The sequence below is a fragment of the Takifugu rubripes genome, chromosome 7 (genome assembly GCF_901000725.2).
Source record: "Takifugu rubripes chromosome 7, fTakRub1.2, whole genome shotgun sequence".
Taxonomy (NCBI): Eukaryota; Metazoa; Chordata; class Actinopteri; order Tetraodontiformes; family Tetraodontidae; genus Takifugu; species Takifugu rubripes.
Genome location: NC_042291.1, coordinates 11,890,808 through 12,011,983, shown reverse-complemented (window position 1 = coordinate 12,011,983; position 121,176 = coordinate 11,890,808). Strand labels below are relative to the sequence as shown.

Below are 121,176 nucleotides of genomic sequence, written 5' to 3'. Positions count from 1 at the left end.
AAAGCATGAGACACGCCAGGGTTTCAGTAAACACTAGAACGTACATGACAGCATCATTCCCAAGCAGACGGGTTTCCATAATAACCCTCCGGGATGAAGACGCCGCCCATGACAACCGTTGCCCAGTTTGATCCTTCCGACACAAACAGGTGAAACAGCCTGGAGCCGCGGTGGGTAAATAACCAAACATCCCCGGGTGGATTCTGCTGCTGCTGCTAATGTTGCTAATGCTGCTGCTGCTGCTAATGTTGCTGCTGCTGCTAATGTTGCTGCTGCTGCTAATGTTGCTGCTGCTGCTAATGTTGCTGCTGCCGGTGCTAATGTTGCTGCTGCTGCTGCTAATGTTGCTGCTGCTGCTGCTAATGTTGCTGCTGCTGCTAATGTTGCTGCTGCTGCTGCTAATGTTGCTGCTGCTGCTGCTAATTTTGCTGCTGCTGCTGCTGCTGCTAATGTTGCTGCTGCTGCTGCTAATTTTGCTGCTGCTGCTGATGTTGCTGCTGCTGCTGCTGCTGCTAATTTTGCTGCTGCTGCTGATGTTGCTGCTGATGCTAATGTTGCTGTTGCTGCAACTGCTGCTGCTAATGTTGCTGCTGATGTTGCTGCTGCTGCTAATGTTGCTGTTGCTGCAACTGCTGCTGCTAATGTTGCTGCTGCCACCGCTGCCGCAATTGTTGTTGCTGTTGCTGCTGCTGCTGAGTTTACAAACCTGGCAACGCACAAAGGCAATATTCTGTTCACTCGACTGGCAGCACACCTGAACGTTGGCAGGGCAGCTCAACGTATAGGAACTGCTGGGAGCTCAGAAGCATAAACCTCTCCAGAAATGTCATTGAGTCAACAGGGATCAGGACACTTTCTGTGACTGCTTGATGGGAAACAGTTTGAAGTGGAAGGAAAACAAACAGAAGCTTGACTGGGATCAGTTGGGCTGTTGCCTGAGTTACCTTCTTTATTCTAGCGCTTGAGTGTGACGTCACCACCGGTGGTGCTTACCTCCCCCACCTCGTTAGCTGTGTTCACTCTGTGTATGTGATTGTGAGTCTTCAGGTTCTCAGGTCACTTGTCTCCTGCAGAGTTGCGCTTTACCATCAATGCAAAGTTGCAGGTGTTAGTCGAAGCCATCTAGTGGCTAGAATGCGCACTACAGGCACTACAAACCTAAACTCCAGTGTTGTTTTCAGTGGAACCCTGGGTTCAAAATACATGTGAGCTTTGAATTGTTTCCACTCAGATCTAGAATTTACAGATTTAATGTAATAAAATAAAAAAGGTCACAGCTTAGAGGTGCTAGTGTGCTATATTAAAGTTTGTATCCCTGCTAGGCTTCGTCTATGTAACCCCAACCCTAACCCTATAATAAACAATATGCAAAAAACACGTCTAAATAAAACATGTTTCGCATCATGTTTCTCCTGAATTTAGAATCTTGGATATTGAAACTGACCTCAGTTTTAAATAGCAGCAGATTTACATTTCAGTACCAAACAGGTGGCCAGATTCCTCTGTGTTTGCTCGCCTCTACACATCTGTTGATTTTGTTGAGTATTCGGCAGAGACTATAGTGTGTGTGTGTGTGTGTGTGTGTGTGTGTGTGTGTGTGTGTGTGTGTGTGCGTGTGTGTGTGTGTGTCTCACATTTGCTACATATTGACTACCAAACTCCTCATTCTACTAGCAAAGTGGGGACATGTTGTGAAGTGGGACACTATTAATGGGTCCCACAACTAACAAGTTAGGTAAATTAGGGTAAGTTAGGGTAGGGTTAGGGTAAGTTAGAGTAAATTAGGGATAGGGTAAGTTAGGGTAGGGTTAGAGTAAATTAGGGATAGGGTAAGTTAGGGTTAGAGGTGTCAAACTCAAATACCCAGTGGGACAAAATTCAAAACTGGGATAAAGTCACGGGCCAACATTGATATTTATTGAAAAAATCTTCCTCCAGCTACAATGCGGAACCTTTTGATATGGACCCAAACTAGTTTTACTCAAGGACTGAACATGGAACAAGCAAAGCTTAACACAATACAATATATAATTTATTATTGCACACATGCAAAATCGAAAATTCAAATTTAAAAAACACATCACTGGCATTCATTTCTTCTCTTTTTATTGGCAGCCTTCTGAATTGTGATCTTTTGCCATTGTAAGTTAATGTAATGTAAATGTAATGCCTTTTCGTCTCTTCCTCTCTCTTGGTGGTTGGCAAGCCACAAATTGCTGCATTACCACCACCAACTGATGTGGAGTGTGTTTTTTCACACCAAAACACCAGCAGAGCATTCTGGTTTTTGTAGTATTAGCACATGCGCTTTAAGCGATAATACCGGTGGGCCAGCTCTAGTAGTCAATTGGTATGGTTTCGCGGGCCAAATATAATTACATTGCGGGCCAAATTTGGCCCACGGGCCAGAGTTTGACAGCTGTGGGTTAGGGTAAGGATCTGGATATTATCTCTATGAAAGTTCTCACAAAGATGTGTCTGTGTTTGTGTGTGATATCATAGTTTAGGTCTTTTGTCAAAAGTCTTTTGCTTTACAGTTCGAAACAAAGTGTTTGAAAGGAACTTACCATCAGTCAACTCCTGTTGCCGTGGTTACTCAGGGTTGTTGGCAGACCTGTGATTTGTGATGATGTACTGACTGCACAGCTCTGACCGGGTATCAGAGAGGGAGAGATGAGCACAGATCCAGGTTTATCCCCCTTGTAAGAGCCTCCCGATGGAAAACACACATTTCTCATCCGTTTTTTTTTTTTGCATGTCCGGGTGGGAATGACTGAGCGGAGCAGGTGTCGTTCACCTCAGAAAAAAATGGCGTGCGTGAGCACGCAGCACCGCTGGGATGGATGCTAGCGCTGCAGCCCTCCCTGCGGTCACTCCTTGAGGGGCCACTCGAGTCACGTTCAGACAAATCAAGTGTTATCCGCCAAATCTCGTTCCGGATGCGTCGCCGTGGAGAACGCCGCAGCTAAAGGGGCCCAAGAAGCTGGTGTTGGACCGGTCTGCAGAGAGCGAGCCGCATTTGCATTTTTATTTCACACCACCGGTTTTAACTACGCTAAGCTTGAATAAGGTTCCCTGGTGGAACACACAAGGAACTTTGGAGTAAACAAAGAATTTTATATGCAAATGCGGGTGAAAGTCGCAACCCGGCTTCATAAAAATGTTTGTGAGGGTCGTAGCTGATTGCCAATCTGCCGATTTGTTGTTCTCCCCGTCCAAAATGAGTCGCTTGAGATTGATGTGTGCAGTGTGATTGCATCACCTTCACACACACACACACACGCACACACCTGATTGATCGGCAGCATCTTCTCAGTTGCAAGTGCTGCAAACGTGGGGAAGGTGTCCAAAACAAAGGACGGCAGCGATTATTGGCGTCCCGACACTCCCAATCGGCCGTTAAAAGACACATTTGTTTGACTTCTTTGAGACTTTATTTCTCAATGTGCACACAGGCGGTTTCAACATTTCATTTTCTAGTTAGTTCTCCTCCAAGGAAACATCCTTCAAAAATGCTGAAGGTCAGAAGTTCCACGCACTTCTCTTTCCCGCTGAGAAGGACAGGAAAATGCCATTTCCCAAGGTCACTATGGCAACGGCGACCTGCGGAATGGGCTGCTGTTCAAATTTTTTAGGTAATTAGACTTTTAAAGAGAGAAGGAGCATCCATCCTCAAATGGGCCATTTCACACCACCTTCCCAAAAGCGCCGCCACAGGGGAGCTACGGCTAACAAGACAAATGTCCCATTATTGGGAATGAACAGGGAACACAATAGGGAACAATGTCCCCTCCACTCTTTTCTGAAAAGGAATCCAGTGTGGAAGCTGGACAAGACGAAACTCAGAATTCAACTTTGTCTCTTCTCCTCTCTTCCTCCGCGTACGTTTGCTGGAGCGTCGCTGCTTCCAGGACCTGATAGCTAGCAACGCTAATCTGCTACGTGTCCCCGAGCGTCGGAGCCTTTCTCCAGCGACGCGATGGCCTCAGCTCAGCTCGGACCGTTACGTAACGGCGTTCATCGACAATAGAATCACAGACACACGTGGACGTGCGTGTGTGAATGTGAGATAATTACACCCCTACCTCGTTAGCAGGCGAGTTAATCAGCACATTTGAGTGCAGCTCTGCGGAGAGTCAATCACCAGGCAACATGGGTCTTTGTGAATCCCTGAGTACAATTTTGGATCTGGATACGGATTTAAAGCCACACACGAAGAGCAAAATGGCTTTTGAACCTGCCCAGATGGCAGCTGCAGGGTTCAGGGCTGTTTAGGTTCATGTTTAGCTTGTATTTAGTCACTGAGGCCGTTGCCAGAGGAACCAGAAATGGATCGAATATCGGATCTCGGATCGATTGTCTCCAATTATACATATCAAAGGAACAAAAGTTCTAGAAAACCGGACATGAGGTGATTTTGCAAACATAAATCAAAAGTCAACAACCTTTGCATGCAGCAGCGTGAAGTTTAAAGAGCCGCTGCTCCTGACTGGAACATGTAATCCAGGGTCAACTATCCGATTACTCCCAGTTATTGGATTTTTATGGGGATGCAAACCAGCCTTGTAATGGGAATTTGATTGGCAGGAGCGATGCGGATAAAAGGCTCAGTGAAACTCGCCTGCTGACTACGACTTTTGGTCTAAAACAGATTTAATCTAAAACAAATTGTCTAATTAAGAGTGATCGCTGCAGTGTCTCTCATCCGTGTCCAAATGTCTCCACCCACTTCCTCTGTCTCTGTAACCACAAATTATGGCTGGAAAACCTTCTTCTATAGGACAAACAAACTGTTTTGCTTTTAATCTGTTCAAATGTGACAACAGCAACATATTAGCCATAATTAGTCCATAAAGGAAATTGCTGTGTTTCTGGTTCGGGGCCTTTCTGAGCAGTTAAACACCTGCTGATGTGGAGCAGCGTCCCCCGTCAGTGTTGCATTCACTGACTCACAGTGAAACACAGTACAGAGTGGCGTTCGCCGCTCCTCTCGGAGTTCCCTCGGAGCCCCGTTCCCTGCCAGCTGGCTCCACATCTGTGCGGAGCACTTGGAACTGAAACTTTTTCTTGGAACACGATGTCAGAGGCTTAATTGATTTAACCAAGCATCCGGCCACAGAGGAAATGACTGAAAATTAGAAAATAAATGACAATTTGGTTTGATGCTCTGCAGAGGATAAATGCATTTCCCCCCACCATGATGCAGCCCCCCCCCCCCTCCCTGCCTGTCCCTCACTCTCTGCAGGCAGGGGTTGTCTCTCCAAGTCTCTTTGGACAAACCGTCCATATTCTCTCACCACCTGAGCTTCCGGAGCGCTGCACTGACCCAGCGTTTGCTCGCCAATAACAGGATTTAAGAGCCGACGTGCCAGCTGCCTTTTTTCCTTCAACATTTCAGGGTTACACTCATTCAGAACCCCACATTCACTCTGGTTTTACCTAAGATGGGTGACCTGGAGAAGCTGGAGCCACTTTTCAACTGCTGAGGACAGAAACTGATTCAGGTTTTCACTTATTAATGCTGCCCTGCGGTCTGCAGACTCCAGGATTTGGTCACGGTGGGTGAGGGAAAACTGGTCCATTTCCATTTTCCTCCTTCCAGACTGGGCCACCGAAGCCCGAGTCAAGCGCCGCCGATAGAGGGGAAGGGTGGTTTCACAAAGCCTTTCATCCTAATTGATATGCAGGAATTATTGTGTCTGTTTTTCCTTCAGGAAAACTCCACAAAAGGATCAAACAGCAACATTTCACTCCGGAACTCCCCGAGTCCCACAGGTTCTGCCTGATTTACATTCACACATTAACGGGTAATTCGTAAACGCAATTTGACGGCATCAGATGCAAAAACGGAGAAAGATAGGCGACACCTAGCTTAACGTGCACGGCGCTAGCCTAAGCTAAAGGTGTGTGAGAGTCAGGACTTCCAGTCATAAACTAGCATGGTTAAATGGGGGATCTTGCATCATTTAAATGGATTTTTATGCCGCCTCCCCCTCAAATTTCCTGAACTGTCGGAGGTGTTTGAACCGAAACATTTGCATGCACATCAAAAGCCAGCCGCTCCGCACGGATGCGTTAAAGCAGATCTCAGGAGAGTCGAGGCAAATTAAAGTGGATGTCAGGCATCCGCCAGGCAGTCCTGGAGATATCAGCAAGTCTTTAGTGCTGGAATGTGGAAAAACGGCTTAGAAAACGGTCAAATCAACCAAAAGATGTTATCTCGCTATCAAAAAACACAATGGAAAAATGAACAGGTGGTTTTATTCTGTCTGAAAATCAAAGTTTCCCCGAAGGAGCAGCGGTACTGGACCCCAGAACCGGGCCCCTTCCATAACAGATCCAGACCGGGAACGTCTGGAGAGCCAGGTGCTGCAGGTGTGAAGCGGTGGCTCCTCCTTCAGATGGTGTTAAAGTGTTGAATGTTCACACATGACCCAGTAAACCCATTAAGCCTGGCCGCCGGGTCAATGGCAGCAAGCCAGGACTTAAATTAAACCTCCTCTTCCTCGGTCGCATCTCAGCCCGAGGAGGAAGTCGCCCCGTTTTGGTCCCTTTTGCAGCGGATTGGTCGAACTTTGACGGCCTGATCGTCATTTCCGAAGAGCTGGTCCGACCCGGGTCTTCCCCGTTATCCCCCCCCCCCACCCAACTGTTGGGTATAAAACTCACAAAGAAAGTTGAGACTCATTAAAGTTCTGCCTGGACCCAGTCGCTCCTCTTTTTTTCTTCATGTTTTTCCAGACTCTTCCTCCGTGCCTCCAGTCCTGCGTCAGGTCTGATCCGGTCGCTCCACTCCCCCAGCCATCTGTCACCGAGGGGTCTTTGCTGCCAAATCCTCCCTTTCAAAGCCTTTTAGGGCCCGCGCCGTTCCCCCGCACGCCATTTTCTCCTCGCAGAATCTCTTTATTGTCGCCTTCAAACGGGCCGCGGAACTTTCGTTCTGTCTTTTTTTCCTTTCTGAGAGCGGTTTGGTTTATTTTCTGTTGGATGCCAAAGAAAAAGCTGGAACGTTTGGAGACGCTTCATCGAGACGGGCACGAGGAGACCCGGCGCGGTTCTGATGGAGCCGCAGGTGAAACACGCCTCCTGAGCAGGAGACAGAGCCGCTGAGCTTTGGGTTCTTTTATTGAGCTGGATCAGCTCAGCTTTGGTTTTGGGCTGTTTGGACCATTTTTGCACCTTTATTTGAAGCCGGAGTCGAACTCTGAGTTTCTTCATCCAAGAATCCCCGCATGCCTTCAGTGAAGGGCATCTCTCTGCCCCCGCCCCCCCCCCCCCCACACACACACACACACACACTGCCCCCCCCCCACCGCCCGCCTCCCAGCACGTCCGCTCCTCAACTGGGCCAACTGGGAGGCTGCAGAGGTCCGCCCCCACGGCTCTTGGCAGAGTGGGTTGAAGTTCTGTTTCTGATTAAATCAAGAAGTTAACTTAGTTTCCTGGTATTTACTTTGAAAACAACGTCCATAACAGGAACAGCTGTGGTGGGGGGGTTTGGGGGTTTGGGGGGGCGGGGGGCTCGGCGCCGCCGACAGAGGCCAAAGAGGCAACAAAGACGGTTATTACAACACTCTGGGTGCAGTCGTAGCAGATATTGTTCTGGAGTACAGGTAGAAGGAATGACATCAAGAAAACAAGAGAAGGCTTCTTCTTTCTGATCACATTAAAGATGGTATAATACTGTAGTTATAACGTTGTTATTACACTCTGGTTCGGAGCAAGGTTACACTCAGCCTCGTCATTCTTCTCTCTGAGTGAAACTTCTTTTCTTTTGGAAGAAGCTGTCAAAAGGATGTGTCCAGATGTGCCCCCGCTTCAAGGGCATGATGGGAGAACAGGACCGGGCCTCATGCTGCTGAGGTCACGGAGGTCACGGCCGAGGTGTCGGAAACATGATGGCCGCATCCACTAAAGCTTTTCACGCTCTCGTCCTTGTTAGCCCTTGTTAGCACAGGCTGGCCGCATACACCACGTGGAAAATGTGAAGGACACTACAGCGACATTTCAGTACACACACACCAAACAGGCAGATTAAGGTTGTGGCTGGAACGATCATCACGGGCCACATTTGACATCTTGATTTGATGGATTGATCGATTTTAAACAGGGAAAAATAATCCTCCACTCTCCGGTGACCAGGGTGTGTTGGTCAGGGACAGGGAGAGGGACAGGGACAGGACAGGACAGGACCTTTTGATAATGTAGAGGGACGGGGCGGGATGCCGCTAACTTCTCAGGTCGCTTGCTGGGCCACCGGGTCATCTGACCCGGGACAAAAACCCTTTCACAGTGCTGATAGGAGTAAAATAAGATGAAAAAGTGAGCTTAACCACGAATAGACCGGGGTCAAAAGATCACAACACGTGTGAGGGCTGCTGGTGTTGCTACATAGCTTTGTCTCCTGTCACAGCCTTTACAAACCGACTGAAGCCTCTGTGTGTGTGTGTGTGTGTGTGTGTGTGTGTGTGTGTGTGTGTGTGTGTGTAAAGAGGATAGGAGTTGTTTAGTAACAACACCGAGGGGATTTTCAACTGTGCTGAATCCATATCTGAAATAAGCAGCAGCAGGTTTTGTGTGCACAGATAGCCTTTCAAGCTCAGTTGGCAGCGTGCACGTATCCTGGGAGAGCACGAGCCATTTTCCCAGTGTCGATGATGACAGCATCAGGGCAGAGGCTCCTGGGTGGAGCTCCAGGCCATATAAGTGTTGCAGGACTCCTTGACCTTCGCGTGTATGGGGGGGGGGCTACAACCTAGCGCTTGATCAAACATCCAGTTTTAATTCCTCGGCGTTATCATGAACGGACCCCCGTTCCTTATCACCTCACTCCAGTCCCCCCTATAAATATTTACCGGAACGTTGCGCCTGCAGACGAATACCAATCCCATGTCAGCAGACCTTCAAGCGAAGGGGAGAAGAGCGCGTGATGCCGCAGAGCATTTAATTAACCGGCAGAAAGTTAATTTGGCGTCTGGTGGCGCTCTTCGCTGGGCTGAGCTACGTTCATGCTCACTCTGGGTGCGTGTTCGGACACGCTCCCATCTGTGATGGGACACGCTTTAGCTCTATGTTTTAATAGAAGGCTGAAATGAAATGTGGTGTTCTTTTAATAAAATAAGAGCGGTGCTGTTGACAAATGCTCTTTTCATACCGGAGCTGTGGACTCTGGAGATTTGCACTTTTTATTTATCAGATTAAAAAGCAAACAGACAAAACAAACACGGATGTTTCCCGGAAATTAATGTTGCGCTTTCATAAGTAACCTGTCAGAGATTAGAGGTTGTTTGAGTTGGTGTTATTACGATTCAAAATGTGTTTGTTTGATTTGGCTTATTCAGAACGATGTTAGCTTAGCATTAGCTGATCATGCGCTAATGGAGCATCACTTTAATGTAAATTTTGGTTCAATGGCCCACAAATTGAATTCAGTTTCTTTTCAACTCTTTTGCCACGCCCCGATTACCAGGAAGTATTTAATTCAACCCCAAATTGGGGGTTTTCCTAAACATTAGCCTGTACACGATGTCTTCAAAGTCTTGGAGTCTTTGACCTTTTGAAGCTGAAAGTTCTTCTCTGTTCCTGTGGAGAAACTGGGAGCTTTGATGAGGAATGGTGTGACGGTCCGTGAGCTTCTATCAGCGCCACGCCTCTCCCTCCGTATGATTTAGTATCAGTGTATCGGTGCTGCCGGCCCGAGCGACATCTATCAGCCGGGCTCCGTCCGCACGTCGGGCTCGGAGCCACCTATCACTTGTTTTCCTCCAGACACTTCTATTTAGATTTTGTCAAGATACACTCATGCCGATATCGGGATGGTTCCGGACTGGCATGAGAATTCTCCTCTCGTTACGCATCTTCAGAGTCCTTCTGCTGCTCCCCAGATAAAGAAGGTGTGTTAGCTGTAATGGAGGAGCTCTTAACAGATACAAATGTGCAGGTTAAACCAGTGATTGGTCGCGTCTGATTGGTCAAGCTGCCGTCACGTGACCACTGCTGGAGATGGAGCTGGACTGCTGCGCGTGTCGGAGACAGACTATCGCCACCTACAGGCCAGAGGAGGACCGGACCTGCTAAATGTGCACGCTAAATGGTCACCTTCTGCAGAGATAACCTCAAAGTTTGAGTTTTAGCTTGAATCAGGACTGAATTTATCTCCGGCTACACCGTCAGCACCGACATTTCTGATGAATCCGGTCCGTAATAGCGTGCTGCAGGGAAAAAAAAGAGGGATCAGGGAGGGTTTCCAGTTTCAAGCAGCTCTCAGTTCTTCTGAAGGGGAAAAGGAAACGTGTTCGGTGCCGCTGAGCCGCCACACAATGTATTAGAGCACCGTTTCCCTTTATCATCTCTGCACCGCCGCAAAATTTAATTTAACAAATTCGCCGCTAATCCTCAACGTGGATGTAATCCCTGGGAGAAGTCGCAACAATAATGGACCCGTCCAATTTCCTAATCCAAGAATTACACTCCGAGTTACAACAAAAAACTGATAACTGTGAGTCAAACGTGGGAGCTGTTGTTCCCACTGACGCTCACTCTGGACAAAGAAGATATTCAAACTGCTTTAAATGGCAAAGGCCAGAAAAGCCCCCCGAGCCCAGATTTATTCTGAGGGGAGAGGAAGAGGAGAATGAGGAAGAGGAGAATGAGGAAGAGGAGAATGAGGAAGAGGAGAATGAGGAAGAGTACTCTGATTGTCTTCTTAAAGCCCAAACTGGGAGTCGTGATGAACTCAGGTGTCGTATGGGTCACAGATCAAGTGGGATCCAATAGAGCTTCAGCCATCACGTCCAGCCAAAAAAGGTTATTTAAACAACCCCCCCCCCCACCCGAGAGGAGTCTGTCTGCCCCCTGAGCAGCACCAGCGGCAGGAAAACAGAGCCCCGGCTCCTTTAAGTTTCCCAGTTTCTACTTATCCGTGTCCCCCGTCTCAGGCGCTGAATACACAGAGGTCAAAGGGTCAGCGGGAGGAAATTTATAATCCTGCCTCTGCTGACCTTCAGATAGGGCACGCCTCCCCGCCAACCTGCCCTATCTCCTCCATGCGCCCGTGATGAATGGGCTCCGACGGGGCATTTGGGGCGGGGTGGGGGCTGCCGAAGAGTTGGGAACACGTCTTTTTGAGAACAGGCTGAATGTAATGAGCTGGTGTCAGAGGTGAGGAGGCACCGCTGCATCGTAACGAAAGGACAAGACCGGCGGGATTCTGGTCCAGACTCCAGCAGCAGCCGTTACAGGGCCGCTCTGCCGGCTGCCTCCCCCATTAGTTTGCACTTTTCCAGCTGCATCGCGGCTGATAATGGCCGCTGGGTGTCGGATCTGTGAGGACCCAAAGAGGACCCAAACAGCTGAGAAGCATCATCGGGGCCCTCGGCACGACCCTGCACAACCTGCAGGTTCTTAGAGACAGTCGGGAGGACGTAAGAACGTCTGTGGTGATGGAGATGAAGAGCGGCAGAGCTGCCAGAAATGTCTCCTCTTCCTGATCTTATACACTCCGCCCAGCAGGGGGCAGTAATTAAGACGGCTCGGACACACGAGGAGGCTGACGTGGCTGAACTTCCTCCAGTCCAAATAGCAGCTGAATCGTCAATATCAGAGACGTTTGTCGTCAATCTCAGCTCGAATCTTTAGCTGAGCTCATCCACGCGGGGCCTTGCCCGGAGATTCAGAGATGAATAGAGCTCATTATCAATCTAAAATCACTTTTTAGCTCCATTGAGTCTGAATTAGTTGAACTTTTGTCTTTAAACTCTCTCAAATGTGGCGGAGGTGCAGGTGCTTCCATTGTGATTCAGGGTCATGCTTCTGCTTCTGTTCTAGTTTCCAGTCTCGATAAAGCTTTATTCAGCCTTCTGATTGCATCCTTCATAAAACGGCACACACCCCCCACTCCAGTAAAAGCCTGTCCTGACACAGCAACAAAAGACCAAGACCATATGAAAACGCCACAAAGGATGTGCTAGCAAAATACCTGGCAGCCTCAGAGTGATTCATCAAATACAGAGAGGGATGGATAAAGAAGGAGTTGGCTGCATGTCGCCCGAAAAAGAAAAGGATCCGCTGGTTTAATAACTGTGAACAAAGCTGTTCCCTCTAGCAAGTGGAACCTTTAATTATGAAACATGATAGGCGAGCAAGGCCACCCGGTATAGCTCAGCGCGCGTGATGCCGAGCACAGAAAGCAAATGAAGTGTTAAAAATGGAGGCACAAGGAGCGATATCACTGCATCACAGGACAGGGAGAATGAGGGAGGAGAGGAGTGAAGGATGAGTGAAGTGGAGCTGATCCGGAAACAGAAGCCGGCAAATTGATGTGTGAAATCGATTGTTAGAACAGGAAGCAGCCTGTCGGCCAATCATCAGCATCGCCGTCATCTGATTAAGAATCCTGTCTGTAATACCAATTAATCACACCTCAGGTGGACACATCAGGGGCCCAGTTCTGCTGGATGCGCCTTATCTCTGCACACACGCGCGCCACTGGGCCGCGAGCGCCGCCTACAGGCTGCCTGCGGAGCGTCCCCGCGTGATGTTGCCTTTAATGACAACGTGAAATTGATTTCAATCAAAGATTTTTATTCAAAGATTTATTGAAGCAAATGTGCCACATGATCGATAGAGTTATATTTAAATAAATTCTGTAAGACGACGAGATCACTTTAGTAGTTAATAAAACCAAAGTGTCTGTATTTGTGGAGCATGTGGGACACCCCCCCCCCCCCCCCACACACACACACACACACACACCGCTCACCGCTCGAAATATTTTATTCTTATTCTTTTTATTTAAGATCAAATCTATGAAATACACATTTCCATCGCTTGTCGTCTTTAGTTTTGCGTCTCAAAACATCCAGTTAAACACCGATGCTGCCCTCTAGTGGTGGTAAGGAATATCGTTGCCTCAGGAAAAGCACTGTTTTTACTTTATAGTTAATATAGAAACAAACATATTTTATGAAAGTATCCCTGTTTGTTTGATGTGTAATTAAAGGGAAATTTAAGAATAGGAGCGACTCAGGCCTGAAGACCATCAATCATCAGGTATGTATCTACAGGTGACCGTCAGTGACCTGCTGACCTCTGACCCTACTGACCCGCTCAGCTTTAGCTACGATTAAAATTAGTTTAGAGAATGTACCTGCATGTATCATCTAATCTTTCTTCTAACTTTTTTCCCCCCTTCTCCTCCTTCTCTGCCCAGCCAGCAGGACCCCCCCTCCCCTTCACCCCCATATAGGCCTGGTCCTAATACAGGTTTCCTCCTGTTAAAGGGGATTTTTTTATGCCACTGTTGCTTGTTGGCAGCCAGGTTGCTGGTTAAATCGCCATTTGAAAGACCATTTTGATTGTAACAGACGTTATATAAATAACAATGAAATGAGAGAGATCTCAAAACACGGAGGCTTGGGAGGATCCGCAGTAAATCTGCAGGATTTTCTCCAATTCTGGAACCACATTTCAAAGAGGTTTCGCCACCGATAATTTTAAAAAAGGGAAAAAAGATATATAGGTCACTGAAACACTTTATTTTCATAAATACCACAGAATATTAAAACAGCCACACAGATTTCTTTAAAGAGGCAAATGACATTCTGATCAGGCCGACTCGGATTTTACAAAGGGATGCGGGAAAACCCGGGGTGGCAGCAGAGGCTACACTGACTCACGAGAACAACCTACACAGAAAACAGTGCTCGCAATATTCCAGTTAGAGTTGGATCAGCTTAACCAACACGGTGCATCAAATAATACAAATACAGACTCTGAGGGAAAAAAGGCTCATTTTCCTGTCTGGTTCTCTGTGACACAAAAGAGGTTAAAAGTCATAAAGGTTTCGTCCTTCTGTTTTCCCAGGTTGATGAGACATGGAGTCGTTAATAACGTGTGTGTGATGCAGGGAAGGCGTTCCCATGTCAACAGAACCACAGAAGAGAGGACACCTCAGTGCAGGTAAACAAAGCCGGTGTTGTCCTCGTCGGTATTTACAGTCGGTATTTAGTTCTCGGCGAATCAGGAAATCAAATTGGTCGTGTCTGACAATTTGCCAATTTCCTCTTTGCGTAGCATCGTTACTGAGGCAACAACACATCCATTGGCACATTAAACAGAGAGCGCCGCCACAATCCTGCCAGATAGAAATCTAAACAGCATCAGCAGTGAGCCGTGTTTTTACACAACAACCATCGTCAGATGCACAGAAGAGCGACTCTTCATTATGGAAGGATGCACTCAGAGACCGCTCAGTCTGGACAGCAAACGATGCATTCAAAGACGGGAAAACTGAACACCGACAGCTGTCTGGAACGGCGCAGTCTGTGCAGTATATACACGATCAGAGGAAGTGCAAGGCAAAGCTTTTAAAGACATTCCCACCGATAAAATCCACAGTTTATAAAACACATGCATAGAGGCACATACATATTCATCATTTAAAAAAAACAGTACCAAAAGCAGTCCGACACAACTAAATTTAGATGAAACAATCAGAGTGCAAAAGCACCAAAATCACAGGATGGAGAAAAGGCAAAGACTGAAGGCCCTCTGAATGAAAACAGGCTGCTGTTGTCACGGCAACAGAGGCTTCGGCCCCCTTCGTCTCGCGGCTTTGTTTTTAACACGACGGTGCTGAGCAGTTTTAGAAAAGGGAGTGCAAACATCTTTTTTGGTTGCAGAATATGTACAATGACCAAATTCTGAACTGGTGCAATCAGATTAAGAAAGTCCGATTACCAAACGGACTTGGGCAACAGGATCTTGAGCATCTTCGGGCTGCTCGGACCTTCCTGGAATATTGCTGTGCGCTGATATTTTATTTCTGAATACGACAGAAACCGACCATGCAGTAATAATAAAAGACAGTGATTTAAGACTACCTGCAGTGCTATTTACCAATTATAGTTTTTTTTATTTTCCACATAATCCACAAAAAAAAACCCGCCCGTACTAGATTGGCTGATCACATTGAGGTGAAATCTTCAAGAGTCAGAGACTAAATACCTTCGCCGACTCCAAAAGTCCGCCACGCGGTTACATTTAAAAAAACAGAATCCACCGTGTGTCTTTACTCCTTCTTCTCCTGTAGGGAGGCACGCACGCGCTGGCGCACGCAGAACGCCGTGAGGCCGCTGCAGCAGGCGGTGAAGATGAAGAGCGCCACGGCGTCGTGCGCCAGGTCGCCGTGCAGCTCCTCGTACAGCGGGCGGCGTTCGGCGAAGTCCGTGCGCAGGGCTTCGATCTGCATCAGCGTGCACACCACCACGAAGGCATGGAAGAACTGGTGGCCCTGCCCGATGAAGTCGCACCGCCCTGGGAACAGGCTCTCCGGGTGCGGGCAGCAGAAGAAGTAGGCGCCGATGAGGAAGAAGAGCACGTGGTAGAAATGGTACGCCACCACCGGGTCAGAGCAGCCGTCCTGGTAGCACCTGTAGACGCGGTGGACGACGGGGCTTATGTCTAAACAGTAGGCCAGGGCCGAGGGCACCACCTGGAGGAGCTTCTGGGCCAACTTGGACATATCGGCTCTGGCATATTTACCGTAGCAGCAGCCGAAGCAAGTGAGCCAGGCCAAGAACGCCGCTGTGGGCAGGAAGAGTCTCTGGACTCTATTGTGCCACTCTTTCTCAATGGCGTAGTAGTAGTGCGCCAGGGCGCTGCCGTACTGGTACACGGCGACTCCCACATAGTCGAGGAAGTAGAACGTGTAATAAGACAGTTCGGACTTGGCAGAGAGGAGATGAGCCAGAGCGCTGAAGGAGAGGTAGGTGAAGGCTGCCAGGAGCACGATGAAGAGCGGCTGAGCGTGAGGATCCCGCAGGAAATCTACCGTCTCCGACATCTCCTGCCACTTCACCAGGATGATGAAGGCGGCCAACAGGTGGCTCCAGACGTTGAGGGTCTCATTGTGCCTTTGGAAGAGGGTGAGAAAGTAGTAGCGCCAGCTTTGGTCCGGCTGCCTGTAGCCGGTGAGGATGTGGCGTTCGCGGAACACCCAGGGGACGTCGGACACCTTGACGGTGCAAGGCAGCGTTGGGAAGGCCGTTTCCAGGAGCTGGGGGATCTGACGGAGCTGCTGGACGTTGATGAACAGGCGACCGATCTGCTCCATCACCACCGTCGCCATGGCAAAGCTGCAGGCCAGAGGAGGAGGGTAGAGAAATGAGACGGGCAGTTGATCTGTGTGTCGGCTGACTCTTTCCCTCAGGCCTGTGTGTGTGTGTGTGTGTGTGTGTGTGTGTGTGTGTGTGTGTGTGTGTGTGTGTGTTTCCTCACATATATCAACAGTGCAATGAATGACAGCCATTATCTTTTATATAAAATAACTATTGAGAAAATATAGTTAATAATGATTAGTAAGAAGATGGGATTTAGCCTGTAGTGATTGTTAAAATAGGTTTTTGGTTCTTTAATATTGGTCCAGCGTTCTGATCATCATTATCTCAATCAGGGGTCAGAAATCTGAGGCACGCGTGCCACAAGTGGTACACCACGCTAGCTTAAACGGGCCGTTTCACGTGGTCTTCCCTCTGCTGACGACGTTAACTGTGCAATGTCCTACTGTGAGCTACTGCACTCAAGTCTAAGCTGAGCAACGTCGGCCCAAAATCTCGCTTTGTGTGACACCCGACTGCAAGCGGAAACTTTTACATGTGTTGTTGAACTTGATATCAAACGCTCATTAGGACACACTTTACGCAAAGGTCGTCGACTTATGATCTGAATGTCCCACCATCACGATGCAGCCGAGTCATTTTAAAGAGGGCGTACAAACGGCCGTCTGCTGTGGATCAGCGTCCATGAGGCCGGAGATCGTTAGCAGAGACTAAAATAGGCTAAAAGGCTGTTTGATCTATTGATCGGCACAACCTAAATGTTCTCATTTGTCCGGTTTAGTCTCGCTGGCCTCGCTTCGCCAGATGAGGGTATTTCTTTTGGTTTTGTTGCGTTCAGAAAAACGTGTCATTTTTTTTAAACATGGCGCCCGCCTTTGACAGGAAACATCAAACCCCGCAGGTACATGTAATCCCAGGCTTTACTAATCTACAGTTTATTTATTCCTTTCAGGTGCTACGTGAAGTCAGTGAGAAGATAAAGGGAGGTGAGAGATGCCGGAACCATTACACCTTTGTGTCTTTTCGTTCAACTGTGCAGTAAACAGCTTATGAATATGACACCATGGCAACCGTTCTGCTAACGTCAGTGATGAACGATGGTGCCCCCATGCCGCCAACCCAGCTAAACAACATGGCCCTGATGTACGACAAGCTTCACCTTAAAAGACTCCCTGCAGGAGCCTTCTGGCTCTGGCTTTCTGCCAAAGCAAACTTCAGCGGATTTGCATGACAGTCGCCGAACACCGAGGTTTTAGACTAGAGAGCACTTCCGCCTTTCTTTTGAGGATGTAGCTTTTACTCTTCCTCATCACAAACGCTGCCCGGACTCGGGGGGGGGGGGGGAACTAGACACGTAGAGACTCTGGCGGAGTCACACATGCGTGAAATAAGGCATCCACGGATGACGGTGACGCCTCGCACGGTGAAGGCTTTTGCGCATGTGTGGCCGGTCAGCATGGCACCGGTCAGCGCCGCAGCGCGCCCGGTTCATCCCGGGCATGGAGCGCGCGGTGGCTCCATCAAAAAAATACTAATAGTCAGTGTGAAAACGGGTTAAATAAGTAAGCAGTCGTGAGAAAGACGTGGGGGGGCTTGGCCGGATGAGCTAAAGCCGAGGTTCAGGAAGCAACACTTGGGGAGATGAATGAGAGGAGATTAGCGTTACGCAACCCAACCCCATCCGACGTCCACACCCACAGTTTCCAATTTCGATCGTTTCAAATATTTACAGGTAAACACACACAGATGACATAAAGGTAGCCGATTTTGGCGAAAGATTGATATACAGCGGGGCCTTGTGGGGCCTGATGTGCTGGAGAATTCCCCCGCGCAGGTCTGCACCTGATCGGCCCGGCGGAAATGTGAAAGAGCACAAATCAATTTGCACGAACGCGTCCCCGGAGGCCGGAGGGCTGCTCCGGTCCCGGTGGGCACCGTAAACCGAGCCTCCTCAAAGCTCAACTCATAGATTATCCCTGCGCCTTCGTGGGGATTTGCGTCCGGGCGCATTTCCCCGCACGCTGCTAAATAACGCCATAAAAAGCGTGACAGTCGCGTGTCGGATCTGATCATTTTTGGGGGGGGTGAAAAAAAATACCCTCGACGTACCTGTGGATGTTAAAATCAGTCCAGCGGGTTGGGTTTGGCTGTCAGGGTGTGATTTGGAGCCGTGCAGGACGCGGATAGCTCGAACATTGTTTAAGGGGAGATGATGACCGTTAGGAGAGCTGCGTCTGACGGCTCTCACGGCGCAGCTGCCGGAGGAGACAGGGGGTGACGGACAGGCCCGGCAGCCAATCACAGCACAGCTCCCCTCTCTCCCTGGCCATCTCCGTCTCTCACCCCGCCCATCCCGCCACTGCTGCATGAACGTGTGGAACTCAACTGAGCTGTCCGATAAAGAGCTGCCATCGGATGAGCTCATGCTTATCAAACTCACAAGCTGGAATGATGACGATGTAAAAGTTATCGAATATTTCCTATCATGCTTAGCTGTCGGCCACTATTTACGCCCTTGGGGTTTTTTTTTTGGTTGTTATTTTTAAATCCTTAACGCGTAAACTTTGTGTGAAACGACATTTGTGCCCCATTATGTAAGGTTAGGACGATGACACAGTTCCTTTGTCCCTGCGATTCCCACATCAGCTGGACCTCATTTGGATTTCAAAACAAGTCATTTTCCTATTAGGTGAGCTCAAGTTCATTCCGTGGGTGTTCCCTCGTGTGCACCACAAACGCTCCCTTTGTTGGACCAGTTTTTCAAAGATCTCTGCAGCTTCCTAGTTGAAGCCACAGTGTCCGTAAACACACCGCGGAGATCCAGTGTGGACAGAGTGGGTGTGTTACAACCTCCAGTTTCGCCGGTTATCCTTGTCTTTTTGCACGGGAGCGTGAAGAAATACCGCTCATATACGAGTCTGCAAGTAAATATCTAGAAATTCCTAAAAATGCTTATTTTCGTCTTGCTTTCAACAGTCAACAGAACTCTGTTGCTGTTGTCGAATCATGTGATGTTGACAGGACAGTCACGCCCCCCTGTTGTCCCTCAGCTCCATCCTGGTGTGGGTCAACCCCATCCTGGTTCACATGCCTGCTGCTTTCAGTGTAAACTACGAAGCAGGTTTCTGACAGAGATGAAAAGAAGTGGACATTTTCCAAAGGAATTCCCCACAAACATAATGGATGGGTGGGTTGATAGATGCGTGGAGGGACGGTAGATGGTTATTCCAGTTTTCAGCCCATAACCCGTCCTGTCTACGATAATTGCGAAAATGTATACTAATCAAGAGTCAAATCTCGGATCTTATTACATTAACTCGCTCACATTTAACAAAGATCAGTCCCTGAACATCAGTTTGTCACCAGATTAAACAGAGATCAATTTAAAATATCCCTACTAAATGTATTTATCAGTGAAGTTTTAGGAACCGTTTATATCCACGCCTGCAAACTCCACCCCACGATGCAATGTCCTCCCCTCCTCCAGTATCCTTTATTTTTAAAGTTATAGAAATGAATCGTGTTTATTTACAAGTTGCAGTCAGGTTTCGATCAACTACTCAAAAGCGCCACTAGATGGCAGCAATGTCAAAATATACAAATGTCCACAAATCAACACAAATGGGAGGAAGGGAATAGTTATGGAGCATACATGCTGCCATGCGGTAGGTTAACACCTTTTCAGGAGAATAGTTGATAAAAAAAACCCCAAAAACTGCATGAGTGCATCACATATGGTACAATGATTTGCAAGATCAATTTTGCCTCCAGCTTGTGTCGCTACTACAATGTTATAAAGGCCACACTTGTTTGGTTTTTTTCAGAAATGATTTTATTTTATACAAAAACCTCTTAACTAATAAAAACTACAGCTGCCATTAGAAATTGTTCAAGGAAAACAGGCACATTTGGCTACTAAACATGGAAGAACCTAACATTGCTAACAGGCAGTGAAAGTACAGCTTATCTTTGGAGATGCAACATTTATTTGTCTTTTACTGAGACAGTTTCTTCTTTACTTCTTCCAGCTTCTTGTCCTGTTGGGAGCAGAAAACAGAAAATGTTGTTCAAGTTCTGACGTCTGTAAACACACAGACGTTACTGTGGCAGCAGGAACTCACCCTGGCCTTGAACTTCTCGCTGAGGGCCGCCATCTGGGCCCCGCGGTTCTCTTTGTAGGCCTCCATCTTCTGAGCGAGGTTCTCCTGAGTCGTCTTGCTGAAGGTGTTCCTTTCCTCCACGACCTTCTGCAGAACTTCCTTCTCGTGCTCGCGGACCTCAGCGAAATGTTTCAGCATTTCAAACTCCCGGCTCTGGTAAAGTGACAGACCGGTTCGGTTACCAGCACCTGAACGCGGACACAAGTCAAACGCCTCATTTCAACTTCCACTGCTAAAAGGGCACCTTCCGTCTCTCTTCTGCAGCTGCCATTTTCTTCTTTTGCTCTTCTAAAGAGATCTCCTTCCTCTCAGGAGACAGCAGAACCTTGGCCTTGGCCTCTTTAGCGTTGGAGGGGCTGAGGATGAGCTGAAACGCGCTCCCTGAAGAACGCCTGTCCAGCTCCTTCACTTGAAAGCCTGCGGACAGCAACGCTAATATCAAGCCTACACCTCAAAATCCCATCAAAACAAAGGCGAGGGATGTGCATCCCATAAACAGTGGACACAGCACAACAGCTGGGGTCACCTACCTTCACAGACATCCATGTTGGCAAGATGGTTTCGTTGGGTTGGTTTTGAGAAACTAAGGGGAAATGAGAAAAAGTGTCACATTAAATCTGCTGTTTAAATGGCTCGCTTATAACAACAGCTTATAACAATAGCTTATAACAACAGGTTCTTCTTCCTTTGGTGCCATCCAATGTTTTACCCTAAACTCCAACAGTTTTTTGACAGAAAGAACATGCTGAACATCTCCCAAATAGTGCAAATAGTCAGCAAACACTTAGATCATTGGTATAATTAAGTAAATTGGTGATTTAGTGTTGGCACGACCCCAGACCCCCCCACCCCCACTTACCGCCGTTATTACCAAAATGGCGGGGGACAATAACAATTCTGCGGGGAGGCGTTAGTTACCCTTGGAAAAACTAGTTCAAAAAAGGCCATTTTAATAATAGGAATCAGGAAAACAGCTTCCGGGTCTTGACCCAACAACCAAGAGTACAGTTTAGTAGGTTAATTACGACAAAGCATTTAGTCAAAACAAAATGAGCAGTTGGTTAAAGTTGCCAAATTCATTCGTTGCTTAAAATCTCTGCTAAATCTAAAAAAAAATGACGGCCTCCATATGAGTTACAGCTTAATAAGCGGTTTATATTTAGCGGCCAGAGAGTTTAATGATAGCACTTAAAACTGCGTTACTCTGATCAATAATATGGCGACGAAAACCCTCCCAAAACTACAAAAGGCGTTTTTATTGACCTTTAACTCGTTCAACACTCGGGTGAAATGTTCTCAAACGTGCATTAGCATAAGTCCATTGTTCTCACCGTCAAGTGCGCCCGGCTGAGAGCAGCAGAGGCCTCCAGTGTCTTCTCCCCTTTCAGCTCAGCATCAGCGCCTTCGCGCCACAACCTCCAGCCGTGCCTACGTCACCACAGCCGTCGTCGTTCATTGGAGGAATCCCACCAATCACGGATTAGACTGGGGGCGCGGAAACTTGAAGAAGGCCAATTAGAGGCCGTAGAGGCTTGACTTTCACCAAAATGGGCGTGGCTTCGTGTAAAATAAGGCGGGCCGAACCTCAATGAGTTCGAGTCAAAGAATATGTATGAGTTAAAGCAAAAGGTGTTGTTTTATACTTTAACCACTTACTTTTCGGTTAAAGTTATCCAACGATGCCTCGCAACAACAGTGCTCTGATTTTATTTATTTACCCTCCGTTCAAAATTCAATTTGATTCTAAGTTATATTTAGCTCTTTTAAAGAGTATTTGCGCTATGCATAACTGGATTTTTATGCCTTGTTTCTTATTGAAAGCAAAAAGATCTACTGCAGTGCAGTATTTATATCTACAGATCTAACTTGTATGAACTTGGCAGCCCTATTCTCAGTTGTACTTTTGTTTGAAGATATTTGGCTCTTCATTATTGTCTTGTTCCAAAGTTATATATACGCCACTATTAATAAGTGTCTTTGGCTCCCTCCTGCTGGCAAAGATCTTCGAAGAGGATTCAACTAACACCCGACAGGGTTTAATAACAAACTGAGCTTCTGAGATAATAATTTAAGCGACAGATGGTAGGTTTAAAAGTCTCAATTTTTATTCCCTGTCCTTTCGAGGGTGGGTAATTATGGTTACTGTAGTTCCACAAGAAATACCACTATATACCCACATATATGCACGATTTCTTCAAACTGCCACAAACATTACACACAATAATATTTTTCAGGTGAAATAGTACATCATAATTGATATCGTCAATCAGTGTGGAGGTTTTATATTGAAAATCTTGTAAGGCGAGTGAGTGAAAGAGGTTTATTTTGAAAACCTAAACGCCTTCCGGTTATAGCGTCTGATCGTCTATTTTAGGAAGCAAAGAAAAAGTCTCAGCGAATAACCATTAGATTTAGCATTGTCTTGCCACCATGGGGGCCTGTTTAGCCTTATGCTCCTTAGCCAGCTGTGTAAGTAAATGTTTTTTATCTCTTCGCAGGTTTGTAATTCACTGTTCTCTTACCGCTATTGCTAAACAGGCTAAACTAATATTAGCTAAAGATTGTGCTAGCGCAACCTTGACTGTCAAATAAAAATGTTCTCTATTAATATTGGCATCACTTGCGATTAACAGTTTGATGCGTGATAAGCTTTATGTGTGTCGAATGCACTGCTGGGGTTAATTTCCAGGAATTTATCAGTTCAAGCAAGTGGGTCAGCACTGACGAGGAAGTGGACTTTGCTTTGCTTTGTGTGGTTGTAACAACATTGTAATAAGGAAGGCTGGGTGGCATGATGCCCTGTGTTTTTCTTGGTCAATATACCGCCAATGATGTCAGTTTTTGTTTTAGATTTGAATATAGTGTGTGGTTGCTGCATTAAACGAGCTATCTGCTGACTGGCTCTACCAATGTGCTATTCTGCTGTCCTATACAAACAGCCATCGGCTTTATAGTGTTTTGATCCTTTTTGGTCTTTCTAAACCACTCCTAGGCCTCCTGCCTGTGTGGCTCAGCCCCATGCCTTCTCTGTGGATGCTGTCCCTCGTCCAACAACTCCACTGTCACACGGCTGGTGTTCTCCTTCTTCCTGCTGCTGGGAACTATGGTGTCCGTCATTATGATCCTTCCTGGAATGGAGACACAGCTCCGCAAGGTCATAATCTCAAAGGGTGTTGTGTGACAGCATCGCACAGATGTCTGAGCTGAAAAATAAGCCTATGCCTGTATCATAGATCCTTGTTTTCCTGCTTAAGGTTACTGAGCATTTTTCGTATTCTTTTAAACCACAGTGTTGTGTCTTTGCTTTGTAGATCCCAGGATTTTGTCAGGGTGGGACAACTATACCTGGTATTGAAAACCAAGTTAATTGTGACGTCATCGTGGGATACAAGTCTGTGTACCGTATGTGCTTCGCCATGACCTGCTTCTTTTTTCTATTCTGCGCCATCATGATCGGTGTTCGTAGCAGCAAAGACCCGCGTGCAGCTGTTCAGAATGGGTAAATACTGCTCACGTTACTCTCTACTGTGCACATTTAAACAAGGCTGCTCTATTGATGATTCCTGTTTATTTTTTTCAGGTTCTGGTTCTTTAAGTTTCTGATCCTTATTGGAATTACAGTGGGAGCTTTTTTCATCCCCGATGGAACATTTCATAATGGTACTCAGATGTTACAGCATTTTTATTCTACTTTTCTCAGACGCTCACTTTGTTGTTCAGTAAAATCAGCTTGAGGAAACTGTGTCAGCTGTGCTTCATTCCGTTTCACAGTGTGGTTTTACTTTGGAGTTGTGGGATCCTTCATGTTCATCCTGATCCAGCTCATTCTCCTCATCGATTTCGCTCACTCCTGGAACAAGGTGTGGGTGGAAAATGCTGAGAATAGTGACAACAAATGCTGGTTTGCAGGTAACCAATCAACCCCATGTAATATTCTAAATTCATTCTATGTTTCGAATGACCCTGTTGTTAATAACAATTCAGCATTGCAGATTCTCTGTATTCCTCTGCTGTATTGACATATTTGTTTTAATTTGCAGGCCTGCTGTCTTTCACTGTACTCCACTATGCACTGGCCATCACTGCTGTGGTGCTTTTCTACATTTACTACACTACACCTGATGACTGCACAGAGCACAAGGTCTTCATCAGCCTCAATCTCATATTCTGTGTCATCATCTCCATTGTCAGCATCTTACCCAAGATCCAGGTATGTTTAAGACCATGTCCACACTACCAGAGAAATATATAACCTACCTTTTTAATCTAGATATTTTCTAAAGAGCCTTCAAGTCCCACAGCAGGAGACCATTAAGGCCGAGCACTTTCATGACATTACTGATTAATGACAATTGGAGAAGTTGCTGGGTTAAAACTAAATGCATCAGTGACACATTAAGCCCGACATTCATAGGACTGGTTATAAAGACAGGCTTTCTATTCTCTGGCCTTTAGGATGAGCTGATTCGGCTTCACTTTACATGCCAAACATAAATGCTTCTAGTCTCAGGTGAGGTCAGACAGCAAAGACAAATCCTGGCTGTGTGAGTGACACATGTTGTGCTGAAGCTGTGGCACTAAACCAGACATTGGATTTTTCTTCTTTAGCCCGTAGGAAGAAAAATTCTAATATCTGAGCAGTCGAGTGAATGTGCTGTTTGTTCCAGGAAATGCAACCTCACTCTGGTCTGCTCCAGGCTTCCATCATTTCTCTCTACACCATGTATGTGACCTGGTCTGCGATGACCAACAACCCCAGTGAGTCTCCTCAGGTTGAGTCCAAGACTTTTCCACACATCCAATTTAGACTCCTGCATAAACACGATGAAGCTATAATGTGGGTGGTGTTGTTTTGCATGTGTTGTTATTTGCAAAGGTGATATTGTTGCAGTTTTGCATAATCCTTGTTAGAGAAAAACACAAATCCCTTCTTATTGTAACCAAGACAGGCTCGTGTAAGATACTGTCAGTGACACTGTACTGTGTGTGTGTGTGTGTGTGTGTGTGTGTGTGTGTGTGTGGTCAGACCGAAAGTGTAACCCCAGCCTGCTGAGTCTGGTGGCCAATGTCAGCAGCACCCAGACACCAGGAGACAGCAGCCCAGGGGTGGTGCAGTGGTGGGACGCCCAGGGCATCGTTGGCCTGGTCATCTTCCTCTTCTGCACCCTCTATGCCAGGTACGTTCCGGAGCAGCAAGAGCATCCTAGAATATGGCCTCTCGCATGTTGGGAATTTTGACACTCTGTCTCGCCCGTAGCATCCGTTCATCCAGCAACACTCAGGTAAACAGGCTGATGCAGACGGAGGAAGGCAAGGGGTCCTCTGGAGAGGCCGTGGTGGGCGAGGACGGCATACGCAGGGCCATGGATGACGAGGAAGACAGCGTCACTTACAGCTATTCCTTTTTTCACTTCCACCTCTGTCTGGCCTCCCTCTACATCATGATGACTCTCACCAACTGGTACCAGTAAGAGAAACCCATTAAATCATTTCTTGTAGGGAAAACTTAAAAACAGCTGTGGGGCAATTGTGTCCCTGATGTAGTAAAATTGAAACAGACTCTACTTGGGTATTTTTCAAGTATTTCAATGACAAATGAAGGTCTGAATAGTGTTGCACTTTTTGGAATGACCACTAGATGGCAGGCTGCCTCACCTGAATGTTATTCATACTTTGAAGTCCGGACGAAATTTATTTCATTTCAAAACAAAACTAGTTTAATTTTTGCAGGGGGGTTCAATTTTTATCCTGTTTGACGTATTAATATTTAAAATGTATGTATTTCCATACATGTTTGTTAAATGTTACCTTTGTCCGGTGTGTCCACAGACCTGACACGAGCACTCAGTCCATGCAGAGCAGCATGCCAGCTGTGTGGGTAAAGATGGCCTCCAGCTGGCTCGGCCTTGGACTCTTCCTCTGGACCCTAATCGCCCCTGCCATCTTCCCTGACAGGGATTTTAACTGAGCTCATAGTTGATCCTGACATATTTGGCTGTGTGAAGGATGTTATAGCAGAAGTATGAAGCTCTTTATGAAGTCAGTACATTTCATGGAATTGCCTTGTCTTTATTGTGGTTTTTTGTGTTAACCTCTTTGGTCAGTCCGATACCATTTATAGGAACCTTCCTCACTTCTGCCTGATGTCTCAGTTAGGACTCTAAGAGCAGCAGTACGTTTTTGCTGGTTTCCACAATCAGCGAATCTTCAGAAATGCACTTTCTTAATACCTCAATCTCATCATGTATAGACTTCCCTTTAAAGGCCTGTGATGTCAGACTCCTCTAATTGGCCAGATCTGGAATTCCCCTGATTAGCTGCACTGTTTTGGTGCAGTGAGGAGATCCCTCTGCGGGAGCCCCAGAGTGGGGTGAGTGTGAGAGTCAGATAAGCCCGACACGGCACGCCCTGCATGCCACAACAAGGCTTCCCTCGTGCTGCCTGGCTCTATTTCAAGTCGTGACGCAGAGAGACTAAAGTTGAAGGCACGAGTGTGATTACCTGTTTTAATCCTTATTATTCCTTTCTAATTTTGTGCAAGAATCTTTAAGTTCATTCAGGGAGGAGGGCTGTCACACACAAATGAACATCAGGATTCTCAGTAGGAGCAGTTGGGATACAGATGGGTGAGGCAGTACATCGTTGATGAGGAAAATATTGATTACATTTACCTGCAGCGGTCCCATACGCAGAGATGCTCCGCATATTAAACTCAGCCATGAGTTTAAGCACCGCCGGGGTCGGTCGGGTCTTAATTACTCTTCTGAGTTCTCCTGCACATCTCGAAAATCACACAGCTCGTACTCGGTAAACATGTTTGGAGCAAAGTTAATTTAGTCTCTGCTGGAGAGATCCGACTCCCTCCCACCGCTCTGATACGTTTAAGCTTATTTTGATGTTTGTATTTACTGCCTACCCTACCCCTAGCCTTGACTATGACGCTGGTCAGGGGTGCAGATCACTTTTCACACTCACCTATAAATGCACGAGTGCAGCTAGGTAAAAATGTGCGGCAACATATCCGTGGAAGGCCGAGAACACTTAATATGCTACTTTTTATCACGGGAGACCTCCAGCTTGGAGAAGCAGCTTCCTCCTGGCTCGCTCCAGAATAATCTGTGGTGCTCTCCATCGGTGAGTTTGACCTTGTACGGCCGCGCTAACAAGCCGTACCTGAGCAGCCATCTGTCTGCAGCAGGCTGCTGGGCATCATGGGACATTGATGGTGCAGCTCAGGGGGGGGGGGGGGGGGGCTACGGTGCAGCTTATCCTGTTCTTTAAGAATGTTCTGAAGTGCTTTGCTGGGTCTAGAAAAGAGGAACTGTGAAGCGTTTCACTGCCGATTAGTTGCTCTCAAGTGGTTTTGAATCTTGTGACATGTTGATGGTTGTGATGGTGTAATTTTATGCATTGTACAGTATTTACTGTGATCACTTATTGATATGATGAAAGAAGAAGCGTTTTGGTACAACCCTGAACCTTCGATGTGCTGTTCCTTTGAAACGTGGGCGTGGATATCTGCTTAGCGGGCTGCACATGCTAAGGTACTCGATAGAACTGAAGTTGTTCTGTGTATTTTATGATGTATTACACCTGTTAAACTTTATGCAGAATTGGCAGTGTTTGGTCATAAACACTTCAGATTACGGTTAAGTGCCTTTCTGTGGTAAGAAGAAATTCCTCACTTCTCATTTTTTATACATTTTCCTCATTGCATGCCATAAGGTTCAGTCAGGAATTGCTTTGCATTTCAGGTCAAAACACTTTCTAATAAAGACACAAACCTGCAGCTGATCTCGGTTGTGAGTTTTATTGGAACAGCTAGCGTCGTCCAGCCCAGCCTATGGCACCAGCAACACCTTCGGACCCCACACACACCGCTTCACTGGCTGCTTTTGGTTCCTGATCTAATGTGAGCTAAAGAAAGGTGACGTGATGTTTCCAGAACTCTGATTCAGGCGCGTCTCACCTCCACCGGTGCACAGACAGCAGCCAGCAGCCAGCGCTTCGCTCCTCTGCCGGGTTCTTTTCCTCTGACCGCCCGGCAGACGGACCCTGTCGGTTTTGGCCGCCACAGTCGCTCCATCCATTTGGAGCTGTCTGGAACTGTTCAGGAAACAACACACACACACACACACACACCGCCTTCTGCCCACCCGCGTCCTCTCAGCCCGCACGACAGAATATGAAAAGTGGAAATATTACAAGAAGTAGAACAAACAAGAGATAAATACTTTTCCAGTAACAATGACGACACGTCCGGAATGAGGCTAAAGGCCAGCAGGAAATGATAACCACAGAAATAAAGCACGGCTTTAATTAAGAAAGCAACATTGATTCACGACCCATCGACGCGCATCACCCAGAACCGCTCTGTGGAAACTAGAAATGATACATATTTAGCAGCTGGTTTGTGGATCCTCAGCCCCAGAACAGAGCTGTTTACTTCATGGGTGTAAACTTGCTTTCGCCCCCATCTTTGCCTGGCGGTTCTGGCGTCATAAACCCCATCTTCTTTTCCTCTTTCATCATCTTGCTGATATAATCACAGGCTGTAATGCACCGCCTATGAGTCTCTTGGTCCCACCTGACAGCTGCAACGGCCCTCTTCCACTGACCATAACGTCGATTTATTACTGTTTAATCATTACAGAAGTCTGTAGGCGCCTGCCTCCAGTTGTGTTCGCCCATTCTTGGGGATAATGGACGGGAAAGGGCTGCGTGAGGCGTAAATGAGTCTCTAGGAATGACATCCAGACAAGTTAAATAATGTAAAATATCAAATAAATGGAATTCCACTGCTTCATTTTCCCGTTGGAACTTCTCCCTGACTAACTTCATCGAGGCGATGCCGTCACTCACTTTGGGACCGTGGAAAAAAAACTCTGTGCGGGGGGATCCCTGTGCGCATGCTCGGCTCAGATGAGTTAATGCAGTTATATAACAGCGAGCGCAGCCGCCGTCTGCTGTGAGCCAAATGCCGGTCTGGTTACATAAGCCCGTCAGAGGCGAGCTGTAGCCGCGGCGCGCCGCACGTCGTGTCCCCGCACCTCCACCGAGGCACACGCACGCCAACGGAAGAACCATTTCAACGCTATTTTCGCCAGTAACGCGCGTTGGCTGCCAACACTTTTCCCGTTCAGCGCGCTTTGGCGTCACTCAGCTGTGCGCTGTGATGTCCTCTCGGTCTCCGAGATGCCAAAATACACAACACCTGACACGCGCGCATGCACTGCAGCTGCTCCCCTGCGTGACCTTTCTGACTCGTCTTCTAAGGCCGGATAATAATCAGCAGATCAGCACTTAACCCAGAATGGCCGAACGTGCACGGGTCCCCGCGGTCACGCTGCAGGAATGAGTGGCCGCTTTCGCGTCAGGTGTGTCCCCTGAAAGATCCCCCCTCCTCAGCCTTAACTCATCAAACCAAATCAGTCGGCGCGTAAAGACCGCAGACCGCCTCTCCGAACCCGGCTCATGCTTGTGTGACTGCGCGCCGCTGCCGCCGCCTGGTTAATCAGAACCAACATTAACCAGGAAACGCTCCCGTCAGCCAATGTCTGTCCGCGACACCTCATGATTATGCACGCACCGCGCTCGGCCTACTGGCGGAGGCTGGGAGGGAGGGGGGGGCGGTGCCCACCGGACCTGCCGTGCGGGGTGGTGCGAAAGCCGCCGAGTGCGTTCTGCGCAGGGCGCGATGTTGTTTTGTTGTGACCATCAGCTGAATGTGGCATCGCTGTCCGGCCTGACACCCCAGTGGGAAGCACCAGGAGCCCCCCTCGGCTGTTGCTCCGCAGGAACGCGGACGCGGAGAGCGACTTCATCCGGCGCAGCGCGATCCAGGAAATGCGGACTTCTGCCACTTTCGCTTCGGAATAAATGGCTGCAGCGCTCCCGCGGTGAGCTGGTAAATATGAACTGTGCCGGGCTGGGACTGACTTTCTGTTTGCAGCGGCTGTCACGTTGACGCGGCGCAAAGTTGAAGCTATCCCACCCGCGTTTTCACGGCTCGTGTGCGTGTCGGCGTGTGTGCGCGCGCGTTTGTGTGTGTGTGTGAGAGAGAGAGTCATGAAGTTATTCGCTTCCTCGTGTTTGCTGGGTGATGGAGGAATGAAGGCGGTAAGGCTGCAGCCGGTCGACGATTTCAGGGACCGTCCTGGCTGGAGGAGCGCACGTAAGCGCGACCCCAGTCGCTTCATCCCCGCCCGGACATCCGTTAGTCCCCGTAGTCAAGTCAAGAACTTAGTTCTGACTTGACTACAGACAATTGTCAGGCTTTAAAAGGATGACATCATGCTTTTTGCGCACAGTGCGTGCTGATTTAGAGAAAATCTATCTATCTATCTATCTATCTATCTATCTATCTATCTGTCTATCTGTCTGACTATCTGTCTGTCTGTCTGTCTGTCCTCGTGTAGTATAGTGTAGGAGATGCAGCAGAAGGCATATATTTCCCTTCAAACATGCCCCCTAGTGGCAGGTTCGAGCATCGCAAAAGCTCCTCCTCTCCCACTGTTTCAGACGCTAAACTCAAACGTACCCTCAAAAATGTTGGGTTTTTTCATCTCCTGTCATTTCCATCGCTGATATTTTGCTTGAATATTCAATCCACTCTTCTAATCCTGCTGATTTCATTAGTGGCAATGATGATAATGACAAGTGGTCCAGATTTAATGAACGTTAATGCTGGACGCCACAAAAGTGTCGTTATTGGCAGCGGTGCAGTCGAGTGAAGTCGACTTTAACACCGGTTCTGCCTTTTGAACAGGCCAAACATGGAGATAATGCAGCTTGTATGTTTACGAATAATGAAAATATGACCGGAGTCATAACTAAAGGGCAGGAAGGCGGGGCGGGGGCAGGTGGGCAATGGCAGACATCAGAATGTGTAGATATAATTATGACGTGTGTTTCAGTTTCGTTTAAAGCCTCGAGCCAGCCTTGAATTAGACGGTGTTGCTGGGAAATACTTTTCCTTTCAAATGTTCCTCATACAAACCAAAAGAATGTGGAGTTTTAACACACACACACACACACACACACACACACACACACACATGCTTGCAGAGGTACAGTGCTGCAGTGTCCTCTCCTTCCCCACTGTGACTACTGTAAATTCGGCGATGGCCAGATGAGTGGAGACAGGCCGATATGCTCTTGTTTCTTATTGAATCAGCACAAAGCGGCATCCTCTCGCCGCTCAATTCAAAGGCTGGATCAAGACCACTCGTGGTGCTGGGTAGAGAAACAAAGGCGCCAGCTCGGCAGGCTGTGCCGATTCCCTGCGAAATTTCCAAGACGGTTTGAGAAAGCGCAGGAACCTGGGCTCAGGCGGAATGTTGAAAACGACTAGCTCAGAGTGTTTCCTGCCCTCTGAAGGCGATTGCGCTGTTGTTGCAGAACCCGTTTTCACGTCAGTCAACAGTTAAGGTTAAGGTTCTGGATGTTCGGTGTTCGTAGGCGTGGAGTCGGTCCATCAGAGTCTTTGAGTCGAATGAAGACAGAAGCTACTTCAGAAGCTCCTGAAGTCGGAGCCGAGTCAATCCTGGATGTGAAACCTCCAGGTGCGTCCTGCTTCGCGCTGCGCACGGGTCGTACCCAGAATGACGAGGCACTTCTCAGCATGTTGGGGTTGTGCTTTGGTGTTGTTGAGCTGGAGAGGAGGCTGTCAGCGATCCGTAAACAGCAGAAACACACACAGACCTTCCACGTCCCCGCTGCTGCTCACCAATCCTGTTGTCTCAGGGAAGAATAGACTCACTGTACAGCAGCGAGACTGGAGGGAAAGGATCGAGAACTTAGGTATGCACACTCTCTCTCACACACACACACACACACACACACACACACACACACACACACATAAAAGCAGGCGAGATTCTGAAAAACAATCACAGTAACAGATCTATAACGAGCAGTAGGCTAGTGGGGCATCTGTGAGGTTGCTAGGGTAGCAGTCTTGGCCTCCATTGTGTGTGTGTGTGTGTGTGTGTGTGTGTGTGTGTGTGTGTGTGTGTGTGTGTGTGTGCACGTTCGGGTACTGCCTCTTATACTTACTGTGCAGGCTGGTGCGCCGGCTGCCCAACACGTAATGTCAGTTAAATTTAATAGATCCACCATCTCACCTGAATCTGTCTTGGAGTGCCCCCCTACACACACACACACACTCACACACACACACACACACACACACACACACACCTCGCCGTGTGCCAGCCAGCCAAGGTTATGCAATGATGGACTTGGATGATAACGTATTTGCCCGACCGGGGCACGTAGCGCTGGGCTTTTTTCACATCGAAGGGTGTTGCTCATTCAGACGCTCTGCGTGGGTTAATCATTAGCCTGGTTGCCGTAGTCGCTAACATAATGTTGTCCAGTTTTAAGGGCAACGCCAAGCCACCCTTCCGCTGCACCGAACACGACTCCAGCGCCGCCGTACGGCGTTTCCAGCCTCTCCTGCTGTAAATCTCCTCTGGTATCAACAGCGAGAACATTCCTGCGCAGGTGTTCGCTTCCCACCGCCGCCCGTGTTGTGTAATACTAATTGTGCGCCGCCGCCACGCTTACTGCTGGCATTTTGGGGGAGAGGCCCCCGGCCGGGTTCTGGATAGTGAAGTTTGAGTTAGCGTTCAGCGCTGGGGAGAGGCAACAGGCTGCCCGTGGAAAGCATATATTGCAACCTCGCTTATCGGCTGCTGGATTCTTTTTTTTTTCTCCCTTCAGCTGAGGAATTAAATCTGGCGTCCAAGAGGTCTGGTAAGCCTTCTGTGTGAAAGGAACAGATGCAAAGCTTGTGTGTGTATTGATCAGTGAAGCAGACAGGGTTTTATATTTCACAACTGCTCTGCCTGCACCAGATATTTCCTCTGAGCCCACACCCTCCGCAGCGCTCTGCTCGGGCCCAGCCAGCATACAGGTGTCCAAATGTGGGTCCTGCTGTCTCCTCTCTCCCTCTCCGCCGCCATCTGCGATTTCTCATCACGTTCCGAGGATAAATGTTGAATGTGTGCACGCGCGGTTGCAGTCGGCGCCTCCCTCTGACGTCCTTTGTTACAGATTTGAAGGCGTCCCTGCAGCAACTCTGGGTAAAGATTGGAGGGTTTTTCTGCTCGGCGGGAGGGCGAGAGGCTTTCCGAGGGGGAATCCTTCCAGCTCTGCGGCAGATATGCCAAGCAAATCAAGGCAGCCGGCGACGCTCCAGCGAAATCCTCCCGCTGTCACCGCGGCTGAGGCAGAGCTGTCAAACAAACCCCTGGTCTTCCTGCTTCAGCTGCACAATCACACTCCCTGGAAAAGCCTCCAGGAAGACTCCAGATATATAGTCCTGGATGTCACATGACGTTCACGCCAAACTTCCCCTCTGGACGGCAAAACAATGTCTCCTTCCGCTGCCAGCCAGCTATGGAAGTGACTGATTTACAGACAAGGAACGCTTGTCCGGCTGCCGGTTATGGAGTTGGATGTGAATTAGTGCCATCGGATGTGGAAGCATTAGTCCAGACAGCATTCATTAGCGTTGCTAACGCTAGCTTCCAAAACTCCATATTTGCCTTCTTCTGCTCAGCCCTGAATAATTGTTCCTTTAAACGGGTGAAACATTGACTTCCTTGTGTTCCCGTTCCGCAGAGCGCCCGATGTAAGTCGCTATGGTGACCCACCGTTTTGACCCCCCACGGCTCTGCTCACGTCATGTGACAGGAGTCTATGAATTGTTTCTTTTGTGGTGCTGTGTAGGGGGGGGAACCAAGTTCAGTCTCAGGGAGAACTCTGCTACCTCCTACTCCGGTCTCTGGTTCTACGCTCTGCAGCGTACGGAAATGTAGCGTACGGCGCCGGAGCGCACGTGTGTGTGCTGCATACGTGTTGGTTATTCCCCTGCAGAGTACCTGTAGGCCTCCGCCGCAGCCTCCCGTTGTCAGGTAAGGTCACCTCTGTTCAGATGCGCTTAATTATGCAGGAGTGTGGTCAACTGCCATTACCCGGGAAGGTCGTTTGCTCCTAACCCCCTTAGAGGGCACAAAACTCGTCAGATTTCGCGCTTTCCATCAGCACGGAGCTACTTGTTTTTGTATCGGCTCCTCATGCAGAACTCATAAGAACTTGTCCTCCACCATCGGCTTTGCAGTTGTCTTTAATTTGAAGCGACCACGTATATTTACTGGATCTATTTTCTGCGGCGCACAGGGGCTGGTTTCTGCCCCTGTATTCCCTGACTGTTTATGTTTACAGTGTACTTGCTGATACCTCCGTATTGCAGGGCCAAAATCAGGGCGTACATTTCACCTAATTGAAGGTCAATATTTGTGTGAGCGGCACAACAAACACGGTGGGTTGGAGCTGAGAACAGGCCACCAGTGTGCCCAATAAATCCCGAGTGCCTGTCATGTCCTACTGCGCTGCCAGAACCTCCGCTGTCAGGTTGTACGCAGGCTGCCGTTACCCTGATTTTGCTTGTTTGGACTAATCGATCAGTTATCAGTCAATAATCGCCGGGTATTTCAATAAATGATTGATGTCCAGAAACGTTATTGATGTTCCTCCGTGTATTGATATGAAGATCCACCTGATGTTTGAGCGATGTTCCTCCAGTGTTGACAACATGCGTGACACTGAATCCTCCGAGGCGGGATTAAGATCAACAAGAGCCCGCGGCCTCCGATGAGTAATCCCGTGTCACATTTGTCACCCCAGTCAGATTACGGCGCCGCCTGCCCTGAGAGGGAACTTCCAGAGGAGCCGCGTAGGAGGTGTTGCACAGGAATGTCGTTTTTCGGGCTCGAGACGTAAACGTCCGCCCGGCGGTTGTGATCGCCGTTCTGTTGGTTCTGGTCGAGCGTGGACTCACGCGGTCTTTCGGGAGCGCAGATGGAGGCCATGTTTAGTCAGCCACCGTATGCTAATGTCACTGCGAGCTCCTGCTGCATCAGGAAGACCCCACCATGAGGTCGGTGCCCCCAACAAGATCCTTTTACTGACGCTGCAGTTCTGCTCCTCACCTGCGGGGGGGGGGGGGCGCTAAGAAGGAGGTGCTGATATTAAATTGGTGGTGTAAATGCTGCTAGCGTGGACGTGCGTTGGAGGAAAGGCTATACTCTCCTTCAGTGAGAGGTGTATTGCGTAATCCTTCTGTCCTCCACAACCTCAAGCAGTCAGCAGTCCCAATGTTTGCACCGGGGAACCAACGCCTCCTCCCGTCCCCCCGTCCCCCCCCCCTTCCCCCCCGCGTTGCGCCGTCAGCAGAGTGAGGGAGCAGCCCGGGCTCAGTCCCTGTAGACTTTCTTCTTTTTTTTTTTCATCAACACTCTGCAAGTCAGTGGCGCCGCGCTCGTCCTCCAGAGCAGATGTCAGAGGACAGCCTGCCGGGCCGGCGTGGAGGCTCGGGGGGACAAGGTGGACGGCTTGTGCTCCTGGTGCATCATGACTGCTATATTTCAGTGTGACACCTGCACCCTCGGGGGGGGGGGAGTCCGCCGGTTCAGATCCTTCTGACACCTCCCTCTTCTCTCGGACGTCTCCTTCCCGATGTGCTGCGTCAGTTGCTATGAGGGTTCAGATTTATTTCCTTTAGTGCTCGAGCGGGTTTGGAGACAGCGCCCGTGGCAGGGTGTCCATTACTGTGGGAGAGGCTAAATTACACAGAAGAGGGAGATCAGGAGGAACCCCGCTGAGAGAGAGAGAGAGAGAGAATAGATGGATTAATTCTTCCAATCTCACAAGATCTTTCTTACTGGGAGAAAAACAAATGACTTCTTTGTGATAAACAAGGCATCAGTTAACTGTTGGAGCCAAACTCCTGCAGACTTTTGATCTGAAGTTTAATGTGCGAGATGGATGGACCCCCCGCCGTCCCCTGAGCTGCCCCTTCCCAGTCCCACCGGTCACAGTCGCATTGTCCTCTGGTCGCTTTGGAAAAATCATCCACGGGGCGGAGAGAGCACGCTTTTCCTGCCCGTTATTGTTCCGCTGGAGCCAGCCAGCCTTCCAGAGAGTATCACCGTTTCATCCCATCAAGCTGTGTAATTCACTGTTTATTGCTTTTCGGTGTAACTACAGTATTATCGGATTATCCTTGACGCACTCTTTCACCATGAAAGCCGCGTCTTACCGCGCGACTATCAGCCAAATCTTAAGTATTCCAGTCTGTGCGTTGACAAGATTATCCATATGAAGCACTACCAGGCCTCAGTGTGAGGATAACACTCCAGGATTTATTTATTCATTTACAACTCTTTATTCATGAGATGCAGACAGGTGGAGATGTTTGTTGTCCAGGATTTGGACATTAAACAGGTTAAAAATCCACCTTTTACTGCCATAAAATGGGGAGGTGCTGATTTTCCCATCATGCTTTATGGTGTTTTAAATGCTAACACATTAGTGAGAGTGACGGCCGGATGGTGCCGACACCTCTCACCAGTTTCCTCCCTCAGCTGACAGACAGCTGATGTTTGAGTGGGGCGGGACCTGTCAATCATTTGCATGCGGTTTTTGTGTGTCTGTGAACGCTCCTACTGAACCCGCAGGCCTCCCCGATCTGGCTCCGTCAGGTGATGATGAAGTTTTCATCAGTTCGGAGTTAAACTCCTCCATCTTCGCCTGCACCCAGATTCAATATTCTGTGCCTTTACAAAAAAAGAAAAAAGATTTCCAGCTCACTGAAGGGCATTAGCTGCCATTTGTTTCAATTTCGGGCTTATGACTTTCTCATCTAAATGATTCATAAACACATTTCTCCCAGAAACTTCTGCTGTTGGCTTCGCGTGTTGTCAGAGTTGCCCTATCCCAGAATGCATTTATATTTCCTCAACGCTCTCTCCTGCACGTAATTTGGTTTCTTTTTTTAATATTGTTTATAATTAAAGTTCATTTGAATGCCAATATTGTCTTAATCAAAAGAGCAATGACAACACTTTAATTTCTCCATAGTTACAAAAAATGCGAGGAACAATCAAGCCGATCATGCTAACCAGGCATTAGCTACAGGTGCTAAGGTTTAACCCGGTTAAATTACTGGTCACCTTTTTAACTCCCACCTGCAGATACAGTATATGAATAACTACAAACGTACACTGTGGATTCATAATGTCTGCTTGTTTACTCTTAGCTTTGCTCATTTTAGCAGGAAGACCACAACAGTCAGTGGCATCTTAAGGTGCAAAAAAATCATTCAACATTCAACAACGGCTGCTTTAGGAACACATATCAGAGTTAATGAGTCATCTTGAAACAGTCTGGAGGTTACAGGAGCTCAACGTTGGACCCAGTTAGCCTCATTTTGACCACAAAGTTTAGAAAGGAAAGGTGGGATAAAGGTGCTGCTGGGTTTATGATGTTGGAAGTTCAGCGTTTACAGTCTTCTTCCGCCGCCACCCACGTTCCCCATCAAGCTTCCGATTAGATAAGAAGGACTTGAGTCACTGTCCCGTAAATTGGCTCGTCCCATTAGCGGTAATATGGAGAGATTACTGGGTCGCGTTTTACAGAGTGAGGCCAGCCCTGATGAGCAGTATTACACCGTCACAGAAACTTGCTTTATTTCAATCAAACGGCAGTAAAATACTGATTAAAAGCTCCACTCTTCAAAGAAGCCGATAACCTTGATTGCAATCAGTAAAGTCCCTGTGATTTCGGTCACATCAGGTCATTTCGGGTTGGTGTAATATTCCATTAATGAGCATATGGCTTCAGGTTTCAATTAAAGCGGCGACTTTATGGCAGGGTCAGGTGGGTAATGCACAATCAGGCCCAATAATCAGAGCAGTCTCTTCGAAAATGGCCAGTTTGTTTCATCATTAACCTGCTTGAGATGGTACCTCAGGTCCCGGCCAGAGTGCCGCGTTATCTCGCACCCTGCCTGATAGAGAGCTCTTACAGTAATCATTCCCTCTGGGAGAGTCTTCTCTGGAGCACCGATCCAATATGTGTATGAATACCGGCTCAGGGCGCGTTCACGGACGCTCCTTCAACCTGTATCGAACAACAAATCAGCTGTGCATTACTGGGCAAGAACTAACAGGAAATCAATGGATGCAGCCGCCTATTCTCCATCAATACTGCCCCCATCCCCGCCCCCCCCCAGAGAGCTTCTCTGAAAGAAGCGGCGCTGTTTTGTATATATTTCAAGGATGTCATTGTTTGCCTGCTTTTTATTCATCACAGACTCGGGGGGGGGGTGCTGCGAGGATCGCTCTTCGGAATCGGGTTTCTCCCGCCCAGATTGGTACCAGACGATGACAGCTGGAGGAATGCACTGGCGATTCCTCTTACGCGGGTCGTATTGGGATAATCTGGGTGGCCGGGTCAGATGGAAAGAAAGAGAAGGAGGGCGTGTGCAGCGGGAACCCTGACTCGGAACCAGGCGGTCTGGCTGTGTGTGGCCCTCCCCTGCGGCCCCACCAACGGCTACATGAGCGATGACACGTTGATGCTGTTGTTAGTGCAAAGCCGGTCTGTTGCCAGCTAAGCCCCTCTGATGTCTGCCGTCCCTGGTCCGTCCATACCCAGCGTCCTCCAGGCGTCCACTCTCTGAAGAACAACGGTCAAATCATCGTCCCTGTGACCGTTTTAGCCCTTCTCAGTTTCCACGTGCGCTTGATGGGCCGTCTCCTGCACGCTCCCCTCTTTCATGGCCTGTCTCGTGAGCGCGTGACGTCATTTCTGCGGCCTGCAGAATATCAGCCGTTCACGAGCGCCCCGCGACGGCCTCCGTCAGCTAATTGCGTGAATATGTTCCACACAAATGAGACACGCCTTCGCGCTCCGAGGATACACAAAGAGTAGGGTGGAGCGGGTGCGTCGGGTCGCCGATGAGGTGTTGAGGAGTCCGCGTTGACAGGCGGCTAATGCAGCCAGGCGGTGGTCAGGATCAGCAGCGGAGGAGGGAGAGTAAACTGTAAACTGACACTGAGGCTAAATACACTTGTTTGTCACTGTGGGTAGTAATTACCCAGCCAGCCTTCAGCAAACCGCCTCATCGGATGGTTTCTCCCCCTCAGCCAAGGCCGTGGGGGGGGCGGTCGGTTGGTGCGTTCTGCCGACTTCTCCATATGCTCCCTCAGTCTGAACTTTGACCTGTTGATTCTGTTCTCATCTGCACCTCCTTTGAAGTCATTCACACCGCTCTTGTATTCAAAGTGTTGTTTTCGTGCATCTTTAAAGCTGCAGTTAGCTTTCAGAGAGGCGGCCGCGACGCACGGCGACGTTTGTTGATGCACAACGCAGCAGCTGCAGGAAGAGGAACTAGAACAGGTTTTCCCATCACTCAGAGGAGTTAACATGACTGTACACGTGGTAAATTAGAGCAAAAGCAACATGACAAATATGCTGAAAACCTTAGCGTGATTTCACTTCACTCACGGCTAATTTTGGGAGAGCAACCATCGCGAGAAAAGGCCAAAAGCCTGGCGATCGCGGAGCGCTAAAGTCGTGTGAGCGCGGGCTTGCATCATGCTTCTAAGTTTACCGTGACTGAGAGGACAAATATAACCCAGCCAGCTGTGTACGGCGGGTACAGTAAACTGCGTGGGAGAATATCCACTGTGCATTCGGCGTCCACGCATCAGTGAAAGCTGTGGGTGCAGGGCAGCTTTAGAGAATGTCGGTTCCTCTTTCTATACGGGTGCATGCTCGCCTCGCCCCGTTACTGTCTTCTGAAGTCGTGACTCGGCCTTGTTTGTCCGCTGCTTCGCTCCCTAACGTGTTATCTTAACCTTCCACATGGAATCAACCCTGATGATTAAAGTTTAGAGCGGCAAGTATTTGGAATCACTTCCCAGTCGGGAGTTTTAGCTGCTTGTGATGATTTCTGGCCACACGCCTTGAGGCCCTGGTAGCCTTCCTCACAGACAGACGGTGGTGCTTATTAACGCCTCCCGTGAGCGACGGAGAGGAGAGGAAAGCGTTTCTGTGAGTGGCTGCAAACGGCGTTGTCCATTTCTGCACCTTCAGAGAGCGTAGATGAGAGGCGGTGAAGCCCCTCCAGATAAATAATGGATAGATAAAATGGAGATGGTGAGTAAATTAGTGGATGGACAGTCCATCAGTGGTTTACAGGATCAGGTGTCTGCTGATGACACCTATTGATCTGACAGGCCGGAGCAGGCCAGCGGGTCTCAGACGGCTCACGTAAACGCAGATATCGTTGGGAAAGCAGGGTAGGTTTGTGCCGTTTTAAAGCCCAGCGAGGCACGAGCCAGGCGTCAAACCACCAACCTTTCAATTAGCGGTGCAGCTGTGTTTCGCTTCAGCCGCATGTGTGAAAGTTGGCACTTTCAGTCCTTTTGTCCTGAAGTTTCATGAAACAACTGCTGGTGCAAGTTGCAGGTTCTGCCTCCCACTTTTCTTTTTTGGCTCATTTAATATTGCCTCCTGAGTCTAGCCTGGGAAAAAAAAAAGCTAATCAGGTTAACACACAAATTCGCCTAGATTACAATAGGGAGGGTAAACAGTTTAGAGTGGCGCTGCGGCACGGCACGGCCTCAGATAATCAGATTATTTGTGTAGCGTTTTAGCAAAAATCTTTTCTGCTGAACTACAGACGTGGGACGTTTAATGTTGATGGAGAAGAGGTGTTGTGTTGTGTTGTGTTGTGTTTTTGCAAGCACAAAACGTTCCAAATTTCTATTTTGCATTCCAAATGTAGCAGTTAACAAAAAACAGCACTAAAAAGAAACTTCTGTCTATATCTAATTATAATTAACCCTTAAAACTCCCTCGGTATCAATAATGAAAGCGCATTAATCCATAGTAAATGATAGTATTCAATCAGCTGACTATTATTAACACTGACTGAATCACAGCTGGCAAATGTAGCATTAAATTATTAAAAGGAAACGACCTGAATTATCATGTTATGGACTCCACATCAGTACGACAGCGGAGGAGTGCATTCAGCAGCCATCATTAACCATTTTAGTGAGGCGAGTAACGGAACATAAGCTCGTAAAGATAAAAGAGACACATTTAGGATCACCGTCATAATGGAGGCAGGTACTAAAATGTTGAATATGGATGGTAAAATAAGAATACGGTGAGATTCTTTCAGAGGCAGATACCCCGAAGACACATTTGACAGGATCAGATTTCTCATTTAAATGTCATATTTTTACTATGGTACCTTGATTGATCCATTTCAGGTCCAAAAACGGGTCTGGAATGGAAATGTCCGCCCCCACTGCCCAAAGTGAATGAAAACAATGTGCAAATGGAGCCGCAGGGCTTATGTAAACTCGGTGGGCTCCCACTTTAAATGGAGTTTGTTTCTGTCGCCTCGCCACAGTCAAATAGACAGAGGAGGGTCAGTTTACTGGTAGACCACACGTCCGAAAGAAGAGAGGCCGTCCTGAATGGGCCCGTTTTACTGCCTGCGTCCGCGTTTTATAGGGTGAAAAGTCCAAAAATATGTAATCTGTATGGGTGTCTGTAAATGCGCAAACCGCTCATTTGGTTTAAATTATAGCCCACCGCTGCACCTAAACAGCATGAAATTTCTCATAAAGCCTGGCTTCTGTGTCGTAAGTGACGCTTGCCACTGCGTTATATTGTGGAAGTAGGTGTGTGTCGCGGAGATGAAGTTTCCCCGTGCGGACAGGAGACATTGGAGCGCTTGTTTCTGTTTACTGGAAATGAAAAGCTTTGGGTACTTGGAGCCAGGGCTGCTCGGGGGTCCAGTGATTACAGTTCTGTATCATCGCATCGTAAAGAGCGTGCTTTCGTGTCGTCATCATTTCCGTTGGGATGGCGGCCCTCTGAACGATTGTTGCTGGCAGGGTTGACTACCCTCAGCCTCTGGGTTCTTAACCAGGCTGCATCCCCGGCTTTATCGGGAACGTTGCCTCCATGTAGGGAGGCTCTCCTGTCAATCATGGTGACAGTGGCGGTTTTGTTCCTGGGACTCTGCCCACCCCCCCTCCGTCTTCCCGTCAGAGCAGCCTCGGCCTGGGGAACAGAGAACAAAGGGATGACGGACGATGGAGGTCCCTCTCAGGGAAGTACAGTAAAGAAGGTGTGTGCTGTTCAGTGTACAATAAGTACATTCAGGCGGGCACAATACAGCGCTTCGTGCTGCGAAGGGCGGAGGTAAAAAGGAATCAGGCGCCTGATTCCAACATAAATGTAAAAAGGGGGGAAATTTTGATGGCGGGGGCTGAATAAGGGGGAGAGAAAAAATCACAGTCAGTAGATGCGGCTGAAATCCAATCAGTTTTCTTCCTTTAATGTGTCTGTGGCTGTGGGTCCCAGCAGGCCACCACGTGTTGCAGGCCTGAGAGGATCCGTGCTCCCGCCGCCTGTCTTATTCCAGCCATCCGCTCCCTCCGTGTGCTGGCTTGTCGCCGTGCGAGCGTGTTTATTTTCGAGTGTGTGACTCACACTTCCTGTGCTCCGCCAATGAGGCAGAGCTCCATGAAACAGCAGGACCTCCGCTCATTCTCAATTCTCTCTTTCTCTTTCTGTTTCTCTCCTTCTCCCTTGTGCTGCGCAGTTGATAGGCTCCCGGCCCGGGTTTCTGCGTAATGCGGGGGCCTGCTTGAATGGATGCAAGCCTGGAACTCATTTTCCAGATGCGGCACAGTGACACTCTGCCTGAGAATAAAACACGCGGCGGCGGCGTGCGCCCTCCGTGGTGGCCGCCGGCTCGTCAGAGAGCTGCCGCGTGAATATGTGCTTCCTTCGTCTGCCGCTACAGTAAGATAATGCTGCAGATAAGGAGGAGGTAATTATCCCTCCAGGGTTCTAATGCTGCAAAGGAAAGCCCCATGCAAGACCTGTTTGTAACCCTGTCTGTCAACAGCTGGAAACCGCAGCTGAATGGAGCCGACACTCCTGTTCTGTGACGTCTTTGGCTTTATTTTATTAACCAGAAAGGGGGAAAAAAACACAGAAGCCACACCTCTTATTCCTCTAGTCAAACATTCCGTAACCTACGGCGAGTTTTAGCGTCTTTATTTGGCACTTTTGCCAAATTCTGGGTGTGATCATGCAAACCTGCCGTTACAAACTGTCACGCGTAGCCGCTTGGCAGCTTGTCTTGATGAAGACAGGAAGCTGTGAGTAATCAGATCATGGGCTGGAACTTATCTGACAAAAACTATCATACATTTAGGGGGGGGGGGGGTTGTTTTCATGGTTGTTGTATGGTCAATTAGCAGCAAGAAACCCCGGAATGGGTGCTGCTGGATTCCAACCGGGCTGGTGCGAGTGAATCACTTCTATTTTCTTCTTGCCTCTGGACCTTCCTCCTCCTCCCTCTTACATGTGTACAGTGAAAACATCCATTTAGTGTTGTCCTCTCTGTCTCCATCACTCTTGTTTGCCTCTCTCCCTCTTTTTTCTGCATCTCACCCACTCATATCTGCTCTCTCTCTCTTTCCGTCTCTCTCTGTCTGTCTCACAGTGCCTATGAAGCGCGTCTCTAAGGGAAAAGACCAGACTGCTCTGACAGGTAATGTCTTTAAACTATCTGTCTATCTGTCTGTCTGCCTGTACATCTGTCTGCCTGTCCATCTATCTCTCACACAGCTGATCCCAGCATGTGAATTTATACATTTTGTGTGTTTGTTATTGCAACTGAGGATTTGGCGCATTGAGCAACTTTTCTGTGGAGTATCTGTCAGGCTCTGACTGGGCAGCACGCCGACGGTGTTAAAGGTCATCACTGATCCCCGTGGACGATGATGTGGGGGATAAGACTTTAGAAAATTGCCTTTTCGGTTGAGGAATTCCTAACCCGAAAGCTGTTCCCATTCCCTCGATTTGGCAGAACTTCCGTATTCTACTTAGTCCCGATGGTTCTGACTGCAACTAGAATCATGGAAATCCCTGCAATGAACACTTTAGCAGAGGGTGTGGAAAGGTACTTTTCAAGCCCATGATTATGTCACCAGAATTTCCGCATGCTAAAAAGTCTTCAGCCACGGAAGCGCACCTTCTCCCACGCCGCTGTGTGACTGTTTGAGTTGAAGGCTGGTATTGACCTGCAGTTCACTGGCTTTGTTTAATCAAAGTGAACACTGAGACGGCTGTGAAGCAGCCGCCGTATCAAAGACCTGTGAAATCCTCCTCATCCTGCTGCCTCAGAGGTGCAGCGATTCCACTTCATCCCGCACACAGGGTGACTGAGAGCTCTGGTATGTGGTGTTTTGGTTTGGGTTTTTTTTTTTTCCCAGACAGCCTTCTTAGCATGCTTGGGTAAGTGTGACTCTCGGGCTCAGACGATTTATCTGTGTGCGGTTTCTCTTTTACAACAGGGTCCGTTCTTCTTCTGCGACTTTCTAGGATGCGTTCACTTGCCGGCTTTCTTTTTTACTCAACGTTTGGTTTCACTTTTCCGCCTGCTTCTACTTCAGGAGTGGCACAAAGCCACGTGAGTCTGATAAGATGTCGTGGTGCGCTCGCGAAACTGATACCCCCGCGGTTTGGGTCGTCAGAGTGGATGTTGCGTGACTTTGCCTGCACCCCGGGGACAGTCAGGAACGGGGTCGAGTGTCGAGGGTCATGCCGTGTTGTCGATGCAAGCAGAGGCAGAGCATTTTCCCTCCCCACTGCCGTTGTGCCTGTGTAGTCAGAAAGGATGCTGGGAGATAAATTTAGACTTCCAGCTCCCTCTCCATCTGCCATTGCTCAGAGTAGGCTGGTTTCCATGGGAACCTGCACCAGGCTACACAGAGTGAGGGGAGAGATTTATGTGTTTGGAGGGGGTGTGACCACAGAAAATTATCAAAAATGCACTTCAGAGAGTTTATCAGATTTCAGGACAACACAATCACAAGGTGGTTCCTTGTTGTCGCGGCCGGACTCGTGGCTGCACCCGGGGACTGATGAAGAAATGAGCACAAACTGTCAGCCGCACTCTCTTGTGCATGATAATGAAGTTTTAGCTGCACAACTGCTGCAATGATACTGTGGAGGCATCGAACGGTTTGTTTTATGAGATTCAGAATTACAGCAAATGATGTAATGGAGATGAGATGTGTGTGATCTGTGACTCTGAGCCCGTCTGTCTGTCAGGGATCCCCTGGGTGCTGACAGAGCCCCTTCGCACTCACAGGCAGGCACACACACATGTTGGCACACCTCTCGTTTTCCTGTTTTCTCCGCGCCAACCACGAATCGCATTTTTAGCACGGGCACACAATAACCCAGCCTGGCTCGACAAAAGCGGTCAAAGTGCTTGTGGCACCCTTCTGCATTGTTTTTGCTCGCTGCTGCCGATATTGGCTTTGCGGCGTCGAGCCGACAATCTTCCCAATCAGCAGAACATTACGGAGTAAACCAGATGCATCAGCGGCTTCCTGTTTGCACCTCCGTCTAAAAATAGAGTCAACCGAAGCACCCTCATCAGTGAGGTTAGGCAAATTTACATAAACTGTGTTTCACCGCAGCTCCTATCTTCATCCTTTCACCTGTGAGTCGGGCGTGTTGAAGTGTTGCATGTGGAGGAGAGTCACCTCTGTGGAATGAAGGGATGATGGAAAAGGAATTCCCCTTTTAGGCCACCCAAGGGCACCGCAGATGGTCAGATGATTTTGTGTGTGTGTGTGAGTGAGTGTGTGTGTGTGTGTGTGTGTTAGACTGGTTTCTTTCAGGCATTCCTCTCCTCCTCCACCTTCCTGGTAAGACTCTGACTGTGTGTTTCCCCTCTCAGTGCCGACAGTCTCGACTGCACTGAATAATGTAAGAAACACTCTCCCCGTCATTAAGACCATCCTCTCACCTTGTTCGAGGCTACATCAGGACTTTTGGAAGATGTGACCAAACGCGTCAAGATTGCCAGCCAAATGAATGAGGATTGACAGTCCTTTCTGCTCACATTTGTTTAAATGTTGGGCAAATAACTCACCTCTCTGACAAAAAAACCCCCCAGAAGCTTCTCCTGTTGGGCTAAAAGGCGGGGGAAGCATAAATGAAAGCAGAGCGTTTTAATTGTCTCGACTCGGTTTGTTGTCCCATATAATTGCTGTTTGTTGATGGTGAAAGTCTGCTGTAATCAAAGCGCCGACGTGCTCTGAGGAACTCTGCAAACAGGCGAACAGATCTCAGCAGATGTGCTGGAATGAGCAGATGGAGCCCAAAAATCTGTCAAGTTGTTTTCAGGAGCAAGACTGACTCTCCTTTTTCTTCCGCTGTGTACTTGCTCTAATGAAGGCTGACTGTGGGGTGAGGGTTTTTTTTTTTTTTTAGACGCACAGACCGAGCCAACATGTCGTTCATTAAAAAAAGGAAATCCATTCAATGCTACTTCGCCTCGACTGGCACCTTTAGCCGCTCTTTTGGTCTACTTTACATATAGATTCCAACTATCTGGGAATGTCTCTACACCGTCTCTCTTGATTCGCTCCGCCCCTACTCTTCTTCTCCACGACATCCACACATGTCGCCGTGCTGCGTCCATGTGAGGCGAGCACAGGGTTCAGACTGGTGTCAGCGCTCCAGATGGTGATCGATAAAGCCTGCGCCGGGGCTGTCGGCGGCCCGGTCTGGATGCCTAGCGAAACTGTTATGATTGTCTCTTTGCCTTCCCGGGATGTGTTTTGATTGGCTCCGATACAAGAATGTTGCATCTTGAGTTGAGACAAAGTGGAGGATCGTAGTAGGCGGGGGATATTGCTGAACGTACGTCTTGATGAAGGAGCAGAGGTCGTCGTGCCCTCGCATCACCGTGATGAATTTCTCTTTGCTTCTCATACACAGAGCTCCTTGGCAGTAAGCCAGGGCAAATATTACTGTAGATCCATCTTTATAAAAGCCTCATAAACAATACAACTTGGTGGCTGTGTAACTAGTTAGTCCATCCAGCTGAGATCCAGTTGCTGTAAAGGCTCCTAAAAGACACCTTTTCGGTGTGAGAACTGAAAAATATTGGCTGCATTTCACTCAAACACACAGAATCTACCCATTTGGAGTAGAATTTTCCATTTCTTTTTACATTTGCAGGCAATTGTACAAGTGATTGTTTGTGTCTGTGCACATTGGAAATTACAGATTTAACTTGAAGGGTTGAACTGACGACTACTTGGGTTCTTAAACTTGTAGCTTAAACTTCTGCTGCTGCTCAGGGTCAAGATCTTCATCTCAAACACAAGCTCTTCCCTTTGGACATTCTATTTTTACTGACTGATTGTTTATTATGTGACTATGAGAGAAAAACTGTTTATTTTTTGTCTGTTCACTTCGGAAATTAATTTCGAAAAATTAGCATAATGATGAAAGATATTGTGTAGGATCGCGTTGGTGAGAAAGGAGTGAAATACTGACTGAGTTCAACTTTGTCATTTCACTTCACTTTTTTTTCTGTCTCTTTAGACCCGCTCTGTAACGCTTTCCATCCATCGAGTGAGAAGCCCCGAAGAGCCCTAAAATGAGTGAAGCAGGACAGAAACAGTGCTGCACTGGACAGAGAGATGACCAATGTTTACCCGCATCTATGCATCAGGACACGTTTTAATGATGCATCATTTGGTTCTTTTGAATAACTTTTGGCCCACACTGATAAAGGCCCTTCATTGTGTAACACAGCTCAGAACTATCAATGTTTCCCTGCCCCTGACTGCTCTGATGCCATGTGGTTAGTCCCATGAGGCTTAAAAAGCCCCTCCGTTAAAGTCTTTGAGGTCTCCTCCCCACTCTATGGAGGCTGAGTCCAGCCGTCCGACCGATGGGGAGCGCTCTGGAAGGCAAGAGCAGCAGCATGTAACATCTGACTCTTCAGTAGGACCCTGTCCACCTCAGCAGCCTCAACAGCCCCCGACTACCCGTCCTGTGCACAGACCCTTGGGCCGCCTGCAACATCGGCAGCCTAAACGTACTGACCTTCTGCTGCGGTTGCAGCAGCAGCAAGCTGTAGCATGGCAACATTTAGAGACCCCAGGTCCTTCAGGAGGCAGCTTCTTCTCTTCGGTTTCCTCATCATCTTTATCCCTTCACTCTTCTCCCTCTACCCAGGGTGAACATGCACACAGTGTCACTTCTCAGTCCAGCCAGGATGCCCCAGAAGCGGTCAGCTCACCTAGAAGAGGAGAGAAGAAACCGCAAAAGCCAGGGAAATATGTGTGCACTTACTGTGGCCGTCCATGCGCCAAGCCAAGTGTTCTTCAGAAGCACATCCGTTCCCACACAGGAGAAAGACCATACCCTTGTCCTCCCTGTGGTTTTTCATTCAAGACCAAGAGTAACCTGTATAAGCACCGCAAGTCCCATGCCCACCGCATTAAAGCCGGACTGGTGTCCAGTCGTGATGAGCCAAGTATAAGTAGGCCTGAAGGCAGTGGCACTGGAGAGGACTTTGAGGAACACTCCGAGGGAGAAAGCACTGAATCTGAAGAGGAAACCGGCCAACGCAAAAAATCCACATCTAAGAAGATCATGGGGCCACAAAAGAAGAGTGAAAAGGAATCATTAGCAAGCTCAGAGGAAAGCCAGAGGCCTGAAGATTCCCAGGCTGTGAAACAAAGACTGGCACTAAGACTTAGTGAGAGGAAACGTGGCCTAGTGGCTTCTTCGGATGACCCTCCTTCCTCTCTGTCCACCTCTTCTTCTTCCTTGGGCCCTGGGAGCAAGGGCAGTACAGAGTCAGGCTACTTCTCTGGATCGGGCAGCACTGACCTGTCCCAGGTTAGCCCCCCCAGTGCCAGTGCCAAAACCTACGCAGAAATCATTCTGGGAAAGTATGGAAGGTTGGGAGGGCAGCAGCGTAGTCCTCATCAAAAGCAGCCTTATTCTTCAATTTCCTCATCCTCAGGAATGGAGGACAAGAACGTTCCATTCGCTGTACCTAAAACCCAAGTAATAGAACACATCACTAAGCTTATTACTATTAATGAAGCAGTAGTGGACACCAGTGAGATCGACAGTGTAAAGCCAAGGCGCTCCTCTCTCTCCAGAAAGAGCAGCATTGAAACGCCCAAAATTAGTACTCCCAAAGATCCATACGCATTTGACCCCAAAGGAGAAACTCCTGGTCCCAGTGGTTTGAAGTTCATCCACAATCCTGAGTCAGAACCTCCAGGCACTCAGGAGCAGTCAGCAGTGCCTCTACTCAGAAGTCACTCAATGCCATCGAGTACCAGCCAAGGAGAGTCGTCCTCCACCGGCACCATGTCTCCGAGGGGTTATCGTCTCTGCCAGTCATTTGATGAACAGCAAGCCGTGGTTGCTGAGATGAGGATCGGCCACGCCCAGCGTATGCTGAGGCGCCAGCCTGCGATAGAGGTTCCACTGGGCGCTGAGCAGCTGCTGGAGGAGGCTAGTCAGGCCTCCTCCTCAAACAGAGGTGCTGAACGCTCAAGGCAACCACAAGAGCAACAACCTAGGAGTCTTAACCAGGTGACCTGTGAGACGTGTCAGTCCCATTTCCAGTATGAAGACATGGAGGTCCACAGACGCACGTGCCCGGGGCATAAGAGTCTAGAACCAAAAAGCAGAGATGGTGGAAAAACATGCAAAGAGGATCGCCCGCAAATGATGATACACTATAAATTCAGAGCACTAGCTATGGCTGTGAGAAAGAGACGGAAAGAGGAAAGTCTGGAGGAAGACCCTCCCCACCCTGCATCTGCCCCTGCGTCAGGCAGCTCAGCGGGCCTCATTACTGTGCAGAACAGACCTGACCACAGTCCCCCCACTTTAGGTTTGTCTACCAATCCCTGAAATATAACGTAAAAGTGTTCCTTTTTGTTGAGCACTTTTATGTTCATTCGTTAAAAGAAATGATATATAATGCCCACAATATACTGTAAGACAGTTTAATTGTTTTGTGTTTTTCTAGGTGTTTCGGCACCGACAGAGCAGAAACAACAGCAGCAGGACAGAAAGGGTGTGTCGGTCATTCAGCACACAAGCTCCTTTGAGAAACAGGAGAGTATACCTGCAGAAAATCAAGAAGCAGACCTCAGAGAGAGTGAGCAAACACAGCAAGCTGAGCCGAAACCATCACCATCTACATCCCGCCTCATCCGCCAGCCAAACATCCAAGTGCCGGAGATCCTTGTTACCGAGGAACCTGACGCTGACATGCCATCCGTGTCGCCACCAGTGACGGCGTCCTTACCCAAGGTATGGAATTAATTCAAGTAGATGTTGGTCTCAATGAAAGCAAAGACCAACGTTTCTGTCTGTTCTAGGAATCAGATAAACCTGAGGAGTTTCAGTGGCCTCAGCGTAGCCAGTCTTTGGCACAACTCCCTGCAGAGAAGCTGCCACCAAAGAAGAAACGACTCCGCCTGGCAGAAGCAGCTCAGTCCTCTGGGGAGTCTAGCTTCGAGTCTGTCTCTCTGCCTCGCAGCCCCAGCCAAGACAGCAGTGTCTCCCACACTTCAAGCCTTTCCATTTCTGTAGAGGAAATGGCAAAATCTGAGTCTGCTATCTGGGCTTCCAGTAGCCAAAGCTCTAAGATGTTAATGGTGCCGTCCATTTCTTACCAGTACCACCAAAGCCACAAGGAGATGAGGCGCTCGGCCTCTGAGCAGACTCCAGCCAGCCCCCAACAAACCGACCAGATCTCGGAACCTAGAAGTAAATCCTTTGACTATGGGTCTCTGTCCCAGCAGCAGCAGCCTGCATCCTCCTGGAAAGAAAAGAGAAAGTGTCTCCTTGTGAAGTATGCAACCTTAGGGGAACCTGAGCAGGAGGAGGGGACCAGCGCGAGTCATCTGTCCAGAGTGGCGAGTCCAAAGCCTGGGCCTTCACATGCCGTCCCGCAGCCAGTCTGCTCGAAGGAGCCAGGCTCTCAGTTCAGTCTGGAAGCAAAAGGGAAAGCTGTGCAGCAGTTACAGCCTCAGCTCGCCCCTCCCAGTCAGAGCATTTCACCATTACGACCCCAAGTTCATCAATCATTTTCCAGAGGAACGCTATCCCAGCTTCTCCCTGTGACGACAGACATGTTGTCCACCCCAATCGTTCACAGAACTTTCTTGGACTCACAACGTGCACCTCCGCCAATTCAGATACACCCAACACAGATCCACTTAGCGGACCAGCTGGGTATACCATTTAGTCACGTTCCAACTCTCATTCCTCTTCAGTTTGCTCCCAGGACACGACAGACTAGTGAGACTCTGTACTTGCCTTTTCCTCCAAGAGGTGCTGCACATGTTTCTTCAGTTCCCATTACTGAGAGCAGACCTGCCACCAGTTCTGTGTCTTCTGTCCTTACCCATCATTCCCTTGTTGCCATCTCCTACCAACACCCACGTCCAGTCATCGCCACTTGCCTGACACAATTTACACCAGTTGTTTCTCTTATGGTGCCAGTGCGTCACCAGACCCATAGGCCGACCTACGCCGGTGCCATGTATACCACCCTGTCCCAGATTCTGGCCTCCACACCCTCACAGGAGCCAATTACATGCACAGGGATGGTCATCATGAGCTCAGTAGCCCAGAGCAAACAACAACAAACCTATTTGAAGGTCCCATCTCAAGACACCCGGAGTCTTCTTCCCCTGTCTTTGCCCACTGAGTTGGCATCAGGTTCGGGAGAGGGATACGGTCCTTTAGGAGCTGGAGGAAGTAAACGAATGCTTTCCCCTGCAGCCAGTCTGGAGCTCAGCACAGAGGCTCAACGTCACCAGAAAAGGGTAAAGGAGGAAGAGGAGGGGGAGCAAACATCAAGAGAGAAGGAGGAGGATTCACAAAAAGCACTTACAGAAGAAGGAGAAAGAAAAAACACCTGGGAAAAACTGGAAGAGGAAGAAGAGAAACAGCCAGAGAGGGCAGAGTCAACTGTGAAGGCGGAAGAGGTGCAGGAGCGAGTACCAAGGAAAGATGCTGCTGAGGAGGAGGAGGAGGGGGGTAAATCAACAGAGAAGACAAATAAAAAGGAGGAAGTGCCAGTTGTGCAAGAACAGATAGGAAGACCCACCGCCCCTACATATCCAAGCCTCCACACCTCTACAACTGTCAACTGGTGCTACCTGAACTATGTCAAACCAAATCCATCAGCCCTGAGGGATCCTGACTCCTCTGTATATTCTACCTGGAGCATCAGTGCTCACAACCCCAACCTGCCGGGCCTCAGCACAAAGGTAGCTCTGTCTCTGCTGTGCTCTAAACAAAAGCACAGCTCTGAGACATACACCATGGCCATGGCCCCCACTCTGGACAAGGCAGAGGCGACCCCCGAAAGTAGCAGCACGCAAAGGGTGGCAGAGGTAAACACATTCACGATAGCCGTTTCCAGGCTTGCGGTGCCAAATGGAGCACGCAATAACTGATAGATTGAAGGTGTTGATTTAAGGTCGTTGGGAAATGCGCTTGCAGGTACAGGCCACACCTCCCAGCCCTGTCACTGAAGAGAAAGGCCAACAGCAACCTGTAGAGAAGAGTAAAGAGACAAAAGAAGAGGAAGGACCTTCCACCTCTAAACAGAGCGAAACCTCCTGTCTGCGCATTTTTGAAGGCGGGTAAGAAATACAAGATCGAAACTGTAAAAAGCGAAACTGGTTTACATCGAAATCCTATTTTTCGACTACGTACAACATCTGCACAAGTCCCTGAGACAGCTAACAGCTGATGAGAGCACCCATAGAATCACAGCGGCAGATGGGAGGCGGGAGAGTCCACAGGGGCTTCGTTTGTACCTGCAGCCAAGCTTCTCCACACTGGCAGGAGTGTCTGTCTTTAAGATGGGTTCATTGGTACATTTATGCGCATGTGGGAAGGCGTGCACATATTACACAAACACCGCTTTCATCCCTAAACCATCCTGCTAGTTAAGTTGACTTTTTCACAGTTATTTTACACCTTCTTCCTTTCCCCCTCTGCCCACCTGCGTCGCTGTTATTTTCCGATGTTTTATAATGAAAACGGCTCTTCTGCTTCTCACAATCCAGATCCTGAGACCCTTTTATGACAGAAGGGGAACTGGGGTCCATTTTTTTACCACTGTACGACAAGTTGTTCTGGTTAATGTTGCCTTCTTGGGCTCAACTGGGAATATTTACAGCCAGCCAGTCAGCAAACATCGGCTGTTTACGATTGAGAATGAACCATAGATTTCATCACGGGTAGTGGGAGATGATGTTTTTCATAGAGGCCAATTCACGTTAAGGTAATGGAAGGTCTGTGGTTCACTGTATCTGCAAATAGCCCTTGGGTAAACATCAAGACTGTGTATAAACAAGGTTTCTGTAGATATATATATAAAATATAGGCTCTATTTTGGGATGTGGGCCATAGCCAGGCTTCCCTTCCCTCTCTTGACTTGTTGCTGTTGTTGGCAGGCCCGCACGGTCGCTGCAGAATAGCTGGTATTCTCTGTGTACCCAGGGTGTATCCGAGACACCAGCCAACACCGCTGCTGGGGTTTTGGTGGGGCTTCCCCCGGCCCAGCTCCATAAAGCATCCCTTGTTCTCGTCTGTGTGTATAAGAGTAATTGCATTTGAGCAAACTCTCACATAAGTGCATCATGAATGTCGGATTGTTTTTATTGTCCCCAATTTTACTGTCCTGAGTCAGTATCATCTTCATTTACATCAGCCATGTTTTTAAAGTCACTGCCCCACAAAGCCGCTGTGCGTGTTTACTCTGGAAGGTCGTGACTGTTGAACAGTGAGAAATTGAAGCAGCGTTCAAAGAAGAACATGGAGACCACAAAAAATCCTAAAAGTCGAATACTTGTTTTGAATCCTGCACGTGGCCCAAAGCTTTTCTCCAAATTAAAAATCTGAATAGCAGCTCACCACCATACTCACCCCGACAACTCCACAAGGTGAAGATCTTTTGTATTGAATGTGATGGTGCCAGATGAAGGAGCAAGTTATTCAGGACATTCGGAGAATAAATCATAGCATGCTGCAAAATGCATTTTTAGTCTCTCTCTCTCTCTCTCTCTGTCACAGGTACAAGTCCAATGAAGAGTATGTGTACGTGCGAGGTCGCGGCAGGGGCAAGTACATATGTGGAGAATGTGGCATTCGCTGTAAGAAACCAAGCATGCTGAAGAAGCACATTCGAACGCACACCGACGTCCGTCCGTATATTTGCAAGCACTGCAACTTTGCCTTCAAAACCAAAGGTGAGGCGGGGAAAATCAAGTGAACGCTCATTTCTGCTGCTTTATTCTCGGCAATCGCGCTTTAGAATCTGCCCCGTTTGCCGTTTCTGGGTCCAGGAGGGCGCCACTATTCCTTTTTCTGTGTTTCGTCTTCTCAGGAAACCTTACCAAACACATGAAATCAAAGGCTCACGGGAAAAAATGCCAGGCAATGGGAGTGTCTGAGTCATCACTGGATGAGCCGGAGAGCGAGGAAACAGGTACTCATGAGTGGGCTGGAGAGACACCCCCCCACCCCACCCCCTGCACTGTAGAGACTATTGGTACACAGCTGGATGAACGGCACGTTAAGGCTCGGAGCTGCTCCGCGCTGGCAGCTTATGCAATGCCGTGTTCTATTCTGCTCCCCTTGGCCTTGCATAAGAAATGTGAAAAAGTAATGAATAAAGAACATGGAGTGTTTGACAGCTTCCTGCAGGAGTGTCCCGTGTTTTCAAGGGTACACAGTATTTTTTTTCCCCCCAGAGGAGATTCATAGTGAGTTACCTCACAGGCTTCTTCCCAATATTATTTATTTTCTGCTGATAAACTACCAGGCACCAGTTCTACATTTTTACAAAAATCCTCCCTTATTCTACAATGCATGAATCCAGTCAGAGTGCTTTTTAATGCTACATAGTGTTTTTATTCCGGGACTATTTGTAACATGGGTGTTGGTGAATTAGAACTGCCAATCATTCAATGCTACATACGAATCTGTATGTTTTCTTTCACGTAGAAACATCAGCAAAGGAAGAACGGGCAGGTGGCGCTGAGGAGCAAGAAGAGCATCAGTTTTCGGATGTGGAAGAGTCTGAGGATGACGATGACAATGACGACGATGAGGAAGAGGAGGAGGAAAGCCCGTCCCATTACGACCCACCGTCGTCCTGTTCGTCAGACACCCACCCGTCGACCGGAGGGCATTCCAGCTGCAGCCGAGGTTCTCAGCAGGGCACTCCTGAACCTGAGCCCCCAGGTCCTAGTCCAACAAGATTAGGCCCGGAACAACCTTCAAGGGGAGTGTGGCCCAGCAGACGAGCCGCCTCGCCCAGCAGCAGGAGAGCCCTGTTTTCCCGACGGCCCTGGAAGGCGTCAGCGAGGGCTTTCTCACCCAGCAGCGAGAGCTGTTCCCCGAGCCGTAGCCTCTCGCCTCGCCTGGAGTTGTCCTCACCCCTCCACAGCCTCTCCCCCAGGACAGAGGTTACCTCACCCAGCCGACACATCTCACTGTCCCCTGAGAGAGGGCTGTCCCCCATCAGACCCCTTTCTCCCCTTCATCCTGTTTTGCCAAGCTGCTGTCGGCCCTCGCAGGCAAGGACTCCTCCCTCACCTCTCAGGTTACAGCACAGGACCCCTGGATACTTACCGTGGGAGAGCCCTGGTACTAAGGGTACCCAATCTGTGAGTCTTTATGTATCCCCCCTAAATATATGTACAATATTTGTTTGAAGAGTCGTAGAATGAGATGGGACGTTGAATTTCTCTGCATTCCCCTAAAAAAAATAGCGCTTGAGTAAGTCCATATGTTAATAGTGTGTTTGCTCCCCCTGCAGGAGAAGAGCGGAACTGCAGCAACCGCAAGGACAAAGTTCCCAGAATCCACCTTGTTTCCACCTGTTTTGCGTCTGTCAACCTGTGAGAGTTACTCTGCTCATCCGACAACAGATCACATCTTCAGCCATCTCCCCATGCACTCGCAGCAAGCCAAGGTCCCTTGTCTGATGATCCCCATTGGTGGAATCCAAATGGTACAGGCCAGACCGAGGTCCCACCCCACCACCCCCTCTTCCCCGACGTCTCCCCCAGCAGAGGGGCCGTCAGCATCCAAGTTTGAATCGTATTGGGGCGGGAACCCCAGAACTCAAGGGCTCAGGACTGCTGGAGAGCACTGGTCAGAGCACCAGGCGGCAGCAGCAGCGAGCAGCCAATCAGGGCGGCGCGATTTCGGCACAGCATTAACCTGTTCCGGACCGGCGTCGGAGACAGCGGACTCAAAGCAATATGGCAGCTCACACAGCTCCGCCCACACCCGTAGTTCCGAAAGAGAAAGTAGTCCGAGAGCGCCTTCGAGTCTCGCGACCCCTTCACCCTCGTGTGGCCCTGGAAGGCAGCCGGAGGGGGCGGAGCCACATTCTGGCAGCGTTCAGGTGGAAGCTAAAGGAGACTCAGCCGGAGGAGAGCAGAACACGTAACAGCGTCGACACCGCGATACACCGAGCATCTCGTCTTGCTTTATGGTCGCTTTCACCGGTCTTGCTTTTTTATTGCTTCGTTTTTATACAGTTTTCAATACTATTGTTAACTTAAGTGTTTGTTCTTCGGCAATATTCAGGTTTGTTATAAAAATGCACTTTTTTTCTTTTAGATAAAAACCATGTCTATCTATACATGTACAATATATATAAATATATTCTTCCTGTATCTCTATTGATACCGGTTAGCTCTGTTTAAATAAATGTATGAGGAACACGAATAAATTTGTAAATGACCAAAATCTTTAATCAACAAATTTTTTATTTTATTTCTTTTTTCATTTGTCCAGTTTATGTCCAGTATTACTCAAATTATCGTTACTTGTGCCTTTTCTGTGCTGGCTAGTGTTTTGAGATGTACAGTACAGACACACAAAGAGAAGGCTGTGAATTTTTATTTTTTTTCTGTTTTAAATTTGCTATTTTGTGTCATTCAGGAGGGTTGATATTTGGTGTTTGGATTGTTTCTGTTTGCGTCCGATTAATGCCAGTGTAACAGAGTGCGGCATTGTGGGAATGTTGGAGAAACAACAAGAAAAAAGGAATTGCACTGAAGTTCTATTTTTTATTACAAAAGATATTAAATTAGGATATCTCTCTGCACAGGGAAGGGCGCTTATTTATTTTTATTTGATGACGCTGATCATCGTTTCAAAGTTGTCTCATTTTTTACTTTTTTATTGAAATTGTTGGGTCTTTTTGTCTTTTTTGTCTTTTTTTTGTTACTTCTGTGTCTTTTACATGATGTTTTAATTGACTTGAACTGGTGACAGATGAGGGAAGCATTCGGCTCGGAACAAGTGCCCTGCAGATTTCACACACAGCAAAATTTCTAGTCAGTGACAAATAAAAAAAATGATTCACTCTTTTCAAGGTTGTACCCTTTTTCTACTCGTCCTTTTGCTCTCAATGTGGCAATAACGACAGAATAATTCTTATTTTCAAGGGTGGGGAGTGGGGGGGTCCTTATCTAATTCTAATTTTAACAACATCTAAAGGAGAGTTTGCTGTATGGGTTAATGTTTCATTTATGATGCAGACTACAACCTTATCATTTCCAGTGAAAATTACTGCGACGCAGAGGCGTGTCCAGTTGAGATTAAAATCCCCACAATCCCTTGCTTTATCAATTTAATGAGACACTTGATAAAATCTCTGCCAATGCAGCTGGGTGTAAACACTCACACAGAGCAACATTCCCAAAACAACGTTCCTCTTTATCCACAGCTCCACTGACACAGCAGGACATGTGTTAGCTGACGTTGCTCTGACTGGGAGTCAAAGAATGTTTGTTGCTGTGCCCTGACATTCCAGGGAATGCCTTATAAAACCGAAGCCAAGGCAGCGCCGGTTTCGTTGGGCTAATTAAAAACAAACATCCGTGTCTCAGAGGGACGCTGCCCTTCTAATTTTATCTGTAGCTCAGAGATGAGACCAGGAGGGCAGCAGAGAGGGTGGCCCCCGAGGGAACCAAACCCACAACTTCTGGAGGAGAAACACTTTGTTAATTTAATCTGCACAGCTCAAAGGAAAACACCTCCCTGACAGCTTGTATTAGACTTGTTCTCGCACAGATTAAAATGATTTTTTTGTCTGGGAGAGACTGAATTACCAGACAAACCAGGTTAGTAATATGTGAGGGGTAAAAATGTGTCAGTGGTTTTATTTTGAAGGCAACATTTTAAAAGTCACAATTCGAAAGTTACACTGCGATGTTATTTGTTTTTCCCCTTTTAAAGAATCCAATAGTTTAATGTTCTATAAAACAAGGTATTTAGAAGTAAATGGCAAGATTATGACTTGTAAACAAGAAAACTCACAATACAGTGACTGTAGTTAATAATAAAATTGTTAAAATATGTGCCCAAAATATCTCTTTTCTTATCGATGAACAACAGTGTTGGTACCATTTCAGGCCTTGGTTGATTTGTTCATTTTATTCTAGGGTTGTGAGCGAACTTTCCATCACTTTTCTGGCACGTTAGCGGCTCATCCAGCATCATCCGCAACAAGCAGCCCGCTTCCAGCGTCCCTCCGCAGGCGCTGCTGGCGGCTTCAGGGAGGAAAACAAGATTCTTGGAACGCGTCACAGACCCAAACACCTCAGCACCCAAACACCGGTCATGGGCGGGGCTTGGGGGTGACGTCACACGATGGGAGAAATATAAGAGAGTACCAGCGAGGCACCTGCAGACACCCGCAGCAGCAGACAGGGCGGAAGAGTCTGCGTCCCCATACCTCCATCCATCTGCTGCCAGCCATGTCCTCCAACACCAGCGTGCTTCTTCTCATCACTCTCTTGGCCTCCGTGCGGGAAGGTGAGAGTTTCCTCTGAGCGTTTCCTTCAGAGATATCTTTAAAATGAGTGTCATGCTGTTGTAACTGCGGGATTCGGGTGAAATTGTGTACGTGATCGAAAGTTGGAGCGTGCAAACAAGAGAAAGACACGCCTGGCGCTTTGTGCTTTTCCCTGGAATCAAACACAAGCGTGCTGGCGCTCACGCATGTTTGTGCAGGTCCTGCACACACAAAGGAGGCACTGTATCTTATTGCGGATAAACACCAGAAGGGTCATTCATCGCTCTTTCAGCGGCAGGCAGATGTTTGCGCCTGTTTCTGAGCGTCTGCTTGTCTCCGACCAGGACTGACTTTCCCCGTGGAGAAACATCTGGACGTGGAGGCTGCTGACGGCCTCCCGACGCACCGAGTGAGGACCAAGCGCTGTGCGTGCAGCAGTCTGATGGACTCCGAGTGTCACTACTTCTGCCACCTGGACATAATCTGGGTCAATACACCCAGGTGAGCCGGGACAAATGCGCTCAGATGTGCGCACTAATACACACCAGCGGCCAAACCAAAACACGCCGTATAATTACACTGGAGGGAGTATCGAAGATCAAAGTCTAACGGGCTTGATTTCCAGCCGATGTTTAGGGTTTTCTTGCTCTCTGCAGTAAGACGACGCTCCGTGGTCTCGGCGACGGCTTGGCGCGCCGCAGGAGGTCCGCCCCGCGCTGCACTTGTGCAAATCCTAGCGACAAGCCCTGCAACCGGTTCTGCATGTACAGGTGAGTCTGGGTCCGAGAGGCAACATATTTTAGCGTCTGATGTTAATTGTGGTGATGGGAGCAAATGAGCCGTGCCCAGAGAGTCGTGATGTCATCGGAAAGATGCAACTATACTGGGAAGCTGACGGGTCGTGCAGAGAAACACTCACAAAGAAACTACGATTTACAGTTTAACAGTATAGTATAATATCAACAAACCTCAGTCTTTTGCTGACACACGAGGGAGTTCAGGCAGTTCCTGATTGACCTTGGGTCTGAGGAGTGAAGCTTAATGAGCTTGGAGGCAAAACACAAAGCAGCAGCTTCTGTCTCCACCCACCTGGAATCCTAGCATGGGAGTGGGGAGGCCTCACCAAGTTTCTGTTGTCTTGTTATAGCTCTGTGGGAGGCTGTAAAGATAAGGCTTATTTTTTAAAACCCATGTTACAAAAACTGAACATACTGATGTAATCTGCTCCAAGTTTGGATGTAGTTTAACCTCAGCAGGATCAATAAAAGGTTTAACACCTGCTGTGTCAGGGCGAGGTGGACTTTCGTACATGCATTATAACTATATCGATCTTCCTACTTTTGCAGCCCGGAAAGCCTCTACAAGAACTCCGGAAAGAGGCGTCCTCGCCAGATTCTCACCATCCTCAGGTGAACCTACAGTGACAGGAATAAGATCATACAGTGGGAAGGCTCTATTACTTGACCAACTTCTCCTTCCGGCAGGTCCTTAAGAGTTCTGGCTACGAGGACGTGAATGAGGCGGCCTCTGCTGAGGCAGAGAGAGAGAGAGAGAGACTCCTTTAGAAGGGCTGGATGGGAAGAAAGAGCTGCTGAAGCCGCGCCTGTCTTTTTAACTGGGAATAAAAGGTGGAAAACCTGCTTTAAAAACCCCTGGATGGAAGCAGATGTGGAGGATCAGCGCTGCTGTTGCTGAGCCAGGTGGCCTTCGGTTCTGAGGTGCAGCAGCCGTGCGTGAGGTGGCCCCTGACACAGACGGGGACCAGCGCGCACGTATGAGACTTTCAAACGATGTGTAGATTTATTCTTTTTTTCCAAAAGCATTTGTAAGGCGCTGGTTGAGTGTGTGTGTTCACCTTGACAACACGTCGGTTCCCTTTTTCCCCACGGTGAATGATAAACTTGACCCACTTCTAGGTTTTATCACTTATTTTGTATATATGGGAACCTCGGCGCGCTGCCGGAAACTGTAACTACAGCGAGATAAACTAATTCCCGTCGGGCGATACCTGTTTTCCAGCTCTGCGACAAGCAAACATATTTTTGAGTTCAAAAGGAGGCCTGGGATGGATGAGTGGTGCAGGAATGTGAGGATCACATCAGTGATAACTGGACTCGCTCTTCAAAGGCAGCTGAGCCGTTGTTTTCACAAGGATCTGCGGCATGAATGCTTCTGTAATTTGGTTAGAGAGAGGTACAAAACGCCCTTTTTCCTGTACATACCGTCCGTGCACACCTGAGTATGCAGGGGGGGGGGGGCCAGAGGCGGGAGCCCGAAGCAAACAATCAGGAGACGCTTCATCTGTCCTAGTGAACAAAATGGTGCAGAGCTGACCTGTGTTCTCTGTCAAATGACCCTGTTGCACCCAAATATTAATGTCTCAAGGGGACCCACAAAGAATTTTGTTCAACTGTTGAACCAAAAGTGGAAACAAGTTATGCAACATGTCAAAGTAAAAATGCAGGTTCTTCTCATCTCTCTCCTGTCTCCTCTTTTTCTTCCACCTGTCGTCCATCCACCCATCAGCAGGATGGTTCCTCCATCTTCTTTCGGTCGGATTAAGATTATTTTCATGTCTTAGAGAGAGGTGACCTCTCTTTTGGCCACCTCTCGGTCTCGGCCCAGTAAAGGAACCCACGCGTGGGCGTGTGTGGGAGGGGCTGGAGCTGCTGATTGATTTGGTTTTATCTCCACCTGGCCAGCTGTAAGAGTTAATGATTTTATAAAAACAGATGCACGTGAATGATTAACGGTGTGTAATAGAGCTGGACACAAAAGTACATTTTAAAGATTTCTTTGGTAATTCCAGAACACAATGCTGTTCATTCTGGTCCCTTTTCCATTTGTTTCCATGGAAGCTGGCCTGATGTACAATTCCCTGTTCAGTGTTGAAAAGAAGATGAGTTTGACGACAATCTTCATTTTCCATCTTCAAGCTTCAACAGATTTGCAGCTGTAGCTGAAAGAGAATATGTCCGCACCGTTCTTGCCTTTACGTTGTCATGACTCCCACAACAAGCAGCTGCAGAGGGCTGTAGCCTACAACAAGCAGCTTTAGAGTCCAAAACAGATGGAATGATCTGTTCGCTCGGTCGGCGTTTGGAATTTTGGGAATTGATGGCTTATTTTTCTAGTTGGGACAAACAAAGTTAGATCACATGCACGACTAGAGGAAACTGCTAACTTGATGAAAAGTATGATGCTGGACTACAAATGATCAATAATCCAAACATTGGTAAATACTCTCAATAAAACAATATTGGAAACAACAGCAGGGTTTTTTATTTGTTTGTTTTGTGCAAAATTATGGATCAACATATCAAAAACCTCAGGGACGCTTTAAAAAAAAGCTACATTATCTCCAGGTGGTGACATATCAGTAACGATCTGCACCCAGAAAATTATTTTGATTTATTCTTTTTTCTGTTCCCTCTGAGGCATCAGCCTGTCCATTTAGCAGCCATATTGGGCAACACTTTACTGTGCAGAGAAAAACATATTCCATATTCCAGATCACCAGATCAAAGAGCAAAGATTCACTTAGGGAGAAATAAAAAGGTTTTTACTTCCTGGAATGCAAATTTCAAGCTGCACCCCAAGGTGCAGTTGCACAATGGCATTCTTTTTTCCTCCAAGATACATCATCATCATCATCGTTGTCGTCGTCGTCACCACAGAGCATTAAAATGTGAATAGTTGTCTCCTTATGCTCTCTCCTTCACTGATGCTTCCCTTCCTACTTGCAACAATTCCAAACATTTACAACCCTAAAGTCTGCTCATCTCCTCCAGCCTGCTGAAGTACCTTCACAATTGGAAAAAAAAAGGTTAATTTTATCAGTTCCATATCTCAGTTAATAAAAGATTGTTTATCAGGTATCATATAAAGTGAACCAGGAAGGAAACCAATGATTCTGCTGTTTGAACATCTTATCAGCTTTGGACAAAAGGCTTTTTGTTCCACAAGGCTTTTTCTTTTGTTGATTTTTTCTTTTTTCCCCCCTACGTTTTGCTTGATATGATTTTAAGAATCATATCAAGATGAGTTTTAAGAAATTATCACCGGGAAAAGACATCCGGAATTTCTTGTGGCTGCCCTTTATATTACAACAACTATTCTGACCAGCAGGTGGCGCTAAACCACCAAAAACCAGCTACTGAAACAAAGTTAGTAATTTGATCGAAAAAAAATCTGTTAATTAGGAAGTCTTAGAAAGACAATTATATGTGTGTGTGTGTGTGTGTGTGTGTGTGTGTGTGTGTGTGTGTGTGTGTGTGTGTGTGTGTGCATATATAAGTAGAAAAAATCATCAAAATAAAACAAATAAATTGTCATCCCTTCATTGATTACATTTTTATTCAGAATATGTATCGGCTGCTTTATATTTAGATACAGCCGTGAACTAGGAATTCTGTCATTTTTAGATAGTTGTAGTTGTGGTGATGGTTGTTTAGATTAGGTTAGATTAGGTTTTTTTGTTGTTGTTCATGTTTGTTTGTTTTTTGTTTGAATGGCGCGTCTTGAAATATTGCAGTTGTTGTCTAACTACGTAGAAATTTTAGATAAGATGGTTTTATATTCATTTAACAGACTTTCAACATAAGGAAACTGCTAAAAAAAAAAAGTACCAACTAAAACATGGGTATTAAATGAGCAACATGATCCAAATAAAGAGGTCCTCTAGTATAAAATTAACCGAAACTGCTCAAAACACACTATGTTTTGTGTTAGTTATTGCACTTAAACCACAGATTTGACCCAGTCTGCATGTTGTATATGAGGTCAAAATGATGCATTTGATGGATGTGACCGTAGTTTCTATTTCACGCTTCTGCGACATGTTTGAATGACGGATGGAAAAACTGAGCACCTCCACCGCTATCTGCTCCCCCACTTGCACCCCCCACCCCACCCACAAATCAATCCCTGCAATGCCTGGTGGGTACTGAAGTCTTCACAACACAAAGGGGAGCCGCGCTCACAGCGCCCACCGAGGGGCTGCAACGTCCGCCGTGAACTACCGCGACCGAGATGCTCGGGATGGTTTCCGGTTAACCGGGCTCTGGAAGAGGGGAAACTGTGAGGTGAGCAAATGTTCAGGATGCTATTTATAAATCTGGATTTGGAGGCGGTGCAGGGGGAAGGAAAAAGCGTGATTCTTGATAAAGATGATGCGATTGTTGACCCGACAGGGTAAATAAACCGCGGTGAGAGTTTGGTGGGACGATTGGAGCTGGTGCCCAGTTTGCCAAGCAAGCCTTTGTCATCGGTACAATGTAAACGTGTTTTGCTGTGGCCGTTGTAGCTCTCTGCGTTCTAGATTGGACGCTTTTGTTCAGCGCTTTCTCTGAAAAGGCTCCGTGCTTTGTCCACCTGAAACCATGTTGCCTATGTTCTGCACAGCCGTCCGTGCACGACAACAGAGTGCGTGTGTTCTGCAATGTTTGCTGTGCAATTGCTGTCCTTGGAATATATTCTATAGTATATAGAATATATTCTTCGGTTCTATAGGCTTTGGACAATACTGAAAATCTAGGAGTACTACTTTCTGATTTCTTGCAGACGTTAAAAAAATAGATGCTGCTTCACCGGAAACGGGTATTCGAAAATTTAAGAAATAATTTGCAACGTTTTTGAATGTGCTGCACAGGGAATCCAATTGTGTGGAATATAAAATAGATGTACACTGTAGCTACGCTTTATTCCAATACAAACTTTTCCTTTTATGCTCTTCTTAACGATTTTGTACAAATGCGTTGGAGCGTTGGTGCTCTTATTTTGAAAAGCGTTCCCGGAAGCGGTCGTGTCTGCTGTCGTTGCTATGATGCGTTCACTGACTCTGGCGCGAGATCCGTTCAGGGAGACGGAGGCAGGTTGACGTCGGAAGCCGTCTGTCCTGCTCCCGGTACCGGTCCATTTTGATGCTCTCCGCACGGTGATCCCAGACAACCTCTCTGGTAATCTCTATTTTGCCTCGGTAATAACACGATTATTCGCAGGATAATCTCGGCGTTTCGATTGGAAACGCGTTGCCTTTCTGCGTGATTACCACAAAGATGGAAGATGCGATTACTGGTATCTCCAGTAACGGCTAATTGACACAATTGTGTATTTTTTCGACGTTTATCTTTACTGATCTGATAAAACAAGTGGGTTTTATCTTTGTTATAGGATACTAAACATTGGATGGAAGGAACCTCGACGTTATTGTTTTCAAATAACAAACCCGCGGATGAAAGCTTTTGTTAAGTGACTATTGTGATCGAGCTAAAATGTGTAAATATTTAATATGTTTATTGGCTTGTTTTGACAAGTATTAACGCCAGACTCATAATCCAGCTTCTACCACAGCACTCACTTCCTCTAGTTTCATCTGGTTGGTGGGGGGAAATTGTCATGTTCTGTTTTAAAAGGAAAATGCCACTTTATGGCTTCTATTGTCCCTTTTTTCCACTTTCTGTTGGGAGTGTTCTCCTCTTAATGGACCATTAAGCGGTAGCCACCGTGGTTAAGTTGTCAGAAGGGATGGATTGATTGGGTTAGACCACAGATGATAGATGGATGCTCTCTCCTTCACACCCGCTCTCCAGGAGATGCTGAATGACCACCATAATGTTGTCGGACCAGGGCCAGGGTTTCGGGCCAGGGTTGTCGGACCAGGGCCGGGATTGTCAGGCCAAGGCCGGGGTTGTCGGGCCACGGCCGGGGTTGTCGGGCCACGGCCGGGGTTGTCGGGACAGGGCCGGGATTGTCGGGACAGGGCCGGGATTGTCGGGCCACGGCCGGGGTTGTCGGGCCAGGGCCGGGATTGTCGGGCCACGGCCGGGGTTGTCGGGACAGGGCCGGGATTGTCGGGACAGGGCCGGGATTGTCGGGCCACGGCCGGGGTTGTCGGGACAGGGCCGGGATTGTCGGGACAGGGCCGGGATTGTCGGGCCACGGCCGGGGTTGTCGGGCCAGGGCCGGGGTTGTCGGGACAGGGCCGGGGTTGTCGGGACAGGGCCGGGGTTGTCGGGCCAGGGCCGGGGTTGTTGCATGTCCCGCTGCAGTGCGGCCTTTGTTCTAATAGAGGGACGTGTAAAAAGAAAGCATCTCGGCCTCCTTGTAAAAAAAAAAATGGGCCAGTGGTCCCACTGGTAAGTGCAGCCTATCTGGGGCAGGCTGGATGATGACGCTCACCCGGCCAGTTTTGGGAACAGACACCCTTGTCCTTCCACATAAAAGGGCACTTCAGCGGCTCTGATAGGAGCTGTCGCATGGCTGCATCAGAGGCTTTGCATATTTACTGATCCACACGTGTCATGGATACACTGTCTGAGACGTAAGCATTTAAACGGACCAACTCGGGATCTGTTTGGTTATCCTACAACTCTGCCTCGTTATGTGGGGACCTATTTTAGTGCCACCCTGTCCCATTCGTACGCCTGGAGTTTCGCCGGTTCCCTCAGCCCAGATGTGTCAGCCGACATACAGAATACATCAGGTAGCCGTGGATCCAAAAGCGGCACGCGCCACTGGGATTCCAAAACGTAACACTTCAAAATGCAAAGCTTCACTTTTGCTTCTATCTTTGACACCGTTAATCCCGTGCTCTCAAATTGGAGGGATTAATTTCCTCAATCTCCCTTTTTTTAGACGAGACAAATCCCCCCGCTGTGACACTGCTTGCTTATGTTTGTCATTATCTGCCATGTGGTGCCTTTAAAAACATCCACGTAGACATAATAATGTCAGAGGTCGTCACGATGCGGAGGTTATGATTTGGACCAATTCATTTCATGGCTTCGCTGCCCAAAACCCGAGCCCTGGAATGAGACATGTAAGGCTATTTAAAGATGGCGTAACTCAGCCAGCTGCTGCGCATTTGCACTCCCGGTCGTAATTAAATCAGTTCGAGTAGAATGCGCCAGTGAGGGTGTGTGTGCTCCACGGAAGATTACACAGCCTAGACTTATAGGTGGCCTTTCACAACTGCGTCCATGTGCCTGGTTGGTGGCTTCTTTCCTACAAGGTTGCGTTCCAAGGGGGCCACATTGAGCCCCCTCGTCTTCCCCATGTTGATCTGCTGCGAGTGGTCAGGAGAGGGTTAATGACTCTAAAAGGAACTAAGGCGTTCACATCCTTATTTTATGGGCACATTTTGACAGAACAGAAAGCTGAGCGTCAGAATTGGATGTTTACTGTTTCTGCTCGTGTTGTTGCTTTTGCCCCATCAGCTGAGCTGCACACACAGAGCAGATATGTAGGAGCAACAAACGTAGATGGGGCTGAACTAGAGGAAAGTCCTCTCCACGTGGCTCTGCCCACCTCCCGTGCTGCCTGAATCCTGGTAAACTTTTAGTTCTGTCCCTGGACGCAGTGAAAGGCTCTTCCCTCTAGCTGTACCATCTCCATCCAAGGTTACATCTGCCTCAGTGGCGTCTCTGATGGGTCAACATGACTCTCACCTGATAATTACAACCATTTAAACTTCATTTTATTGAGAGATTGATTTGATTCATTTTCCCGACTTCCATATAGGTTGTTTTTGTTTTCGAGTGCTGGCAGCTGACGACAGCAGAAGTGAATAATTCCAAGTTCAGAATTGTGGTGTTTGGGGTTTACAAGGGTTTGTGGTAATAAAGTGGTGCGTTCAGCATACAGTGGTTGCTAGGTTACGCTGTGTTCCTGTAAAGGGGTTTAAGTTTTGCCTCCCAAATCCTTTAAACAATACCCAGGTGGCACCAGAAGTAGGTTTGTGCCGACACCACAGGATTCGGACACCACCCTCAGCGTGATGTTCACGCCCGGTCTTCAGTATCAGTTCAGCCGTTCACACCGTCGTGGTGCCTTCACAAAATTTCGGATTCAGATAAATGGTGTCCGTGCCGCTTCACGTTTAATGTCATCTTGTTGTTTGTCATTCAGAGGCGTTAGGATGGATGGAGCTGCCGTCTCGATGCTGCAGACCTGAGGAGCGACTGGTCGACGGCTGCTGAGCACCTCCACCACCCTCAGCTCACCCATGACTTTCAACAGTGTAGGTTTATGCTCCCAGACACCCACGAATCCACAATTAATGACGCCAAACGGTTTAGAAATAAATAAAGCACTGTCGGCACATTTCAAATGAGACTGATGTGAAGTGTAATTGAGCACGGCTCCGTAATAATTATTAATTAACGTGTTTTTCTTCGCCTAATAAAAATAGGTGTTCACGCTTTGGTTTTAAATTTAGCCTGAAAGCGATATGTGCATTGTTTGATGAGAGCGCTCTCAAAAGGAAGTTTGAGATAATATATTCACACTCATGCTGCTACTGAATTAAAATACCATGTCTCATCTCGCGTCACAAACTGGTGTAAATGGTAAAACTGTTTTATTTTTTTTTACAGGAGTCATTGATTGGTGTGCCTCAAACTCTGTGATGGAAAAACGTGGTGAGTAAGAAACAGTTCACTGGGTGTTGATGACCCTATTAAAATTGGTGTGTGTTTCCTGTTTCAGTTGAGTTTTTGCTCCTTTAGTCGGCCTAAACCAGTAATAATCATTAAATAACCTAATAAGGACTAAACATGCTGTTAATACTAACTGACTTTTAATGAGCTTAATGTTGACCACATTCATGAAAATCTGCAACGCTTCTACACATTTTCTCACTTTCTTCTTCTCCTTAAAACACAATTTACAGATTAGCCTTGAAAAATACCAGTAAACAAACAATGTGCTTTCACAGTTTTAATGTCATTCAGAAATTTGTGCATTTGATTTAAAAACGAAATGTCTATTTCAGGATTTGTTTCCAACTACTGTAAAACAACTTGATCAGGAAAAAGACCTAATTTATTATTTTGCATAAAAGTTAAAGAGAAAACTCGACAACGTTATTCAATTAGGAAAAAGCTTCTAAATCAATGTTCTTCTTGAAGTGGTTCTTGAGTTTTTCCCAATATTTTGTAATTTGATTTGCTTCAAACATTGGTTCCTTTTATCATTATTTAGCTTATCTTCACATTATATTATCCTTTAGAACATAAAACATACCGATAACACGTCATCTTACCTTTATCTGAGGCTTCTCCTACCAACAATACGCCTACTTGTGTTAAATGTTAATAACATAAAGGCTATACGTTGGGAGCAGAACTGTTAGAACCCAGTTATTAGTGCTGCCTTTGACTGCAGGATTATTCACCACTGAGGCAGACTCATGTCGCACCGCTCACAGAGGACATTCCATGCTCGGATGCGGCCACGTGTGTCATGTGTGTACCTGTTTTTCCCACACTGCTCGCTGAATTGGCCCAGTCTGTTATCCAGGTCAAGCCAACAGGTTTTGCGCTCATGCGGATTGGCTCAGCCTTTTCTCTGGAAGCCGGCCTGGCGTGCAGGGTTTATTTAGGGCACAGGAAGAGAAAAAGAACACTGTCAAACACTCTTGAGATCTTAAGAAACAGCCTGAGATGCTGCCAGACACTCAAAAGAATATATTTATCCGGGCATAATGACACAGCTCAGCGCTCCGGATTCCTCTCAGGAGCGGTGGGATGAGATTTTTAGGAAGAGACACAAACCTAAAACAATAACAAAGCACTAATTCTGGGAGGTCTGGTTTGGACCGTTCCTTCTACTGTTCAGAACGTCTCTTCTTTTCTTTCCCAATCAACAATATTCAAAGCTGAACTGAGGCAGCTGTCTGGCAAACACGCTTCAGAGTCACACTGGTGCACCAGAGACTGTTGAAAATAGGATACAACTCTTGGAAATGTGCACAAACTTATGTGTGCAGGATTGAAGCTAGCATGGGCATGCTAGCACAATTAGCTTGTGTATGGGAAATAATATCAGGAATGTCGGGTCAGTACAGCACCTTTAATGCTAATTTACAACCATTTCTAGCTCTATTTTGCTAGGAATTCTGACAGTTCTGTGAGTGGTCCAGGGAACATACTGTGACATGGGCTTCAAAGTCTAGTTTTTGTCTTCGTTGGTTCAATATTTGTAGTGCACTGTTTCCCCTGGATCAGATGCATTGTTTCTCACATTGTGTCCCACACCGCAGAACACACATCAGAAGGAGTCGTAGGCATCTTGTAGTGAATGCTGAGCTGTTCTGGAGCCAAGGAGGGAGGGTTATTGAGTGAGTGGGAGAGGGAGTCCAGCTCATGGAGGGAGGGAAGGAAGGTCTTAAGAGAGGGGGGAGAGGGCAGGACTGAAGGGACTGGTGTTTTAAAAGAGCAGACAAGAGGAACAGAAGAAGAAAAGACCTTGTGACGGGGTTTTGTCCAAGCCGAAGGAAGGCAGGTGCAGCCGCTGATCTGTCCACGGCACATTGCTGCGTGCAGGACCGATAGAGGCCCCTCAGGGGCTGGATCATGGGACAGAACCTTCACGTGGAGAGCCCATCTCAGGACCCACAACAACACAGCAACGGCGGTGAGACACAAGACTCCTTCAGCAATCTCTGTGTACTAAACAGTTTTGCATACCGCTGCGGCTGTTTTGTAGGACCCCCAGTTAATGAAAACCTGAAGAAAAGAGAGATTAGTGATTGTATAATCAGCGTTGCAGAGCCTCTTCTCTCTCTGACCTCTCCTTCGTTTTCACCACCACAAGAATGTTGAAGCTCTCTGATTGTGCAGATGAATCTCAGCTGTTCAGTTACACAGGGATGTTTCAGGATGCTAATCTTACAGCGGATATTCAGCTGCCAAGCAGACCTCATTAATGCGTTTAGATTTTTACAAAACTGTACACAATGTAAACACAGGACTGATTTCAACGCCCAGCTGTAACTGCCAGTGGAGCTGAAATCTTTATTTTTGCAGTGATTTCACAGGTTTTTTTTGCTGCAGAACAAGATTAGATGAGATGATCTGGTCTGGTGAGGGTTCAGGTTAATGAGGTTATTGGTATTTCCCAACCGTTGCACCCCAAGTAAAGCGGATTCTTATGTAATGATCACGATGGCCCAGCAGCCAGGCTGGCCAAAGGCCAGGTCCTTTCTAAAACAATTTCCTCCATCCACATGTTCACCTGGCCAGCTGGGCCATGACTCGCAGGGGTTAGAGGGAAATCAGGCCTCTGCGGGAGATGTTGGAAGGAGTGGTGGAAGGTGTGGCTTCAGCATAGGGGTCTGTGAGAGGGAAACATGCTCTCCCTCTGACACACACAGGCTTTTACCCACCCCCATGTTTCCTGATTGCTATGTCTTATCTTGGCAGAGGTCCTGATTACGAAGCATGACTATTAGAAATGTGGCTCTGGCTGTGTTCCCTGAAATGTTGTTTACTATGACATATGTGGATCCTTCACTTGGACTGCTGTGTTGTTGGAAGCCGTGTTTCCATGAGCACTGCAGTGGACAGCGTTCTAGCTTGAGAGGAAGAGGTCGTTTTTGTTCTCTGTCACAAAATCAGGGTGGAGTGCCGTTTCCTCCTTGTGTTTCCAGGCTTCCCCCCTCCCCAACATCTCCGGTACTTTTTCTCTGTGCGGCTCTGGATCTGCCCTTTACTCCCAACCAAAGTACCACCACACCAGACCTCTCCGCGGTTATGGGATGGTTCTCTTTTTTATACTCGAAGAACAACTTTCCGTCGAAAGCGATAATGGGCTTGGACTTGCTTCGCCTTCTCCCTGATATTTTCCTGCTCTGCACCGGCAGCTTAAACTCTCTGGATGTCCTACGCGTATCCCGGAGGTATAGCGGGTCATCGTTTTCAGACTGGCTGCACAGGCTGAGCCCACAGTGAGCGTCATCTCCACGTGCGGGCCTGGCGCAGGCTGCGTTTCTCCTGCTTCGCTGGCCTCAGCTGAGCCCCTGCTGCTCTGACAGGACTCTGCTGTGAGGGAACCACTGCGCTGGTTCAGACAGAAGCTGCCATGAGCAATGCTTAATCGGGACGTTGCGGCAGCTGGTCCAAATCCTCTGAGTTTTGACCTCAGAGTTCTGTTAATTCACGGATTGCCTGATTCTCTTTTTTTCCCAATGGCGTGCTGTTTTAAATCCCGCCACCACAGAAGCTGGACACTTCCAGGTAAAGAAACTCTTTCCCCACCTATGAAGTGGCAGTTTAGGACAGGATTGATTTTTAATGCTGAATAAGCTCTTCTGAGCTCCCATCAGCAGTACTGAGATGATCATACAGAGCTGGGGTTCGCTCCATTAGCAGGACGCTTGCTTTAGAATCCTGCGTGGCCATGCTGAATCCCTGCCAGCTCTCAGGCTCTTCCTCCTGAACTGAAAACAACCAAAATATATCGTTGATTTGTTATTTTGGTTTTTGGACAGCCGAGAGCGCTACATCGGCATCGTGGTGTTCTGGTGAAGCATATTGTCAGAATCAGACAGTCCGGCAGCGTTGCCAAGACATCCTGTGAGTGTCTGGATGTTTTGAGTCGTGTTCTCAGCCTGCTGGCTGAGACTGCATCTGCTGAGCAGCAGCAGCAGGGCTGAGCGATCTCCGCTAAACACACAATTATTCCCAATGGTATTAAATATTTTGGTGTATGACTAACAAACATAGCTGCTCTACTGCCTGCAGGCTCCTAACATATCATGTGATTAATTCTTTATTCGAAAATGCTTTCAGATATAAAAAAAAAATGCTCGTATACTTGCAAACAATAGTTGATGGATATAATAATTAGAGCAGTTCTGTGGAAAACTCACCGCTTGTTTCAAGTTCGTTCTTGTCCTACCTCGTGAAAATTAGGCCATTTGTCATCAAATCCTCCTCATCAAGTCTAAACCTCTGAACGAGTTCTTCTTCATCTCTCACTTTTTTCTCATTTTGCTCCCGTCATCATCCTCTCGCTGGTTCCCCTCATCCAAAATCAGTCACATCGGCGACCACAAGCTTAACTCTGCTTACAGTGGCACATTTAGTCTGACATTGATCAATGTGCACAAGCCCTGGAAATAAATTGACTACGACCCTCTGCATGTAAATAATGTTGTTGGCTATTGAATTTAAGTTTTGTTGCAGTCTTGAGAAAGCTACCCGCGCATCAAGTATAATAGGTCAAAAATGATTCCCATCGCAACAATTCTTAAAATTCTTTACCCTTTTATTGGCCGCTATTTAAATCTTTCATTGCGGGCTTGTTTCCTGCATCCCTCACTGACAGCTGAAAAGCTGATAAAGCACTAGGCTCCATCCAGCCAAAGAATGTGAGCACTTGACAGCAAGAAACCCTGGATAAAAGCCAACATGAGAGCGCTCCTGTTAGCTGTGGATGTGTGGGGGAGTCCGTGATCTCTCAGCATCACCCTGCCAAGGCACACTCAGTCCTGAGAACTCACAGCTAAAGATAATAACAGCCATAATGAGCACGGGCCTCTTCACCAAGGAAGAAAATGAAGTTCCTTCCTCATATTTCCTCATATATTCCTCATGTTTTTGCTCCCACCACATTAGAAGGCATCGAATCTGTCTAATTCACATGAAACTATCGATTCCGTTTAGATGATGAAGCTGAGCAGCACCAAAGCACAATGGTGGGAGATGGAGGCAGTACGGGGGAAAGCACCCCGAAGCGGAAAGGCAAGTTCTCTACCCTCGGTAAGATCTTCAAACCCTGGAAGTGGCGGAAGAAGAAAAGCAGCGAAAAGTTCAAGGAAACCTCAGAAGGTTGGTGTAAACACTGTGTTTACAGCAGCAGTTTGCCCTGCACATTCACCTTTTCATCAAAATTCCCCATTGTTTTCCTGTCCGCTCCCACACACACGCGCGCACACACACACCAGTGTTTTCAGTGTTTAAGACAATAGCTCGCAAACAAAACATCCTGCCGACTGAGAAATGAATTTCACTGTTTGCATTCGAGTGCTGAGTCGAGACGCAGTTTAAAGTCAGCGATTTACGGGATAAAAACATAACCTGTTGTAAATTCTGCTTATTGACGACAGAACTGGAGAGAAAGATGTCGACGAGGCGTACACGGCAAGAGCTTATAGAACAGGGAGTGCTGAAGGAAGTTCCGGACAGCGGTAAGTGAACGTCTCTGCACCACGTTGTCTGTATCTGACAGCATCGGGCCCGAGGTTGTTCCACCCACGTACAGTAGAGTGGAGTCATCAGCACATTATGGCAGGAACGCTGTCCTCCCAAACAGCAGGTGTCTGAGGCCTGTTTTTAAACGGCAGCTTTACTTTCACAACTCTGCCTCTGAAAATCCGATTTCTGTTTTAAAACGGCGTGCCAGTCTTCAGAGCTGCGGAGAAATGGAACAAACTGTGCCCTGCAGGGAAATAGCATCGAGAGGGGCGTGTGCAAACTTAATACAGGCCCCGACGATGCCAGGGCCTATTTATTAAACCCACAGCTGCTCCTTTAGCACAACAGAAAACACAGAGGATACAAACCAGGCCTAGGTTAAGGGCAACTTCCTGTTTTCACTCAAGGCTGCTGCCGTGCAATGTTGTTTTTATTAATTTATCTGTTGAGTCTGTTACTTCTCAGCCATTCTGTTAACAACTGAAATCTGACCAGTCGACAAATATTAAAGGTGAAAAAATACCAACAAGGGAAAAGCAGCAAACTGTCACTTTAAGTAAAATATGTAGCTGTAATTGGAAAATGAAGAGCTACTGTATCACCTTTGCTGTTTTTAAATCAATCTTTGCATATTTACCAGGGGCCTTTTTGTGTTTATGACTTTCCCAGATCCAGGTCATGATCCACAGACCCTGAAGCAGCCCTATGTGAAGAATGGCCACACTCTGCCTGTTACCTCTGGGGGAGGAGGGGGGGTCATCGGTGGCAGCAGGAGTCCTTGCAACCAGGGTAAAACCCCGGTAGACTCTGAGTTCAGGATGAACTCAGCCTGGCTCGCCCAGCCAGAAGACCGCAGGGTCCGTTCACCCTCAGACAGAGACCGCCGGGGAACCCCAGGCTGCAGGGGCACAGGACTGCACGAAAACGGCTGGAGGGGGGGAGGGAGGGGGCCGCACGCACACGCCGAAGATGACTGGAAGGCCGGTGTGGTCTGTCAGGGCCAGTTAGAGGAGGGCAGGCGTGGGGGTCGGCTTCACCCCGAGGATGGACAGAAGCGGCCTGGGCTCCAGAAGGCCCCGTCAGAGGACGGCAGGAGGAGCCGACCCGCAGAAGCCGACTGGAAGCCCACGCTCCCTCGCCATGCTTCTGCTGAGGAGGGAAGAGCCTGCAGAGGTGAGGCGCTCCTGGTGTTCTTTACTTAAACCCAGATAAACTTCCGGTTCGAAATCATCCTGGACTCTCCAGGCCGTGATTCTCTTTTCTCTAACCTGTCACAGTATTTTGCTTATGTGCTGCCTCACCAGATATAGATGGACTCCTGTGAGTTCTCTGGGGCCCTGCTCCAGCTATGCTTCTTATTCAGGAACATGAGGGAATTGCTTGTCCTCTCTTTTCCTCTCCTAATTAATGTGACATGATCGTGATACCATTATTGCCCTTTCAGTGCCAACGCCAGCAGCTCACTGCTACTGTAAGTGATGAAGAGCTGCAACTACATTTCCTGGAATATAACACTCAGTAATCAATGTTTTTTGTTTGTTTTAGATCTCATTTATGTAGATTACTTGGTAATTATTTTCCGTCACTGCTGTTTACTTTCTGTCTCCTTTCTGTTGACTGTATCGGTTCTGTCCTCCTTTTCTCTATGGCTCTTCTCCATGCTTACTTCCTCCTTTTCTTCTGCCATATTTCCTCTTTGGCTGTGTGACGACAGACCTATTAAAACTTGTCTGTGAATAAATAACCCAAACTTCAGAGCCGGAGCTTTAAAGTGGTGTGGGAGCAACAGTGGTTCTCTGTGGGCCACAGAGAGGTGGGCTTTTTGGTGGTAATTGCAGCTGCCTACTCTGTTTATCTATACAGCGTTTCCCAAGATAATGCTCTTCTCAAACAACAGCTTCCACAGTCGGTGCTTTTAATGGGGAAGCAGGAGAAAATTAGCGTTGCCTGGGTCCTGATTCTAAAACATTTCCATTTCTGTGCTGTGATTTCACAGAATCAGACATCCACTTTGACCCAGAAGCCCTGCGGGACACCCTGCGCGAGCCTCTACCACCTAAACAGTCCCTCATGCCTCCAAAATGGCTCATGACTTCCACCCCGGAACCTGTCAAAACCCAGCCGCGCACCCCCTCCAGCCACCCAGCATCTCAGTACTCCTCTCCCTCCGCCACCTCAGCCGCAGCGTCCAAAGCGGTCAGGTCCGTGTCCTCTGTGGGCGCGTCCACTCAGCAGTCCTCGCTCGCGCCATCCTGCACCACTGCTCAGGGCACCAAGCAACCCCCTCTGCCCCCACCCAAGCCGGTGAACAGGAGCAATGCCGCCATGCTTGGTAGGTTCTGCTGAATGGTTGTTGCTCATGTGCAGCCAACAGTCTTAAGTGTGCGTTATGTCCACTGCTCAGTTAGCATGTAGTTTTCCCACAGGCAAATACAGTATGCGCATTTATGAGTCAGCCCCAAGCGGCCCAGCACACATATTCGCTAGTGCTGATGATGATGTCTGAACAGCTTGAGAAGCTTTTCCCCAGCTAGTCATATATTACGCCTGGACTGTTTTAGCTGTAATTTTTACCTGGCAACATGACGGGGTCCCTTGTGGGGATCTGAAAAATTGGTGATAATGGATGTTGTTTATGTGGGTTTGTTTGCGGTCAACGCTTTTAAAAATTCTGGATTTTTCTGTTGTTTTTTTGATTGTTGATGCCTTGGAAGCACCTGCTGATGTGTTTATTCTGCAGGGTTTTTTTTATTTATAATTTTCATTTATCACAAAAAACAGGGACCTGTTCTCAGCCTCAATCACTCAGATCTGCATTCATTGCAAAAATGTAAAGATGATCCTGATATCTCTCACTAAAAATAAAAATAATACCAGGGGAATACTTAGCTTAAGGTTTTAAAGCAGTAAGTAAATAGCCAAATAACATCTAATATCTTCAGGCCCAGCTAACTTAGTGTTTACTGCGACTTCATATTTAATACATAAATCATTTTAGCTATTTAAATATACTCTTGAGTAGGAATTAACATTTTTTTAAAAAGCATCTAGAGCACACATCAGCGCCACTGTGTATACATGAAACACTCGTGCTCAAGGGCTCCCTCTACTCCCTGTTAGTCTCCGCCCTGCAGGGAGGGGAGAACGCTCAGCTTCCGCTCTACTGGTCCTGCTGGAAGCGAGAGTGCGACTATGACGTCTACCTGTCCCTCCCCGTCTATCTGTGCCGACGGGCCGGAGGCCTGCGCTCAGGTAAAAGGACGGCATTTCCGGCCAGGCCGCCCGTGTTCGAAATGCCTCCCGCTGTCGATCGTGTCCCGTCCTCCAGCTGCAACGCACTTCCCCCCATCAGCTTTAACTTGTTAACTAGAGTCTGGATTGTGTTTTATAAGAGCAGCATGCACATAATGGCACCATGTGCGCACTGCTTGCTTTGTATAAATGACAAGCAGCTTCTGTGTGAGAGACCAGTTGATCGGGGTGGGCTCTTGTTTTTGAGGAAGAGCCTTTTCGCAGTTTTCAACTGAGCCCTCGAATTCATCGAGTAAATTTCACAGCATGAATCCGCCCAACCTCTGGCCAGCTGGGATAGATGGATGTGGATGAACGGATGAATGGAACCAGCCGAGGGGTTCTGACAAGAGATGTAATCCAGTCTGAGGTTGATGCTGCATGTACAGCTATGGCTTTCAAAAATCCGGATTTTCAAGGCGACCTACAAAGTTCTGAGATTTAGTGCGTGCATGAAAAGCAAGACCAAGAACTTCTGTCGACGTAAGGATTGTTGACAAGTTCACAGTGTGGTTGTGTGGGAGTGAGTGTGACCTGGGCCCAATGATGCACACGGGGTTGCCGGGACAGCGTGTGCATCCATGTTGACACGGTCCTGTGATGTGACATGCTGTTCGTACGGAAATGTTTGGTCCGACGTGTAATCCCTGTATTCACATTTATTCATGTGTTCTGTCGCGTAGGGCTGATGCATGCGCACATGTCACGGACCCGTTAAGATGGAGCCTTTTGTTCGCCACAGAGGGGTTGAATTGGAACCGTTTGTTTTATTTTTATACATTTTCAATTCTATTTTTATTTTCCAGCTGACTTCTCCCAGACCTGTGGGGGCACCAGCCTCGTGCCAGCTAAGCCATCTCCACCAATGCCTCCAAAGAGGACCACCCCCATCACCAAACGCAACCCAGAGGACCCCTCAGCTTTGAGCCAACACATCAATCCCACGCCGCACTTGGGGGACGACCCCAGCAACATCCCAATGGGCTTTCAGCTGCCCCCTCCGCCTCCCTCGCCTCCCTTGCCGACACACAAACCGCCCTCTCCTCCCCGACAGCACATTCACACCCACCACCTCCACCATCAGCACTCCTACCCCCACCCGCTTCCTCAGCCAATACCGATGCTGTTCGATCCTCCGAGCCCACCCGCCGAGTCTCCTCAGCGACCGGCTCCTGTCCCGCTGCATATCATGATTCAGCGGGCCCTCTCCAGTCCAGGCCCGGCCCAGCCGCACCCAGATGGGTCACAGCGTGCCCATACGCTGCTCTTTGAAATGCCCGCTGAATACCAAGGAGATCGCGGACGCCCCCTCCCCGTCAGCATCCAGCCCCTGAAACTGTGAGTTGTGCGGTACTTCATTGCCAATTAAAAATAGCTTGTACAAAACAACGCTTTATTTAAATTCTCTGTTCACACTTTTTAAAATTTCCAATTAGATCTGAAGATGACTACTCAGAAGAGGAAGATGAGGAAGATGATGATGATGATGATGAAGAAGAGGAGTACGATGGAGAGATCCCCCAACCAGAGCTGGAGCCGAGAAGCCGCAGATGCTTGGTTGGAGACAGAGTTTGTGTCATCCCAGGGGATAGCGAGGAGGAAGAGGAAAATGAAGAAGAGGACGATGAGGAAAGAGGGGGTATGTGCGGGGAGGACAGCGACTCGGACGGCTCGGTGCTCTATAAAGAGGACAGCTCAGATGAAGATGAGGAGGACGAGCCCCCACTAAGTAGGATTATGCGTTCAAATCTTCTTTGATTTCTGCCACTTCACTCTTGACTCCGTGTTGATTTCGGCGTGTGTTCAGGTGCTTTGGCCAGCAGGGTGAAGAGGAAAGACACGCTGGCTCTGAAGCTCAGCAGCCGGCCTTGTGCTCCAGACCGAGACAGGTTTGTCCAGGACAGGAGCAGCAGAGACGACCAGCCCCCAGGACAGACGGGCCTCACCTGGCAGAGCAGGGAGCAGTGGGAGGCCATTCGGACGCAGATCAGCACCACGCTCACCCGGTAACCACAGACTACATCGCACTCTACTTTAAAACCGAACACTGTAAAAGTGGCCGTGCAGGAGAATTTAGAAGATCACGTCTCAGATATTTGCCCTACTTTTGCTGAGGATGACAAAAGTGATAAAACGGTGTAAAAATAGTTGCTCTGTTTTTCCTCCTTCAGGCGACTTAGCCAGAGACCCACTGCTGAGGAGCTGGAACAAAGAAACATCCTTCACCGTGAGCATCAAAGCATTGTTTTCCCTTTCATCTTTGATATTTGAGCCTTTATAAAAGGCCTGTTTTCCAACTTCTTCCATTCAAAGAAAGCAACATTTACAGCCAGTCATACAATATAGGGATAATGAATAAAACCAGCGCAAATAATTTTTCAGCCAAAAACCAGGCCGACAGACAAGCCGAGGTCAGAGAGATCAAGCGGCGGCTGACGAGGAAGGTGAGGGAGCAGCAGATATCCGGCTGTATTAACAGAGCAGCTTAAACTGACTAAAAAACTCCTCTCATTTTGCAGCTGAGTCAAAGACCCACAGTTGCCGAACTGCAGGCCAGAAAGATCCTGCGCTTCCACGAGTACGTGGAGGTCACCGAGGCTCAGGACTACGATCGCAGGGCAGACAAGCCTTGGACCAAACTGACTCCCGCGGACAAGGTCCTCGCTACGTTCGCCTTCTCCAGCACATCCCGAACAGCCGATCGGGTTTCATTTGCCTTAAGACGGGTCAGAATACTGTTTCCTTTGTGCTGCGTTACATGTGACAGTCTTCTTCTTCCTGTTTCCTCCAGGCGGCCATTCGGAAGGAGCTCAACGACTATAAAAGCACTGAAATGGAGGTTCATGAAGACAGCAGAATCTACACAAGGTGTCTCTTTTTACCTAAACTGCACAGAAAGAAAGGGGTGTGCTTTATTGATAGGTTAACGTAGTTTATTTAAAAACATCATTGACTGAATTCTGAACATCATTTGTTCCTGCTCATGAGTTGTTTGTTTCCTCCAGGTTTCACCGGCCTTAGCTCTGCCCCGTCTCCTTGGACGTCGAAGCACTTAAGACTTCTCATGTGGCAAGAAGCTGCCCTCTGCGCAGCCTAGATTTGCCCTTTTCCTGAATGTAATGTACAGATTATCAGGGAAAGCCTGGAACAAACTTTTCTCGCTCGCCCTCCGTTGCCTGACCACTACGTTGCTTTCACCGAAAGGAGGCGGCGGGCAAGGACCAGATGCAGTATTTCTCCCGGACGACAGGGGGAACCACGTGCCAACCAGTTGGGGAAGTGACAGAGGACCTACAGGGCTTACTCTCAGTCTGCTGTTTGTGGTACCCCTCAGGGACTTGGATCTAATTACAATCTTTATCGCGGCCTCATTCTGTGTTGCCTTTTTTTCCGACACTGTAAATGGAAAAGCTAGATCATCTTGTTAATAGACTGACATATGACAATAATTCTAGTCATTAATAATACAATAAGTAATCATGCATTATTTGGGAGAAACTTCTGTAGAGAACACAATCTAGACGATAAAGATGGAGAATCTCTAAAAGAACTGGACACCTCTGGCATCTTGTGTATGTTTTATATGAATTGTGTACAGACTGATATTGTTACATCTCAGAATCCAGCCTGGACAGAGCGCAATTTCTGTTATGCACAAAATATTTTGTATTGTAATTTCGATCACAACTGTAGTGACGGTTTTTATTTGAGCCTTTTCCCCCCCTTAATGTGGCTTGCTTGTATTTATGGTTGTGCTGTAAGGTGGCCATCTAAGCATCAGTGTAGATATAGGAAAAGCTAAAGAGATCGTTGCTGTTTTTTTAGTTTGTGCCAATCCAAAATACTCGATGCCTGAAGGATATTTGGTATCCGAGTGCCACAGTATCTGCATAATTCTTCATTTGTTCTTATGGATTTGTTTGAGTTTTTATAATCCCCTTTAAAGTTCAAACATGCAATGAACTGCAGCCATTTGGAATAGGATCATGCTAGGCAGCGCTAAAGGTTAAATGTGAGCTTTGTGAGTGTAGATCAGGGAAATAACAAAAAGAACAAATGTATATATATTAATATCAAACTGTATGAACGGTCAAACAGGGAGTCAATCTTGCTGGAACCTCTTTAAATGAAAGAATGTTTTATCTTGTATTGATGTCTGGCCAGTAGCTTACAGGGTTCTTTGTCCTCTGTACAGGTTAACATTAGATTTGCTTGTGCATATCTTGTCTTCCTTTAATTTGGAAAGAATTTGAAATATAAAAGTATTAATAGGTTGCTATTTTTTTAAGCACAGACTATTAGACAATTAATGTGATTTTAAAATGGGATTATAATCATGCTGTCAATCTAGGTTCATTTTTCAACAGAATGTGAAACTGTGTGGGCTGGCAGTTTTCTTTTAAATGTACACATTCATATCTGGATCAGGATTAAAAAATATATCACAATTCAACTGCAGCCTCTTCAACAGACAGTCTTCAATCGCGACCTGGTTTATTTTCCAGTTGGGTTACAGTGAACCCTAGTGGCGCGGAAGACGAACTACATGTGTTTATTTCGGGAGCCCAGTTCCTCAGACTTTTGTGTTGCTTCACTACATGTATTACCAAGTTATGTGTAAAATGAATTACTAATGTAAAAATGACACATCGTATATGTATCATTTATATGGATTTATTCTATTAAATCAGGCGAAAAAAAACACACACTAAAATATACAGTAAAATGCACAAAAACAACAGCATCCTTCAAGTGTCTCACCCTTTGAGCAGCTCCAGGTGCTAAATTCTAAATTCTTAAATAATTAAAAATCCTGGAATTTTTTGTAATGGGAAGACTAAATTGTCCCAGTAACAGATGCATCAATCATAGATCTTTCTCACTGGTGTGTAGATAAAATACTGCTGGTTTATTTGTGGCTCTCTTTTCTAGAATTTTTAACTGTGCTTAAATTATACGTTTTTTCCTGGATTTTACATTTGGGGTTAGGAGAAGAAGTACAAAGCTGTTTTAATGCTTACACTTAGTAAGAAATGGAGAAAGAATGTGTGATGGAAAGCCTGAAACCAACTAACCGGATGTCGACGTTTAACCGGAAGCCTACAAGTATTAGCCAATCAGAGGGGGAGCAGGGCGGGCCACGCGCTGGGCAGAGAGATTCGTTTATCGGCAGGAAGGCGGAGCAGGTTGAAACACGTTTATTCCTCGAACTATAACCTTCTGCTCAACACAGGTTTGTAATTTATGGCTGATTTTCCCCCCAAAAAATGAAGAAGCAAAAGCAGTGGTTGAATACCCCTGAATGTAACGCGCTGCAGATTTATGCAGTAAATATTTTAGATGGAACGCCGCCTATGAACGACTAAGCTAACACCGGGGCTAGTTAGCTGGTTAGCAGTGCTCTGAACGATAGTTTACTTCGCTGCCGGCTCACACTTGCTGTATGTAGGGAACTGTGGTATACTTTTTACTGTGCCGCTGCGTCGTGAAAATCGACTGTCTCACTATAATTAACAGGCATAAAATAAGATTCGACGTGCTCCTCCCGTTCAGCGTGTCCGATAACATTAGCCTGCAAGGGCACATGGGCTCACCGTCAGCGTTAAACCATGCCAAGTTAGGGTCCGGGGTGCTTTCTATCAAGTGTTGCATTAAATGACGCTTTTCTGCTGCTCGGGCGGAACTGTGACGTGAAATTCTCCAACGACTTGGTTGACACGCAACTTTGCGCGGGTCAGGGAGGCAGCACGGCTGTCCGCGTTGAATGAATGGACCCGTTTTTGTCCACCATTGAAGGACTCAGGCAGCTGTTGAGCCATTACAGTTCCGTCCTGTTTTAGGCGATAGTGTCCATTGAGATGTGTGTGGAGGTGTCACTTTCTCCGGAACTTACTGACAACATGAATAAAGGTTAACCACCTTTTCTATTAAATATCCATGTAGGTCATGCCTGCTAAAAAGACCACCAAACGGAAGTCGGAGGCTGTTGTGGATGGTGACAAACACCCCAAGAAAATAAAAGGTGACTTTTGTACCGCTTCTGACCGCTATATTTGCAGTTGCCTCAGGAGCGTTGAAATAATATGCGTTTCTCCACAGTTACCCACAGGAGTTATGGCAAGGAGGCCGGCCAGGTTCTCGTTCTTGGTCAGGGGGACGTCGGACAGCTGGGTCATGGCGAGGACGTCCTTCAGAGGAAAAAGCCGTCTCTCGTGTCACTGCCAGAGAAAACTGTGCAGGTTGTAGCTGGAGGCATGCACACTGTGTGTCTCAGTGAAAGTGGCCACGTAAGAGACGGCGTTGCTCTCTCACTTTTCATTTGTGGCTTTTGCAACTCCAAAATAAACTCTTAAACTTTTCTGATTCTTCAGGTCTACACGTTTGGCTGTAACGACGAAGGCGCCCTCGGCCGGGAAACGACCGAGGAGGGCTCCGAGATGGTTCCAGGGAAGGTGTTGCTGGACGAGAAGGTGGTGCAAGTGTCGGCAGGAGACAGTCACACCGCTGCTCTTACAGATGATGGAACGGTCTTCATCTGGGGCGCTTTTAGGGTCAGTCGCACTTCCACGTTTAATGCATTTTTAACCTAAATGGGTCTATTTTTTAGGGATGCGCTAGTTCTGTTTAGCTGTCTCGTGTTTAAAGTTTCCCTGCACAGTAATGTTGGTTTGCTAGTGATGATGTAGTTGGAGAATGATTCCAGTTTCACTTTATTGTCCGTCTCACAGCGACGGGCTCAAAACACAAACGACTTAAAGACGTCAAATTTAAACCAATGAGACATGGCTGATTTATGTTAAGCAAACAATACACGTCGATCGATGCATCTTATTGGTTTAAATATGTGTGTGGGCGACAGGTTTTTGAATCTTGAATGCGCCAGCTACACACAAACATGTCGGCAATGTGGAATTTGCCTTTACTTATTACAGGAAAGTAATTTATTTACATGAAGGTAATTTAATCACAGTAAGTTATGTTATTTCTGTCCAGTTGTTTGGGAAGTTTGAACCCGTATCTGGCTGGTTGTGAGTGCCCACTAGATGTCATCGATGTTTAACCTTCTCATCTCAGTCACTTTAGGGCAAAAAAGGCTTAAGAATGTGGGGGTTTTTAAACATTCAAAACAGTAAATAAACAAGGTTTTTAAATGCTAATATTGCTCCCCTCTGTGATCGGATCGTAATCAGCCTCTTTCAACTCCAATCTGTGAGTGTATTAAAAAATGCATTCACAGCGTCCTTTGTGTGCAGTTGTTCCTGCTGTACACAACACTTATCTGAGGCAATTCTGCTTCTATTGTGTGACTGTGGCTTTTTTTAGGACAATAATGGTGTTATCGGCCTGGTGGAGCCTCTGAAAACATCCAAAGTTCCAGTCAAGCTTCCAATGATTGAGCCTGTTGTGAAAATTGCATCAGGTAAGACAATTGTGACCTCTGTCGTGCTTTGTTGTCGTGTTTTTCCCCTTTTAAAGTCTGCATCTCTTTCAAATAGGCAACGACCACATTGTGATGGTCACGCTGGAGGGACATCTCTACACAGTGGGCACCGGAGAGCAGGGGCAGCTGGGGAGAGTCGCTGAAGTCTTTTCAAACCGCGGAGGCAGACAAGGCCTCGGTAAATAACGCCGACGCCTCCGGGCCGATCGGCCCGTGCTTTTATGGCTTGTGTGTTTGAGGCGTCCTGGCTGATCGCGCCTCCTGTGATTTCAGATCGGTTACTGATACCACAGATCGTGATCGTCAAAGGCAAAGTTCAGTTCATCGACGCCTTCTGTGGCTCATATGTCACTTTTGCTGTGTCAAAGGACGGGCACGTTTATGGATTTGGCCTCAGCAATTACCACCAGCTTGGTCAGTGTGTCGAAGATTCATCAATCATAAAGGGTTAGAATACCAGCCGCAACCTCACCTAGTTACGAAACTATTTTTTTATCCTCCCTTTCAGGTACCAAAAATACTAAGACGTGTTTCTTCCCCGTGAAACTGGCGTGCTTTAAAAACTCCACCACTTCCTGGGTGGAATTCTCTGGAGGGCAGCATCACACGGTCTGCCTCGACGCTGAAGGTAAATTCCAACTAATGGGCTCTTTCGCCCCCATCCGAGTTTGCACTATGTGGCTGTTAAAAGCTTTTCCTGACAAGTTTTTTTTTTTTTTTTTACCCACTTCTAAAAAAGGACAGATCCTAAAAACAAGATATTGAGGACACTTTATGCACTCCTCGGCTCTGTCGGGGCTCTGGGTAGTTGTGAGGACTTTAACATCTGAATGTTGTGTTTTAGGACAGGTGTACAGTCTGGGTAGGGCAGAATATGGTCGTCTTGGTCTGGGCCAAGACGTCGAGGAGAAAACGGAGCCCACGCTCGTGTCTGGAATAGAGGCCGCCTGCAACGTGACGTGTGGGGCGTCTGTCAGCTTCGCTGTCACCAGAGAAGGTGAGAAGCGATGCGGTTTCTTCTCTGTTCTGCTTGTCTGTTGCCTGAATCGATGATATATTTTTCTTTTCTTTATTCCAGGGTCGGTGTATGCCTGGGGGATGGGCACAAACCTGCAGCTTGGCACAGGCGAAGAGGATGATGAGTTCAGCCCTGTGAAAATGACGGGAAAGCAGTTGGAAAACCGTGCAGTACTGATGGCCTCCAGCGGGGGGCAGCACACGGCCCTTTTGGTCAAAGACAAGCAGGAGAGCTGATTCCAGCCTCCACTTGAGAAGGTCGGGGACATTTTATAGTTTGGGGTTTCGGCCTTGTTCGTGACGTTGAATGCTGGTTAATGGGGTTGTTCAGTGTCTGAGCCACTGTTTAGCTCAGATATGGATGAATTTCTCTCTCCTTTTATGTGGGAACCTTTTCTTCTTAGTCTGGAGAAAGCCTGGGTATCTTCTGTAGATCATGTCAAAGACTGTTTTTTTAAAAATCTTATTTTTGGCATTCTCTTGGAACGGTTTTCACTAAATCATTAGTATGAATGTTAATAAAGGTTTTTAATGAATTCCTTAGAATTGTTTTAATTATCTTTTCCTTTGCGTCTGGCTCAGATAGGATGTTTGTTCACGGTGACTTTTACCTGGAGCTCCTAAGAACACTGTTTTAACTATTGGGACATGCTTAATCTTGTGAATTTTACTGTATACTGCATTTTGTTGCCTTTCCTATCAGGAAAATAAAGTTTACTCATGATTTTTATTTTTATTTTTATTTTTTAAGACTTCCAGTGCGTGAACTACTTAACCAATAATTTGCAAGTTGCAGTATTTAAAGATCGGTCCCTTCCTGTGACAACAGAACAGCCATTTTCCTGCCGCATGTGGTTTAATTAGTTGTTCTGTATTTGTTTACTGGCTACGTGCAATTTTGCTGCCTTTATGTTCTTAATAGAGCACCTCTAAGTGGGCAAAATAAAGAAATTAAACAAAGGTTATTATGCACCATCAGAAGCACTCCAGGATGTTAATGTCTGAGCAAGTATACAAATCAAGCAGCAGGTCTTTGTGTTGTGAGCGCTGAATTCGGAGGCGCACTTGCTCGCCTCGTCGTCTTTTCATCTGGGAAAGGCGGACAAAGAAAAACTGGGACAAAAAGATGAGAAGCACTGGAGTCTTTCATAACTGGTTAATATAATCACCCCAACCTTCTCATTATGCCGCTGTGTTGGCGATTACATTTGTGTGTCCATCACAATCATTTGGGGGATTTTGAAACGGGTCCTTTGACAAACGTCCAACGATGAACTAATTAGACGTTGCAGGTCAAAGGTCACTGTGGGCTGTTTAACTCGTGCTCATGCTGAATCTTGTCCCTTTTGTCTTATTATGATTTTTATAAGTCAAAGGTTGATGAAGTAAAGCTCCACCCTGCTTTGGCGGCGTCTAGTGGTGGAACTACACATTGCAAGGAGTGTTTACGTGTGAGATGGAAGACTCTTTCTTTTGTCCCATTATTCCACAAGTGTTTTGAGCCCAGAGGTTCTGTGGAGAATGTAACACCGGAGTGTAAAATTTATCACCAAAGTGGAGAAAAGTTTCTTGGCGCCGTGTTGAAAAGGACCAGAAGCAGGTTTGCGTGTTCAATTATACAAATCCTGACCTTTAATTTCTGGTATGCAGCTCTTAATCTGGATGAATAGACAGATGGAGCATTTCTCTCCCTAATCTTCATTTTTCTCCTCTTTGCAGTTCAGGTTGAATTGGAAACATAATTCATCATTTTCACACCTGCGATTTCATTGACTGGGTGTCGAATCGATGGATCTAAAATAAGAACTCGAAAGAATCGCAAAATGAGAGTTCCTCCTCCTCCAGCAGGAAGGCTGCAGGAAAATGGTTGTTTGTGATGCTTTGGAACCCAGAATCTTCAACATCTGTAACATGAAGATGGAAGCATTCAGTGTCCCCACACGCTCGAGCAGCAACTTCCTGTTAATTCCTTACATTGGAGCTAATTAACACCCCTGATTTCTATTGTACGGGGGCTCTAGTTTTCCTCTTATTCAGCTAATTGCAGTCTGGAGCGCCTGCATGCCTCATGCTCCCTTTTATAAGTGAGGAAACCAGATGACTCCCAGTCCGGGGCTTTCGTGGTGCGTTGTGTATGAACGTCAGTGCTCCAAACTGCACATCTGCTGCAGGCTGCTGATGATCTGCACCATGCATTCGTTAATAAGACCCCTCATTATCAGAATATTGCGAAATGAACATGGTCGCTGCCCTTTGACCTCTTGATACTTCTCTAGTTGTTACCCTGTCGAGTGTGTGGGAAGCTCTTGTCTTTCCTTTTTGGCTTACAGCTTTTCTCCTCTCAGCATCGGGCTCGTTAGTCAAGCATGTTGAAACGGACTCGTTATTGTAATGAAGCTGTCGCTCCTGTTCAGAAAGCCAGAACAACACATGGCCCCCGACTGTTTCAGACACACGGAGGCCATGTGTGAACAGTCGGCCCTGCCCCCACGCTGGGACTGGGGGGCAGGTTTTTTCTCAGCACGTGCGTGGGAAACCAAAACACCGTGTTATTAAGAAATGAGTGGACCGGCCCCTCTCACCGCTACGCCGCTGGTCCCTGGCGCCCGTGGAGCATGCTTGTAATTATTGGAGATTGACTTTTTAGAATGGCCCCCTCGGGTCGCTGGAGGGCTTCACGGAGCTTCTCTGCGGCTTTCTTCGTCTGGTGAGAGGGGCCGAGTCTTGATGTGTGGCGTGTTTACAGATCCGCGTTCCTCGCCACATGATGGATCCCAGTAATGAAGCAGCGTGGCGTATGACTCATTACTTAATGGACTTTCCTTGTTATTGGCTTGAAGTCTGTGACAGATTACCCCGGTGCTAATTACCTACGGCGCTCTGCATAAATCAGTTCTCTGGCTGGCGACATTGAGAGCGAGATGGTCTTCAGAGGGAAGCATCAGGTCCAGAGAGATGGATGCCGGGAAGGAATTGGACCCGTCTGTCAGTGGCTGTGCAGACAAATACGCAGCTTTTCCCCCTTGAATCATTTCTCCTGGCTCTTATTACTGAAATGCAATATAGCGACAGACAATGTCATTGTGCGTGTGTGTGTGTGTGTGTGTGTGTGTTGGGGGGAGTTGTGAGCAGAGCAGCACCAGTCAGCAGAAGACCGATGACATTAATTCTTTTTTCATTTTTTTAAACTTTAGTTTCAGTTTTTGGATCAACAGGCCTACAGCGTTCCTCCTCCGTGGCTCCGGCCCAGAGCAGAACATGGCTCATGTGGCTGAAAACCATGTAAATCAAAAAGCAATAAAGTTAAAAACATAATACCGGTTCTGTTGCAGAGCTTCTGCTCCTCTGTCTGACTGCTTCTTCTGCTGTTAGCTGCTTTATTACTTTAATGCTTCAGTATTTTAAAGCTCTGTTGTTTTTAAAATAATTGACTTCAACAGATATGCTAGTACTAATACTCCACCACTGCTGTTTCAGAACTACTTGGACCCACCATGATACTGATGGGTCATCCATCAGCGCTGAGGTGCAGTTTCCCCAGAAGGGTCTCAGACAACCATCGTTCAGGACACAAAAGTAGACGTTCTTTCTCCCGGGCCGCCAGGAAAACGGTGTCAGAGGTCTGGTTTTGTTTCTGTGCGACCTCGTTCGACTGTCACGCAACGCCGCAAACTCGTTAGCAGTTCGGGGAGACCGGCGCCGCGACTCTGAAGGCTGACAAATGGTGTAATTGTGTTGGGCCAAGCGCGGGAGCTGTTTTCACGGCGATAGGCTGGCAAATTTAATTGCACGGTAAAGTGCGTTCAGATGAACCGCAGAACAAAATCTAAACTTCTGATGCAAAACACTCATCAATTCCTCTGCTCATTTCCTTCACCAGAAACCATTAGCTGCTCTGGAGATGGAGAAGCTCAATTATCTGCGCGGCCCTCTGGTCTATTCCTCCAGAGCTGCGCGGCTGCAAACAATAATGGGATGTTTTGTGGCATGAAAGCAAACAAAGAGGGAACAAAAGCTGTTTCACAAAGAGCAATACAGCAGGTTCTGTAGGGCTTCCCAGACACGACAGCAGGGCCTGAACAGGCTCGAAGTCCTGACTTCCAAAAGATGCCTCCGTCCAGCCGCGTTCGACTAAATTATTCAGCTCGTTGCTTTTGCGTCTGTCTTGTAAACGGTGAACGTATAGAAAGTGGCATGTATATTTCATAGGAAACTGTCAGACGTCGCCTGCGGGCCTTCTGGTCGCGTGTCCGGGAAAGTGGCTGTGGTGAGGACGTCTTAGTTGTGCCATCGCCCCTGCGTGGACACGAAAACACACCAGAACCTTAATAAGGACCAAATAGCACATTTGGTAATTGGTAAATTGGTAGTTGCTTAATCCCCCTTTTTAAAAATGGCATTGGAGAGCAGAGGTTTGTGATTTGGCTCATTTATTGTACTGAAATCAATCAATTATATTGGAAATAATCATCCATCTGGTCAGCAGAGAGCAAAGATCCCACAGGAATGAGTTTTAAAGCTTCACAGGAAACATCAGATGCTTTTCCTGCTGTGTTCTAATCACTGTTTTACACTCCCCACACATAAATATGCAGCTGGTGACTTCTGACTTTCCCAAATGTTCCTTTTTCAGCCTCATCGACGCCATCATTGATCCCTCGTTAGCTGCTGAAATTCATTAGGGATTCTTGCAGGACCACAAGAGCATAAAAGGTCTGTAACCACAACCACCAAAATATCACAGTTGAGCAAAAATTTTAGATTTTCAGAGAATAATTCAAAACGAAAGCGAGAGAGACACAGAAGCTGTCATTACACCTGCACAACAACACCGCCACCTGTGCTGGAACACCATAAAACACACAAAGATCTCTGTACAGAACAGCAGAACGGCGTTAAGGTTACACACTTGTTTCCAAAAGTGCTTGTTTCAGAATCCGATGGAGAACATCACTCGGGACATTCACAGGGAGCTGTAAACACACACCACGTGATACAGCAAAGCTCAGCGTGGCAGCACATTCAGAAGAAGTCACATTGTAGATAATATGCTGTTAGGAAAAGATAAAAACAGTCTTGGAGGAGATTTTACAGCGTTTTTCTCACACAGCAGCGAGGCTTCGATCTGATTCAAAAAACGTTCAGTCAAATATCCAGGTGAAAGTGGCTGGAAATTAGTCCCTTCGAAAAGCTTTAGGTTCTTGGCTAATGCGTTTTTCTTGACTTCAGTATGACCTGACCCCCACCCCCCCACCCCAAAACTCCCACTCTTCAATACAGCCTGTGCCATCCCTCTCTTCTATATCATTACAGACATATTTTTCCAGGTTTTCAAGGCCCCTGTCAGGATACTAATGGTGAGAAACGTAAAATAGAACCTTTCCAAACTGAGCTTTCTGTCCCTTTTAAAAAAGCGGTGCTTCTGAGAGCGGGCATTCATCTCGCTGGAGTGTTTCACCACTTAAGAGCCACCTTTCTTTCTCTCCTTTGGTCCACAACTCTGGATTTTGATGTGATGGAGGCGGCTTTTGAACCGCCCCAGTACCAGTGCGCTGGTAACTGGACAATGCTTCTTGATCTTCTTGTCCTGCTGCTTTTCCATGTTTTTGTTCGAACAGAAGCAGCAGAAAAGACTTTGAGTAGAAAAAACCATCAGTCTGACTAAGGTCATCACGCAGTGGCGTCTTTGTCCATCATTGTCCTTGACGGTGTGTAGGACCAACATCCTGCCTGACAACGTGATCCTGTTGCCACCTTTGATACACAGGGTCACGACCCCTACATTTCTTGTCTGGGAAGGATGTGAAGCCCTCCAATCCTTCCTTCCACCTCTTGTAGGCTGAAAAACAGTACTTTGAGGACACGTCTCAGACCCCTGTGGTGGTGAACTGCGTGACGTCCGTCGGAGGGTCACTCAGCACCGCCCCCCCGCCGCTCCGGTTCAGGCCTAGTCAGTCCGAGGGCCTCCCCGTCCTCGCGGGAGCGCAGACAGAGACGGGCTCCCGCGTGGTGTTGCGCGCCCTGGAGAAGCTGTTCTGCTCCCGGTTGGAGCAGTGGGGCAGGCAGAAGTCCCTGAAGCACCTTTTGAAGTTCTCGTCCAGGAAGGCGTAGAGGACCGGATTGAGGCTGCTGTTCATGTAGCCCAGGGCGATGCAGAGGTGCCAGGTGGCCATCACCAGCAGGCTCCTGTGGTCGATGAACACCACAGTCCTGACGATGATGAAGATGTGGATGGGAGTCCAGCAGATGATGAAGGCCGCCACCACCACCAGGACCATGCGGGTGATCCGCCGGAGGTTCCTATCCTTCTCTTTGGAGCCAGACAGCAGCCGGACTCTCTTGAGCCGCAGGATCATCAGGCCGTAGCAGACGGTGATGACCAGGACGGGAACCACGAAGGCGAAGATGAACACGCAGACCTTCAAGGTTGTGTCCCAGTACTTTTCTGGTTGAGGGAACCTGAGCATGCACATGGTGCTACCTGATGAGTGAAAACCAGACGTTAGGGGGTCCGCGTCAGCGAGTGCAGCCGCCCCGCGTCGGATCGCTCACCTTTATCGGACACCCTCGTCGCCGCCATCATCATCACGGGGACTCCGACGGCCGAGGAGAGGATCCAGATGCACACGTTGATGATTTTGGCCTTGGCGGGCGTGCGGAAGTCCAGCGCCGTCACCGGGTGACAGACGGCGACGTAGCGGTCGACGCTCATCATGGTGAGTGTGAAGATGCTGGTGAACATGTTGTAGTAGTCGATGGCGATGACCACTTTGCACAGCAGCTCCCCAAACGGCCACGTGCTCATCAGGTACTTGGCGCTCTGGAACGGGAGGGTGCTGGTTGCCAGAGCGTCGGCGAGAGCCAGGTTGAAGATGTAGATGTTGGTGGCGGTCTTCATCTTGGTGTACCTTGATGTTGGAAAGCAACACACAGAGTTGTGCACCGTGGCGTGCAGAGAACACAAAGAGTGACGGTAGATGTCATTCAAGTGCTTTTCTGTTTCTCAAAGCCTGCGGCCCCTCGATTCCAGGGTTCTTTAGATTTCTGGGTGTTGCCTGAAAGCCACATGAGAAGTTGGAATTTCGAATTTCATTAAACCAACAGCGGCGACGAGAAAAGACAAAATGTCTAAATCCTGCGCGTCATCACGGATCCTAATCTGCCTCTGCGTGGGGGGCTTTTATCCACCCTGTTGTTCCGAAAGCAGCAATCCAAACTCCCGCCACTTGCTTCTCACCTCGTTGGGGCTGTGAAGAGCAGGCCGGCCGATTGACCCCCCCCCCCCCCCCCCCCACGCCACCTCGGTCTCATTTAAATGGTGTTACTTTGGCAACAAATCAAAGAGAGAGACTTGCGCCGTAATTGACAGTATGAAAGAGGGGGAGAGGGAATTGGTTCTGCGAGGGGCTGCAATCACTGCTCCATCGAGGGAAACGACGTTTCCACTGGCAACAATCAACGCAGTGCAATAATTTTAATGGAAAAATACACAATGAGTCTGTGTGTGTGTGTGTGTTTGTGTGTGTTTGTGTGTGTGTGTGTGTGTGTGTGTAGTTGTAGAGGACCACCATAAAGCCAAGCATCGTTCTTTTTTACATCTTTAAATGATAGACTTCTCACAAACTCTTTTGGCCCTTTTCTCCCTGATCTCCATCCTTGCCGGGTGCCCTGCCTTACCTGACCACGCCAAACATGACCAGCACGTTTCCCAGCAGTCCCACCACGCAGATGAGGGAGTAGAGCGCCGTGATGCACACGGCGATGATGAGGCTGGCAGCGTCCCTGGCCTCAGCCTCACTGGTCCCGTTGGTGCCGGGGTTCGCCCGCAGCGGCTCCTCGGGGGACGCGGAGTCGTTGAAAGGAGTCGAAGACGCCGAGAGGTGCTCGCTGAAATCCCCGAGAACGTCGGAGAGCCGAGTGGTGAACTCCATCTCTGAGGTCCAGGAGAAGCTGCAGAAGAAACAGAGACTTCCAGTCCGGGCGGAGAGGCAGGAAAATGTAACTCCTCACAGCAGAGCTCTTTCCATGTCTCTGTCTCTGCTTCTTTCTCCCTCTCACACACTTTCTCTCCTTGACTCTGCCTCTCTCTCTCTCTCTCTCTCTCCGTCTGCCTCTCTCTATCTGTGTGTACGCACTGACGCACAGAGCGAGCGCGCTCGGAGAGAGACAAAGCGGCCAACTCTAACCCCGCCTATAGAGATAACCTTATCAAAGTAAACCAATTAACTCCGCTTTATCATATTATTTGATCACCCTTTTAGTTTTAATTAGATAAAAGTAGGAAAGAAAAGTCGCACCAGCAAGCTCGATGTCCCCACAAGGTGTGAAATTGCAGTTTGCAACTCAGATTATCGAGACTTTCCCCTCAGCGGCGCCTGCTTGTGCCCCGGGGAGCATCTCCTCTGCTCAGCTCCGTGCACGTCTCCACCTGCCCCCCCCACCACGGTCTGTTCCGGTCAAAGCAGAGCAGGTGAGGTCATGCCAGCTCCGTTCCAAAGACGTGTTCCTCAGGTTGGCATTAAGACTAATCCTGCAATTCAAGAACTTGTGAAGTTCATCTCTCCCCAACAATATGAGTCAAATTAAAGATATTATAACTACCTCTTGACTATATTCCAGATTCTACTCGAGAAGACATCAAAGAGGCAGCTAAATGATCTTGCTTGTTGGGGGACATTAATTTGCCACCCTTTTCCAGAACCTTTTGTAGGCTGATTTCTATCCCTGTTATCTTGGTAAATGAAAGATCAGCGCTTATTGGAACACGTGTCTCACCTGTACCGCCGTCACACGTGTCGTGCACCTGATAACTCTCCCCTCTCACCATCAACCCACAATCCTCCGCACACAAACGCAGCTGTGCGAGAAAAAAACGCTGTGTTTTGCAAACAGCACCGATGGTGGTGTGAAGAAACGGATGACCTGGACCAGCTGCTCCTGATATGACGCCCAGTAAATCTCCCACCCTTTGTAAAAATATTGGCGCTTTTGTGCAGATATGTAGCAGTAAATGTCAGCATTCACATCCGTGGAGTGAATGTTAGCATGGAGCCGCCTGCAGCCCCGTACAGCGAACAGGAGAACCCATTAAGACCCTGCAGGCGCCTGCACATTTCTGCTGTTGGAAAAGATGCCTTTAAATCCTCCCGCTGGTGCCTTTGTTCTGTTTGTAAAGCACAGTGTCGTGCACTCGGTGATGTTGACCTTTAGGCGTCCGTCAAAACTCGGATTGTCTGAAAACACTGACGTTTCCCACATTTAGAGGTGGTTGTGAAGAACTATAGAAAAGTTGCTTGTCATATTAGGCGGAGACACAAATTCCTATCGCACTAAGGTTTGTTTTGGAGCTACATGCTTGTATGTTGTGCCTTTATAAGGAACGAATATTGTGGTAAAGACATGTGTGAGTGTAAATGTCTCGGCCCCCCCCATCAGCAGACACCATCTGCCCAAAATTTACCAAAGGAATGAATGAAGCACAGCCAGGATGATCAGAAAAGCCTTTTGCTGCTTTCAAGTACCACACCCGAGATAGAAAAAGGTTAACAGCGACGTTTAAATACAGGAAAATATGGCCACACTTCTCACTGGGGCTCAGAGCCTGGCAGAGAGGACAATACATCCCTTAAGCCTGGCGCTAATATGGAGGAAAGGCCTGACACAGATGGCAGATGGTGGGAGGCAGTTGGTGGATAGGCAACAAGTTCAAGAGCTGCGCAGTTTATCGTTCCCTAATCTGTTTTACCTTTGACAGCCTTGGCATAACTGTGTGTTATTTCAGCCATTCAACACTTCGATTGGAAAATATTGCCTTTTTTTTTGTGAAGCCAGACTCAAATCTGTCAGCCTGGCTTCTCTCACAATATCCTCACATCTAATGTGGTGGAAAAACAGAGCCGTTGGAAAGAAAGCGAGGTTTCTGATGGGTTTTTGTAGAACAATAACACATGTTTGCTCAAACAAAACTGAGCCTCATCCTGCCACAAGCGCTCCTCTCTGACCCCTGACCGTTGAATTTACCTCCGGAAACCCCGTAAGACCCAAACTGACCTGATCACGGAGTTCCCAACATTAGCGGGTTGGTTCAAATCCCTCCATCTCATCAAAGCGGTGACTCACAAGGATATGAAAGAGTGTGAGATAACAGAGTTTGTACGGTCTTTCCATCTGAAAACCCAAACACATGGGTGTAAGCCTGTGTGTGTGTATGAGTGTATGTTTAGCTCCAAGATGAAAGAAAACATTATTTCATTGTATGACAGGTGATGGTTGGTTGTGATCACTGCACAGTGTGAACAATTAATGTGTACAAATCCTGTTGTAAAGGTGTGTGTGTGTGTGTGTGTGTGCGCGCGCGTAACAGGATGCAGTATAAATACTATTAATTGAGTTAGGTTACAAAACACAAGGGGGCGTGGCCTTAATGTTATCTAAGGCTTTCCACAGAATAAAGGTGGAGCTAATTGTTGCTCCAGCCATCAAAACCATCTCAGAAAAACTTTTCATTTCACCTCCACGAAAGAACGAGGAGAGAAAAGTCCCAACCAAGGGGCCAACCTTCTGTTTCTAAATGTCTAAATGGAGTTAATGTCTCTGTTGCCTTGCCTTGGCGACCATCAGGAACACCTCAGCGGCAACAGCAGTCGTGGCAGCAGAAGGTGCGTAATCCCTTTTATTGGAGGTCACAGGTTTCATTAATCATCCACCTCTCTCCTCCCGAAGGCCAAAGCAAACCCTGATGCTGACAAATAAACCGTCACCACACCGCCGCCGCCACTCTGATGCCATAGCGCTGATCAACAGCCGTCCTCCACATCAACGATTGTCCACCCGGGACGGACGGGAGGCTCTGAGAGCACATAAACTCCCAGAGTTTAATTTTGAGTTCCAGGTGGGACAATAGCAGATGCGGCTGCTGCAGGACGGATGGTGACAGGATCATCTTTGCCCCCCCAGAGCATCTGAAAACACCCCAACACCCCACGTCTGATGGGCCGTATCGCGGTTTTTTTCATCCAACAATTTTTGCCACCCGCACGCAGACCTGTTGGTACGACAGCTGTGGCTCTCTGACACAGAACACATGATGGTTCTGTAAGCACACTAGTAGTACTCTCCAGCCCACTGGACGCCCACAGAAGCATTACGGCGCCTCTCTGGACGGCGGGGGGAAGCGGCAGGCCATTTAAACTGGGCTCTGATGGGGCAACGAGCCCAGCTGCACGGCTTCAACATCTGAGATTTGAGTCAGTCTGAATTGATGTTATATCCCCTCATTAGATTTGGGCTGGCTACCAGCAGCGCGCCATCATTATTTGGGAGAACGGCGCCTTCCAACTGCTGTCGGGGGTCATAAGAAGGACTGTTGTCACGGCACCATTATCATTATCTGACAACCACCCCCCCGCTGAACTGTGTGTGGCAGAAGAAGCAGCTCGACCTTTAGGTGCGCTGCTTCGGTTTCGCCAGACTGATTCAGATAGACAGGAGCTATTATTATCATAAAAATATGCATTCTACTAACAAAGTGAGGACATTTTGGTTGATCCTTACAGCTTTAAAGGAATGTTAGGGAAGGATAGGGTCAGGGGTTTAATGGGATATTTAGAGTAACAAGCTGGTGAATATATCAATAGAAGTCCTCACAAGGATAGAAATAAAAGACTGTATGTGTGTGACTTTGACGTTGAACATGTTCTATTTAATCTCAGAAGAAAACAAAGGTTAAAAAACAGAATAAATCAATAAAATCATCTTCAAGCCAGAGAAATAAACATAACTGTACTCTGTTGGGGGGTGGGGGGGGTTATGGCTTCATTAATAATTGAATGAATGATTAATCTGTACGGTTGGTATGATACTTATGGCTTGATTTGCATCCATGTGTTCACTTTAATGTGAAGGCGCTGCAAGAAAATTCATCTTATTTTGTTTATCATATGTGGTCATGTTGTTCATTCCTGTTGCCATTTATTTACGCTCATTTATTTTCCATAAGGAAAAACACAGGTCCCTAATTTAAAGGAACATTATTACATATGTCTCTCATTTATTTCCTCTTTTGGTTCTGCATGAAACATGGTTCTAATTTGATTTTTGCTGTGGCAAAACATCGGCAAAAACTTGTTTTTCACAGTTGTTGCCATAGCAACTCCGCAAACACTTAAGGGGGAACATTTGCCTGCACGCAGACTCCCTTTAGAGGATATTTTTGTGCAATCTTCTCTTTATAAAGAATCATAAGTAAACGTAGTCGTAACCCAATCAAAGAGTTAAAATACTGTCCTATCAACCCAAAGAGCATCAGCACATTTGAAGGGGGATCGTTGCTCTGCTCCTTCAGTCATTTTTGTGCCATGAGATTAATAACAGGTTCATTTATGCAGCAGTCGTTTGTCTTGGCCTGGATCTTAATTAGGATCGTTGTTTTTTTTGCATATGTTTATTGTCTGGCAGCTCGCGGATGATAACGGAGGCACGCTGGCTTCATGTAGAGAAGTCAAACTGACAAAACAACAGAGCTGCTTCATTAATTAAATCTGGCATTGGGGGTCCTCTTCGGGGTGGTGCGAGGCGGCAGGAGAGGTTTAATTCTGCTTCTGCTGTTTGTTTTCTCAGGGATTAAAGTGCACGACCGTGCACAGTAAGGATGATAATCGGTGAATCTGCTGATTATATCACACTACAATTCCATTTCTGCAGAAACAGCCGGGGGGGTTGATGATTTCCTACTTGAGCAGATTGAGCAGAACAAAATTCTACTTTAACTGGGGGGACAAAAAAAGATGGAAAAATTGGAAAGTGCAGCTCTGCGCGACAGGATGAAAATCAATTGAAACTCAAACCACCACAGAGAAAACACTGAAAAAATTAAAGTTTAGGTTTAGGTTTTAAAATCTTTGCTATTAATCCACACAAGAGATTGATGATTAATTGGTTGATTGATTTTTATTTTGAACAAGCAAATAAAGACATAATTAACAGACAAATTGTTCCACTTGCTTTTAATTACACTTGCTGTGTAATATAATTTTTAAAAGGAGCAGGAAGACGTAAATACTGATAGAATTCTACTGCTCAGATAGTTTGTTCTGCAATCTCACTCGCTCCCATCCCACTAATATCGTTCTCTGTGCGGGAAGATTTCAATGTCAATACAACCTCTATATATGCAGATGATGTGATTCTCATTTTCTCCAATTCAATTTCCTCCCTTCAGGATTTCCAAACACTGATTGGCCCTCATTTCAGATGACCTCAACACTCAAACATTCAAGGTTCGAGCATCGTTACCAGATATCATATTCTATTTTAGCAATTTTAAATCTCTCCTGTTTCTTTAATGTAATAAAAAAGATATTTCTTTTTCTTCTTTTTTTAAATCATTAGGGTGATGTAAAACAACTGCAGGCACATATTTTAATAAATTTCAAATATAAATTTAACTTTTAATTTTTTTTTACTAATGGCAGGACAAATGCACAACACATAGCAGACACATACCAACACAATAACTGGATGATGAGGACCATATCTTTGTGGATGTAGATGTAATTTAGACTCAGCTGAACGTTAGTGAGGGACACAAAATGACATCACCCTGCTGAGGTCAATGTAGCTTAGCTGCACCACAGTGTGAGAGGGGCCCCGCACCTACCAGGATGAGCAAGATGATGCTACAGATGGTGCCATTCCTATGTGTTAAAAAGAAATGAAGAGGGATGTGGCGCTGGAAAAGAATCCTGCCTGGAGTGAAAGTGCAGCCAGTAAGCTGTGTCCCAGACATGAATACCGTGGGCTGCCTTTGATGTCCTTCTTACTGTGTCACTTTGAATTTGATGGTAAAATTCAGCCTTGAGTAAAATTGTCGCCCTTCTCGGTCCCTGAAGACACTTTTTGACACATCTTGTCTCTTGCTTAAGTGCAACATTGATCAACGTCAATAATTCAGATGCTGCTTCATCTTTCTGAGCAAATGCTCTCCGAGGCTGGCAGAATTAATGGAAGTGAAGCACGTAGATGCTCCCAGAGCTGCAGTGGTACATAGCTGGAGTAAACTCCAGACAGGGATTATTTACCCAGGTCTCCGCAAGCGCCGACAGAAATTCCCAGGATTACGATCTTGTGGATGAGATGAAGCTGGAGTGATCTACTTGAGTTGTGGAATTCCGTTCGTGCGGCATGACGCTAATTGCGTGCGTCGGGTCGTTTATCATGGCGTTAATCAGCAGGACGCGTTCATTTGCGTCACATCTGATGGGAGTTCTCTGCGACCGTTAAAGGCGCCAGTTTTGATTGATTCAATTAGTGAAATAATTCAACGAGAGCAGCTCATTTTCGGCGTATGGTGGCAATCTGATTGATTTCTACAGCTCAGGAGTCCAACAGAATAATCAGTCTCCTGAAGATGATCACAGACACACAGAACACGAGGAACAAGAGGAAACCCGGTCAGTTTCACACGCGGGATTGATTCATCCTTTTCAAAAAGATGAATTTCCTAGTTTTGCTCCTCTCTTTTGTCATTGGATGCTGATTTGCATTCTCTCCATGAGGTAGGGGAGACCGCTTGTGATACCCTGAGGGGCAGAGAAGGAATCTTTTAACGGAGGCCTTTGGTGGTCTTCAGCCATTTCCAGGTTAGAGAGTTCTCATCATGTAACTGGTGAATTGATGTCTGTTCTACCGCATGCTCGTGGTGGAACTTAAAATTAAACAGCCGTTATTAAGCTTGCCATCTTCCCTGTGCCCCCACAGGTGACCTGGGCTTTTTCCCAAGGCTCCTCAGTTCCAGTGAAATAATACCCATCAGAAATGAAAAGGGGAGCAGAATTTCCATGAGAATGGGGCCGCCCCATCAGCCATGATAATGGCCTTGATAAAGGCAGCCTGGAATAGGTGACATTTAGGTCAAATCTGCATTTCCATATTTATGGGGAGGACTTTTTAATTGAAAGAGGACAGAGCTCTGTGCAGACCTTAAGACCAACCTGTCATTTGTTCCTGCAGAAAGCTTCTCCTGCTTTATTTGGGTCCTTCAGTCAGAAGCTGATCATCTCTGTTAATCCCCACGCTGTAATTATGCATATTTAGTCTAGTGAAACCAGAACCCACTGAGCAACCCCCCCCCCCCCCCAAAATGAAGAGGGTGTCAGTCAAACCTGCCGCACTGCTTGTTTGGTGGTTATTTCTACAGCAGATCACACTTGTCCCCCCCCCCCGAGGACAGCCTACTAGAGGAAAGAGGCAGGTTCGTGCACAGGATGTTAATGTTGCTCCTGTCAGAAACTCATTTCCTCTGTTTGGTACCGAACTGGCGTCGGCTGATCGAGATGCCCAGCAACGGGGGCGACGACGACGTGCACACCTCCCACCTCAATCTCAGGGGCAAGCGTTCAACATGTAATAGCCACTCACTGCGTTATTAAGGCGTGTTAGAAGGCCTCAGTCATGCGGTTGGTGAAATGGTTTTATTTGTAGCGGCGTGGGTCAGGGCTAGCCAGCGCTGGCCACGATGACCTTTGTGGCTTTATAAGACGCTTGGGAACGCCAGTTTGTCTCAGCCGACGTGATGATGAAGGCCAGACAGGACAGGGTCTCAGCTCACATGTAACACAGCAATAATCCCCAGTTATTGCTTCTTTGAGGAGACGAATGTGGACAGACAGTAAGATGTTTGGAGACAAACTGTGGGGGTTTTTTTATCCGCTTTGCCTGATCGTGAGCAGATTTTGTGGCTCGACAGAGCTAGAAAGTCCACTTTTAATCGTTATTTTAAACTCTTTGACGGTCCCATTGTTCGTTTGAGGTATCGTGACCCGCGGACCTTCTTCAAACTGTCAGTTTCGTCGAGTGTTTCGTCCTCGGTGCTCTGGCTGCGGGCTGAGAGGCTTTTACGCCAGGCAGTGAATGCCTCACCGTGACGAGAGGCACGAATCCGAGCCTCTTCTGTCGGAGCTCAGCTTTAACTCTCCCGAGGACCGGGCGGACCACACCGGGCAGCGGCAAGTCAATAATTTACAGACACGTGCATGTGCAACATCCAAAGTATTTCTGGAGGCGATGCATATTTTACGTTAGTTGAACAACATTCTGCATAGAGCTTCATTTCCAAGCCCACTCGCCTCAACTGAAGCAGCTCTTCTGGTGCCAGGCTCAGATATGGAGGTGATTACATCACAATCAGCAGCACAGAGCAGCCCCGTCATGCTGCTCCGATTGCACCTCAGCGGAGGACATCAACGGCTGAAACGGTGCAGAAAAGCTAACGACTGTGGTTCTGCAAACCAGATGGTGGGTACTAAACCAGACGGAGGTCTGGACGATGCCCCCCACCCCCCGCGTTCATTCCTGCCACATCTTTCAACCCAGCATCCTTCAGAGTTTGCGTGGAAAATGAGATCACCCGTTCAATCAGTCTCTCATCAGGCCTCGTTCTGGGGAAGATTGCCTTGAATGACTTGGGACAACTTTAATATTGTCATATTACTCCGCAGCAGCACATTTTCCAGCCCTCAGCTCACTACTGGAGCTGCACTAATGAGCAGGAATCTAATTTGTGTTGGAGAAACTAGAGAGAAGCCACTGGTGGACCGAGGCTGCCTGTGGTTTCCATTCTAAACTACTGTTGCCACCTATTGTCTGTTTCTCGGCATTGCAGCAGGGATGGAGCCAACTGAGCAAGCGGCCCAGACCGGTCATTGATTAGGAAACTAAAGTGACGCTCTGTTGGTGACAATTCTAGCAAAAATAAAAATCATTGCCAGAAAACTGGGTGAAACTGTGATTGTCAAAACATTTTATTAAACATTGGTTTAAAAATCCATCACACAGATTTTTTTTCTTTCTTTCTTTTTTTTTTTTTTTAAACGGCAGCGATATATATATAAAAATCCATCATGCGACACCGAATCACAAGGAATCGACTGATGACAGCAGGCAGCGCCGGCTGCCACTCAAACGATCCCGCGCGGGTCGAATCCTCATTATTAGCAAACGTCAATCATTTCAAGTAAAAATCGCAGGAGAGCCGGGGCGTTAACGTCACTAATCGCAATAAATTACAACCGCTCGCTCTAAACTGTCACGGAGGGGGGAAAAAAAATTCAGTTCAGTATTCTGGGATATAAACGTGGTTTCGCCCGGAGGAAATCAGCAGAACTGAAAATTAGAGAGAAAAAAAAAAAAGTGTTTTGGGTGGTTTTTTTTAAAACAGATTGGATGAAATAATAACAACTTTACCTTCCAGCGGTTGCCACACTCATTACACAGAACAAATGTGGTCATTGGCTCGTCAGCACTGCGAGTTTGTACCTGCAAAACACACACACACACACACACGCACGCACACACACACAGGTATTAAGTTAAGCCTTTTTTTGTTGCGTTGCATCTCAGGACGCCCCTCACCTGGTTGTACGTGCAGTTCTTCTTCTTGCACTTGCCGCACTGCAGCAGATCGGTGGAGGTGCCGCCGGTTTTGGCCATTTGGTGCTCCCTGATGGCCTCCTGGGTCAGAGTGTTCCTCAGCTGCTTCAGCTCGTCGCTCGCCATTTCCTTGAGGGAGACGGAGAGACGTGAAGCAGTGGAGCAGAGCTCTGGGGGCCACGGCGAGCGCGTTAGCCAGGCGAACGCCTACCTCGGCGGACATGGAGGCGATCCGGCTCAAGGCGAGGGTCCCTGCGAGGACGTTCTTGCGAAGGCCGGGGTTCTTCGGGTCCTTTAGGTTGCTGATGCGGCTGCGGACTCTGTTTTTGTATTTCATGTCAGTGGCCTTGATCTCCTGGTAGATATGTGCCAGCGTGGAGTCAAGGATCGAGCAGACTGGTTAGAGTGGGACGCGGAGACTCCTCTTTAAATGAGACGGAGAGGGTTAGTGGACTGGTTGGAATGGGACACGATGGGCTGGAGCACAGGGAGCAATAAGCCAAAGCAGCAAAAACAAACTGGGGGCCTTGTGGTGCACGCTGCTCACATCCACATCCACCGTGTTGCTTAGTAACGCAGCGCTGAGAGTCTCTATCAGGGTGTTTGCTACTCGCGTTCAGCCGGTTGCGTTGCGCTTGTTTCCTAGTCAAGATTTATGAATTCTGGTACATTTAAGCAGGTCTTTGGAGTCTAAATTGGATAAACGGATAAAAGGATATGATCCTCGATCTCTGCAGCCATGCTGTCACAGTTAGTTCCAAACTCCTTGTAGTCGTCTGTGTAGACGAGAGAAAAAAAAGAACGAAAGTTTTAGATGGTTAACGGAGCTGCGGCGCTCGCTCGCTCGCTGCCATCGTAGCCTCACTGTCGGTGCGCAGGGCGGCCGCCAGCATCTCAATGCACTTGTCTCTGACGGAGTCCCCGGTGTTGAGGTGGGGGGGCAGCGCACCCCCGGGGGACATGGGGCTGGTTGGGGTGGTGGGGCTTTTGGGGGTGTCGGGTTTGGCCTTCCTGTAACAGAAAAAACAGAGTATTTATTCTGCTTACTACTCTTCCGTATTATCTTTGAAGAGCGACGGCAGAACAGTGTCGGAACAGATGAGCTCCACTCAGCAGCGGACTTCAAGTACCATGGGGGCACTTGTGGACAAAATAGCAATTGTGGTAAAGTACCTTTCATTGCCGTCAGTCGAGGGTTTTCTCTGCGGAGGGCCCGGCTGAGAGCTCCTGGAGCCCTGAGACTCTCTCCTGGAGAAAAAAAAAAAAAAATCAATATGTTGTCAGCTTCGCCCAGTTTCAGCACATCCAGCCAAAGAACATCAGCGTTTTCATGAGCTAACATGACTTCTTGGTCTGTCTGGCTCCGTTTGCAGAAGTAAAACTCAATCTTTTCTTTGGCTTTTACCTTTCGGCCGTTAGCTTCTTTGCCGGTGGTGAGCTGCACTTCTTGGAATCACTGGATTCCCGCCTACAAATAACACACTTTTATTTGTTTTCATCGCTAAGCGAGATGTGAATTCATGCATCCTGAATCAGCCCTACCTTTCTGGTTTGGATTCGGTTGAATTCCGTTTCAGGGGTGGGCCAGGCTTCGAGTCGCTCGACTCTCTCCTGCAGCAAAAACAAGTTCTGATTTAATACCATGTTTTGGGGTTGTTTTTTTTTTTTAAAGAAGCAAAACTTCTGTTTAACAGTCCTTTCTCCTTCTGCAGCAGACCAGTGCTGTTCTGAGTTTTGTGCTGTACATTTGTGGAGGTTTATAGTCCGAGGAATCGTTCCTGATAAGAGGAACCATTTGCTTTAGTTATGCAACAGTTGAAGACTACAGAGGGACTGGAGCCCCACCTCTGTGTGACCTCTTCACCCATCAGTTTCCTTACACACCCATAATTCACAGGAATGCAGAGATCAGAGGTCAGTCAAACCACTTTTGCTTTAGTTAAAACCAGGAAGTCTGTGTGGGAAAAGAATTAACTCTCTGGAAAGAGCGCGCCGCCTGCTGGCCATCTAGTGAACTAGACTAAAACTACGGAAGTTTCTAAATGAAAAATATTCATCCTTCAGTTCTGGACCTAAAAACCAAAAGTTAACAGCTATGGCACTCAAAGGAAAGCTTTTCTTGCACCCTGCACTCCCCCCTTGAAACTTGCTCACCTGTCTCTCCGGCCATCATCTGAGTGTTTTGAGCCTTTGCTGGAGGACGAGTCCCTCCTGGCAACAAAGAGAAACGAATGATCAGGAAATGGAGATTTTAAGAGATTTTAGGGGCTCGGCTCTCCGCATACATCTTCCCAAAGATGGTTTCCTTCATCATTAGTAGATCCCCAGGACATTGCTGGTAAATGTCCACATTTTCCTACTTGTTGGTGAGTAAATGACATCACGTAAATACCGTCACATTGTTGCGATATTTCATCTAAAACAAGTTTAACCCAGGCACTTTCTGTCCGCTTCCTTCTCCAGAACCACAGAAAAGAGATTCATTTCCAGAGGGCGGACCTGTCTTTCTTCACGGGATCCGCCGTCTTCTTCTTCTGTGACGGAGTTTTAGATTCTGACTCCTTCCTGCTGCAAACACACAACGATGAGATTCCGCTCTATCAGCGTCTGCATGCAGGCTTCGCAAACTCCTCAAACCCGGACCTCTCGTTCTTCTCGTCCACTGAAGCTCGCTTTGGAGGCGGTGGAGGGTGGAGGTGGAGAGGGAGCGGAGGAAGAGGAGCGTTGGGGTCAGGAGGCTCTTTTCTGAACGAAAACACACCTTTCAGCGATAGCCGGCGACCGGCAGAGACGAGAGATTATGCAATGTGGAGGGAAACCCTGACCTTGCTGGAGGAGGGCGAAGGTGGAGAGGAAGAGGAGCTACAGGAGCGCTCGGTTCTGCCGATTGTCTCCTGATGCAAAAATAAGGCTTCAAATTAACTTTTCACCCTCTCATTTCATTCCACATCATCATTTCACGGGCACAACACGCCTGACCTCTCTTTCTTCACTTCCAGGGAAGGTCGTTTGGCCGGCGGAGGCGAGGAGGGGGGAGGATGGGAGGATGAGTCTTTGTCATCCCTCCTGGACAAATGTTAAAAGAGGACAGGTGAGCGCGTGGGGGGGTTACTGACGGGTCCCTGGCATGCAGCTCATGCGAATGAACAAATCCACCTCAGAGACACACCTGGCTGAGGATCACAGCATGCAGCGTGCACAGCCAGTCGGAGCGCGAGCGGTTAGCTCATGCAGCATCCGGTGAGGACGTTTCAGCCCGTCGGGCGGCGGAGGAGCCCTGACCTGAGCTTTTTCTGCTCCGAAGAGGGACGTCGGGCGGGGAGGGGAGGCCGGGCGGGACGGGGAGGGGAGGGGAAGCGGCCGGGGTAGAGAATGCTGCTGTCCAACACGCCTCTCCTGAAACACAGGACTCAGTCTGAAGCTCTGCCGAGCGCTGCGTCCGGGCTCTGACGTTTTCCGCTCACCTTTCAAACAAGGGTTTGTGAAGGTCGGCGTGTTTCTTCCTCTGGGGGTCGCCCGGCGGTCTCTCTCCCGGCTGAGTGGTTAGCAGCCTCTCCTGCCTGCTTTCGTCTCTGAGACGCTTTGCGTCGTCCTTGAGCTCCTCCGGACGTCCCTCATTCTTGTCCTCTTCCCCGTGTCTCCGGTTTTTAAGTTCCTCCGACATTCGTTCCCTCTTCTGTTGCTCGCTCTGGGTCACGTGATTGACCTCAGCATCCTCCACAGCACTCCGTTTCTTTTGTTCCTCTTTGTGCTTCTCTCTTCTGATTTCACAGTGGGGGGGCTGGTTTGGGGGCTCCTCCGGGTACTTTTGGTCGCCGAGGTCACCAGCGGATCCCTTCCTGCCTCTCTGTTCATCAGATTTCTCTTTACCGTTTTTGGTGGACTGCTTTTTCTCTAAATCTGAGTCGGTTTTTGGTTTGGTGTCCAGTTTCCTGTGACTGACAGAGGAAACAAAGACAATATATAACCTTTTTGCTGTTAGCAGGCCCGTCTGGTTTGTTTTATCACGCGACTTATTCAACCAGGGGAGAACCGAACTGAGGCAGATGAAACTGCACCAGCAGGAGCAAACAAATGGCTGTAAACCAGCTGTGACGCGTTCAATGTCGTGTCAAACGCGTCCAACATTTCCTCTCAGGGTCTGATGTTGTCCCAGAGCTTCACACTGGGCCTCTGGAAGCAGCACTGACCTGTACTGGGTTTCAGACGGTGAGCTGCCTGGAGATGCTGCCGCTCTGCTCGAGTCCAGACCGTTCTTCATCCCCGACTGTTTCTCCGCGTCTGTGGGGAGGAGCCAACAATTCCACTCAATGTTCCGTCACAAACCCGCCTGAGGATTATGGATCATGTCCGGTACCTAGAAGTCTCTTCCAGTCTTTAATGAGGACCTTCGCCAAGGCAATGACCTCCTCATCTGTGCAGTGCTTCCTGATACTGTTCACAGACACACCAATCCTGGTTTCCTGAATGCACACACACAGACACAGACACACACACACACACAGTTCTTGCATTAAAGTGAGTTACAAAAAGGTTATAAATCAAATAGGGCCTACCTGAAGAAGTCTGAGGGTCATATTGAAGCTTTTCAGTTCCCTCAGCAGGTCCATGGCCCCATCCTGACCACACAGCACAACCAACGTCACACTTTTACCCAGTAGGCTCGAACCGGTTGGCGAATAAACGTGTAACAACTTCGCAAAGAGACGCAGGGAACACTCGCAGCTGCTTTATCCGGGAAGAAGAACGCCGAAAGTGGCAGATTAGCGAACGCGGACACGCACGTTTTTGCAGCCATGGAACGACGCGACCTTCCGCACAGGCCGCGCTGTTTACTTTTTCATCCCGCTGCTCGGACATGCGGGCAACGACTACACGAGCCGCAAAAATGTCAACAGGTGGACGACACGCACGCTGGGACGTGTCCCGCGATCCGAATACCGACGCGGACACCTGTCGATCGTTCGTTCCTGCGCGGGCGGGATCGTCTTACAGGAGGGCAGAAAGACGAAGGCTTTTGGCAGAAATCAAACGGTGTTTTTCCGCATAAACGCGACGGAAAGCCCGCTCGCTGCTTACGGCCTTGTGCGCAGGACAACGCGCCACCTGTGGGTGTCAAAATACAGCCTCACCGTGTTATTTCTAGACACCATCTTGTCCAGTTGTTTCGCGATCCGAACGAGCTCTTCCTCTCGAGTCATCGTGGCATTTACCCCCGCGGGGGAGTCGCTTCAGGGCAGGAGAATCAACGAAGGCGGCGAAAGTTGGCTAAAATGAAGTGTTTTGGATCCGCTAAGTCGGACTTTACGCACAACGTGCTCCATTCAGCCCAGAGGCGTGTCCTGCTGCGGGACGCAATCTGACCAGCACGACACATGACAACTAAATATAGAAGCAGAGTCTAGGAAGATACGCCAGTGTTAAACCCTTTGTGCAGGTTCTCTAAGGTTAAATCATTGGTACTTTTGCGCTGCAAAGAGCCGATTTAAAAAAAAAAATTGAATTTTTGTTTGGACAGTTTTAAAGTTTTGCAATTTAAGCACCGCTTAAGGGGCATTACCCGACGTTGACCATGAATTTAGTACAAGTCAGTGAGAGAACTGTATATCTGTATCTATATATTCACGTTTCAAATAACTATTTTCTTCATTATTTCTATTTAAACGGTATTTTTGAAATTACTGTAATAGATAGTGTTCATCGACAGGCGGCGCTGTGGTGCAACTCTTCAGCTCCTCAGGTCAACCAGAGTCAGGAGGCCTCCTGGTCACATCCTCCCAGGGACAGGCTTTGTTTGGTACAATAACATGGCTTTACACTTATTCTGCCATTGTTCGGTGTGATTTTACACTTTTTTTTTTTTTTGTATTTATTTTTTTTAAAAGGCTCTATTTTCTGCAAGGGTATAAAAACGTGATAGACTGTATTCGATTAAGACACCCCCAAATTTGAAGCAACACTATCTCAATATTGAAGCGGTGCAGTGTAATTTAGAGCAACTCCAGCCTGTAATTGCACAAATCTGTTCTGCTCACAACCTTCCAATGAGTGTTGTTGCATATACACCCACTTTGCTGAGGTCAGTCAGATAAACATCCCTGGCATGAAATTACTTGAAAATTCTCGCGCACGTGGTTTTACACAAGCGTTTCAGTATCGTTGCCCAGAGAGAGAGAGAGAGAAAAGTGTTTATTTCATTGCAGACAACTTCTTGGAAGCGATCGTGCTCGCAAACGTGTTTTCACAGACAAAAAAAAAGTCTCTTCCAGAAGAAAAGATGCGGAGCAGAAAAGGGCCCCTTTGCCGCTTGTGTGTGTGTGAAGGTTCAACATCTGAGGCCCGAAAACATGCAGCGGTGTGTGTTTGAAGTTAGATCACACATCAGCGGGCAGGGCTTCAGATTTCTGCTGCCTTGGATTTCAAGGACGGTTTATGCTGTATATACACAGTTAGTTCTGACGGCAGGTTTCTGTTCAACTGCAGGAACATGGGACCCGTTTTTGCATTTTCTGGGAGAAAAGTGTGACACTTGTTTATGGCGCGGGGATGTGAAGACAAGTGGGTTAACGAGGGTGGGTGAAAGTACAGTCCATGAGCTGGTCTTGGGCAAAGAGTATTATCTCTTTACGCCGCTCTTACACAACCGGCTCAGCGTGTAACGCGTCCCCTGGTTTGTGACAGTGTGTCTGGCAGGTCTGAGAAATGGGGCAGCTCAAGGAGAGGAAGCAGGCCAAGAGGAAGAACCAGCGATCAAGATCAACCCTCAGCATCCCTGGATTTGGTGTACTAAAAGCTTCAGCCTGGTCATGAAAACGAGCTGTTCTGTTCCCTGGCGGGCAGCATTGTGGACCCTTTTCCAGACGCTCAGACTAAATAAACTGTCTGATCTCTTCAGGGAACTGCTTGTGCCACTCGGTGGATTCTCCCTGACTGTGTCGGCGCCCCTTTAAATTAAAATTCGAAATCACCTCTGCTTAGGCTTAGGCTGATGTGGAAAGAGGCTTCAAGCTCACAAACAACCTTGTTTATTTTCCTGTATATATTTACTTAAACTTTGTAACGCCGCTCACGGTGTCTGTCTGCTGTCTGCTTCTGAAAATAGAAAGATTGCAAGCCAACAGGACATTCCTGCGTCAAAATTTATGAGGGACTATGGCGACCCATCTGTCATTTTCAGTCAGAGATTCCAACAGACTGCTGAGCTAACAGTCACAATTAGCTTCCCCCGAGCAAAAAGATGTAAACAGCCAGAATCACCAAAGAATAGACGGATATTATCTTTGACAGCGGGAGTAAGAGAATCTTCCCCCGACTCTGGTGGCTCTCTGCCTCTTGCTGGTTACATAACCGCTTTACCGTGCATTCCCCAGTACCCTGCGCCTCTGCTGCTGGCGTGTGTCATTAGCTCCGACCACATCAGCTCCTATCTCGTCCTTCTTGGTACGAGGAAGAAAGAGAAGCTGCAGCTCCGTCCTGGTGCCTTCAGAGTTCACCACGGATCGGCAACACCTGCCAGTTTTATTCTATGTCTCAGCTGTCCGTTGAGCGAGCTGCTCTTTGAATCTGGATGTTTTATTATTTGTTGTTGCATGAAATCATGTCAAAGAATGTTGTTTTTTGGTTTTTTTTCCTGGGATCACCGAGCCTGTAACAGAGCTGGATGGCTTAAACATCTGCCGCTGGCTCGTGGCCCTGGTTTGCCTGCTAATGACCACTGTTTGGCACCGGCGCTCCAATTTCCAGGTGAGGCAGGACCACCCAAAGACTTTAAGGACATCCTTGTACCTCCAGCTGCTTCTTCAGTCTCTATTTATTTGGTGCCGCTGTTTCATGCTCCCTTTGACCAAAATGACTGGTTTGATCCTTGAGACAAAATAAAACCAACCAAACTCACAAGCATAAATGACCGACCTGGCTGGATCTGAATTAAGCACCGTGTAATAATACTTGGGCTCCTCTCCCGGCGGCAGAAAGCACCACGTGAGGGTGACAGCTCGGCTGCAGGTAGCGACCAAATGAGACAGAAAATTATTCACCCGGAGACCCCAATCATGCCCTTAGGGGCAGAAATAAAGCTGAAAATGGGCATTTGTAATACGTGCTCCAGCGTTTCCACGGCCGACAATTACACATGGGACAGGCGACGGGTCGTTTGTGCTCTGCGGTTCTTCCCAAGGCTACGATTTGATCTCCGAGCTGTCTCTGTTTGTGCTGGGGTTCGCCGTGTGCTCACAGGCTTCTGCGTAGAACTCCTCCTGGACTCAGATGAAAAGAGGGAGAAAATCTTTTTTTACGTAAGCGTCTCCTTCTCGATTCAAAACAAACGGCGTTTGCAGCGAGGGCCTACAGCTCAGCCTGTCCAGACTCCCCGAAGGCCTTCATAGTGAATTGTGTTAGTGTGCAAATCCCCTCTTACTCTCATTTCCTTTTCAAATGACCCCTGATCCAATTAGAGTGCCGTCCTTCCACACTTGCCACAACCACCTTCCCTTGGCTGCAGCTTTTGCCGTCGCAAAGGTCAGAGATCTACGCACACAAGCTGAAATAAACTGGCCGTCGCCTCTTTTATGAGCCACTTACAACCCAAAGAGGTCGGCTCCGTTCGAAGGATCTCCCGGGTGGGCGAGGAGGAAGGTCCCATTCTGTGTAGAAATCTTGGCTTGCGCTCTGTCGGAGACACTTTTATTTCATTTACTCTATCGGCCTCCTCGATTCATCGCCATCTATGTTGTTTCTGTCTGCAGGGAGGTGAAGGTAAAGGGTAGCATTGGTCACAGGAAGGTTCTGGGTTTGAGTCCCAGCGTGGGGCCTTTCCATGTGGAGCTTCAATATTCTTGCGTCTATGTTCTACTGCCAGAGTTTTTATCTCCAGTCCAATCCCTCCAAGGTATGAGTGTGAATGGCGTTGGCTCCTGCCTCTCCTTCCTGCAGCAGGCCTCACCCAGACTGCAGGAGTACAGTAACTATGGGATTTGGATCATAGTATCACTCATCTGTGTCCTGGTCTCGAAACAGTGAATTCAGGGGAAAAAAAGACATAAACACTCCCCAAAAAGGAAAAAGCAAAGCTCAGGTTGAGGGGTGAGAAAGGCCCAAACGTCTTCCTAAATGCTCCTTTCAAGTCTGTGTTGGAATTATTGCTGCCACACGAGACTGCAGCAGCCCAAAGGAAACAAGGAATCCTGTCCAACAACTCCAGCTTTACAAAAAGAAAGAAAGAAAAAGTGCTGACGGTGTTGGAGTTTGCCTCATGGTCAACACAGCCGGTTCGTGTGGGTGGGTGATGACACAATCAAGGGGTCTTGTGTTCGATAGGGCCTGTGGGTGCCTCTCTGTGTCTTCAGGGTTACCGGAAGGTCACCTGCATTGGTTTCTCTGGTCACTGTGAGGACAGAGAGACGAGGACAGGAACCCCGAAAGGGATAAAAGAAGAGGACTGTTAAGATGAGAGAAGGCAACATTGTCCTGAATAATCCTTATCGTATCTGCGCCTGCTTATCTGTGGAAATCAGGTTATTGTGTCACATCGCAGGGCTCAAAGGTGACAGTCGGCAGGCAGAGTCGGCCTCAGCAGAGCTGCTGCTCTTCGTCTCAACTCAACAGGTGCCTCTTTTTAGAAATAAGGCATTTAAAATAAGCTGCTGCAAATACATTCAAACCAGTAGCGAATGGAATTTAAATTAAATAGATATATTCTGTTGAGCTGAAGCAGCAGGAGAAATTAATTATTGGCCTCAAATGAACTCGAACCCACGATCAGGATTCTTATGTTCTAGCACCAGAAAGATGCTGCTAAAAACATGCAGTTTAAACTGTCAAGGTAACACAATAGAGCCTTGGAGAACCCCTCAAGTAGAAGGGGGTGGTGGTAAAATGTCAGGGTTTGTGACCTCTGACTGTGACCTCTGACCCCCCCCCCCCCCCCCCCCCCCCCCCCCCCCCCCCCTCTCTTTTAGTACAGTGCTTAAATCAGATCATTTTTCCAGCATGAGTTTTTGATGCATGCTGGCACATGTGGGACAGGCCAAGTGGAATAATGTGTTTTTATTAGGATGAAGATAAATGTTTTTATTAATAAGAGAACACTACATATGTCTGGGTTTTGAAATCAACGCGTTAAAGATAAGTTGCAGAACAAAGAAAAGGCATTTTTATTGTCATTCCTGGGGTTGTTCTGTCTCTGCCACATGCTTTGGCAGTAAACTTTGAACCTTCCTGCATTTTATGAACTATAAAACCGACTGTTCAAGGTTTGATTGAGTGAATCACCTAAGTTATCTGACTTATTTATTAACGTCTGATTATTATTGCTGTTATATAACTACCATCACTTTCCCTACAAGATTAAACATTTGGCTCCTGTTTTGAAGGATTTATGCAATTCTTTGAATTGCAGCTGGAATGTTTTTCCTCTGGACTTTCTCGGGGAGCCTTTGGATGGAGGATTTATTCAAACATCGGTCTGAATAAAGTCTCTCAGGCCTTTAGCAAACAAAGCAACGCAGCATCGAACAGCACGTTGACAGTTTCCGTCTGCAGGTCTTAAACTGAGGAGCGAAACCCTCCGGTTTAGGGCGTCGTGGTCTTTCCCCCTGCTGAGGGTTGATGGCGCTCCTATGGTATGGTGTGACTGAAAAACATATGCGAGCGCGTGTTTAAAAAGTGACAGTGCTGGCAGAACAAATCACTGATTTATATGTTTTGATGAGGCCACAGTTTCCATCTGCTCCCAATTTGAGATGGAGAAGTGACAGAAATGGCGGTTTACAGTGGAGAGACCGCCGTTCCCAAAGGCTCTCCAGGGCTTCCACCATGGAGCTCATATTAATATCACTATAAAGCCGATATTATAACCGATGGCTAGTGGCCCCCGGTACCTCACAGCAGGAGGAGGACTGCGGCCGCCATCGCCAACATGTGGAAAAGTTGAACAGTGGAAGGATGATTTTCTCTGGGCCCTGAGCAAACAAACGCTGGAGCCGCTTCCCCGTGCATGAGTCACCAAACTCTCCCACACGGAGCTTCCCTGCGCACCCCCGTGGACGATGGGCCGAACCCTTCTCTCAACGTTCTCGTTTTTTTTTGCGGGAAGGAAGACATGAGTGAAAGGGGCCCCGTGATTGGCCTCCAGATACCAGATTCCCCATCTGAAACCCCCGCAGGTTGTTTTATCGTTGACAGGAAATCCTGGATCACTCTTGAAATAAACAGTCCACATTTGCTCTCAGTGGGTTTTAGCATTGATTTGATGATGGAAGATGGAAGAAACTTGCGTGCAATAGCACATTTCACGGTATCTGTGTGTGAAGTGAGGTGATTTTAGTTTGTGGTTACAAAATCAACCCCACGTACACAAGTATCTGACAGAAATTCCATTTTAGTTCCAAATTTTAAAAAAAGACAATCACGGACCCGTGGTAGCATGGTTAACACACTTTAGACGTTGAAGATGAAAAGATTGCTGACAGTGACACCTCAGATGTTTGGAAGGGGGAGAGAGAGGATCAGGCAGAGCGCTGCACCCTCACCGGTTGAACTGCACACACTGCAGCCATTCAGCTGGCACGGCTCGCTGGATAAAGTTAGGATTGTTTGTCAGCAGGCTGTAATGTCAGGAATGCTCAGAGCGGTTCCCCCTCCCCAGGACCGTGTGTGAGCGTCCATCACGATTCGTGTCGCCTCTCCAAGCTCTAACAGTGTCAACGTGCATCTGAGTTCGGCTCGACTTTTAGCTCTGCTGAGGTGGTGTTTGTGTGTAATTTACATTTCTGCACGTATGCTTCTTGTTTCATGAAGGGGGGGGGGGGGGGGTGGAATAGCTCATGAGCATTTGGTTCACCTGTTGCTGGTAACACTGTGTCTAGGCAGATGATTGCGTGACAACGTGATTGCGGATTATGATTCCCGATTCTTCTGATGGAATGACGTCACTCACAGAGCTCATGTTTCCCAGCTGCACACGTACAGCCGTCCACGGAGTCACGTGTTGCCCAAGTGAGGCTTAATTTGAAACATCTCCAGTGTCCTGACTCTAAGCGATTCCGCCCCAGAGGTCTGTTTCGCAGAGGAAGCGGCAGAAAGTGCAGAGTGTGAAGGAGAATCTTTGCTCTGAGCTGCAGTAACACCGACTTCAGACCAGGCTGAGTTAGGCCCCATTTGTTGTGGCAGAAATTTGAGAAATTGCTGTCAAAGCTGCATCTTAGTTCTGTCATCATTGCTCCTTCACACAGACATCCGCGCACGACCACAAACCACACACACACACACACACACACGCACACACACACACACACACACACGTGCTGATTACAGAGGAGGAAGATCCTTATAAGCACCAGCGATGGTCTTGAATGCAGCTTTTGTGTCGCACCAACAGACCATCTCATCTAACCTCTGATGTCCTGGAGAAGACTGCACCTCCGACTGAGCGCGCTGCTTTATCGCTTCAGCGCCGCAGGATCTCATTTTGCATAGACGCTTGTTGAAATGGTGTCATTGGAATTCCTGCGCCTCTTAACGGGCGGAAACGTGTGCACCTCCTCGTCTCACAACAGTCTGAGCTCATTTGTTATCTTCACAGTGGTTTTATATGATTAATGCTGAAGTGTGTGTGTCAGTCGGACAGTTGTGTGTTTCGCCACTAATCATTGCTCTGCTTTGATAATGTCTGACAATGTGGAAAAACACTTTTTTTCTTCGCATAAAAACTGCCCTGTAGTTTCCCTTGGTCTCTTTTTTCCCCCTGAATTATTCTTCTCATAAACTGACAAACAAATGCACTCTGCTGAAACCTGTTAGAGATAACCAGAAAATCTTTATTCCAGCTTTAAGGGCTTTAGTTGCATCGGACCCTTTGGTGTCATGAGCATTTGTGGGTCCCCGACAGGTTAATCTGGCCATGCATGCAAGAGAAAGTGACACAGAGAGCAATTATAACAGGCTTACATTACTTTATTGGCTCCAAAAGTCTGAGTGGTAGAGGTAAACCGACACTATGAACACCACCAGCCGCCTTGTTTTTGACATATTTCTGCAAAAATAATCAGCTCAGATGTAATTCAATTTTCTCACAGAAGAAAATTAATTATAAGTGCAGCCCAGGAGGATTATTGTAAAACAATTTGTCCTCCGGTTGACGAATTTAACCGTTCCAGCTGCGTCTGTAAAGATTTTCTTTTGCGACAGATAAGGTATCAGTCGAGCAAACGAGGCCAGGCATCCAATGGAAACATGGGTGGGAGAACAGCACAGGCTTTGTTTAAAAAAAAAAAACACACAACTTTAGTATCAGTAAAGAAAGAAGAGCCTTTGTGCTTTAGAAAAGCCTCCTTGTGGTTCATGTCCTCCAATTGTAACGGATCCCCAACCTCGTTTTTACAAACGCCGCACGCTCCAGACGAACGTTTGGTTACTGGAAGAGGGCCATCTTGTTGTCAAGAGGTTACGGATGTACAGAACAAGCAGTGCGACGTCTTGCCCGGAGCACAGCGGAACCAAGACCGAGTGGAAACGTGCCGCCCGTGATGTGGGATCAACCGACCCGCACGAGCCGAGAGGCAGTTTCAGAGCAGTCTAAACAAAAACATGGCCCTCGTCATTACAGGCCCAAAGTAAGACTAAAATAATCATATATATATACATATAGATATATATATATGTATATATACGAATGTAAAGGTTTTTAATCTTACAAAAAATCTTGAAAAGGTACTCCAGAAACAAAACACAGAACAGAACATTTTACGGTTCGTTTCAGGCACTTGGATTCAGAACAATCTCTTTGTGTATAACTTACATCTCATCAACTTTGGTCCAGTATTTCCAAAAAAGAAAATAGAATATGAAAATAACATCATCATTATCATCAAAGGGTTTTTTTCTTTGTTTTTGTTTTTTTGCTTGAAGTTAAATTGTGTCATATATAAAGCTTCTTTTTTTTTTGTAATACTCAGAGGGGTAGTGTTACATCCCTGTCATGACCAGCAATCTCACAGATGTTTTCCAAGGAAGTCAAACCAACATATGGGCTCAATCAGATGTATAGCAGTACAGGATTGTTTAGGTTAAGTCACATTTGGCAACCATGAGCGTTTTTTTGTTTTTTTTTTAATATATTTCCGTCCATTTCTTCCAGATTCGTCCGCAGCTGCCTGTTCAGCTGCAGGGCAGCCACGTCTGATATGAACTATGGCACTGGGAAATCTGCGTCGGCTGCACGTGTGCAATGTAGTAATTGCTAAAGTTGATGTCCTGCACGTATGGAGCCGGCTGGTAGTAACACGTTACATTCGTCACCGTGGGGATGGCGTTCTGCTCCGCCAACACCCTGAGCGCCAGCATGGAGATGAGGCTGAGCGTCTGCCGCCGCTCGTGGCCCATCAGGCATACGGTGCTCTCGTTCACCACCTGGTACAGAGTCATCAGGCACTCGTACCGTTTGTGCTCCATCCCCGCAAAGTGGTTTTGCAGATAGGCCTCCAGTTTCCTCTGCTGCTCGCCGATGTCGGAGAAGTCAATGAAGAAGCGTGAGCACATGTAGCGCTGCATCTGCTTCATGTCCGCCTCGGAAGAGGGACGAAAACCCCGCACCAGCAGGTGGCAGTACTTCAACAGCCCGCCTCCTCGGATCTCTTCTGGGCTGCGCGTAGCTATGGTCCTCATACACAGGTGGTCCATGGCCTCCCCGAAGTCTCCGTACATGCTCTCCCCGATCACCGTGGGGTGGAAGCTCTCGGACATGGGCGTCTCCGAGCAGCGGTCAAATAGGAGCAGAGAATCCAGACAGATTTGGAAGGAGTCCACGCTGAATTCAAATTGCCGCCGCAAAGAATCCACGAATTTCAGCTCCACGTTCTTGCCGGTGTTATTGGACAGGGAGATGAGGCTCCAGCGGTCCGTGTCGTTACAGACCTTCACCAGTTTCTGCACGTAGGCCTCTTTCAGGGTCAGCGCTGTGATGCGCTCCCTAGAGACTCCAGCTGGTAGGAAGTCATAGAGGCAGTCCAAAACCACGTCTTTCACCAAGCGGAAGGCCTGGTCGTCCTTCAGAGACACGCCAAAAATCAGGTCCAAATCCTTGTAGCCTAGTCCAGTGTCCTGGTGAAGCACGTGGCTGGCAGCTGAGCCATTCAGCCTCACATCCTTGACACAAATGCCCCTCTCCTCCAGCCTGGCCCGCACCACCTGGAGGAGACAGAATAGGAAATTAATGATACATAAGATGCATTCACTTTCACTGAGCTAATCGGAGGAAACATGAATTGAAAGGGATCTAAAAACGACTAAAGCTTGCTCAATCCGCTCCATTTCCCAGTGGAAATCGATCATTTGGGAAGACGAGATCAATACAGCTGCTCACAGAGGCCCAGTTCATCAGTCTGTATTGAGTCTAAAGACGCCAAATGGAACACAGCAGACCTGTAGAGGCCCAGGGTTCATCCCAACCTCTCTTCAACTGTCTCCATCCCAGAGGCTCCTGCTGACCCGTGAGATGCTTGCACAAACCGGGTTCACCATTTCCCATTAAAGCAAAATATACCGAAAAAGGGAATAAGAAAAGAGTTTTTAAACTGCATTAATGCGGGGCAGCGCACACAGAGGAAGTTGGAATTCACACTTGTTGCAGACTGTAAAAACAAATCAACTGAGCAAAACACCCTGAACAAATAGCTGCATAATCTAAACAAGCAAAGGTTGCTAATTATTCTTTGCACACTCACGCACAATCCCCGCCAGCGCTGACCTGCCAGATTAGCGTCTGGTATCTCTCCCTCTCTGCGATGGTGATCAGATAACAAGCTGGCTCTATTTATACACGCTGGGTCAGGCTACAGATCACCGACAAACATCTGAAACCGAGTCGGCCCCACGGAGGAAGGACTTCGCTGTGGCATGACTTTCTCCGGTCACAAGGCAGATGATTGGATGCTGATTGGGCCCCAGCTCCAATCAGGATCTGTTACACGGTTCTGGGGTTTTTTTTTCCAGTGGTTGCCCTCGTATGCCGGGGTCAGTTCAACACTGGTCCCCTGGTCCCCTGGCCCCCTGGTCCCAGCACATGCATGCTATTAAATCCAGCAACACAAGCCCCATCTAAAAGGTTGTGCAATATAAGCTCTCATATAAGAGGAAGACACAATTACGTCAAAAAAAGAGCATAAATGAGCCTGTTCTATGTTGTGACAGGAGATTTGCCATCGACGCAGCCTTAGTGAGTCGATGTGGCGTGTGGCAGACTGCAGCTCGATAAAATTATATGGGATTTCCGCAAATCCAGGGGAAACAAGAGTCACCATATTTGAAGTTCAAACCTGTATTTAAGCCTCCTGCACACTCAATGGAGCATTTATCTTTCCATGACCACAAGCATGGACTTCTCAGATTCACAGGCGCTCTGGGCTCATCTTGAATATGACTTGGTGTGTGTGTGTGTGTGTGTGTGTGTGTGTGTGTGTGTGTGTGTGTGTGTGTGTGTGTGTGTGTGTGTGTGTGTGGGTGAGTGAAATGGAAGGTAAGATCTGACTGGAGTTTGACTAGAGAGCCTACACTCTGTCTCTACTTTGCAAATCTATCATGAAATTTGCATTTGAGTGTGTGGAGACACTACAGAAGCAGTGTAAATGTGGAGAGTTGTTCATACAACTAAAGTCTAAAAGCTCTAAAAGTATCCATCTCTGTCTGCAGCCAAAAAAAAATTAAAAATAAATATTTTTTTCGTTTACTCAGACTGCATCAGTTTAAACAGCTTAAATAAGTTTGAAATCTTAAAAAGTGCAGATTTCTATCGTTCGTGGCATCATTCATCTGTTTTTTTTTTTTTTTAATTATTATTATTGTTTTTTGTTTGTTTGTTTTTTACCTGTACAATGAGGCGAGGCTGCACTGACAGGGTCGGGAAATTCCCCCGGCCGTGAATGGGAACAGTCTCCCCCAGGATCGAGTCCAAGCGCTGCACCTGATCCCACGACAAGACGCAGAATCGCCGGCTCTGATCCGAGGCATCACCGCAAGACATATCGGTGTGAACTTCCCAAACCCCCGAAACAAACTAAAACTACAAAGTGTGAGAGGAAAAAGAAAAGAAAAGAAAAGAAAAGAAGGAGCCGACTGTCAGCAAAGATGAATGAGCGATTCCTCCCAGCGGTCGATCGTCGCTCTCCGGCGCAGCTCGGATATATTCCCTCAGCTCCTCACGTCCGGCTGCACAGCAAGGAAAAGTTCAATGGCAGAAGTGTGCGTGTGAGTCTCAGAGCTCGGTCTGGAGTCCAGTCCGCCTGTGCGCCGCAGAAAGCCGGTCAGCGATTCATAAGAAGGTTTTAAGCCTCCTCTTTAGGATGCGCGCTGCAATTGGCTGCTGCGTTTGGTTATTGATGATGGGCTCCTGGCTGCAGGGAACCACCTTCCTGTGACGCATCAGACTGACTCCTCCCCCCCCCCAACACCACCATCACCACCATCACCACCCCTGCCAGGGTTTTGTCAGGGTTTTCCTTGGGAGAAATCTTCCATCTTTACCGTCTTTTAAAAACAATATTTGTCATCAAGCTGGTGGTGTTGACAAGTGAGCATTTACAGAACATGTGTGTGTCAGAGTGTTAAAGGCCTTGCTGGAAGGTACTTCAGCAGGAGCCTTTTCCACCCAAAAACAAGCTACAAATCTCAAGTTACTAATCTTCAAGGGTTTTTAGCGTTTTTCTTTCTTATCACCTCTTAAAACAAAGCTTTTGTTAAACCCCAGTGAGTGTTGGCAGACTGGGGAGGAAACCAGAGTACCTGGAGCAGAGTCAAAGAGCTGGAATCGAACCCAAAACCTTCTGGTTTGACTGTGAAGAGGCCTACGCTTGAACACTTGATTCCAAGGGCACTAATGTAAAAACAAATCTACAAAATCTGAATGAATTATCATGAAATTCTTTGATATTAATTTGAACCATTTATCGTTGTAGTGCAGGATTTTATAGAGAAGAAGGACGACTTCACCATTTAAATACAGAGTTCATGGCAAATCTCCCTGTTAATGCTGGGCTGATTCCTCTGGATTGGACTTTTCTGCACTAATCACCTTTCTGCTTCCTTTCCATTATGTGTTCAAATAGTCTAAATATCCTCCCATGATCTCACATTATGGCAGACATGACTCACGAAAGCAGACGTTACCCTT

At 47.6% G+C, this 121,176-nt stretch overlaps 10 protein-coding genes and 1 long non-coding RNA gene across 26 annotated transcripts; 6 read left to right on the top strand and 5 right to left on the bottom strand.

The window, feature by feature from the left end:
* Positions 1-13,511: 13,511 nt before the first annotated feature.
* On the bottom strand, positions 13,512-18,525 carry paqr7b (progestin and adipoQ receptor family member VII, b). Of its 2 annotated transcripts, XM_011605458.2 has the most exons (2): positions 18,228-18,525; positions 13,512-16,136 (listed from the first exon to the last, which is right to left on the bottom strand). In XM_011605458.2, the coding sequence occupies exon 2, from the start codon at positions 16,127-16,129 to the stop codon at positions 15,071-15,073; it is 1,059 nt and encodes a 352-aa protein (XP_011603760.1). In that variant the 5' UTR covers positions 16,130-16,136; positions 18,228-18,525; the 3' UTR covers positions 13,512-15,070.
* Positions 18,526-19,927: 1,402 nt separating this feature from the next.
* Positions 19,928-21,714, bottom strand: stmn1b (stathmin 1b). Its single transcript, XM_011605551.2, has 5 exons — positions 21,610-21,714; positions 20,809-20,861; positions 20,523-20,695; positions 20,240-20,431; positions 19,928-20,155 (listed from the first exon to the last, which is right to left on the bottom strand). Exons 2-5 carry the CDS (start codon positions 20,822-20,824, stop codon positions 20,114-20,116), a joined length of 423 nt encoding a protein of 140 aa, XP_011603853.1. The 5' UTR covers positions 20,825-20,861; positions 21,610-21,714; the 3' UTR covers positions 19,928-20,113.
* Positions 21,715-22,592: 878 nt separating this feature from the next.
* serinc2l (serine incorporator 2, like) lies at positions 22,593-28,072 on the top strand. 2 transcript variants are annotated; one of them, XM_029838438.1, is made up of 11 exons: positions 22,593-22,747; positions 23,271-23,432; positions 23,590-23,626; positions 23,745-23,777; positions 23,859-23,938; positions 24,050-24,187; positions 24,319-24,488; positions 24,946-25,036; positions 25,305-25,455; positions 25,536-25,745; positions 26,108-28,072. In XM_029838438.1, exons 1-11 carry the CDS (start codon positions 22,729-22,731, stop codon positions 26,244-26,246), a joined length of 1,230 nt encoding a protein of 409 aa, XP_029694298.1. In that variant the 5' UTR covers positions 22,593-22,728; the 3' UTR covers positions 26,247-28,072. The 2 variants fall into 2 exon arrangements, with proteins under 2 accessions (XP_029694298.1, XP_003966051.1); XM_003966002.3 differs by having other exon boundaries at positions 23,590-23,777.
* A 1,846-nt stretch (positions 28,073-29,918) lies between these two features.
* Positions 29,919-57,429, top strand: hivep3b (HIVEP zinc finger 3b). 5 transcript variants are annotated; one of them, XM_011605549.2, is made up of 10 exons: positions 29,919-30,177; positions 43,674-43,721; positions 47,582-49,904; positions 50,043-50,329; positions 50,398-52,425; positions 52,535-52,677; positions 54,116-54,291; positions 54,429-54,530; positions 55,049-55,713; positions 55,866-57,429. In XM_011605549.2, exons 3-10 carry the CDS (start codon positions 47,906-47,908, stop codon positions 56,502-56,504), a joined length of 6,039 nt encoding a protein of 2,012 aa, XP_011603851.2. In that variant the 5' UTR covers positions 29,919-30,177; positions 43,674-43,721; positions 47,582-47,905; the 3' UTR covers positions 56,505-57,429. The 5 variants fall into 5 exon arrangements, with proteins under 5 accessions (XP_011603851.2, XP_011603852.2, XP_011603849.2 ...); XM_011605550.2 differs by having other exon boundaries at positions 29,919-30,185; XM_011605547.2 differs by lacking the exon at positions 43,674-43,721.
* Positions 57,430-57,558: 129 nt separating this feature from the next.
* On the top strand, positions 57,559-62,125 carry LOC101074930 (endothelin-2). The gene is made up of 5 exons (XM_003966001.3): positions 57,559-58,882; positions 59,207-59,363; positions 59,519-59,632; positions 60,209-60,271; positions 60,347-62,125. Exons 1-5 carry the CDS (start codon positions 58,825-58,827, stop codon positions 60,375-60,377), a joined length of 423 nt encoding a protein of 140 aa, XP_003966050.2. The 5' UTR covers positions 57,559-58,824; the 3' UTR covers positions 60,378-62,125.
* Positions 62,126-63,814: 1,689 nt separating this feature from the next.
* On the top strand, positions 63,815-81,584 carry phactr4b (phosphatase and actin regulator 4b). Of its 7 annotated transcripts, none has more exons than XM_029838806.1 (16): positions 63,815-63,946; positions 67,770-67,881; positions 68,237-68,281; positions 73,310-73,474; positions 73,753-73,833; positions 74,510-75,013; positions 75,837-76,172; positions 76,961-77,092; positions 77,938-78,469; positions 78,568-78,860; positions 78,939-79,137; positions 79,303-79,358; positions 79,514-79,575; positions 79,651-79,788; positions 79,923-79,999; positions 80,137-81,584. In XM_029838806.1, the coding sequence occupies exons 3-16, from the start codon at positions 68,269-68,271 to the stop codon at positions 80,150-80,152; spliced, it is 2,604 nt and encodes an 867-aa protein (XP_029694666.1). In that variant the 5' UTR covers positions 63,815-63,946; positions 67,770-67,881; positions 68,237-68,268; the 3' UTR covers positions 80,153-81,584. The 7 variants fall into 7 exon arrangements, 6 of the variants coding, with proteins under 6 accessions (XP_029694666.1, XP_029694667.1, XP_029694665.1 ...); XM_029838807.1 differs by lacking the exon at positions 63,815-63,946 and adding an exon at positions 64,035-64,055; XM_029838805.1 differs by lacking the exon at positions 63,815-63,946 and adding an exon at positions 64,671-64,819.
* Positions 81,585-82,209: 625 nt separating this feature from the next.
* On the top strand, positions 82,210-86,319 carry rcc1 (regulator of chromosome condensation 1). 2 transcript variants are annotated; one of them, XM_003966059.3, is made up of 10 exons: positions 82,210-82,317; positions 83,075-83,153; positions 83,231-83,418; positions 83,503-83,682; positions 84,455-84,551; positions 84,628-84,750; positions 84,846-84,986; positions 85,081-85,200; positions 85,417-85,569; positions 85,651-86,319. In XM_003966059.3, exons 1-10 carry the CDS (start codon positions 82,210-82,212, stop codon positions 85,824-85,826), a joined length of 1,365 nt encoding a protein of 454 aa, XP_003966108.2. In that variant the 3' UTR covers positions 85,827-86,319. The 2 variants fall into 2 exon arrangements, with proteins under 2 accessions (XP_003966108.2, XP_011603843.1); XM_011605541.2 differs by having other exon boundaries at positions 82,234-82,364.
* A 4,540-nt stretch (positions 86,320-90,859) lies between these two features.
* Positions 90,860-93,616, bottom strand: oprd1b (opioid receptor, delta 1b). Its single transcript, XM_003966058.2, has 3 exons — positions 93,267-93,616; positions 92,142-92,497; positions 90,860-92,070 (listed from the first exon to the last, which is right to left on the bottom strand). The coding sequence occupies exons 1-3, from the start codon at positions 93,518-93,520 to the stop codon at positions 91,541-91,543; spliced, it is 1,140 nt and encodes a 379-aa protein (XP_003966107.1). The 5' UTR covers positions 93,521-93,616; the 3' UTR covers positions 90,860-91,540.
* Positions 93,617-99,851: 6,235 nt separating this feature from the next.
* On the top strand, positions 99,852-102,225 carry LOC115250488 (uncharacterized). The gene is made up of 3 exons (XR_003889048.1): positions 99,852-100,039; positions 100,149-100,228; positions 100,347-102,225. It is a non-coding gene; the product is annotated as an uncharacterized lncRNA (long non-coding RNA).
* Positions 102,226-102,370: 145 nt separating this feature from the next.
* On the bottom strand, positions 102,371-108,393 carry tcea3 (transcription elongation factor A (SII), 3). Of its 3 annotated transcripts, none has more exons than XM_029839192.1 (20): positions 108,149-108,393; positions 107,573-107,635; positions 107,374-107,479; positions 107,207-107,297; positions 106,481-106,954; positions 106,299-106,412; positions 105,996-106,082; positions 105,842-105,910; positions 105,660-105,761; positions 105,516-105,584; positions 105,171-105,227; positions 104,559-104,627; positions 104,422-104,484; positions 104,190-104,264; positions 103,882-104,027; positions 103,736-103,792; positions 103,228-103,382; positions 102,999-103,145; positions 102,831-102,902; positions 102,371-102,749 (listed from the first exon to the last, which is right to left on the bottom strand). In XM_029839192.1, exons 1-20 carry the CDS (start codon positions 108,215-108,217, stop codon positions 102,741-102,743), a joined length of 2,094 nt encoding a protein of 697 aa, XP_029695052.1. In that variant the 5' UTR covers positions 108,218-108,393; the 3' UTR covers positions 102,371-102,740. The 3 variants fall into 3 exon arrangements, with proteins under 3 accessions (XP_029695052.1, XP_029695053.1, XP_011603842.1); XM_029839193.1 differs by having other exon boundaries at positions 105,516-105,581; XM_011605540.2 differs by lacking the exons at positions 105,516-105,584; positions 105,660-105,761; positions 105,842-105,910; ... (1 more) ...; positions 106,299-106,412; positions 106,481-106,954 and having other exon boundaries at positions 108,149-108,386.
* Positions 108,394-115,810: 7,417 nt separating this feature from the next.
* Positions 115,811-120,360, bottom strand: tent5ba (terminal nucleotidyltransferase 5ba). The gene is made up of 2 exons (XM_003966000.3): positions 119,875-120,360; positions 115,811-118,199 (listed from the first exon to the last, which is right to left on the bottom strand). Exons 1-2 carry the CDS (start codon positions 120,028-120,030, stop codon positions 117,171-117,173), a joined length of 1,185 nt encoding a protein of 394 aa, XP_003966049.1. The 5' UTR covers positions 120,031-120,360; the 3' UTR covers positions 115,811-117,170.
* Positions 120,361-121,176: the final 816 nt, after the last annotated feature.

Coding starts and splice junctions, on each gene's coding strand:
- rcc1 (XM_003966059.3), top strand. CDS start 82,210: ATGTCGACGTTTAACCGGAAGCCTACAAGTATTAGCCAATCAGAGGGG. Junction 83,419..83,502: donor GTCTCAGTGAAAGTGGCCAC/GTAAGAGACGGC, acceptor CTGATTCTTCAG/GTCTACACGTTTGGCTGTAA. Junction 84,987..85,080: donor CAGCAATTACCACCAGCTTG/GTCAGTGTGTCG, acceptor CCTCCCTTTCAG/GTACCAAAAATACTAAGACG.
- tent5ba (XM_003966000.3), bottom strand. CDS start 120,030: ATGTCTTGCGGTGATGCCTCGGATCAGAGCCGGCGATTCTGCGTCTTG. Junction 118,200..119,874: donor AGCCTCGCCTCATTGTACAG/GTAAAAAACAAA, acceptor TGTCTCCTCCAG/GTGGTGCGGGCCAGGCTGGA.
- hivep3b (XM_011605547.2), top strand. CDS start 47,906: ATGGAGGCTGAGTCCAGCCGTCCGACCGATGGGGAGCGCTCTGGAAGG. Junction 54,531..55,048: donor GCCGGAGAGCGAGGAAACAG/GTACTCATGAGT, acceptor TCTTTCACGTAG/AAACATCAGCAAAGGAAGAA. Junction 55,714..55,865: donor GTACTAAGGGTACCCAATCT/GTGAGTCTTTAT, acceptor CTCCCCCTGCAG/GAGAAGAGCGGAACTGCAGC.
- paqr7b (XM_011605458.2), bottom strand. CDS start 16,129: ATGGCGACGGTGGTGATGGAGCAGATCGGTCGCCTGTTCATCAACGTC.
- stmn1b (XM_011605551.2), bottom strand. Junction 20,432..20,522: donor CTGCAGAAGAGAGACGGAAG/GTGCCCTTTTAG, acceptor TCACTTTACCAG/AGCCGGGAGTTTGAAATGCT. Junction 20,156..20,239: donor GCGAGAAGTTCAAGGCCAGG/GTGAGTTCCTGC, acceptor TGCTCCCAACAG/GACAAGAAGCTGGAAGAAGT.
- tcea3 (XM_029839192.1), bottom strand. CDS start 108,217: ATGACTCGAGAGGAAGAGCTCGTTCGGATCGCGAAACAACTGGACAAG. Junction 105,585..105,659: donor GTGGACGAGAAGAACGAGAG/GTCCGGGTTTGA, acceptor GTGTGTTTGCAG/CAGGAAGGAGTCAGAATCTA. Junction 104,028..104,189: donor TCGACTGACGGCAATGAAAG/GTACTTTACCAC, acceptor TTTCTGTTACAG/GAAGGCCAAACCCGACACCC.
- LOC101074930 (XM_003966001.3), top strand. CDS start 58,825: ATGTCCTCCAACACCAGCGTGCTTCTTCTCATCACTCTCTTGGCCTCC. Junction 58,883..59,206: donor CTTGGCCTCCGTGCGGGAAG/GTGAGAGTTTCC, acceptor GTCTCCGACCAG/GACTGACTTTCCCCGTGGAG. Junction 59,364..59,518: donor ATCTGGGTCAATACACCCAG/GTGAGCCGGGAC, acceptor TGCTCTCTGCAG/TAAGACGACGCTCCGTGGTC.
- phactr4b (XM_029838803.1), top strand. CDS start 71,731: ATGCTTAATCGGGACGTTGCGGCAGCTGGTCCAAATCCTCTGAGTTTT. Junction 78,470..78,567: donor AGCATCCAGCCCCTGAAACT/GTGAGTTGTGCG, acceptor ATTTCCAATTAG/ATCTGAAGATGACTACTCAG. Junction 79,789..79,922: donor AACTGACTCCCGCGGACAAG/GTCCTCGCTACG, acceptor TGTTTCCTCCAG/GCGGCCATTCGGAAGGAGCT.
- oprd1b (XM_003966058.2), bottom strand. CDS start 93,520: ATGGAGTTCACCACTCGGCTCTCCGACGTTCTCGGGGATTTCAGCGAG. Junction 92,498..93,266: donor GTCATGTTTGGCGTGGTCAG/GTAAGGCAGGGC, acceptor TCCAACATCAAG/GTACACCAAGATGAAGACCG. Junction 92,071..92,141: donor GACGAGGGTGTCCGATAAAG/GTGAGCGATCCG, acceptor TTCACTCATCAG/GTAGCACCATGTGCATGCTC.
- serinc2l (XM_003966002.3), top strand. CDS start 22,709: ATGGGGGCCTGTTTAGCCTTATGCTCCTTAGCCAGCTGT. Junction 23,433..23,589: donor TGGAGACACAGCTCCGCAAG/GTCATAATCTCA, acceptor TTTGCTTTGTAG/ATCCCAGGATTTTGTCAGGG. Junction 23,778..23,858: donor CGTGCAGCTGTTCAGAATGG/GTAAATACTGCT, acceptor TATTTTTTTCAG/GTTCTGGTTCTTTAAGTTTC.